General features: G+C 33.0%; 13 protein-coding genes and 1 long non-coding RNA gene across 33 annotated transcripts; 4 read left to right on the top strand and 10 right to left on the bottom strand.

Annotated features, from left to right (window-relative positions):
• Positions 1 to 21,178: 21,178 nt before the first annotated feature.
• On the bottom strand, positions 21,179 to 37,938 carry LOC129322185 (uncharacterized). 4 transcript variants are annotated; one of them, XM_054968315.1, is made up of 27 exons: positions 37,521 to 37,936; positions 37,329 to 37,424; positions 37,056 to 37,237; positions 36,140 to 36,413; positions 35,975 to 36,042; positions 35,795 to 35,864; positions 35,315 to 35,689; positions 33,228 to 33,307; positions 33,061 to 33,112; positions 32,686 to 32,839; positions 32,448 to 32,535; positions 31,994 to 32,096; positions 31,811 to 31,901; positions 30,170 to 30,267; positions 29,827 to 30,009; positions 28,463 to 28,714; positions 27,210 to 27,305; positions 26,998 to 27,092; positions 26,836 to 26,899; positions 26,664 to 26,748; positions 26,483 to 26,556; positions 25,903 to 26,154; positions 25,728 to 25,801; positions 24,464 to 24,570; positions 23,185 to 23,303; positions 22,701 to 22,778; positions 21,179 to 21,867 (listed from the first exon to the last, which is right to left on the bottom strand). In XM_054968315.1, the coding sequence occupies exons 1-27, from the start codon at positions 37,704 to 37,706 to the stop codon at positions 21,811 to 21,813; spliced, it is 3,453 nt and encodes a 1,150-aa protein (XP_054824290.1). In that variant the 5' UTR covers positions 37,707 to 37,936; the 3' UTR covers positions 21,179 to 21,810. The 4 variants fall into 4 exon arrangements, 3 of the variants coding, with proteins under 3 accessions (XP_054824290.1, XP_054824289.1, XP_054824288.1); XM_054968314.1 differs by having other exon boundaries at positions 21,179 to 21,916; positions 25,903 to 26,079; positions 37,521 to 37,934; XM_054968313.1 differs by having other exon boundaries at positions 21,179 to 21,916; positions 37,521 to 37,933.
• An 11,074-nt stretch (positions 37,939 to 49,012) lies between these two features.
• Positions 49,013 to 59,668, top strand: LOC129321973 (heavy metal-associated isoprenylated plant protein 30-like). 10 transcript variants are annotated; one of them, XM_054967993.1, is made up of 11 exons: positions 49,013 to 49,121; positions 49,229 to 49,292; positions 49,375 to 49,605; positions 52,700 to 52,834; positions 52,922 to 52,964; positions 53,765 to 53,821; positions 53,916 to 54,030; positions 54,132 to 54,258; positions 55,111 to 55,318; positions 58,168 to 58,243; positions 59,190 to 59,668. In XM_054967993.1, exons 3-11 carry the CDS (start codon positions 49,427 to 49,429, stop codon positions 59,510 to 59,512), a joined length of 1,263 nt encoding a protein of 420 aa, XP_054823968.1. In that variant the 5' UTR covers positions 49,013 to 49,121; positions 49,229 to 49,292; positions 49,375 to 49,426; the 3' UTR covers positions 59,513 to 59,668. The 10 variants fall into 10 exon arrangements, with proteins under 10 accessions (XP_054823968.1, XP_054823967.1, XP_054823966.1 ...); XM_054967992.1 differs by lacking the exon at positions 49,229 to 49,292 and having other exon boundaries at positions 49,293 to 49,605; XM_054967991.1 differs by having other exon boundaries at positions 49,229 to 49,605.
• Positions 59,669 to 60,418: 750 nt separating this feature from the next.
• Positions 60,419 to 66,609, top strand: LOC129322189 (uncharacterized). 2 transcript variants are annotated; one of them, XM_054968321.1, is made up of 7 exons: positions 60,419 to 60,576; positions 60,712 to 61,793; positions 62,198 to 62,529; positions 62,940 to 64,034; positions 64,161 to 64,319; positions 64,433 to 64,819; positions 65,941 to 66,609. In XM_054968321.1, exons 2-7 carry the CDS (start codon positions 60,911 to 60,913, stop codon positions 66,286 to 66,288), a joined length of 3,204 nt encoding a protein of 1,067 aa, XP_054824296.1. In that variant the 5' UTR covers positions 60,419 to 60,576; positions 60,712 to 60,910; the 3' UTR covers positions 66,289 to 66,609. The 2 variants fall into 2 exon arrangements, with proteins under 2 accessions (XP_054824296.1, XP_054824295.1); XM_054968320.1 differs by having other exon boundaries at positions 62,153 to 62,529.
• A 3,244-nt stretch (positions 66,610 to 69,853) lies between these two features.
• LOC129321937 (ubiquitin carboxyl-terminal hydrolase 9-like) lies at positions 69,854 to 79,448 on the top strand. 6 transcript variants are annotated; one of them, XM_054967938.1, is made up of 14 exons: positions 69,854 to 70,001; positions 70,185 to 70,384; positions 71,022 to 71,276; positions 72,183 to 72,327; positions 72,792 to 72,851; positions 73,088 to 73,183; positions 73,454 to 73,840; positions 73,973 to 74,113; positions 75,706 to 75,876; positions 76,301 to 76,558; positions 76,647 to 76,792; positions 77,732 to 78,286; positions 78,385 to 78,655; positions 78,777 to 79,448. In XM_054967938.1, the coding sequence occupies exons 2-14, from the start codon at positions 70,233 to 70,235 to the stop codon at positions 78,927 to 78,929; spliced, it is 2,790 nt and encodes a 929-aa protein (XP_054823913.1). In that variant the 5' UTR covers positions 69,854 to 70,001; positions 70,185 to 70,232; the 3' UTR covers positions 78,930 to 79,448. The 6 variants fall into 6 exon arrangements, with proteins under 6 accessions (XP_054823913.1, XP_054823914.1, XP_054823916.1 ...); XM_054967939.1 differs by having other exon boundaries at positions 69,863 to 70,001; positions 70,178 to 70,384; XM_054967940.1 differs by having other exon boundaries at positions 69,965 to 69,984; positions 70,178 to 70,384.
• Positions 79,449 to 80,001: 553 nt separating this feature from the next.
• On the bottom strand, positions 80,002 to 82,853 carry LOC129284364 (glucan endo-1,3-beta-glucosidase 11). Its single transcript, XM_054919820.1, has 3 exons — positions 82,144 to 82,853; positions 80,901 to 82,045; positions 80,002 to 80,556 (listed from the first exon to the last, which is right to left on the bottom strand). Exons 1-3 carry the CDS (start codon positions 82,199 to 82,201, stop codon positions 80,482 to 80,484), a joined length of 1,278 nt encoding a protein of 425 aa, XP_054775795.1. The 5' UTR covers positions 82,202 to 82,853; the 3' UTR covers positions 80,002 to 80,481.
• Positions 82,854 to 85,272: 2,419 nt separating this feature from the next.
• On the bottom strand, positions 85,273 to 89,383 carry LOC129322941 (granule-bound starch synthase 1, chloroplastic/amyloplastic-like). Its single transcript, XM_054969409.1, has 14 exons — positions 89,223 to 89,383; positions 88,632 to 89,015; positions 88,444 to 88,524; positions 88,261 to 88,359; positions 88,058 to 88,147; positions 87,540 to 87,603; positions 87,348 to 87,448; positions 87,113 to 87,222; positions 86,750 to 86,993; positions 86,491 to 86,667; positions 86,180 to 86,371; positions 85,977 to 86,063; positions 85,765 to 85,893; positions 85,273 to 85,666 (listed from the first exon to the last, which is right to left on the bottom strand). Exons 2-14 carry the CDS (start codon positions 88,980 to 88,982, stop codon positions 85,550 to 85,552), a joined length of 1,842 nt encoding a protein of 613 aa, XP_054825384.1. The 5' UTR covers positions 88,983 to 89,015; positions 89,223 to 89,383; the 3' UTR covers positions 85,273 to 85,549.
• Positions 89,384 to 92,188: 2,805 nt separating this feature from the next.
• Positions 92,189 to 93,931, bottom strand: LOC129321544 (uncharacterized). Its single transcript, XR_008596027.1, has 3 exons — positions 93,759 to 93,931; positions 93,031 to 93,096; positions 92,189 to 92,481 (listed from the first exon to the last, which is right to left on the bottom strand). It is a non-coding gene; the product is annotated as an uncharacterized LOC129321544 (long non-coding RNA).
• A 677-nt stretch (positions 93,932 to 94,608) lies between these two features.
• LOC129323024 (uncharacterized) lies at positions 94,609 to 98,740 on the bottom strand. Its single transcript, XM_054969542.1, has 6 exons — positions 98,081 to 98,740; positions 97,820 to 97,979; positions 97,499 to 97,675; positions 97,318 to 97,401; positions 95,904 to 95,985; positions 94,609 to 95,289 (listed from the first exon to the last, which is right to left on the bottom strand). Exons 1-6 carry the CDS (start codon positions 98,407 to 98,409, stop codon positions 94,841 to 94,843), a joined length of 1,281 nt encoding a protein of 426 aa, XP_054825517.1. The 5' UTR covers positions 98,410 to 98,740; the 3' UTR covers positions 94,609 to 94,840.
• Positions 98,741 to 100,178: 1,438 nt separating this feature from the next.
• On the bottom strand, positions 100,179 to 105,589 carry LOC129321828 (beta-1,6-galactosyltransferase GALT31A-like). The gene is made up of 11 exons (XM_054967753.1): positions 105,218 to 105,589; positions 102,848 to 102,947; positions 102,697 to 102,758; positions 102,362 to 102,570; positions 102,207 to 102,270; positions 102,021 to 102,093; positions 101,648 to 101,768; positions 101,460 to 101,547; positions 101,260 to 101,385; positions 101,086 to 101,192; positions 100,179 to 100,707 (listed from the first exon to the last, which is right to left on the bottom strand). The coding sequence occupies exons 1-11, from the start codon at positions 105,319 to 105,321 to the stop codon at positions 100,553 to 100,555; spliced, it is 1,209 nt and encodes a 402-aa protein (XP_054823728.1). The 5' UTR covers positions 105,322 to 105,589; the 3' UTR covers positions 100,179 to 100,552.
• A 9,120-nt stretch (positions 105,590 to 114,709) lies between these two features.
• Positions 114,710 to 116,485, top strand: LOC129323011 (50S ribosomal protein L11, chloroplastic). The gene is made up of 4 exons (XM_054969514.1): positions 114,710 to 115,046; positions 115,133 to 115,305; positions 115,405 to 115,468; positions 115,931 to 116,485. Exons 1-4 carry the CDS (start codon positions 114,851 to 114,853, stop codon positions 116,140 to 116,142), a joined length of 645 nt encoding a protein of 214 aa, XP_054825489.1. The 5' UTR covers positions 114,710 to 114,850; the 3' UTR covers positions 116,143 to 116,485.
• A 909-nt stretch (positions 116,486 to 117,394) lies between these two features.
• LOC129323107 (mitochondrial import inner membrane translocase subunit Tim13) lies at positions 117,395 to 118,953 on the bottom strand. Its single transcript, XM_054969675.1, has 2 exons — positions 118,725 to 118,953; positions 117,395 to 117,835 (listed from the first exon to the last, which is right to left on the bottom strand). Exons 1-2 carry the CDS (start codon positions 118,836 to 118,838, stop codon positions 117,686 to 117,688), a joined length of 264 nt encoding a protein of 87 aa, XP_054825650.1. The 5' UTR covers positions 118,839 to 118,953; the 3' UTR covers positions 117,395 to 117,685.
• A 1,428-nt stretch (positions 118,954 to 120,381) lies between these two features.
• On the bottom strand, positions 120,382 to 122,732 carry LOC129322807 (endoglucanase 1-like). The gene is made up of 7 exons (XM_054969208.1): positions 122,431 to 122,732; positions 122,110 to 122,319; positions 121,831 to 122,031; positions 121,652 to 121,744; positions 121,395 to 121,556; positions 121,203 to 121,314; positions 120,382 to 121,108 (listed from the first exon to the last, which is right to left on the bottom strand). Exons 1-7 carry the CDS (start codon positions 122,656 to 122,658, stop codon positions 120,624 to 120,626), a joined length of 1,491 nt encoding a protein of 496 aa, XP_054825183.1. The 5' UTR covers positions 122,659 to 122,732; the 3' UTR covers positions 120,382 to 120,623.
• Positions 122,733 to 127,097: 4,365 nt separating this feature from the next.
• On the bottom strand, positions 127,098 to 128,726 carry LOC129322057 (endoglucanase 1-like). Its single transcript, XM_054968091.1, has 6 exons — positions 128,559 to 128,726; positions 128,279 to 128,479; positions 128,096 to 128,188; positions 127,849 to 128,010; positions 127,656 to 127,767; positions 127,098 to 127,588 (listed from the first exon to the last, which is right to left on the bottom strand). Exons 1-6 carry the CDS (start codon positions 128,709 to 128,711, stop codon positions 127,098 to 127,100), a joined length of 1,212 nt encoding a protein of 403 aa, XP_054824066.1. The 5' UTR covers positions 128,712 to 128,726.
• Positions 128,727 to 131,539: 2,813 nt separating this feature from the next.
• Positions 131,540 to 135,055, bottom strand: LOC129321573 (beta-carotene isomerase D27, chloroplastic). Of its 2 annotated transcripts, XM_054967381.1 has the most exons (6): positions 134,605 to 135,054; positions 134,416 to 134,508; positions 132,380 to 132,441; positions 132,180 to 132,286; positions 131,974 to 132,069; positions 131,540 to 131,900 (listed from the first exon to the last, which is right to left on the bottom strand). In XM_054967381.1, the coding sequence occupies exons 1-6, from the start codon at positions 135,004 to 135,006 to the stop codon at positions 131,851 to 131,853; spliced, it is 810 nt and encodes a 269-aa protein (XP_054823356.1). In that variant the 5' UTR covers positions 135,007 to 135,054; the 3' UTR covers positions 131,540 to 131,850. The 2 variants fall into 2 exon arrangements, with proteins under 2 accessions (XP_054823356.1, XP_054823357.1); XM_054967382.1 differs by lacking the exon at positions 134,416 to 134,508 and having other exon boundaries at positions 134,605 to 135,055.
• Positions 135,056 to 142,605: the final 7,550 nt, after the last annotated feature.

The raw sequence follows: 142,605 nt of genomic DNA, 5'->3' as shown, positions 1-142,605 counted from the left end.
GCAAGGAAAGCAAGATGCTAACCAGCAATATGTTTACCATTCTTTTTTTTCTTTTTTGTTTTTTATTTTCTTTTTTGGGTTGCTGCTGAAGTTTTAGGTTCTGCTCTGCATAAGCTGAATAAGAGAGGAAGAATGATTAAAGGCAGAACCCATCAATCAGATTCCAATTTGTGTCCATAAAATAAATATTTTTTCTCTTCTTTTGGAAGAGCACTGAGATAAAGTGTGCACATAATGGGTCCTGTGGGGGAGCCTACCTTTTCAACACGGAAGACTTGGCTATTTCGTCCTAGGTGCGCATATATGTTTTACTATCAACTTGTATTAATCAATCAATTTATTTTATTTTTATATCTAAATGCATAATTGATGCTGTTTTTTTCCCAATCCTCCCTTTTCTCCTTTTCTTTAAGGCCCTCACTTTTTCACATATTCTCATTCATTCCCCCTCGTTTTCAAATTCATAACTTGTAGCTACTCAAGCATGGATTCTCTCGTCTATTTTTAGGCTAAATCTGCCCTAAAACTAACATATCCACTAAAAACCACAGTAGCCATCAATTTGAACCTTTTTGAACCCAATTCATAATATATTACTACGGGCGCACATGTAATGAGTGAGAAAGTGATCTTATCATAAATAGAAAACATTGCACTTGAGTAGTAAAAATAGGGAGAGATATGAATGGACATTATTATAAAAAATGTTTGCCGAAGTGCCCTTATCAGAACGCTTATTTTTAAAGGTAGGAGCAAAATTTAAGGGAGCATTTAAGCAAAATTTATGGGAGCGTTTTTTTAAAAAAATTCTCTGAAAGACGTCACTTATCTGAACACTTTATTGATGAATAAAATTTCTTAAATTTAATTTGTAAGAACCTTATACTACTATAGGCACACATGTATCACGTGAGAAGTTGATATTATGAGACATAAAAGGGAAATGTTTAACTTAAGTGGTAAATAGGATGATATATGAGTAGAGATTTGGAGATTAAACTTTATACATAATAAAATTATAATATAATTATCAATCAACTGTTAAAGTTAATGCAAAATTAACATAAATGAATCATGAATATATTTTTCTGATTTCGTGCCATCAACTTTTGCAATTTTTTTTAAGAAAAAATATATATTTTAGTCTCTGCACTTTGCTCATGTTTTGTTATAAGCTCCTACACTTTGTTTTTGGGGTTTTTGGTCCATACACTTTCTTTTTCTGGCATTATAAGTACTTAAATGAATAAAATGAACAAAGTATAGGGATCTTAAATGAATATAAAAGTATAGGAACTCAAAATATTAAAAAAAGTATAGAGACTTATAATAAAACATAAGCAAAGTATAAGAATCAAAATGTATGTTTTTCCCTTTTTTAAATATCAACCTTCTTCCTTATTTCAAAAAAAATCTAATTTACTTTAAATTTGTATCATATAATCTAAGGATAATTATTCCTCTTGTCATGAGAGAGCAGGCTATTTCATTATTGATATTATTCATTAGATTTTCGTCCTTTATTAGTTCCTTTATTTGGAATAACAATCATATGGCCGAAGTTTAATATTCAAGTTAAAACACATGGGTAGTCAAACATGGTTTGACCCATAAGGTGTAGAGTTCCAATTCAAGTCTCATGGGTCTTATTAATTAATTTGCAGGCTGCGTCTGGAAGTTTTAAGATCTAACGTGGAATTATTATAGAGGTCTAGATCCAGTATCATATAATAAAACTCATAATTTACATTTTTTTTTATGTTTGTGAGTTGCAAAATTATTTATCAAGGTTCTATGATAAAATGATTCTAACATTTTATTTTTAATATGCAATAGGCTTAATTCATTTAATTTATATAATTATATTGCAATATAGTTTATCTTTGATAGAATTTAGACAATTTTTCAATTTAAAACTTATTTAAATGCCAGCGATTATTATTGATGCCATCACTAATATTCAGTACTATTTTTTTTGGGAACAAGTGTGTAATTTTATAACTAAAATTATCATTAAAATATCTTCATATATTTATCATTCACTTTTTATTATTATTATTTTTTTTGCTCTGCATACATTTTAATAGCATTTTGCAAAGAAACAAACTCATTTTTTCTATAATTTATCTTTAAATCTCATCCTACTATATGTTTTACAAAGTGAAATTCAATATTATAACTTAAATAAGGTATATAATTCATGTGAGGTCCTAGGTGACGGCCTTAATGGTTTAAGCGTTACCATGGCCTTGTTAATGCGTAGTTAGTAGTGCTTTTTTTTTTTTAATATAAGGCCACGGAAATTCTGCATCGGAGAGATAAAAAACATCATGTCATGTTAGATTCCATGAAAAATCTATATTATAAAGGATGGATGGTTAAAAATAACAAGATCTAAATTGTTTTGAGAGGCGTAATAAGCAAGTATGTCAATGTATTTATTAGGTTCTCTAAACATATAATCAAAGGTGATAGTCTATTCTTTGATAGAAAAATATCTGACTTTCTTGATAATTTTTGAAAGAATGTAACCATCAGAGAAATTACGTTGAATAAGCAAGAGAGCTTCCATAAAATCATAATAGATATTGATTTTAGTGAATTGCACATTCAAACAAAAATGAAGCCCTTTTAAAATGTCCAAAAGTTCCACTACAGCATTGGGTTGGTAGTTAAGATATTTTGAGAATCTCATAATCCAATTTCTTTTATCATATGATATGATGCTACCACAAGTTACAACTCTATTGAATTTGATAAAATACTATCAAGTCAAACCCAACCTACTAAAGGTCTCTATTTGGCCTTGGATCTTTCATTGTCACTACTAAGGATACTTAGTCTTGATTGAATCCTCACATCATTGATAACTTGTTGGGTTCTAGAAAATGCAATGTCTAGGGCCTAGTTGTTCTCTTCAAAATAAATATTTTTGCATTACACCTTTTAAATGTTCTAGCAAACATGAATAAAAAGCCTTTATCATGGAATTCTTCTTATGTTTAGGTTTCCAACCTTGATTTTCACATTCTAACTTACCCAATCTTGTACAAATAAAGAGAAGAAGGTATTAAGTTTGAGAGGTTTAACAAGTTTATTAAGCCAAAAATCACGAGCTTCTTTGCTATCTCACAGAATATGAATTGAAGAATCAAGAAAGTTGCAACCAAAAGTGCAAGTTCATTGAAGAGGAATACTTCCTTTGATATCTATGAAATTCATTTGGAATTTATCCCAAGTAGTTTTTTAAAGAAAGTACTTGATTTTCTCATAAATAGATTACTTCCAAGCTCTAAACCAGATATCAATATTAACTTGGTCCTTTTGTGATATCAAGATTTTATAAGCAAATTTAATAGAAAAGCTTCTATCAGAAGAAGGTCTCACATCAAGGTGAAAGAGGCAATTTAGAAAACTAAAATTCCATCCTCATGAGGATGTGCGAAAATCATAGATTCTAATATGAAGAACAATCTTGACAATTAAGAGTGCGTGTTTAACAAGAGGTTCATAGAGGGGGGTTATTTATTGTAATAGTTTATTAAGATCTCATGCACAAAAATATTTAACTTGTTTTAATTTGAATTTCGAAAATCAATCAACTTTCTATGGATTACAAAGTCAAGAAGAAATAAATTGAGCAATGTGAATTGTCATTAGTTATCATTGTGACATTTGAACTTTTAAAACCCGCCATACAGCACACAACAATTAAGCATGTATTCAAAATGTGACTAAAATTCTTCAAGTTCCCAATCTAATTTGTGTGACGCCCGGGGGAAAAAAAAAAATACTGTACAAATGAATATCCAAAGTCTGTGCGAACCAGCATGGGGAAATATTTTGTAATCGTGTTTCATGAGAAAAACTGTTTAACTACTGTTGTTGTTCCCATTATTGGTCTGAAACTAATCTTCTGACTGTTCGTATTCCATGACTTTGTTATTATGGATCTATGCGGAGCCAAAAAAGAAAAGAAAAGAAAATATCAAATTCCACGTAATGCTGTCGATTTGTTATGGGGACAATTTCAATTAAGGGCCATAGATAAAACTTAATTATTAGTGGATTCAAAAAAAAAATTAAAACTTCAGTTCAGTCCAAAAGAATTAAAGTAAAAATAATTTCAACAATAAAAAGATCTAACTATTATTTACTTGTTATGCAGAATCATTAGTTGTTATTTTTCTTACTTCACTTATTTATTTACTAATTTGAATTGTAAATTATATGAATTTAAATATTAATAATTACATAAGACTTGATATCAATTGTTCAATTACAAACAATAATATCAATTGTTAAATTGTTAACTTTACTTGTTAATTTATTAACATTAATTATAAATTACTGACAAATATTATAATTTACAATTGATGTTAGTAAATTAACAACTGATGTTACTACTATTTAACAAACGGACATAATTTACTTACATTAAATGTCAATAATTTATAATTAATGTTAGTAAATTAATAATTAATGTTACTATCTATTTAATAAATGGACGTAATTTACTTGTATTAAAATAATTTAAACTCGCCACATATTTATATAGTTGTGATTAATTTGTAATCATTCAACGTGGAATTATTATAAAACAAACTATAAGGCCTATTACTTACACCAAACTAGCTTAAGCTTTTTTTTTTTTAGGGATAACAAGGGGATCAAACAACAAACCCAAAACAACTAGCTGATGCATCATATGTCTAATACATGAGTATGGAAACATCAAGTGCATTTTTTCCTTTTCTTTTTTTATCCTTAGCCTTTTGTTTTAAATGTAACTCTAAATTGGAAAAAATGTGATGATGAAGACAATCCAAAGAATGAAACTATTGGTTCATTGCAGTTCTTCTTTCTTATAATGAAATTTATTTTTTTTTTAAATATTGTAAATATTATTAAAATTAAGTAATAATTAGAAATTATGAAAGTTATTACTCCCTCTGTTTAAAAATATAAAAATATTTTTTATCAAATCTCACTCCCCAATAAAATAATTACTTATTTTCAAACTAACCATATCTTTTTATATTTACCACTATTAAATATCCTACAATAAATATAAAGTCATTATTAATATGAACGTTTTTGAAAAAAAGGTAATGATTATACTTTGAAAGACTAAAAATATTTTACATTTTCAAACATTCAACTTTTCAAAAAATACCTTATATTTTTTAACAAAGAGAGTATTTATTAAATTAATATCCTTTTGTTTTTGGATTGTAGGTGCTTTTAAAATTATCTATAATCCACAAAAAAAAAACAGTTTTTTTGCTAAAGACATGCCATAGGACATGAATTCTAGTCATAACTGTTGTAGAAAATAGACTCTCAGATAAATTTTGACCAGAACTGTTTTAGTAGAAGCCGATGTAAAAAATCAATTTAATGCATATTAAAGGTTTTTCCTATGCTAGTGTAAGACAAAACCTTTAGAATTAAGTTTCTCAGCGTAAGCATGCACTATATAGAGTGTGATATTGATTGCTTAACTTTCTAATTCTGTAATTAAATATTATTCTCGACCTTTATTAATATAATGCCACCTCTTAAAATCTTAGGCATGATTGAGGCATGTAAAGTGATTCCTACTTGCTGGGTGTCGACAGTAAATTATGTTCGGAAAGTTATTTTATTTAAAATTGGCAGCAAATAAATATTATTGTGAAAATGTTAATGATTGAAAATATTATTTTAATAATATCTTTAAAAAAAATAGCACCTATTTTGCAGCAATGGGCATGAACATTTAGGCCTTGACCTGAATCGACAGGGGAAATCATTCCAGTCAAATCAAATTATATCTATTCCTCTAACGGACAAAATTGCACGCATTTCATTGACATTTCAAGAAGAATTATATTTAAATATTAACAATATTTTAAGAATTTTCGTTATATTTATTTTCAAATTTTTTATAAAAAAATAATAATAAAATCTTCTTAAATTATATAAATAATAATTTGACTCTTAAAATTTATAATTTTAATAAAGTCTCTATAGACCTCTTTGTTAATAATTTTTTTAGTGAAAAGATCATTTTATATTTATTAATAAATTATAATTTTTTGTTCAATTTTTGTTATTTTTTAAAAAAAATTGTGATTTTTTAAATGAAAATTATGAATGGAGTTCATTATGTTGAGAATTTTTTTTAATAATAGAAATTATATTAATAAATTATGATTTCTTGTTCAACTCCTGTAATTTATAAAATAAAAATTATTATTTTTTAAATAAAAATTATAATTGAAACTTATTTTTTAATAACAAAAATTGCACTTGATAAGTTATGGTTTTTTATTCAAATTTTGTAATTTATAAAACAGAAGTTATGATTCCTTAAACAAAAATTATAAATGAAATTTATTATTTTAAGTAAAGGTAAAATAATTTTTTTACTAAAAAAGTTATTAACAAAAAAATCTCTAAAGACTTTATTAAAATTATGACGATTTGATATATTGAATTATTATTTATATAAATTAAAAAGATTTTACTATCATTTATCCTTTTTTATATTCTTGATTTTAATTTTATTTTAACAAATTTTCTTATTCAGAAATAAGTTGTTTTATTAACTGACAATCTAAATCTACGAAGGGGATAAATATTCTCATTTGATTTTGTTGAATGGAATAGAAGGAGACATATTTTAATAATATTTTGATTATATTTAAAAAAAAATACTAACTGGCGTTGATTCAAGTAAAAAAAGATTGATATGATATATTTCACTCGTCTAAAAAGAACAATACAAGGATTTCAATACGGTTTTACCATGACTATAAAAGAAAAATGACCCACCTCAAAGATTCACTTGGTTACATGTAAATCGAGCATGAATTCATGTATTTTAGACCCGTTAATAGTGCGATTCAAAAATCTTGACTGACAAGCACCTCACCTCTTCTCGTTCGAGCTTCACCTGCACGCCGTTTTCATTCTCTTCAGAAATGATGTTCAAATCACATGTTTTTTAATCCACTTAACCAATTAATGTTTCTTAAAAAAAAAAGTTGATAGGGTGTGATTTTAAGAAGATACATGTAAATAAATATAACACTGCATATATATTATCTAAAATATTAAGTCATTGAGTTTATGAGTGTTTATTTTATCTCTATATTTTTTCTACAATTGATGTATTGAGACTTTTTTTGCTCTATTAAGTCAGGTCAACTTATACTTGACATCTCAATATATATTTTCATCAAATATTGCCAATCAATATGGTCTATCCATTAGTTTTGAGAAATATGGTGCTATTTTTGTATGGTCGGAGTAACTATTCCAATTTTTTGTTTTTTAGATTTAAGGATATACGAATTGATCCTAAACAGAAATTTTGAAGGTTGAATTGCAGCTTAAGCCAATAATAAAGGCTTTACAGGCGAACAATTATTCATATCAACTAGATCTAGGCATGTTATATAATAATAAAATTTTTACAAATATAACTCATATTATACAACTAAATCAAATAAATAACCTAACACTTATTATACTATATGTTGTATTATGACTTAATTATAGGAGCATTTGTTAATAATATATCGTGATATATTAATAATAAATTTTTTATAAATTTTTAAATTTTTAATAATAAAATTCTTGTATATTGATAATAAATTCTATATATATCAATGTGAATCAATTATATTCCTAATTTTTAAAAATTTGGTCCATTTTTTTTTTGGGTACAAGATTTTTTGGGCCACTAAGCCAATTCATCCTCTAATAACAGTTACAATAAATTTTTTTTATATACAATTAACTTATATGCAATTCTATATGTACTTCTGTCTTTAGTTTCTTTAAACACTTCACGCAAATATCAATCCGCTTTTTATTAATTATTATATAAAAATTCCAGCGATGTAATATAACTATACAAGTCGGAGGTTCTCTTGGAGTTGTAATGATCCTTTGATTTACAAAAGGAAAAAAAAAAAATTGGGTGCCACTGAGTGATGAATATTGAGAATGACTTTGAAACCATAATTCAATGCAAAATAAGTACCCACTTTTTGTGGTGGTGTTTTTTCAATTTCCATATTGTAAAATGACCGGATTATTTATCCTTTGGAAAGAATTGATTGGGATCTTAGTTACGTGATTAAATAAATAATCAAAGGTCCACAGCCTGAAAACGAAACCGCGAATGAAACGCAATGGGGAGAAGGAGGAGGAGAAGGAGGTTCAACTGGAACTAATGATACGGGATAATGCGTAGGTGTCGTTTAGCAAGCGAGCAAACGTAGTTTGAAAGCTGACACGTGGCACGCACTCCAATATTCTAGTGGAGCAAAGCCTTGTGTCGTTTTCTATTCTGTGCTTCCCCAGTCCCCACACTGAATCACTGATTAGGTCTAGACAATCTCACGCGCACCTCCTCCCATGAATCATTTGGTGGCGCGTGGGTCCCACCTCCCACTACTTCCTTCCCGCTGCATGTCTTGTTTCTTTTTTCTTTTTTAATTATCTGTTTAATTTAATTAGAACAAGGTTTTCAGAACCCAATATATATATATATATATATATAGCTCGAATTTGATTTTAGTATATTTAAATATAGAATTTTTTTATATTACAACTATATGAAATCTTGATGCGCTTTATTCACTTGGACATTTAAGGTAACATAATTTTTTTTACATTCTTTTTATATTTTTTTTGTTAAGATTTGAAGATTTATGTCTTTGTAGTCATTTATCCATAATATATTTTGCCGTTCCTTAAAAAAACATAATTTTTAAAGTAAAATAATATGATTTATTCAAAATTTTATTAATATTTTATTTGGGTTGTTTATGGATATCTTCCTATTAAAAATAATTATATTTGAGGCATAGCCAAGTATTGAATATAAATATCTCCTCTATTAGAGTCAAGAATAAGCGTCTAATTTTATAGGTTGCCTATTTAAGCTCGTTTTAATAAGGGTTCAATCTTGAAAAATTAATTTTTTTTGGGGTGCCTGACCCTTATAAGTCATAAAAAACAAAGCTCAAGCCTATGTAACTCGTGAAGCCCATTTTGTCTTTTCCCCCTAAATAATCCTTCAAATGCACTATTTGATATCAACTCTAAAAACCTTAGACATTCTCTCGATCTCTCAAACTTGTCTCTTACTCTTTGTCTCTCCTCAACGCTCGAGTCTCCTCCCTCTTGTCAATTTCTCGACGTTGTGGTCTCCTCCCTCTTCTCAAATCAGAGTATCGAGCTTGTTGGTGTCTTGATTGCCATGCCATCAGAGTGCTCTCCTCCCTCCTCATGATCTAATGTTTTGATTCTTGGCCTCTCGATCTCAGTAGCATCACGGAGCTTTAGCCTCTCAATTTCAGCAATGTCGATTCTCAAATCTTGACTTCTTTCGACTTTAGCCTTTAAGTTTGCCTCCTCTATCTTAATTTGCTTTTAGTAATCTAGTCTTGGTTGATGCTTTGATTATTCTTTGATCTTGTATTCATTTAATTTTATTTGTGGTCTTGGTTGTCTAATTATTGTAATTTATGGTTTTGGTCTTTTAGGCTTCGAATATGATACTAATCTATTATTTTATTTGTGATTTTAATTATATGATTCATGCTTATTTGCAATATGTCATCATCTAATGCCAAAACTAATAAAACTAATAAGAAGTCAGTTGAGGAGGAGAGTAATAGAAAATCAACTCCCGTCCAATTTATTACATTCAACATGAAATCACTTAAAAAAGTTAAAAGTTATACGACAAATGTTTGGAATTTTTTTAAATTATAATGTTAAATTTTAATTTATTTCACTTTATTCATAACAAGGCTTATAAGCCTAATCTTAAACCCTTTAAATAAGAATCGGGCCTCAATAAAATTGGGGATAACCAAGCTTTTGAGCCCAAGCTCATATGAGCCGAGCTCACCTATTTTTTATATTGTGATACCAGTATTTTTTTTATTTATAGTTCATCCTTGAAAGCGCATAATTTATTATTTTATTTATTCATAGAAAATATTTATTTTATGGTTATGTATCTTGCCATGTATTTTAAAATTTTAGATCATTTTAAAGAAAACTTAAATTGCACGTATTTTAATGCTATTGACTTTCTTTGGATAAACAACAATGTTTTCGACATTGAAAAATTAAAATTACAAAAATGTACTCTCTTTATAGTTTATAGATTATTAGCACGTTTTTCACTTAGGAAAGCATGATATGCTATTGACAATAAATTCACTGAATTTATTTTTTTACCTGAAATTCTCTAAATTTTATTTGTATAAGTAGTGTTTTAAAAGTTTGATCATGTACAGATAAACCTAACTTGACATGCAATTACACATACTTGAAATCATTTGTGGAAATTTAAAAATCTAGGGAAATTTTGGAATAAAGTCTTGAATATTAAAAAATAGAAAAAATTAATTATTTGGTTTATGTAGTTTTGGCCTAGTTGTCATTTAGTCCCTAAACTTTAATTTATTATAACTCATTTTTTATAATTTTAATTCAGTTGTAACTCAATTTTTATAATTTTAATCATTTAAAATATTTAAAAAATAAATAAATTATTTCATAAACTTTAGGTCACATAACACCATAGACATTGAACTTGTTTATTCTACAAATTATTTTTTTAACTTTTAAAAACATTATAATTTGATACTATTATTAACAAAAGTTAACTTTGATTATTAATTGACAGAAAAATGATGGAAAAAGGCATCAAAGATTATAGAAAATGACTAAAATTTTGAGCTCTTTATGCAATTTTTTGGTATTCTTATGTAATTTTTGAAATTATTTTTATTATTTTTTAATTAACTAATAGTTAAAATTAGCTTTTATTGATGGTGGGAGTTAGATTGGATTGTTTTTAAAAGTTAAGAGAATAATTTACATAATAAATGAGTTTAAGGTCTACGATATTATTAGAAGTAAAGTTCAAGAAGTAATTAACTTATGTATTCTAAAATATTAGTTCTTATATTTTAAAAATAAAATTATAAAGGCCACAACTATTTTAAAATTTTAATCTTTATAATCTATAAGAATTTATTAATTTAAAATATTAATCATAAAAATTTAAAATAATTTTAATCTTTATAATTTTATTTTTTTACATATAGAAACTAATATTTTAAATAATTAAAAATATAAAAACTGAGTTGCAATAGCCAAAATTCTTAAATTGAGTTACAACTAAATTAAAATTATAAAAATTAAGTTATAATTAATTAAATATTAAAAATTGAGTTACAACTGAATTAAAATTATAATAACTAAATAATTAATTTTTTTAAAAAAATATCCACGTAACTTAAAATTTAAGAAAAAACTATACAACCAAATATTAATAAGGAAAAAAAAAAGAATGAATTTTTTATTTTTATTTATAACTTTTGTGTGTTTTAAATAATACAACTTGTTAAAGCTTAGAATCAATCTTATATTTTACATTGATGATTAAACTTAAAGAAAAAACCTATACCTTATTACAGATATAAGATTCAATATGAATGGTGCTCTCACAAGTCACGTCTTTATCTAGGGTCACTCAAAAAATAAAAAATAGCGACGGTTGCGTTTTAAATTGCTGCACTTAACTACCTTAATTGACAGTTGACCACCACTTTCATCCCATAAAAAGCACAAAAAGAAACTAATAACAAAAGGATGGGCTTTTTTATTATTATTATTAATAAACCTTATCTCAGATGATAAGAATTTGATGTAAAATTGTGAATTTAAATTTTTTTATTGATGTAAAAATTTTATTAATAAGTGATTTATAAATATTTTTATAAATATTTTTTGAATCTCGATGCATGTGAACTTAACTTACATAAATTTTTTTATATCAAAACAAAAGATGATGAACTTCTTGTGGAGGTTAACATTAACTAGTGATAAAGCTCATCGCTTCTAAATAAGAATAATAAAAATGGACAACTGGCTGGTTTTATTATTAAGTTAAAATATATGTAAAAGTCCTTTAGCCAAACCAGTGGTTGACCTTTCTTTACACACACACACACACGGTATATCTTTCTCATCTTTTGATACCATGAAATCTAGCTTGTTCATGTTCTAATCTCTTTGAGAATCAGCCTAATTATTTTCACTAATTAATTATCTATTTATTTTAATTATTATTAGAGGTTCCGATAATATTCATATCCTTTCAATATATATACTCCAGTCTACATCAATTCTGATGGGACACTATGAGCGGTCTAAGGCATTCGTGACTATATATGCTAATGCTAGCATCTATTTAGTTAATAAATGAGATCATTAATTAATATATTTTTACCTCTGTTCCTTTTCTTTCTTTTTTTTTTTTTCGAAAAAGGAGTTTGAAACTGTATTGACATGTTTTCGAAGTGATATCTGATTTAAGCATGTGCTTGACATCCAGAATAAAGGAATTTTATTTTATTTCCTTCAATCACAAGTTGAAATAATATATGATATTATCTTTAAAGTAGATGTGACGATCGATTTTGAGAAGGAAAAAACAAAAGACGATGTATAAAAAAAAATAAAGCGAAAGGGCTTGTTTGATTTCTTTTTCAAAAACTGTTTTTTGATTTTTAAAACAAAAAATAAAAAGATTATTTTAAGTAAATGTTTTGGATTTAAATATTTTTAAAAATATTATCATTTTTAATTTTTAAATATAAATATCTGAGAACTTTTTATATTTTTTATTTTCAAACATTACATTTAATTATTGTAACTTATCTTTAACTATGACTAATTCCTATCATGGGCTATTACCATTAATCATGATGAATACTACCATTTTTGACCCTTTTTAATTGTAAAATTATTTTCAGATTAAATATATTTAAGAAAAATTAAAGGATTAATATGAAACTCTAAAAATATGAAAAAGGGCATGCATGTGCAATTTGTTCTTGATTGTATATTTTGGTAGTTTGATTTCACATTACAAAAAAAAAAAAACATTTTCTTAGTGTAACGGTAGCAATAGTATAACAATAAGGAACCTTAACTCATTAAGTGAGATTTGCTTATATAGATTATACGATATTATTGTACTATATCAATAATCAAGTTAATTGTATATCTTTTAACCAAAAGGTATCATTTAACAATTTTTTTAAATATTTTCTGTTTTTTTTTAATCTCTCTTTATATAGCTCAAGACTACTTGTTCTATTTTACTTATCATTGCCTCCCACGATCTTTTATTTATATATTCAAACCATTTCAGACAATTATTATTATTTTTTTCAATAGAAGCCACATTTTTTTATATATATACTCAGTATGATTTTATTTTTTCATGTATGTCTAAACATACGTTTTAATATCCTCTTCCCAGCTACTATAACTTTTGCTATTATTTTTTTAAAGTCTTGCTGCATTTAATTAATTACAATAGGAAGCCATGAGCTGTTCAAATTCAAATTAACAATTGAGGAATATAAAGACTTTCGATGTTCATCTTATTAATTAATGGTATCAATCAATAGTCATAACGTAAACATATGCCTTTAATTTGTTCTCTCATCATCTGATCATCTTGACATGTTCTTTCGGCTATTGCCTCTTTTTTTATTTATTCTATAAATGGAGATCATCTCTCACATATATTCCTTTCATTCATTAGTGATGCTTTACAACTCACTACGAAAAAGGAAAACCAATAAAACCCCAGAAAATAATTTAATTGTTTAACTTTCATAGTATATGTATATATGTTCCATCTAGCGATCCCAGTATCTTAGTAGCGATAAAAAAAACTTTCATGATTAATTTTTGCATTTGAGATAACTGCTTTGTCGAGGATGATAATATTGTTTGAACCGCGAACACACACACACACACACTGAATTGTCTATATATATATATATATATATATAAATAGTGCAAATTCTTCAAACGTTATCAGTATAAAGGCAGTGGGAAGTGAAAACTCAAGAAATTAAAAATTCTTATCGCATCTGTCACTGATGGATTCTTTCATGTGTCAATTCACAGAATCTACTAGCTGCTTCTATCATCGTGCTTAATTCATTTTTATAATTCAAACCACTATAACAAACACCTTCCTTCCATGACAATATATTCATGTTCTGTTTATAAGATAATATTATCTAAGAGCACATTAATCATTTTTTTGTCTCTATAATTTTAATTTGATTATAAGTCAATTTTTAAATTTTAACTTAATGCAATTTAATTTTTATAATTTTGACTTGAATACAATTTAGTTCTTGAATTTTAACTTATCACAACCCAGTGCCCATAATTTTCAGAATTTAAAATGTTAGTCCCTAAGTTTTAAAATAACTGTAATAGTCTTTATAATGTTATTTTTTAAAATATAAAAATTAATATTGTAAATTATTTAAATCATAGGGACTGAGTTACATTAAACCAAAGTTTAAAAATGGAGTTGCAATTGAGTTAAAATAATAAAAATTAAGTTACAATAAGTTAAAATTCAAAAACCAATTAAATTATAATTGCATTAAAATTACATGAATTAAATGATTAATTTTTTCATTGTCTAATTCTCAAGTGCCAATCAAACAAACTCAACTAATTCACGTCTTAAACTTACTTCTCTCATTGTCTCATATTATAAGATAATTTTAAATAAAATCTTACATATCACTAAATTTTATTAAATACACTCAACGACTTCATTTTTTCAAGATAACAATATAAACTCTCAAAATTACCCTTTCAAAAGAGAGAGGGATGGAAATTAAATAGATAGAGAAAGGAGAATATTTGAATGAGCTTATTTAATAAATTATTAATCTTTTTAAAGTGTCTTATATTTTGAGATATTGAATCTCTCTCAAAAATGTCATATAATTTGGGACAGAGAGCATATTATTTTTCTAATTCTATCCTTATTTAATGTCCATTTTATTTGCTAACCTTTAACAAGAAAGACAAATTCACAGCAAATCATTCCATAAATTTAATATGTCACAAAGTACTGAAATTGAATTAGTAATTAAATTAGTCAAGATATTAGTTTAAAAGTCAATGATTAAAACTGTAGTCAAACTGGGTTGAGTTTTGAGTTATTTTTTTTTGTTGGCCAAGAGTTTTGGCTTGGTTGAACAAAGCATTTTATTGAATCAATTAAAACATTATTTTAACAGTTTATTAGTTCAATTGAAGTGATTTTCGATACTCCTCAAATGTTGTGATTTATCTTATAAATAAAACCAAATTACCATTCAAAATCTTGTCCTATAAATAAAAATGGAGGGAGCATTTACAAGTTGGAATATTTTTCACTGCTCACATCGTAACTAGGGTTTTTATTCTTTTTCAGATAGTTTATTGAGCTTCCTGTATTAGATATTGTTTTTTTAATGAGAATATGACGGTAATGAAGATTCAATGAAGTTTTGTTTGAAGCTATGGGCAGTGGAGATCTCAGTTATGTCTAACTAGCTAGGTTTTCTTTACGGCTCACAACTTGATCTTTCTCCCTCCCTCCCTCCCTCTCTCTATATATAACTAACTAGGTTATCATTTTAACAAAATTTGAGCTAATTCGTGTTTTAAAAAATGAGAATATATATGGATTTAGATCTATGGTCTTGAGTCACCTAAATAAACTCATTCAATAACCGTCCTTATTATAGTTATTAATTTTTTTATCAACACTTAAAATTATCAAGATATGTTTTTCTGTAAAAAATTCAAAATAACTATCATGATCAGAATACTCTTCATATACGTTATTTAATTCCATAAAAAAATTGAGATTTGATGTTTTTTAATTATTATAGGACAAATCTCTTATTATTATTGTGCCACATAATACACTCATTAAAACTCACAGAATCCAAATCTGAAATAAATATAACGGTGGAAATTTTTTTAATAAAGTTTGGTTTGAAGTTGAGGGCCGTGGAGATCTGAGAGATAATATATAAAGTAGTGGTTGAAGATCAATATATAGCACCAACTAGATTTGATAATGGAGAAGATGACGAGCGAAGTGATTATTGGCACCACCTGCACTTTCTCTTTGTAACTGACATTAATTACATTATCTTCCTCTCTAATTGCGTCTTCCTATGTTTTTCAAAAAAGTTAATGCTCGATTATCATTAAACAATTATGATCGTCTCAGACTAACAACTTCTCATCACTCAGCTTTGGATCGATTAATATATATCTTACTCACTCACTAGCTTAGCTAGTTGAGTTTTCTATTCAAAGCTGCTACAATTTTACTGGAAATTTAAAAAAAGATGCATATACTTTGGTGGTTACTGGTGTGTATATATATAGTTATTAGTTAATGGGTTCGAATTGAAATTAATTAATTAATTGTTTTACAGCAGATATTTTCACTTCCAAGTGTAATGGATATACATGTTGTACTCATCTCAGCGAGCTTGATCACCAAACAATTAATGGAAACAGGGGTTAATAATAATAATAATTACTTTGCTTTAACTTCATTGTGTGTGTGTGTGTGTTGTGGAGGGTGATTTGATGCTAAAAGTTCAGATGACAATAAAAGAGAAAAGGAACTGTGACCTTCAAGGATATCAAAGGGGTAAGATTATATTGAAAACAGAAAAGCGCACACACACAGACACACTGCACATTGATTTGTGGTCTTCAAGTGGTATATTTTGAATTTATTATTTAGAATAATAAAATTTTTTGTCCTTTAAGTCTATCTTAATTATTGATCTCATCCCTGAAACTCAATCTTTATCAATAATATCCCTAAAGTTTCAAAACTATACACAGTTAGTTTTTATGATGTTATTTCACCCTCAAACAAAAAAAAAATACTAATTAATTGTGATTGTGAAGACCAATTTAATAAAAACTAAACTTCAAGGACTAAATCAATAATTGAGATAAATTTAAGGAATTAAAAATTTCATTATCTCTAATTACTTACAATTAACTCTAGTTTAAAATGAAAAATTTCCAATATTTTTTCTTCATGCATTTCACTCAAAAGTGATGATGAAGAGAAATGCTTTTCTGATATAACTAACTAATTAAACACTGATCCATGAAGAAACAATGATCATCCTAACTCTTAATATCAAAAATGTACTTAACAACATATATATATGGGAATTAGTACAGTTAATTAAAGGACTTGTACTACAGACACCCACATATAGATTCCAAAAAAATGATGCCAAAATGGTACTGGGGTACTTATGAAAATAATAATCCACTAACATTACATGCTTCAAAGTTGGAGTGACGTGGAACAACAACAATGAATTCTGAAGTGCAAATCCCGGATACCAAGTTTCAAATTTCAGGCAGCAAAGCCTCTATATATATATATATATATATATATGCTATTTCCAATTGAAAAGATTACTTTATATATATATTTCAAAGTGAAACATCTTATTATATACGATAGTTTTAATCTAAATACAAATAATTACTTCATTATGAGATAAGATTTAATTAACAATATTGACTATTTTTTAATAGATAGAGTATATATTATATTTTTTTTTTAGTTTTGTTTTTCCTATGGATTATGGAGCTAGGGAGTGATTTTATACAGAGCAGTCCCCCACCACAGCACGGACACAGAAATTCAATTATGTGAGAGAGAATGATTTTACGGTTATGATTGCTGAAATGATATATAATATACTCGGATCTAGGCATATATATGCTTGATGGGTCATTTATAGGCAAATTGATTATTGATTGTGAGTGAGAGAGAAAAAGGGAAATTTTATTATTATTGAACGAATTATGAAGCAATGAATAATATAATTAATTAATCAATCAATCAATCAAGTAGAGAGAGATGGCAATGGCATGGATAGAGTAAATGGTGTTGTAGTTGTAAGTGGAGAGGCACATGATCGTTAGAATCATTGCGTGCCTTGAAATATCTCTATAAATATATACCCATTGCCCCTCTCTCCATTATGCTCTTCCTATTGCTCCCCCTTATGCTTCTAAGCATGCGCGCATATATATATATATATATATATATATATGTATATATGCACATCATATATTTGGTATTTCCGACTAATTTAGATTGAGACATTGTTAGGTTATGAATAAAAGGATATAGTTATTCTTTCAACATGATTTTTGTCATTCATAAAGTTCGAGTCACAAATTCTATCTGATCCCTCATACTCAATTTGATTATTGTTAGCATGCGTGCGTGTGTACGCTTAAATCGAGGGAGAAAACATGTGTAGAGAGAGAGAGAGGAGCACAGGACGGGCATATATCTCATTATCATGCAAGCATGGAATTGCATTCACATGTAGCCTCCAACAATTGGTTTGTGGGATCATTTGCTTATTACTCTCTCTCTCTCTCTCTCTCTCTCTCTGTATATATATATATATATCCTCTTAATTTGTTGATAGTGATATATATGCATATATATATATATATATAGCCCACTAGATTTGAGAGATCATCATCATCCTCTAATGTTCAACACTTCAAGCCTTCAACTTGTTGTGTGCGGGTGTATTGCGTAGCCTACCATTTAGATTACTGTTAATCTAGTTTCCAATGTCATCAAGGTTTTTTTTTTTTTTGGTTGGGTTGTTTGTTTTACTAACTAGAATAATATTCTTGATCTTATATATCATTTAAAATATTTGGATCTGGGTTCTAGTTTTAGATTGCCTTTATTCTTTTCTTCCTTTATATTAGTGTTAGTGATTCAGTATGTCTTCTCTGCTTGTTTGTTTTTTCCCTCTTGTTCAGGTCAATAATATACTTAATTTACTCGCCTCATTAAGTAATAATTTGTATATTCTCTATCTTAAAATATTTTGTTATATTTTTCAGCCTTTTGACCTAGAATATATGGTTGGACATATCACGCATCATTGTCGGTTATTATAATTGAATATTCTTCTTACCTCTTTTTAATTGAAACTAATTATAAATTTTGAAAGAAGTAGAAGAATGGAAGGAGGAAATGACAGATAAACGATGCTGGATCTGGAATGCTTTTGGTGAAGATATTATAATGTATGTTGGCACATATGTTTTCTCAAATATAAGAGAGAGAGAGAGAGAGAGAGAGAGGGAGGGAGGGAGGGCATGTGTTTGGTGCATATATACAAGCCAGCTAGGGAAGCACTAAAACATGCCTTTGATATTATAAAACAGGGTGAAAGACAAGACCCTCTCAATCATTATTCACATCCGTACGATCTCAGTGTTGTTGCTTTCTTCTTCTCTAACTTCTTGGATTCTCTTGCGCACAAAATGCTTCATCCTATCGTATAATTCCATGAAATATTCTTCATGTTTTTCCTTCCTTCCTTTTTATTTTTTTATGAGCACGAAAAATAAACCTCACCAGTCACCAATAACAGATTATTTTTCTCAAAATATGAAAGCAAAAAAGCAGAGGTTATCTTCTTTTTATTTTTATTAAACATTTTTATTTAGTACTTGAAAGGGTCCCTTTTTCTTTGTAAAAGAAAAGTTTAAATAAGATGGATCCCAAGAATTTATCAAAATTAGAGCATGCTCTCAAACTCAATGAGTGCTTATAGATACAATACAAAGGGTCTTGTTATTACATAGAATACACTCTCATGACAGGCCTAAGTACAGTTAGTTTTTTTTTTTTTGGGCCATTAATCACACTTGGGATTCAATATAAAATTTATTGGATAAGTTTTTCTGCCCTTGAGGTCTTATACAACTCAAATTGAAGAAGATCAAAATCCAATATGATTTTTTTGGCTGAAAATCCAATATGATTTTAAAATTGATGGTTTAATACTGGAAAGAAAAATATGACAAAATTCAGTGAGGAAGGAAAAATACTTCTCACATAAGAAGAAAGGTTGATAAAAGGTCAAGCCCAACTCATTAGCCTGACTGCCCGAGTACTGAAGTACAACCTTTGATTGCCGTCCTTGTAGATTCCTGACTGCATTGTCCATCAAGTATTATGGGAAAATGACAATTGAGAATAGAACATTAATTTCAATCAAAAACATAACATTTTAAAATTTCAGTTAAGAATCATGATTTTTAATTGATATAAAAAAATATAGTTTATAAGATGGGATTCACTAACGCTATTTGGAGATTCACTAACCCAATTTGAGAAAATTGCTAACATATATTATGAAAATATAAAACCCCACTTGAGAATAAATTATTTAACAAACATCACTTAAAAATTCACTAATTTGACTTAAAAAAATTTCTAATGTATATTATGAAAATATAAAACTCCACTTGAAAATCAATTGTTTAATAAAAAAGATCACTTGAGAATTCACTAACCTGACTTAAAAAATATTTTAACATATATTGTAAAAATATGAAACTCCACTTAAGAATTAATTGCTTAACAAAAAACGTCACTTGAAGATTTACTAACCAGACTTAAAAAAATTTGTAATGTATATTGTAAAAAAATAAAATCTCACTTGAGAATCGATTGTTTAATAAAAAGTGACTTGTCTAAATTAAAATTTTTTGTTAAACAATCAATTTTCAAGTGAAGTTTCATGTTTTCACAATATACTTTAAAAAAAATTTCAAGTCTGATTAGTGAATTTTTAAATGGTGCTTTTTGTTAAATAATTGATTCCCAAATAGAGTTTCATATTTTTACAATATATATCATCAATTTTCTCAAGTTATGTTAATGAATTTTCAAGTGATATTAGTAAATCTCATCTCACAAATTATATTTTTTTTTATCTTAATTAAGAACCATAGTCGTTAATTGGGATTTTCAAATATTTTTTAGAGAATCCTTAATTGTCACTTTTCCAAATATTATTCCCAAGCAAGCCACATAATTTTTGGGAGAGGATTATATTATAAACATTTAAAATATTCATGTCAAATACATAACTGAATAAAAATTGATCTTACTCACCAACAAAAACAAAGGTAACTCTTTCAAATCATCCATAAATTGAAATAAAAATTGATCTCCAAATTCAAACTTAGTATGTTGGGAAAGCTTTGCTTTACTTAAACTTGGTTTGGATAGAAAAATATTCGCACGTAAAACTTATAAAAAATAGTATTTTTTTTAATTATTGTTTAGAGTTCTTTATTTTTCTCCCAATCCAAACCATGGGTTAAGGCCCAGCCTAACCCAAATTAAAATTAGTCAGTGGTAAATGGATATCAAATAATTTACAATATAATATGTGTAAATGCATAAAATGTATTTGGGAATTGGGAGAGCTACTCTCAAGTGTTAAAAAACAAAATTACAACATTACCCCTAAAAGAGAAGAAATTAAGTGACCTAAAAAATGCTTGGGGACTAGAGCTTTGAATGTATGCACATAACTCAAAATTCAGCTTATAGCCTGTCTAACTTAACATAGCCTATACATATCTAGAAATTGATATAAAAAGATGAGAATTAATACAAAGAAAAACAAAAAGGAATTTCTAAATTGACATTCCATTCCATTCCGAGGTAAAAAGCACTAATCATGAAGATACCTCAGATGCCGAATAGCTTGGGACACAATGTCCAATGACCGTCTTCCTTAATTTCATTACATCCTTCGCCAGTCCAGTCATCAGCTTCTCTCACGGTCACTGCAAGGAGCTTTTCTATGCGCTTCACCATCCTTGTCTTGCTTCTATTGATTGGCGGTTAACCAGAGTCTCTCACCTCCATCCTAAAATGGTATACATGAAACTGAAAGACGAATATTTATCATTCGGCACATACTTTGTTTTTCAATTCCTCAAAACTTTGAGCGATTGCATGGTGCTCTTTTTCGTTGTACACTTCCATAAGTGATTGTATGGCTCTGGAAATCATTACTTTCTTCCGATCTTCAATGGACTTATCTTGGGCATCAAGCTGACATGCCTCTTCTACAGACGAGCACAAAGCCACGAACCAATCTTCTAAGAATGATGCTTTCTTTACATGAATCAAATAACGAAAAATCAACATAGAAGAATTTTCATTCAACTGTAAAAATTATTTGGAGATTCATTCAACTGTATAATCAACATCCTATCAAAGCTGAAAAAAAAGCCAGAGTTTTTAGGTCTCTATGCTCTATTTGATTTGTTAATCATGGTTGAATTCACATAGGGAGAAGACAGTTGTGAATCAGATCAAAATCCCAAACGAAGGAAAGAAATAAAAGACATAACTAGGAGCAAGTACACAAGATTAGAGGAGCTGGAAAAAGAAAAATAAAAGGCAAAAAAATGACATGAAATCCTAACTAATAAAGCAGTAACGAATCAGGGAATTAATGCAATTACTAACGAAAGCAGCGTGTCACTTTCATGGAGCATTCATAACGGCTTAAAGTAATGTGGGAGGGACTTAGGCAAACCATGGATCAATAGAAAAGAAGGCTGAAAAGGGAGAAGCGATTTCAAGCAAAAGATTAAATATTCAGGCAAAATTAGGGAAGAACGTCATAAATGATGCAATCAAGCTTGTTTGGTTCACAAAAGTAGCACAAGACACATGGCTTTATGAACCATGTCTATGGAATCGGGAGTACTATTTAAATATATATCTTGTGGCATGTAGTTGTAGCAGCTATGTCTTAAAAAGATTAAAAATTTGAAAGTAAAAAAAAAAAAAAAAACAAGGGTTAAGCTTCCCTTCCCTTGTTTTTCCTTTCCATTCACAATACAAATTCCATTATTGGTTTTTCCTCATGACAAGTATGTCAAAAGCTTACCTTCACAAGAAAAGCTTTCAAGGGATCGTGCTTTGTGCTTGAGGCTAAGCTTAGAACGTGTAACATCGTCAAGGTTAGCTGTCGATAAAAATAAATGAATTCAGCTAAGCCATAACATCAGTAGGGGACTGAAATATCAAATTCACAATTCAATGACTCAAGACCTACCTGAAAATAAACATAACGATACCATATAATTCATGCTCAAACACTAAATACAGTACCTCCAACCAGGAAAGAAGTCCATATCATGTAACACTTTCTTTCCCAAAATTATAACAGCCAAATAAATTAAGAAAATAAATATCAAAATGTCAATTGTTATTGAAAATCATCAATTACCAAAATTGTAACATAAGCCTCTAAATCTTGTTGAAAAAGGTTGATATTAATTTAGCATTACAAACCATGACGCCAAGACTTTTCTGTCTTACTAGACAACAATTACTCACTCCACATGGCAATGATGAATAGGGAGTTTCACCTGTTTCTGCAATGCAATCTTATACTTGAAATTTGTTGGTGCTGAATTTGAGTCCACACCTAGATTCTCTATCACGTGCCCTACACCTTGCACAATGTCAGGGAAGGATATCCCATAATCTGTTACAACATGAGTGAATGGATCATAATCAGAATATGCTACTGAAATGGTGGGGAAAAAAAAAAAAGTTAGAGCAAGTTGCAAGTAATCAGCGAAAGGCAATAAAACCTGAAAAAATGATGACAGAAGACTATAAAGCATTGTTACAATAGATATATTAGGTTCATCAGTGATATTCTAGAGAGAGAGAAAAAAAATAGAGTAGGGATGCCAAAGGAAATTTGTAGAAATTCAACAAAATACTCAAAAATAATATTATCCAAATCAAAACATTAAATTTTAAAATAGAACTATCTTAAAATAAGATGATAAAAAGCTTAAAAAGATTGTCTTCTAAAGTTTTTTTTTTTTTTAAAAAAACTAAATTACAAGTCACATTTTCCAAGTGATGTAATTCTGTCAAGTGGAAAAAGTGGAATTCTGTCATAAGATACTTGAATTCTGTCTGGCAGGAAATGTGGAGAGTGTCCAATTAGCAAGCAATCAGGGAATAATGTAATTATAATTGAGGGAGGATCAAATCGGGTGATTACTGGGCAGAATCCTATGATTAGTCAGCTCTCATTTATGATGTACATAGGTGTATATTAATACCTAGGCAGTCATCTATTAAGAGTACGAGATGAAGTTCAATTTCTTTCTCAAGTCATCAGAGATACTTAAGTTAAAGATTAAATGAATGTGATTGTGCCCAAAAGGGTAGAGAAATATTAGCATCCATAGTGGTCTTTATCACTTTGATTATAAGGCCACCACAGCAGACTCTTCTCTCTAAATATATTGTCCCTTCTCTTTTCCTCTAACCTTATGTCATTTATCAAACATTTTTTTTACTTGTTATCGCCCTTGTAAAAAAAAATAAAATAAATAAAGGTTGAAATTTATAAAGACAGGCCACAAAGTAAAATGATGCTGTTGACCAGAAAATATCAATAACCCTGAAAAATGAATTTCTATGGCTGGTCAGCACCTCAACCATTCTCATCCAAACCATACTTGCTCCAGATAACTTGATGTCATAAATAATTAGTTTCAAAAGGAAAACACCATAGCCATATATAGAACCTTCAACTTGTCTAAGAAAATGAACACAGAAAAGGGCAAGCTTCACAGAAATTTAACACGAAACAAAAACAGATTACAAGATGATATCTAGTACCAAGCACTGTCACTGGCACAGCCAAAGCAGCAGCAGCTTGTATCCTGATCTTAAAATTTGATGAATCACGTAATAATTGCAGAAGAATACCAAAAACAAATGGAGCCCTGCAAACAGGCAAGAATAAAATAGATCAACAATTATACAAGTCTACATCAAAGATTTAGCAAAAAATGAGGAATCATAAGGAGGAGAGCTCAGAGTAAATACACACAGTAGGAAAATTACATGATCAATTAAAAGAGATTTTTTTTTTTTTACATGACATAGCAGTATTAAGTCTGAAAGCAAATTTTAAAAAGTTCTACCTACTTCGGAAAAGGCAAACTACCTCAGGGACAAGACCAAGTTTGCAGTGTATCCCAAACTTCCAAGACACAAAGTCCTTTTTGTTCCATTGAGACACCAAATTGGTAAAAATTTCAATTAATGACATGTCCTCTCCATCAAGAAGCTTTTATAACTTTAGTGATCCCATCATGCATATTCTTCAAGAACTAGGATTTTAACACGTATTCTCTTTACAGATGGTATAGTTTTAATTGAGGAGTCAAGAGAAGAAGTTAACTTTGAACTTGAGTTATGAACACAAATTTTAGAATCAGAAGATTTCTGCCTACGTAGGATCAAGATGAAATACATGCACTGCAAATTTAACAAAAGGTAAGTTAGAAATGATTATGAGGTAAAAATTAGAGAATCCATACCATAAGTGTCAAAGTTCATGTATTTGGGATTTGATAGTACATGATGATGAAATTGATAAAGATGTTATGCATAGGATACAGGTTAGATAGTTGAAAACCAAGGGTTACATGTTATCACAAAGCACTTACTATGTTTGAAAGTGAAGGTAAGTTTTACCAAACTACTATAAGATTAGTAATCTATATAGTAATGAATGTTGGGTGTAATAAAGTCTAATGGCATTATACGATTCATGAATCTAGCCTCACTTAAAGGGATAAAACTTGTGATAATATGTGCACATAAATCTCATTTCTACATTTTCTCTCTCTCTCTCTCTATAATTTAAAAATTAAGAAAGAAAGTGAAATATGCATCTGCCTATTTTATTTGAGTGTGTGTGTGATGTATCTCACAAATGCATAAACAAAGGAAGATTTCCCTCGTGATGATGATAAAACCTATAAAAAGTAACAAAATAGTTTCAAAATGCTTAGCACTAACAGGCCCATGATTTTTTAACACGAACAAAAACAAACAATTATTGATAGAAGCAATAACAGCCCATTTACTATACCAATCCATATCTCGCAGCCTTAATGTTTCATTCAGAAATAGGTTGCCTAATGCATGACAAGCATTCCACTGGACCTGTTAAAAAAAGACTCAATCCTTAACAAAGAAGGAGTGGAATTAACAGTGGGAAATTAGACTTTCAGAGAAGACAAATTAAGACATTGAAGATATGATACCTTAACATTCCCTGTTGTAATGCAAGAAATAATTGCCTGAACCATTTTCTCCAGCCTATGAGTATCTTCTGAAGAATACAACTGGCAAGAGTATGAATTATACCCTTGAAAAACCTTTGGTTCATCACCAGAGGTAAAGGCCTTAGTACCACGGTCCATATGGTCCACTGACATGTCCTGGAAACTTGATGAAGTTGAACATTTAAAAATTCTTGAAATATATCCAAGAGCCCTCACAGCATTAGACTTTACCTAAGGAAAGGAAAAACATGGAAGTGATAAATAAAATATTAAACCACAGAGATTTAAAAGCAATACTTTCGTGGAAAGGGTACAAGGAAAACCAGATAACGGAATAAAACAACCCAATTTTTAGTTGTATATAATGAAAAAATTATGCAGCATTATCAAGATAGGTTTGCTTTCAACTTCTGAATTAGCGTGTACTTGATCAGGAGAAAACAACCATCCAGTTGTAAACGTCCAATGTGGATAATAGATAAACAGTACAATTCTTCCGTGAGAAATGATAGAAAAAAGGTAAAAATGGAACATAGATCTAACAGACATAATTATTTACCTTGTCTCCATCCTTTGTCAAATGCAAAGCACACTCGCTCAATGATATGATCAACTCAGGGTTAGCATGTGTACCTGGTCAACAGAAAGAAAGAAAGCATCATCAAATAAAAAATTGCTGACAATTCAAATTTCAAATACACAATTTTTGACAATATCAAACCAGCAATATTCAACCCCACCTGTACATCCAAAAGGAAGATAGCTGACACAGTGACGGATAGAATCACAGATATTTGCCAAAGCCCATGAAGCCGTTATCCTTACCTGAAGTTACAAACTGCCTGAGTGGCTGTTCAAGTAACAAATATGCGTACCACTATGTAAAATTTTCAATAGTCAAGTAGGCCTTACTGAGACTAAGGGATCACGAGTGTTTGTCTCAACAGCATTAATAAACTTGTCAAGTATCTCTGCACTGCAAAACATTATTAAACTTTTCACATTTATTCTGGCAAGTCGTAGATAAAACAAATAAGATAGTCATCGTATTTATTCTTCAAATTTTAGTATCACCTCTGACAAACTTGGGGAAAACATGAGATGATACCAATGGCTCGACAAGCAGCAGACCTAACTGATGGTGCATCATCGTGTAATGCGGCATTAATCTACAAAAAATGTTTTCCATAATTTTAGGCATTTGAATTAAAAAAACCAGCTGACAGTTTTATTCGCTCAATCCAGGAAACTGAAGCAACAACTGAGCATTTTCCATCAAAACTTACTAAAGATGACATAATGAAATCCTGTTTATCCTTAGTGGAAGATATGAATACTGCAGAAGTCATACCCGCAAAGCAAGTGACTGATGCGGCTCTCACCTTCCATAAAGAGGAAAACACAAGTCAGACCACAAAGGAGATAAGGAGGATGAAACATGCTTGCAAAATCAAATTAATAATTAAGAAAAAACAAATAATAGCCACATAACTGTCCCATCTCACTAGACATTAACTTATATAAGTCCCCTTCAAAAACTAAAGACAATAGGAAAATGAAAGAATTTCAAATTTATTAGCAATTGTATGCCTCATAAAATGAAAATCCCAAGAATATTTATTCTCCTTCATTGGTCAACAATTTTGAAACAAAGCATTGGATGGAGAGGAAAGTTGGTAGAGATTCAAAAAGTTCAAGAAGAAAGGAATATTTCCTACTCCCTTCGTCCCAAATTATAAGGCACTTTTGAAGGAGTTTCTCCGTTCCAAACTATAACACTTTGAGTAAATTAAGGTTTCATTAAATGCACCAATTCCAATATTATCTTTTCTCTTTCTATAATTAATTTTCATCACTTCTCTTTTTAATAAATTAAATGATGGGTATTTTTGGAATTTTATATTTTTGTTTTGGAAAGATAAGGTTGTTAAGTGTATTTAATGAGGTTTATTGGTATGTGAGATTGTGTCTAAAAATGTCTTATAATTTGGGATGGAGTGAGTATGATTTATAATCCTAAAATCTCTGTAGACACCCCTCAACAAACCTTAAAGAGGTTACTTTATAAATTTCCAAGGGCTACCAAGAGTAGCAATAATCACCAAGTTGGTTCCCACCCAATCTGATATGAACATACTTTCTTTGAGCAAAAACTTGATAGCATACAGTAGTTTTCCAGAGGACACACTGATAATATTGATAAATTAATGTTATTTCAATGAATTTTCCATATCCCTGAATTAGTATCACATCATGCCCGCGTTGTACTCCATATCTATACTTCATAATGGCCAAGATACTCCATCTACATTAACCTCTCCCCCTTTTTGCCAACGCTATAAGAAGGATCATTAAGTGTGCGACTCATAATTTTTTATGTCAACAAATGTCACAGGAGCACAAACAACCTTGAAGAGGTAGAAAACAAGTTTGCACATAACAAATAATAGGATTAAAGTTAGCAAAGCAATGTTGATTTTTCAGAATGAAACATAATGCGAAATTTCTTATTACTGAAAAAGAAAATTATAATTCTCACCATTGCAGAAGAATGACCTAATGTAAGTGGTATGTACTTCTCAATCGCCTCATGCCATAGCTGGATGCCAGATTCACATGCTTTAAAAAAGACTATACCTTCATCTCTGCTATCTGGCTCATAAGATGGAGCCGATGAGACTTTCTTCATCCTGATACAATCAGATGCAAAAGGAATATCGTCTAGCTTCTCATCTGAAAGATCTTCTGTTCCTTGAAAACCAGATACTGCACGAAGACACTCATCCAAAACCTGAAAAGTTACATAAGATTTATCAGATCTTAACCTAGAAAGAGAAACGCATTTATTTGTCAGGTCCTCTAAGTGGATTGCTAGCCTCCTTATCTTCCTATAATCTTGTGTTAATATTTTCTGACTTTTAGGAATCATGTAAAGATGTGATACTCATTAAATTTTCCCTTATTTTTCACCTTATACATGTGATCTGAATAGCAGGAATATTGCTATCAATCCTCTATATATGTAATCAGTTTTTCTGGAATAAGACATACAAATTCAATCTGTGTGTTTCTTATGAGATGTTATCACCTAACTTAAGGGCTTTAGTAACTGATTATCATCTGAAAAATTGCCTGAGTTACTAGGAAGCTATTAAGGATCCTTGATGGAGAGTAACTATTCAAGAAGAGTAGAAAGCACTTGAAAAGAATCAGAACTAGGAAATAACCAAGCTACGACAAGGGAAGTCTACGGTTGGCTGTATTACTATGAAGTACAATCTAGATGGTGAGTGTAAGCAGATACAAGGCCAGATTGGTGGCTCGGGGGATCACACTAACACATGGACTTGACTACAAAGAGACAATTTGCTTCTGTAACTGAATTCAAATCTATGAAGATTTTGCTTACTCTAGCATAGGCAGGAGCAAATTCTCCTTATCTTCCTATTAATATCCTATGTTATTATTTACTTACATTACAGAATTATGTACAGATTTGAGACTTGTTTACTTTTCCTTATTTTTTGCCTAACATCTGGATCTGAGTAGCAGGAATGTTGCTATCAATCCTCCATATATGTAATCAGTTTCTCTGGAATAAGACAAGTTCAATCTCTTTTTTTGCTCATAGAATAATGATAAAAAGATCAGAGCAAATATATGAATAAGATAAATAATCTAAATTGTTATAAATAGAGAAAAATGGACAAATATAGAAGAGAAGAATGCCAAAAAAACAATGAATGTCCTTGTTTAACCCTTTAGGCTTTGTCAGAACTAAAATGGATTATATACGATAGTGGCACAAAAAACATGACTAAAAGGCTTATTCCACAATGTGAAAAAAGATTATTCAGCATGAATAAAATAAAAATAAAAATAGGGAAAAGGGAAAATTGTTACCTTAATAGAAACTGTAATAACTTTTTCCCCAATAAATACTGTAGAGCAACCAACATAGTTACTTGAGCTCCTTGAGGGTACCTCAGGGAAAGCTCCACCAAGGATGGCATACACAGTAGAAGAAATGTCTTTCCAGCATTCAAAAACTATGTTGGGGTAATTGTGGCATGCAGCTCTAAGTGCCTGCAAAAGACAATACTAGTAAATTGACCAATTCTTAGAATGATAAATTTTCAAATGTAAGTTCAAAAGTAATTTTTGAAAACCAGTCGCTGTCTCCATTTGTGATCACTAACAACTCAGAAAATTAACTAGAAATAATGAAGTTCTTCACCAAGATTACCTGGAGTGCCTCAAGGCAAATGGTTGGAGAGCTCCATTGCACTGAATATTCAAATAACATAAAAAGAACACCTGACTTGTTTTCAGCCTCACTGGAAACTGAAGGAAAAGGCAACAGTTACAAAGTAATGCACAGGGCACCAAAAAAAAAAAAAACCCTGCCAACACAGCAACATTAAACCCAGCCAGTAATCTGTTGTGACTTAACACATGATACATACAACTAGGTCAGACACCACTAGTCTTATCAGCTCGAATGTTAAGTGACCAAAACATGGTGGTGGTTATATACTGAACTTAAAAAAACAGCAGAAACGCAGCTTCGACGATAGGCTAAGATTATAGCAATCAAAGTACCATATTTTTCATTACGTATACCATGTTTGGTATAGTTGAAAGAAAAGGATTCATTTTCCATAGCACAAAAACTGAGATATACAAAATCTATCGTACACCTATTTCAACATATTCAGTTCAAAATTTTAAATAATATCCCCAACATTCAACAAAAAAAAATAATAATAATATCCCAACAACCATTAGAAGTTCCCATTATTGAATACAGAGGTATTACCTTTGCTAGGCAATTTCAACTGTCTATCATAAACCAATGCCTAATCCCTAGTGTAGCAGTTCCATCTAAAATAAGAACCTTAAAAGCAATAAACATTGCAGACCAAAAATTAAAAAGTTATAAGCACAGCAAGAAGGTACTTTCTAAATTTGTCACACTCCATCTGATAAATAACAAAACAAAGGATCTCCTGGTTTATTTGTTAGGCCTGAAAACCAGGTTCTGCAGACAAAATCTAAGCCAGCTTTAAGTAAGATATGTAGTTCCAATTCGTATCAAAAATTTCTGGTGAATGCAACATAAATATTTGAAAAGTGGAGGGCCATAATTTTTTCTGCTAACTTATAATTTTCACTCCTTCCCCAAGGACCCCCTCAAATTTCATTCATCTTTCAAGTTCAATTTCTGAATGCTACTGTAACCCAAAGAAAATCCTCCTAATTTTATGTACTTGGCAAGTTTAAGTCTAGAAAAGTCAACTAGGGACCGTTTGATAAAATTCTAAATAAGATTCCCTTAAAGACTTATTCGAGAAGGAACCAAGAGAAGATAAATTAAATCTGATTTTATTTTGTCATTATCTGATTTGAATTTGAACATTATTTAGGATAGGTTTTAGGAAATTTTATTTATATATTTAGTTCTTTAAACCTTATTTAGATTTTATTTAGTTTTATTTATATTTAGATTTTATTTAATTTTTAATTATCTAGTTATCTAGATTTTATTTATATTTGACTTCATAAATATGCCTAGCAACTCAAAAACTAGCATATCATCAATAAAATAGTCTTTAACCCTTTTGGAGATTCTCCTAAGTGTAGTTATTGAGAGAAATATAGAATGAGATTCTTGTTCTATATCATCATAATAGAGTTGTTTCTCTTATTTTCTTTTGTTATTTGGAGCACAAAACACCATTCATTTTCAACCATGTAACCAATGACCATTTTGCTTGACCTCTGGATGAAATCCTTCCCAAGGGCTTTACCACATCTCGTCAATTTTATGTTATGTGAAATTTATCATATTTGTAAACTCATTTATTTTCTATATATAAAGGATCACCTGAAGAAACCTCCTCAAAAAGCATCTTCCTGACATGAGCTGAGGAAGGTGAGGTAGACAGAGCCAATGACAAGCAACCAAGAGCAGAGCCCTGGCAGAACAGACCAACATAACAGAGTCACATACAATGCTGCACCACAGGGAATAAGAAATGATGGAAATATGCAAACAACTAAGACTAACCATTAGACCAGTCGGGTCACTTTGGAACCGAAAACCCTCTTCAATCCTTCTCCTCAGAGATGTAACAACATTAGGCAGCAAATATGGTGGCATTCTCGAATATCTAATCAAACAAAAACCCAATTACATTTCCACAGGGAAAAAGAGGTTAAACACTGTAAAAAACTGCATCAGCAGCAAGCAAAGCCAGCTAACCAAAATCCACAGAATACTATAACGAGAGAAACAATCTAATCCCACCATCATAACTCAAAAAAAGAAAAAGAAAAAGGGGGAAAAAAAAGCCCAAGAAAGAAACATTAACTTATAAGTTTAAGCACTAACCTTCACTTCTCCAAATCCCTAATGCCTCAACATTAACTTATGAGATAATCAAATAATAAATAAGTAAATCCAACACTGCAGTTGCAATTAAAAGCAACTGAATAAAAGTAATGTTGGAAAAAATACGTACGGTGTTGATGATATCACCAGCCTGAGAATCTTAAACAGCAATGCTAGCAACCTACCATTAGCTTCGTGTTGTAACAAATATAGAATACCTACATAACAAAAAAAGAACAAAATTGGCTGGAAAATTGAGCAACAAATGAGTCGAAACACATCAAGAATAACTAAAGGAAATGACAAAACCATCATGAGAGAGTTTTTTGGGAAACTAATTGATTTAACAAGAAATTGTCATCAGATACCTCTGTGGAGTTGCAGTAAAATCTGCCCAAGGGAATTCGAAAGCGCTGTATAAGATCCAAATTTACTGGATTCTTTATATTCTGCTACTTGAAGGAAAGTGGATGAAAGACCATCCAACATGGCTGCAAGAGTCGACGCAGATGCCATCCGCACCTAGACATCATAAAGTACCACCTTTTAGCTGAGAACCACTGTATCAAACTTGAATAAGATCATTAAACACGTTCAAATCCAGCAAAGAAATTATTAATTTAAATGCATGCACTAAAACCCATAACAGAAATATATATATATATATATATGTGCATGGGAAAGGACATCATTTATTGAGAGAAAAAGTCATTAAACACAAAAAAATAGAAAAGATTCAATACCTTGAAATATGGATCAAACAGCAGGCATGTCATTAGAGTTGCATCAGACTTCCTACAGATATGCAGATCAAAGAATGCATAATTAGAACAGAAAGCAAAATCAACAGTCAAATAGAAAGGTTAGCACAAAAAAACTTTGGACTAGGACAAGAAGATGAATTCCGTACCTTGGTTGTAGTACATCAGTGGTAGGAAAAAGTATGGACCATTGTGTGGAGAAGGATTTAAATTCAGCTTGACAAAGATCCTTCCCACCATTTGAATATTTAACCACCAAAAGAAATTTCTCATCAGTAATCAATAATAGCAAACATAGCATCTAAATAACAAAATGATTTTTTTTTTTTAAATCAGTGCCACCTTAATGACTTTATGGGAAAGTAACCAATCTTTTACTAACAACATTAGCAGCAAGATTTACAAGAAATTTTCAAATTTGTTTATTGAGTAAACACTACCAAAACATTCAATAATTACTTGGTTGATTTTTAATCACAGATTAGCTACTAAGGACCGACTAAAATGCTTTGAGCTCTTACAAGATGATCTTTGCAATTCCTATTGTGCTCATTCTAAGACACTTGATTACTTATTTTTTTGAATGCCTTTTTTCGGCCAAATATTTTTTGAATGCCTTATTTCCACATAGATTGTAAAAATATTGATGGCCTATGTTGATTTTGATATCAGCTCACATAAATTATTTGTGGCAACACTTTTTTATGCAAGCTAGAAGGGAAAACAAGGCTGGTGCATAAACTTCAAGTGGCTGTATTTTGTACCATGGTTTATGACTTTATGCTATTTGGCAGGCCAAGAATTCCTTTTTTTTCCGACACAAACTCCTAAATTGTACTCAAATTTTTCATAGGATAAGATGATTTAATTGCTAAATGGAAATAGCTTTTTCATACGTACGAATAGGTATACAAAGGTGTTAAGTTGGGTCCTTTGCTTCTTGCAAACTGTGTTTATTTTGATTCTATGCATGATGTAATTTTTTTGTATAGAGGGCATTGCCCCTTTTAGTGTAAATTAGTTTCAGTTAATATAATGTTATCACCTTCTTCCAAACAAAATGATGTTGACCTAATTTCTTCTCTTTCATTACATTTTAAAACTTACTTTTCTAAAAAATTGACAAAGCTATTCTTCCCAGAAGTAGGCTCTTGAACTTTCTACATGATGCTGCGTTCAATTTTATGGATGTTTCTGTGCTTATTCTAGATTATATAATGTATATAACACTTCAATTTTGCAATAGACGATGCATTAGGGCTCCATGAGTTTATTTGCAAGTGTGTTGAACACCATATTATAAACAAAAATGGCTTCTGCTGATTTCGTCCTCCACATAATTCATTCATCCGTCCGCATTTTTATCATTTTTGGAATCTAATCTCACATGGAAACTTTGTTTTCACAGTAAACATAAGTTTTACAGAATTAACTTACATTGTAAAAAAATATACAATGTGACAGTGGGTAAGAGGAGATAAAACAGTAAAAAAAATGTGATGGTAAAATAGCAGGTCATAAGTTAGTTTGAATTGCTCAACACTATTGCTTCAGGTATTCTCCATCCTAGCATTTGACTATTTGAGGCTTTTTACGTACTCATATATTTGAATGTTGGGAGAATATGATAGAGTACCAATTATGAAAAGATAATGGATAATTTGAGAGGCTAGAAATATATTAGGAATAAATATTATTTTTAATTTATTTTAGATATTTTCTAATATTATTTATATTTTATTTAGGTATTTAGTTACCTAGATTTTATTTAGATATTTATCCAGATATCTAGTTATTTAGATTTTATTTAGTAATATAGATTATAGGAGATTTTATTCAGTATTTTATTTAATTATGTAGTTATTTAGATCTTATTCATTATTTTAGATTGTATTTAATATTATAAATATAGTTAACAAAAGCAAGCATATCATAAATAAAACAAACTTTTAGTCCTTTGGAGATTCTCTTAACCATGACTATTGAGAGATTATAGAACGAGATTTTTGTTCTATATCATCTTAATAGATTTATTCCTTCTATTTTCTTCTATCAGTTCTATGTTCTTTTATTAATATTATGAAGTTAGATTCTGATTTCATATGTTAACAGAGATTTATCTTCCTTATTTTTCTTTACCTATCTTGGATCCTATCAGAATATAATAACATTTCAGTATTAAGTGCTCATAAAAGTACTTTTGGAAGGAAGTATATGAAAGATTTAAGAAATTTACCTGTATACAAATTATGGAAGCTACTCTGACCCTAGACTTCTGCACACTATCACTATCCTTAGCTGGTCCATCACCATCACTGAAATCAGAATCTGAAGATGCAACACAGGAAGTAGAACATTCATTCTCTTCTGCATTATCTGGAGAATGAGAATGCCAAGCCCTATTATGCTTCAAATTTGTACACTCCTTCTTGCGTAAGTGTGGAGGCCTATATGCACCACGATTGGACTTGTTCCCTTGACCCAAACTTGCCTTAGGAATCATCATACTAGGACACTTCTCCTCACTACCGATGAGGAGACAAGTATGTGGTATTTTGCTATTAAGGCCATAAGTAAGGAACATCCGTAGGACAGATACAAAAACTGACACCTAAAAAAATGATATTCATTTTAAAAAAATAAAACCACTGAAATGTCAAAATGGCTACAGATAGACTCGTTCAAATTATTAATAAAGAAGGGCATAGAAGCTTACATGATCTGATACAGAACATTTGGCATGAGAAATAACTAAATGCAAACAATGCAGAAAGGATTCATAAAACCTGCAAAAGAGATGCATCAGTGGGAATAAGAAAGAACATGACCGGAGCATTGCAATCTCTCAAGAGTTTCTTAATTTCCCTATGTTTGGATAATATATTAGGCAGGTTACCTGGACATAACAATGTCTTCCACAATTGGGGTTTGTGATACCAAGCCATCCATTATTTTTCGAAGCACCTATTTTGGAAAAGGCCAGTTGTTGTATCTTGTTTGTATTAAAACACAGGACCAAACAGACAGCTCCAATTAAAACCGACACAGAATTCTTGTATACCTCAATTATTGATCTCCAGATATCAACTGGAAAGGACGACCCATCTTTTGACATTGCTCCACCAAGCATAGAAAAAGCTACACCTTGTAATTCCCATGAACTGCTGTCTCTAGATAACCTCATCGATGTCTCAGTAGCTGATCTTTCTTCACAAGTTGAACGAGGCATCCAACATGGCACAGCATGAGTTCTCACAATAATGTTAAGTAGGAACTTAACTAGCAGCATGTCTTCAGACTGCAACCATCTTTGTTGAGATGAAGTGGTAATACATCTGAAGAGGGACAAATTTTGTACAGTGGAAATAGAAAGGTATTAACAGGGATGCAATGGAAATGAAGGACAAACAACATAGAACCCCTTCCCATATTAGAGGGCACTGCTTTTATCAACAACAGAAGATTGGCCCATTCATATATCAGGCATAAACTTTTCTAAAACTAAAAAGCACAAGAGAAGGTCAATAAGTGCAATATGCCCTTGTAAGTACGTTTGCAAGAATTCAACAATGCAGTATAGAATTGAAGTTTCTTATATTAAAGAGAATAAACAACCAAGATTACGTAGTATTGTTCGGTAACAATCAAATACGTAATCTCAGATAAGCAGTATATCTAAAAAATTCAAAAGGAGAAAGAGTGTGCTTTCAAAATAAATCATAGTAACCTAGCCTTCGCGTTTTCCAAACTACAACTGTCCTAATGATAAATAATAAATACATAAATAAATCACCGGCAGGGACTTTCCAGGCAAGATTGCAGTTAGAGTATGTTTGGGTTGATGGACAAGGAGGAAACGATGGTGAATTTGGACATACAAACCATTAAAAAGACTAAAGATATATTTTCCAACTGTCGACTATCACTCTAATTGAGAGAATCCTAAAGTGTCAGATTTGTCATGTGGATGAAAGGACCTGATAGCCTGTACACATTCGATCGCATGTCTCATTGAAGTATTACTTCCAATTCTACTTAGCTCGTCCCCAATGATAGCCTTCCCGATAAAAAGATCCAGCATCTTCCCGAAACAATTAAGGAGACGGGTCAACGAGAGAGCGTTCATTTCCAAATCCATGCGACGAGATATATCATGGATCTGTGACAACAAGAATAGAAGAGAAGAAAATCAATACGGAGCCCCCTTTAGTAACATCTGTCCCGCATATGCATGAACAATTAACTTGTACCAAGCGTGATGTTTGCGTAAAGACTTGAGTCAGTTCTTCTTCACTGGCAGAAGTAGTTGCAACCAACTCCAGCATAAACAAAATGTCGGACAAAACCTTACAAAAGAATGAATTTGAACCAGGAGTTAGAGCAAGTGGAGAACTAAATGAAAAGATGACTTGATGGCATGCAATCAGCTTTCGAAGGGATACCTCGTGAGAAGGAAGTTCAGGGACGGCAGACAACAAAGCGTGTGAATGGGAGAAAATGAGATTATTTAGCATTTGGGCGAGCGAAGTACGAGGAGGGGGGGTAAGGATTTCGTCTCTGAGAGTCAAGAAAGCGGTCCTCCACGACCTCACCGATGGTGGCGATGTCCCTGAGCCCATGCCCGCCATTGAAGTGATCAGAATTACCTGTGAAATCAAACATCAAGAATCGAACACTTCTAATGAAAGCGGTCGCCTTCGGCTAATCTGAACTCAGCACGTTTTTCATCTCCGTGTCCCCGAAGCGCGGAACGCAGTCTGATAGCTCACAACAGTCTCGTCTCTTGCTCGAAGCTTTGTTCTAGCAACAAAACTTCAAATTCAGGCCAAAGAAAAGAAACAAAACTTCAAATTGATTCAATGATCTTTTTTCTCCCCATACAAAATTAGAACTTTATTTTACTTCTGATAAATACACCATGATTTTACACCTAACTAGATTTTTTTTCCGTGCATCTTTTATTATGCTTACGCTGATAAATTATATTATACATCTAAAATTAGTTGAATTCAATGATTTAGTTATTTTTACATATAAATAATTTACATATTATGTATTTTAATACTATATTAGTTGTGCAGTATTAATGTAAAAAATGAAATATATTAATTTATTTTACAGGGAACTAATATTTATTATCCTATTAACTGAGCTTGCTTCAAATTTATTTTCTTTGATGATTTAATATTTTTTATTCAAACGATAACTCATTCCAAATTTATTGCACATAAAAACTCTTTTGCCTTTATTACCTACTTTTTCTGTTTTTTTTTTTTCCTTTGGATGATTACGTTTTTTTTTTTTTTGGTTTCTTGGTTTTGTTCACACACACATTCGTACTTATGGTTATGATGAAGTTTAAGTTTATATGTTTTAAATTTTTAATTATCTCTACAAAATTTACTATGCTAGACTGGATTTTTTAATTCAAGGTGCTAAATTTTCCTATGTTTTGGATTAAATAGAATGAAGGGTTATGCAAAATGATATTATTAAGGATTTGGAGTATTTCATATAATATATAGCATCATTCTAGAAGACAATGAATGAAAGTGTTTATAGATTAATGTACATCACATTGAAAAGGCCCCATATTAAATTTATTGATTTAATTATTTTTATATATGAATAGTTTACACAAACCTAAATAATATGTTAATTGTGCAGTATTAATTTCAAAAATGAGTCATATCATTTTTTTGCACATAGAATGAGTGTTTTTTTTTTAAGCTCACATCAAATATTTTTCTTGACAGTTTAAATATTTTTTATTTAAATGATGATTTATATATTCATTATTTAAAGTAATTGTTGGGTAATTGGTTTTGAATTTGAAATTGTAGAGTTGAGTTTCTATCATTTGTAAAAATTAAATTTTATTATAAATTCTCCATTTATGTTTTATTACAAGTTTGACATTTATAATAAAAAAGTAGATAGATTAAAACATAATTTTAAAACTATAATTGACTATAGTTATCTACAGCATTTAATGCTAACGACTTCAATATTTAAAAAAATAATTTTTAAAAAATAGTTGGATTACTGTAGAATTATAGTAATTTATCTTAAATTTGAATTTGTTAGGTGACCTAAATCAAGTCATTCAATAAATACATCAATTATATCATTGAATAATATTAATACTTAAAAATTATCAAGATGTATTTATTTATACAACTTTAAAATAACTCTCACGATGGAAAGACTCCTCACATTCATTATCCTCTTTACAAATTTAAGATTTGGTTATTTTTTAGTATTTTATGACAAATTATCTTATAACAATTCAATTAAATTGAATAATTATTATTGTGCCGCATGTGACCCTCATCAAGTGATAAGATTTGTTTAGTCATTAAATCCAAATTTGATATATCTTATAAAATTATCATAGCTCTATCATAATCCATTGTCAAATTTTACTATGTATTTTCCCCCTTTTAAATACAAGAAAAATTTTCATATGGTTTGTTGTTATTATTTTACTTGCAAAACAATAATTTTCAAAAAGTATTCATGATATCTCTCCTTAATTATTCTTTATTAAATTATAATATTATTAAATTAAGAAAAAATAAAATCTTAATCATAAGTGTATCTTAATTCAAACTATTCAATTTCAAACATAATTATTAGCAAAAAAAAAAGAAAAATTCATGATATTATTTATCCAACTGTACATGAACAGTACTGTGTGATGGATTACTATATATATATATATATATAAATTATTAGGGCTAACTATTTTTAAAAAAAATGTGTGAATTGATTAAAATTTACTCATATATAAAAAATAGGAATAAGTTAATTGATTTAAATAATAAAATATTATATCTTGTAATTTATTATTTAAATTTGTATGTTATATACAATTAATTATCTTATACATATACAAAATACAAATAACAAATGATAAATCTCCTACCGTTAATTATCTATAAGTATTTTTACTGTGAGTCTCACACCTATTTTTTAATTTTTGTTATGGATCCCACATGAACTATTAATATATACAGTCAAAATTAAATAGAAAAAGAATAATTCATGATACTGTTCATCCAACTGTAGATTTTACTATATCTATATATATAGATTAATATGTGATATTTAAAATTTATAAGAATCTAATAATAAAAATATAAAATAGTATATAAATCGCTTTCAATATCAAATTTGTAGTACTTAATATGTTATACATGAAACATAAATGGTACAACATTTTTTTTGTCCAATATAAAGGGTACAACTCATCGTCATTATATAAGCATAATTATATAAATTGCATCTTTATTTCTTTCTTTTATACTTTATAGTTTGCGTTTTGTCTATGTCTTATTATGGGTTTTTGAGAGCTCTTTTCTTTTTTAGCCTGAACTAAGAGCTCTTTTTAAAGGGCCTTTTATGTGTATCTCGTTTTACTTTTTAACCTTAATGAAAGTTTCTTTTATATAAAAAAAATTAAGCACAATTATTGCATGGTTTGTAAAACTGAACCAATGAACCAGCAATGTGTCTGGTTCAGTTTTGTGGTTAAATTGGGTGCTAGTTGACCTGAGTGAACCAGACCCATCCAACCTCATAGGTCAAGCGAGTTGGGTGGGTTACGTGAAAATAAAAAAAATGCAGAAGCTTCTTCTCTTTCAGCTCTGATTGCTTGTCTATGACCTTCTAAAACAAAAAGCAGAGACCTTAACCTCTTCGTGTTCCTGGCAGTTCATTCTCGTCAATGACCTCTATGTATCTGTCGTTTATAGGTCTTTTCTTCAACCTTCTTAGCGTTCCATGAGTTTCATCGGCAACTCCACTTCACCACCAACTCTACATTGCCTTTATTAAATCGAAATCCTTTTTTCAATTGTTGGTCATCACTCATCATAATCTGTCTCATGTTGGTGGGTTGTTCTCTCCATAGAGAAAGAGAAGAAGGATAGATGAAAGATGAAAATTGTAACATCTTGAATTTTAATCCTCAGATTAACTAGGCTTAATGATGATAATTAATTAAATTGACATGATATATGGCTAGGAACGTTTAATGACTAATTTTGTTATGTTTCAGCCTTAATTATGAGTCTGGTATGAAGTTGGGCCACCCAGGCATTGAAAGGAGAAGAAAACTAAGCTAGAATATTGAGGGACAAATCTTTAACCTCTCAAAGGTTTGAGGTAATTGGCAAAACCTTACTTTGAATAGTTATATATTAATTAATTGTTAATTGTTTGCTAATTATGAATTGTAAATGCTGCATGCATGAATTGATTTTCAATGTCAAAGAATGTATTAACTTCAATAAGTGTATGAAAATTTAAATGTGTATAGTGTTATTTTTAGCTTGAAATGCAAAATGTGAAATTAAGATGGTTTTCAAATTATAAACATGCATTTGTCTTTAGAAAGGTGAATTTGATGTTGTGTAGAGATAGATGTGTGTTAATGAATAAATGGATTTTGTGATAAATGAGAATAACGTTGAGAAAATGATAAGCATCCTATAAAGTCTATACATGCATCCAAGTTAACTTAGCTTCAATGGTAGCCACATTTGAACATCCTAACTAAGTTTGTTAAGTAGTTTAAGATATTTTATGGCTTTTATCACTTAAAACCCATCCCATTCTATTCATTTTACAACATGACAAGCTGAATATAGAGGTTTTGGGTTGTGCACACACTCATTTTCTACATCACAATTCACGCTTATTCTCTCTTACTTTTTTGAAATTTTCATCACCACTTCATCCAAATTTTCTGTCATTTTTTAATACTTTCTTAGCCACATTCCTTCATCTCAAGTACTTATTAGAACCATAGAAGTCATCTCAAGGAGGATTCAAGCTTGAATTCAAGGACAATTCGTCACGAGAGGCTAGATTCTCAATGCTTGCTAATGAAGATGAAGCCACATCCTGAGTTCTCATAAACCTTTTCTCTTGCTTTCAATTGCTTTGGATTCTTCTCTTCTCCTTTTTAATTCTATAATTCATGCTCTTGATGATTGATTCTAGGTCTTAAATTAATTATTATGGCTGAAATTTATGTTCCAAAGAGGAGATATGTGTATTTGATTCTTAAACTAGTTGTGTACTCTAAGTATTTGTGTTTATGCCTTAAAGTTTTGATGAACAAATACATATTTTCATTTCAATCTCTTACTGTTTGAACATGTATTAGCTATTGTTTAGGTTTTAAACTTGAGTTAATATCATAATCTTAATTAGTTACAGGTGTTAAACATGATCAAGATAAGAGTTAGGACTAGTTTTAAGGATCGAATCATATATTGGTGTATCAATTTTGTGTGGTTTGTGCATTGGATTCTAAGTAGTTATTAGGCTCTAATCACTATCATCTAGTCTTGATAGTTATTAAGACACCTTCACACACCAATTGAATCTAAAACTAGGTGAGGAAGAACAGGGATGGAAGTGGTGAATTATAATCTTAGGAATCTACTTGATATTTGGTTGATTCCTATATATTTTCTTTACACTAAAATCAAATATAAACACCTAAATTTTCTTTTAATCTCTTCAATTCAATTCTAGACCTTCAATTTGTCATTGTCATTAGCTTGATTTGATTGTAAAATGCTTGCTCTTTAAGGATAAAATGACTTAAGGTGATCATACTACTACACCTTAATTTCTTTAAGAAGCTTGACACGACTTAAGGCTTTTCAAATGTGGGCAATTATAAAGATCATATTCACATTCATAAGATGTAACACTTGCCCCGAGTGTTATCCAAAAATCACGCAATTCAAATAAACTAAGTGTGGTTAAGGAGTTAATCCTAAAACCAACTTAGGAAACAAACCATTTAAATCACTAAGCAAATATACGATTGCAAAGTAAACATTTAAAACCTTAAAAAAAATTATAGGTTCTAACTATAGCGCACGGAAGCAAGTTAGATGAAAGAGAAATAAAAAGATACTGTCATGACAGCATTTAAATTGCTGTCATGACAACCCTCCCGAGTCAACTTCTGGGAGGCGTCGTTCCGCCATCCGACCTCCGATCAAAGTGATTTTAAAGCTCACACGTCACATTCAAAGGGTACTATAAGTATACCAAATTTCAAAAAGATCCAACGGTCGGATTTAAAATTAGACATGTTAAAAATTTGATTATTTTTGCTGTCATGACAGCTAAAAAGCTGTCATGACAGCACTTCCGGACCAACTTCCGGAGTGCACCATTTCATCATCTGACCTCCAATCGGAGTGATTCTAAAGCCCACATGTCACTTTTAAAGAATACTATTAGCATACTAAATTTTAAAAAGATCCAACGGACGGATTGAATTTTGTGCAGGTTATAAAATCAATACTGTAGCTGTCATGACAGCAATTTAATGCTGTCATGACAGCACCTCCAGACCAAATTCCGGAGTGCGTCGTTTCTCTGTCCGATATCCAATCGACGTGATTCCAAAGTCCACACGAAGCTTATAAAAGGTTTTACTTGTGACCCAAATTTTAGAGAAACCCAACGGTCGGATGAAGATTTGGACACCCGGATGCAAAAGTGCAGCTTTTTGGTAAAAACCATTTTCAAAATTGTCCAAATCCCATCCTAATGGTCACAAACCTGTGGAAACACTTTGGACACGTCAAATAAGATTAAAAACACTTGATAGAACATTCAAATGATGGAAAACCCCCATACATCAAAATTTGACCACCCGGGTGCCATTTCCCAAAATGGATCCTAAACCCCCAAAATGCACAAATCATACAAGAGTGGTCACAAATCAATCCAAATACCATGTATTTATATAAATACATATGTTAAACATTTTCACTTGGCTCAGAGCTCCTTGTGGGGCCCACGCACCCACTCTCTCTATCCAAGGTGTATGTTTGCCCATAGCACACCATTTGCAATGCAACCACTTTGCATTTGCTTATAAAATCACATATATATCAAAACAAAGATCTGTTTGTAATAGAAACTTGGTCTACTAAGTAAATCCATCAAAACCACACACCATAACCAAGTTTCCTAGCCACAAGTCTGCAAACAGACAAAAATTCATACACAAGCACACAATCCACACATATTCACACACACACACATAATCATATCCTACTGGCACCCTAATCTTAAATACATTACAATATATTTGCTCAAAAGAAAGGGGTTGTAGTTCTTTACAAATCACAAGCAAACCCCTAGCTTTGCTCCTTTCCCCGTCCACCACTGGATCCTTCGCCTGGACCTAGAATATTGAAAAGAAAGGGGTGAGACAACCACAGTCTCAGTAACAGCGAAATTTACATTGATTATTACAAAGTAAGCTATAATTAAATAAACGAATAATAAATTCAACATAGTATATAATTTAGCCATTTAAAATGCATGACCTAGGCCGGTATGGCCTTTCATGACCAACAGAATGCCCCCTGGCACTCTTTAACTCACAGGTAAACCTTATACCTACTTGTACCTCCAAAGGCACAAAACATAATCTAAGGCATGATCTAATCCACCGAACCGCCTATGCCCCTTCGACGTGAATCCTGAGCAGTCAAAGCTAACTCCCTCCCAGAGCCAGCCCGACTTACTCTCCATGTGAGGGCTACCTTGGCCTAGGCACTCAACCTCACACTTCATATGTCGGATTCCCTCCCCCACTGAGAGGTGTCGAACACTCAATACATTAACCACTTTAGTGCACTGAGCCCACAATACGTAAGACAACACTGAGTACTGACAGTGTGCCATAGAATATCAAAAATCCACACCTTCTCATTGGTGAACTCCCACCGAGATCATGCCTTTTACTCTTGTCTACCTTTCCTGAGTATTGACCATTCAACACTCTAAAGTAGTATAATATTTATAAATCTCATTTCCATAAAAACATTGTTATTAAACAATTAGAAAACATATTTGCACTATAATCAAAGTAGTACCCCATAACCCCTTATAAAGCACATTTAATCTTTTAAAACATGTAATGCATGATAACTAGTAATATTTATTCAAAAATAGCTAAAACAAAGTAATAAGAAATATAAATTCCCCTGTTACCTCAACCCTTTGGTACCAAAAGGGTTCCCTTTGTACAAAATAGGGCTCGGCTTGTTCCTTACTTCTCAATAAGTTCCACCAACAATTTTCTACAACATATAAGTGATCTACATCACTTATCATGACAAATAGCATTAATGAAGACTATAACTCATACCACACAACTTGGCTCTATGAGTCATAATCCACCCTAATGGTCCATATATTAAACCAACCATTCACATAGTATCACTTAACCACCAAAACCATTTATTAGCCATCACTAGGCTAATTTTCAATTTATATAATTTTTTATCAATTAAAAACCTTCACTTAGTGTCACCAACTTTCACCATTAGCCCTTATAATGAAAACCAAACCTTAATTTAAATCTTATTGGGCTCAAATAGCAAAATTATAACTAAATCAATAAGCTTAAATCATTGAAGAGCAAAAACCCAATTTCTCAAGGTTTATTTTGTGCCCAAAACACCTCTTTTCATCCAATTATCCACTCAAAATATTAGATCACTATATAGAAACTCAAAACATGCTCCCTAGGATCCAAAGAAACAAAAGCTTACAAGAATAAAGCTTTTGGGATCAAAATCCAAAAATTTTCTCTTCCAAAAATTGAAGAAAATCAAGAGAAAGAGAAGAGGATTGAAGTAGGGAGTTTACCTATCGTGTAGCCGAGCTCGCAACGGTCGCAAAGACTCCTAGATCCAAGCCTAACTCCCTCCCTTTCTCTTCTCTTATTCCTCTCTCTCTCTCTCTCTCCCGTTTGTGCGTTTCTTTCCTTTCTCATTTTCTCTGCGTTTCTGCATCAGTTTTGGCCTTTAAATTGCTGGTCAAAAAGTTTGGGGAAAATTACAAGAAAGGGCCCAACATTTTTTATTATTGCACAAAAGCCCAGGTCAACTTTGGTAATTTTTTCCATAGTTAAAATCAAATAAAACCAAACTTTTGCTTAGTAAAATTCAAACTCTGAGCCTCTATTAAATTATTCTAAATTTTAATTTAATTATAGATATTTTATTTTATTTTTTATTTATTTTTTTTAATAAATTTGAGTCTTAAAATTTTTAGGATGTTACATAGGACATATTATCACAGCTACAAATTTATCAACTGTGTAACACTTACTCAAATAAGATGTATGATCAATAACCTTTCTTATAAACTCATAATATTTTTAACTGAAACTATGAGCTATTAAACCAAATAGGGGGCTATGTCTATGTGAATGGATTAACCCAATCTCACAGATTGTGAAGAGCTACCCAATCAAATGTTACGATATTCATTCTTAGACTACAGTTTCTCCTATTTATGAATCCCTTAGGTATCATTAACCCTAACCTAGTCTCTTCATAGAACGGGTGAAAATAAGTTAAGTTAGAGTTTCTTAACAAATAATAGGATATGAGTGGCTAAGTATTAGTTTTTTGAATGATGGTCATACCACATAAATTTGATAACCATTCCTCCTTTAAGGTGAATTCCTGTTAATCATGATCATACAATATTCTCATGCTTAACACCCTTTGCATGCCATTTTTAAGTCATCATGCTCATCGCATTTAGCATACCTCATACCTCGTTCAACATAATCATGGTCGTATCATGCAATCTCATTCAAATTCATCATATTCAAGAAACAATACAAAATTCCTATTTATTTGTCACATTGTCAGTCATCACTTAATCAACGTAGCCTTTATCACAAAATCACGTTTACTCACATAATATTCAGAATTCTCTTCAACAATTATTTTTAGAGCCATACTTGAATTTAAGAGTTTCTAAAACATGTCATATGCCATAATATGTATAAAAATAATTTCTCTTGTACAATAACAAGTTCACAAATTTTTATAATCAATTAACAAGAAATGAACACAAAATAGATTTTTCTTGATTATTTCAAACATTTAAAAAGTCAAAGGTTGCCCTTTTATCAAACTTACTCCTTATGCTATATCCAGGCTCAAATAATGCACAAGTAGTTAATCTACAATTAACAATACTAACTGTCATTAATAATATCATAATCACGCTTCTAACAACCTAATTCAATGCTTTAATCACCTAAAATCCTATCCTTTTGGGTTTACTCATAACCAATACATACATTAACTTCTATTAACTCCATTTAAACTAATATGTTTGAACCCAAAGGCTTGAAAGTCATTCTCCCATAGCAAACCCTAGCTAGAAATCTAGCTAAAAAGGAAGAAGAAATCTAGCCAAAGAGGAAGAAGAAAGAAGGGAGAAGCTTAGGGAACTTAAGGTGATTGGAGGTTCTAAAATACTCCCAAGTAGATGTACAATTAAACTCAAGCAAAGTAAGTTGTGAGCTCCCTCTTCTCTTTCCATTTTTGTCATGCTTTCTCCAATTTAAATGTATGAAAATATGTCATTCAATGTAGCGAATGATACAAAGAATGATGCCCATATTTAATCTTCCAATTGGGCCTAGGTAGCCCAATACAATTCCAGGCCCAATACAAGGGATGTAAACAAAACTTAATAGATTCATTAGTTGTCTCTAACCATCTTTAAACTATTTCACTAATTACTTTACTTAATTACCCTTTATTGGCTTAATTAATATGGGATTTAATTTTTAAGATATGACAAATCAAATACACAATTATTCTTATAACAATTATTGTGTAATTTCAAATTTTCTTTACATTATACTTATTTGAAATTTTAATCATTTCAAATTATCTTATTTTTTTTCACACTTTTACTATTAATACCTTTATAACTCTCGAATTTTTTGCCATATCTCATTATTGTCTTTCGTTGATTAAAAAATAAAGATAAACTCGTCATTCTTAACTTTCTATTTTCATTTCAAATCTTAACTCATCTATTATTCTCATTTGAAATTTTTTAAACTACCTAAATAAGGAATTTTAAATACATGAATTTTAATTACGAGATTTGAAATGAAAGATTTTAAAACTATAATTCAAATTCAAATTAAAATTTATTAATCAAAATATTACCTAAACATTGGTGAAGGAAAATATATGTATTTAATATGAGCAACATTGATAATTTATTAGATATTTAGATATAATTAATGAATTTTAAGGTTTTTTTAATTATGGTGAAACATATTGAAACTGACTTATAAATAAGATCAAATAAATAAAAATAAAATGAAACAAAAAATGATTACTTCATTTCTACAAATTTGTCTAACAATAAAATGCATATGAAATTATCATTTTCATAAATAAAGAAACCACGTTCTATTCTATTTATAAATCATAATTTTACCAAAAAAAAGTAATTATTTTCTATTTTGTTTTAGTGCTCAAACCAAAATAGTCATTTTTCAACATATAATAGTAATTGATTTGTAATACTTGTATTTGATTGGTAAATAAATTTGCAAAAAGAAAGTAATTAGTTTCTATTCTGTTTTGGTCAATAGGCCAATTAAAGTATTATTTCCTAACATATAATAGTTATATTTTTAGTATTCATGCCTGACTAATAAATAGATCTGTAGATGAAAAGCAGTGATGTTTTATTTCGTTTTAGTCAATACATCAATTAAAGTTGTTATTTTTCAATGTATAATAGTTTTTTTTTTTGTTAAATCCAATGTATACTGGTTATTAAAGATAAAGATGTCATTTTATCAAAAATTAAAATGTCAGACAAATAAATTATCACATTTTTAAGTTAGTAATTATCACATTTTTAAGTTAGTAATTGTCATTTGTATATTACATGTGTGTGTGTGTTGGCTATTTCTCCCATGCAGGATGATTCATCATCCAACAAACAATTATATAGATATAAACCATTTCTTAAAAAAATAAAAATAAAAATTCTAAGTTCTCTTTACGCAGCCGCATATATGTTAAATTGGCTCCCCCCCCCCCCCAACCCAAAAAAAAAAAAAAAACCCGCATCTCTGTTATACAGATTCAGCGGCGCTCACAAGCCCTCTTTGATGCTGGGCGCATCTGCCAATCTCCCAGTGATAATATTAGGTACTAATTCCCAAGTCAATGGTCCGGTTTCCTGAACTCTCTGGTTTGTTTGATAGCTCTCTCCTCACTTTTGAGCATGCTTTTGCTTGTTGTAAATTTTGTATTAGGAGTTCAGGAAAATCGTGGCTTCAACTTCATTCACGCTGATAATAAAGACGAAATTCTTCTCAGGTATTCGCCTTCGAGCAATTACGAACGATTATGGTGTGATATCAATTTGAACGCGCCTAGGCCTTGCTCATCTGTTTTCCAGGACCTGTAAATAGGGATCTGGAGAATAATAGGCGAGTGACTAGTAAATTCAGATGAATGAAAGTAAAAACGGAGATGGTGCCACAGATGCGGTCGATGTGCCTGATATCGAGAAGCAGGACATTCGAGAGAGTAACCTATGCTTAAGCGGTGGGGAGGATGTAAAATCGATTGCGGTTTCCCCAATTAAGGGTTACTTGTCCAGGTCTGGAAGTTCCCAAGAACAATGCAGGTAAATTATTCGCGCTTTCTAGTATCCCCATAGATGGCATCTTTTAATAATAGAAGCTCCCCTTTCTTAAATAATAGGGAAAACTGTACAATTTTTTTCTTTTTCCGATGAATGAACTACATGTCTACATGACTAGTGAATATTGATGATATTGGTTATATTTTATGTTGCTATTGATATTGACTAGATCTAGGTCATTACACGTGAGCTTAATTATGCTGAAGAATGGTTCTATACTACACCCCTAGTTTTGGATATCTATATGGGCAACCTAAGCACATTTACTTGACTAAAATTCAAGTATTCATAGTTTGACTTAGGTGTGACCGAGGGAGTTTAGCAAGTCTTAACATCCAAATAACTCCACATTATATTAATGATAGATAAACTCAAAATTCCTTACTACAAACCCTAATTCTACTTTGACAAAGATGACATAATATTATTAACTGGAATTTATTCTTGTCATGTTGCAGTACTAGTCGGTTGCCTCTCATTGATGAAGACAACATTCAGCTGACTCTATCAAATAACAATCTTAACATTAGAAAGAGTTATCTTTATAGAAGATGAAGAGCGAGGCTCTTCAAAGTTGAGCTCAAATTGCCAGAAATATAATTTTCAATTATTATTTTATATTATTTTCAAATTTCAAATATGAACGTAAAAAATATTTTTTTATTCTACATAGTAAACATTGACATTGGGATTACTAATGCTCAGCTAAGACTTTGATTTATATGCAAGTTTCAGATGGGTAGTCGAAGGTGTATTGGAAGTTCTCCTTTGCTATAGTTGTGTGCCAAGGGTAGTATATTTATTGTAAAATTACGAGTTAAGTGTTCGTTATAATTGTTGGAAGGACTTTTAAAATTGAACAAGGATAAAGTGAAACAGTCTTCCTTCAAATGTTGCCACCAAATTTGCGATTCTTCAGTAAGTACTGTGCTTTTCAGCTACGCACCTATACGTATTTTGCACTGCCACCACCAAATGCTCCTCGTCTCTCACTCCTCGTGGATAAATGCATATCCATGAACCAACTCAAACAAGTGCATGCTCAGATGATCATTTCGGCTCGCATCTTTGACAACTTTGCTGCTAGCCGCTTAATTTGCTTTTGTGCTCTTTCCCAAGCTGGAGATCTCAATTACGCATTCAGAATCTTTGGTAGCACCTGCCATCCCAATAGCTTCATGTACAACACACTCATTAGAGCTCTAGCTAGTGGCCCTAATCCCCTTGAAGGTTTGCTCCTTTTCATTGACATGAGGAGGCTCAATGTTGTACCTGGGAAACACACCTTCCCATTTCTTCTCAAGGCGTGTTCTAACTCTCACTCCTTGCTACATTGCAAACAAGTTCATACGCAGATTCTAAAATTTGGATTGGATATTGATTTACACGTGATTAATGGATTGGTGAGGGGTTACTCTGTTTCAAACAATTTGGTTGAAGCACGTTTTTTGTTTGATGAATTTCCTGAGAAAAACTTGAGCCTTTGGACAACAATAATCAGTGCATATGCTCAGAGCTATTGTTCGAATGAGGCTTTGATGCTCTTTAATCAGATGATTGCCCAAGGTTTTGAACCGAATGGTGCAACATTGGCTTCAGTTCTATCTGCTTGTGCACGAGCAGGTTGTCTTGATTTGGGGGAAAGAATTCATGAATTTATGAAGAATAAAGGAATTGAAGTGGGAGTTATTCTTGGCACAGCATTGGTTTACATGTATGCAAAGAATGGAGCGATTATGAAGGCTCAAAAGGTATTTGAAAATATGCTTGAAAGGAATATTGCAACTTGGAATGCTATGATATGTGGTTTGGCTGCCTGTGGGCATGCTGAAGATTCCCTTATTCTCTTCCAGAAGCTGACAAAGGAGCAGCTTGTACCAAATGATGTCACATTCATAGGGGTTCTTTCTGCTTGTTGTCATGCTGGTTTGCTTGATGTCGGCTGTGATATCTTTCATTCCATGAAGCCAATTTACGGCATTGAACCAAACATTGAACATTATGGATGTGTAATTGATCTTCTTGGAAGAGGAGGCAAACTGTTAGAGGCTGAGGAGCTGGTAAAAGAAATGCCATGGAAAGCTGATGTGGTTATTTTAGGAGCTTTATTGGCAGCTACCAAAAATACTGGAAATACTAAGCTTGCTGAAAGAGTGGTGAAAGAAATCCTTGCTCTTGAACCTCATAATCATGGAGTTCACGTTGCCTTGTCAAATATGTATGCAGAAGCTGGGCAATGGCAGGAAGTCTTGAGACTGAGGAAGATGATGAAAGAAGAGAGACTCAAGAAAGCACCAGGGTGGAGCCTTGTGGACACTTAGTTGAGTCTCTATCATTGTTTTTGTGTGACTTAAAATTGCGAATACTGAATGCTTGAGGCACACAACAGCATTGTTAGTGGCAAGGATTTAAATCTCAGTTTTACTTGAGCATCAGTATTTCCAATTTCAATGTTTTCTATGTAGAATAAAAAATAATTGTTATATTCTTATTTGAAAATATTATAAAGTAATAATAAAAATTTAAAAAAATAAAAATTCTCCTCAAATGGCAAAACGTTATCTTTGTTATTGTTTTTGTATTGAAGGTTCAGGGCTTCTTTTTCTGCATTTTCCACCAGTCTGTACTTCTGTAGCTATTGTATATAAGGCTTCTCATGATGATGTTCCAATTGCATGATGGATGATTCTAAAGATTTATTATCGGCCTTTTGAATTTAATTTAAATTATTCTTTATAAGTTGTTCTTATCTGTTTTTATTGACTAGACGAGTTGAGGGAGTGATAGGGTACTGTATGACCAACACAATAGTGGAAGAATTGGGTGAGTGAGTCTGACCAGGCAATAGAAGAGGGAATGGAATGTGGAGAAGTGGTGCAAGAGAGTGGGAACAGTCAAAATCCATCACCCATGGTCCGCACTCATGCTGCATCACTTTACACATCTTAGGTTCTATTTGGTTGACTTACGTTATGTTGTACCAAAATGGCATTGTGTGATAAAATCATTGAATGCATTTTTCTGTCAGATATTTTATAAAGAGAATTGGAGTCATTACATTGTATTGTTTCATCAGAATATGTCAGCAAGAAAAAGAAGAAAGTTTGATAGATCTTGGATGTCAATGTCGGGGTGGACTAGCAAAAGCACATCGACCATGCATAGAAACTTGGTTTCGCACAAGAGGATCAAACATATGTGAGATCTGCCAGTAAGTTATAATTTCATTCATAATATGTGTTTAACAAAACTTTGAAGAGTATCTCAGTTTGATGTTTTGACTTGGATTTAATTGCAGGCAAGTGGCTCAGAATGTGTCACCTCCCGAATCCCAGCCAAATGTATGTGTCTTAACCTTTTTTTGTCTTTTCCCGTTGGGTAAAGAAGACGTGTGGTACTGGAGGCTAAACTCTGTGGGCACAGATCTCAATTTCTTTAGTTTTTTTGGGATAAAAAATGGAGCAAAGGCCAGACTAATTTATTCAGCTAGATAAAAAATGGAGCAAAGGCCAGACTAATTTATTCAGCTAGAAATAAAACGAGCGAGATTAATACCCTCAGTATCTCGATACAACCACTGTAAAATCTCTTTTAGGTGGTTCATCAAGAACCTTACACCTCTAGTCTTGCCTCATACCATACTTCTCTAACCCATCAGCACATGAATTAATCTCTCTGAAAAAATGTCTGACTTCCACCCACCAGTCGTCACTTTTTTCATTGCCTTTTTGTTTTTGGTTACAAAACAATTTTACTATTGAGTGGCTGACTCGATTGTTTCTTGTTTTGCGGAGTGTTCTAGGGTTACTGCTGAGATTGAAAAGTTATTTTGAAATATGAGAAAAGGTCAAGTGATAACAGGAGAAATTTTAGAGTTAAATGAGAAACATTGAACCACAGAACAGATTGGCAAATTGATTTCGAAACAAGTCAGCACCAGGGAATTGTAATTTACCTGAAAATCCTTTTGACTGGGTTTATAAGGGTTGCCATGCTTGTGGGCTGCAAAATAGGTGGTCAGTATTGGTGGGTTCTCAGTCACTTGAACGTAACTTCAATTTTGTTAAGAATTGGGTTTAGAATGCGAATATAGATTGTCTCATGCATTTATAGGTTTTAACTTCTGTCATTTATGGAGCAGGCCGATTACTGGGTATGGAGGATTGACCCGACAATGAGGACACAGGATCGTGAAAGGGTGAGGAGAATACTCTGTCCACTTGCTATTGTCATCATACTTTATAAGTATAAATCACTTTTGGAATTCGCATCCATATCTTTTTTCATGACAGGGATGTTTTAGTCCTCTTTGGGTTGCATTTTCGATTCTCATTGGTGGTCTCTTGTTGGATGTGCTCATATCCATCACATTTGGTGTCTCTGCACTACCTGTAAATATAATAATTGGTATTTGTTTTAAACTACACTTTGTGAATTCAGTGCCAATCATGAACATACCAAGTTGAAAAGTAATACTTAGGGTCCTTAAATTGGAAAACACTATGCAGGTGTTATCATTGTCCTTGGACTTGGCACTGCACTTCGGCTGGCCCTAGAATTCTGCCATGAGTGGGGCTTGAGGAGAGCTGTACAGAGGGTGGAAACTAATGTGAGTCATGGGTACCACCCTGCTGTGTAAGTATTCTCCTGTAGCTTTTGGCAAGATCCCATTATGTTTGGTGCTGTATATACATTTCTATTTTCTATTTTGGCATTCATGAATGGAGCACATCTTCTCTGTAAATTCTTCTTGCTTTTCCTTTCTATCTCAAAGAGAAAGGTGATTGATTCAAAGGAGGAAAGTACATAATAGGAAAAGATGCACTTTTTCATACATTTATGTTGAACCTTTTCTCGCATTTTAACTTCCCCCCAAGCCCTTATCTTTTCCTATCTGCAAACTGTATCTCACAACACTGTTTAAATATCATCACTAGTAGTGAATATGAAACATGTGCGACGCTTAGCTCATGTGGCAAACGCATAGTAGAGTTGCAATTGGGTTGTTTTATTGAGTAGAAGTGGCAAGCACTCAATTTCCATATTTCCGGTATGTACAACTGCTTGTCCACCCAACCTTCCGATGGCCATTAGCTTTTGATTTGGTGCCTTTTGTTAAGTTGTTAAAATGTAGACAGGTTCTTCTGGCCATTGTGAGGAATTTGAGGAATGAGTGGCACTATTTATCACGACTTGAAAATTTAGTGTGGCTTACTATAAATTTTATATTAATTTATCTCATGCAATGAGAAAGGGGTTGTAAATTGGGTCGAGTTGATCCAATGATTAATTTTCTTCAGTCTAACAATGGGATGGGTTGTGGACCACAATTTTAGCTCACTTAAGGCAGCACTACCTAGTTGTGTGTATACCTTATCCTATTAGATGAGGTTGGCTCTTTCAAATTGTGAGTACAACACACATAATTGCCATTTGATTCTATATTCTTCCTCCAACAGTCCAGCCTCTCTTGAATCTTATTCACAGATGTTGGTTGGCTTGCGTTCACCAGCCATTGACAATGGTCTCCCCCATTGCCTTTGTTTGTTCTCAACCCTTGTGGAGTCTTGTCTTCGTGCTTGAAGAAATACTACCAGCTCTGCTTTGTACAGGATCCTGCAAGTCTCAATATGCACTGCTACCACAACTTAACTTTGCAAACCTCAATAGTGAAGCAAGTGATGGAGGAACCCAGGTAATATTACAAGTGGACGGTATGAACATCTGGCGGCTCTAATTGGACAGAACAATATATATCTCCTAACCTGCCTGACAAAGTTTCCTGGGTCGGGTTAACTAACCGTTTGGTGGCGAATCATTTGGTGTAAGAAAAGGTATTTTCTTGAAAGAATGACAGATAAATTTTTTTGAAATAAAAAATTGACAATCTCATCTCGTAAAAGGTGATAATAATGGTAAAGTCTTAAGTGATTTCTTTGAGATTAAATTTTTTCTGAAATTATTTTAGTATTCATCTATAACTAATTTTATATGGTTCATAAGTTTAGTTTTATTAATGATTACAATGATTTTGGAAATGACAATTTCTATTAGTAATTTTGGTCAATAAGTAAAGTTTAATTTTATATGATTCATAAGTTTAATATAAATATTCATAAGTTTGGTTTTGTTAATAACAAAAATAATTTAAAAAATTATAACTTTTAATCAGTAAAGTTCAATTAATTTTATATCGTTTACAAATTTAGTATAAGTATTCAGTTTTATCAATAACTAAAATAATTTTTAAAATTATAACTTTTTAAATTGTAAAGGGGTGTTAAAATAATTTCACACATAAATTTAATCTTAAAAAAGTCTCTTGAGACTTTATTGTGATTATTATATTTTGTGAAATAAAATTATCATTTTTTTATTTAAAGGAATTTATCTATCATTCTTCCTATTTTCTTTCATGAAAAGGAAAAAAAAAAGAGAGAGAAAACAAACATGATTTTTTTAATAAAAAAGAATATTAATCAAATTTCAAAATTAAAAAAAAAAGCGTAGGGACGAAGAGTTATTTAATAGTACGAGAATAATGTTGTTTTGATTGACGTTAGTGTGAGTTTATTCCTTCATGTACATTATACGTGTGGGATGTCTAATTATTAACAAGTTTGTGGTTGCTGTGAAGAGCGGGGGAATATTGCCTCTGTCAATTGGTTCTTATCTGCATGAGCATCCTTTATAGTTAAGTCACTTTAAACAAATCCGCGGTTAGACCTTTAGAAGCATATAATACTATGGCAGTGAGATTCTTTTGTTCCCAGTAAATCTTATAATATACGGCCAAAAACCTATGGCTAAATTACGTTGCAAACTATACCCAATAAACAGCAATTTAGGAATACAACTTTGTTGAGAGCCTTCTAGATATACTTTGTGCACTTAGCGACAATCAATGTTTCGTTAGAATATATGTAGTATTATTAGGTCTATGTCTACTATTATGAAATCTAAGGCCCGTTTGGTTTATAAAAAGAATTGAAAAATTTTATTTAGATAAGTGATTCAAATTTATTTAAAATTGTTCTTATTTTGTTGTTTTTAAAAACAAAAAAATAACAATATCTTAAAGTTATTTTCATTTTATTTTTTTATTTCTTAAAACATATCACATTTGATTATTGAAAAATATAGTTAGGTTGATCAGGTTTTATTATAAACAACCATCATTAATCATCTGCAACCATTACTATCAACGTTTTTTAATTTTATTTTTTTAAACTAATATAACCAAATTTCATTTTATCTTGAAAAACAGTCCTGAAAATTGTATTGTCAATTTAAAAAAAAAACAAAAAATGAGAGCAGCAGCAACCAAACAATCTATGAATGATAACAGTTCTTTTAGAGGCATTTTACGTTCCCATGGATTTAAACATGATATCACGGCTGAAACGGCTATAATCTTTTTCTTGTTACGATCAACATGTGTTGATATTAGAATATATTTTGTCCCCCTCCCTTTGCATCGAAACTGAGCTTTCTTTGGTTACGTCCATTCATATATAATAGACAAGACTAGTTTTTGATTCCCTCAAGTGTCGGGCTATCAGCAGCTTGTGTACTTGACCCAACGTATGGTTTCATTAACAAGAGTTGATAGATACCATTCCGTGTTTAAAAGGTTCTTTCTCTCTTGTGCCAGCGTTTGAGTTGAGACACTTGGTTTTGCTGAAGATGATGTTATTATCCAAAGATATTTATGACTTGAGGAAGCGATGCCAATATTCCCTCCCACGAGGAATATCTTCTATTGCTGGGTTCTTCATCTATTTCCTTGTGTTCTTAAAACTGCTTTTGATATATAAATATATCACCAACTGTTTCTTCAATGGCTGCCTTGCTCAAAGCATTCGGCTTCCTTCAAGAACATCATCATCATCATAATCATCATCTTCATCTTCACAAGAGCATCAATAACAAGTTCAACATGCCCAAGGGTCGACCTCTTTCCCTTCAGGTCCGCTTTCATATGTAATAACTTTTTTTTTTAGTTTTTTTTTGTCCTTTCTAAGAAAATTTATCCTCCTAATCTCCTATCACTCTTCCAAGTAGAATCAAATATATAACTAATCTTCCCTACCTTGTCAGCTTCAATATTACTCCATGGACTAAGAAATATCCTACTTTTTTCTTAGTTTCACATCATATGCAGTTCCGCCTCCCCTCTACGAACTAAGAATTTGAAGGTTTTGTTAACGAAATGAGATTATATATATATATATATAATATTAAAATGGAAGCCAACGGGACCTCAGAGACAATAGAAACCTCTTTCTTTCTTCTTTTTCAAAGGATCATCAGAAGCCTATACTTTTTGGAGAATCATTTTAAGAAAGATGGAATAGATTAAAAATAATAATAATAACACAGAAAACTCGAGGCTGATTGTAGAGTGTGAAGATAAAAAAAAAAAAAAAGGTAACTAAAAAAACAACCATAGTATGAAATGGAGGGAACTTTGGTTGGGGAAAAAACTTTAATGAATATGTGGGAACTGAGAATGGCATATCTTGAAAATTGTTGTTCTTTCAGACGGTTGTACTTAAAGTAAGGATGTGCTGCACTGGGTGTGAAAGGGTTGTAAAAAACGCCATTTACAAGCTCAAAGGTATGTCCCTTGTTCCTTTTTGGCCCTCCTTGGACATATTTTAAAGACTTGCCTATTCTGATTCTTTGATCCTCTCTTCATATAACCACTTAAGTCTATGTCTTGTTCGGATAACCTATATTTGGCTTTTATAAAGTGTTTTTGGATGACATTTTCTAAAAGCTAAAATTTCTTTGCGTAAAAAAAACAAAAGGAAATGGAAGTACTTTTTCAAAATGCATGCCGAATATGGCTGAACGTGATTTTTGTCGCGTTTAGCGGTAGTTTTTGGAACTCACATGGGTGTTAGAAATTTTTTTTTTACCTAATTTATTTCTATTGTCTGTATCATAAGTGTTTCTCTCTTAAATGAGTATCATTTGCACTTATATTGAGGTATTCGTAGAAATTTTTGTTCAATATATCAAACTTTATATCTTTTATTTTTATTGTTTAATACATCAAATTTCATGTTATTTAATATTTTTATCACATATTTTTTAATATTTCTAATATATTGTGTTTGTATAATAAAAATTAATATCCTTTTTAATAATATAATATTTAAAAGCACTTTTCAATACATATAAAAATCCAAACAACTTTTTATTTACCAAGCTAGTGTTTTAAAAGAATATGTTTAAATATAAATTTTGTTATAATAACTAACTTTTGTCAAATAAATATTTTAAGCTGGCTTTTAACCCACAAAACAAAAAAACCAAGCAGGCACCAAGTTGAATAAATCTATTATGAGACCTTATTTGAATGTGCTTTTTGAAAGTCATTTTGAGTAAAATTTTAAATCCAAATAACATTTCACTTTTTAAAAGTGCAAAACCACTTTCAAAATCTTAAGAAGTTGAAAACCCAAATAAATAGGTATTTAGTTGTGCTCCAATGAAAGCATATAATGAATACTTATCTTATTATATCTATCTAAGCCATATAGTATAAAATGTTATAGGAATTGATTCAGTGGAAGTGGAACTAGAGATGGAGAGGGTAACTGTTGTTGGATATGTCGATAGAAACAAAGTGCTTAAGGCAGTTAGAAGAGCAGGGAAGAGGGCTGAGTTTTGGCCATACCCTAATCCACCACTCTACTTCACGTCTTCTTACAATTATTTCAACGACACGGCAAGTGATTTCAAAGAGAGCTACAATTACTACAGACATGGCTACAATATGGCAGACAAGCATGGCACCATACATGTATCTCAACGTGGGGATGACAAAGTTAGCAACTTTTTCAACGATGATAATGTCAATGCTTGCTCTGTTATGTAATCTCTTATCAAACAAACACTCCACTAATATATTTACACATTATTGCGACGTGTAAATTAAATCATGTCTCATATGCTTGTTGTCATGATATGTATTATTAAATTAAATTAAAGTGTTATGTAAGAGAAGGTTTGTGAGTTTGGTTTGCGATGGATAGTCTTTTAGCAATGTCCACCCACCAATGATTTGATCATACCAACATCGTATGTTCTGTTTGAGAAGCACTGCCTCGGTCTCAATTTACAAAGTGTTCTTTTGAAAAAGTTATATATATATATATATATATATATATATCAATAAAGTTTATTAAATTATAACTTTTTTAATTTTAATTTTCCTACAAAATCTCAAAATTATTTTGATTAACAAGAAAGGGGGAAATAAATTTATCTGAGGAGTTATATAGTGAGAAATAATGCTGAAATAATAATAATTAATGAAATTTTATTTTTTAAAAAATGTATTATATTTTGAAACACTAAATAACATTAAAAATATTTTGTAAATTGAGACAGAGTAAGTATTACGAAGCTAGATTATTTAGCACGGGTGTTTGAAATTTGATTGAATTGGCTAAATTAGATGAAGTCGCACCAAATTGAAGAAAAGTTTCAATTACAACTTGGATTGATTCAGATCGAACAAAAAAAAAAAACCAATGGAACCCTCGAGAATGATTTGGTTTCCCAATTTTTTTATTGGGCCCAATTTCCTTATTAGCCAGATAATGGCACCATTTTTTTTTTCCAGAAGTTATATATATATATATATATTTAAAGAACTGCTGGACTGGAGCCTCCAAAGTCCAAGTCGTAAATGGATAAGCAGGCCGGTTAGTGAGCCTCTAAATCGGAGCAGAGTATCTGGACTGGAGCCGAACTTGGATGAACGTGAAAGAAATCCATAACCCAAGACGGTTTCGACTTTCGACGACTTTGAAGTGATTGCGTTCGTCTCCGACTCTCCGTCATTGGTGCCATCTTTTGTTGTGTTGCGTGGGGATAGAGAAATTTGTCCCAAAAAAAAAAAAACAGAAAACTAGGAGATCCTGCATCAATTCACAGGTAATCGAACAGATACACTGCATGTCGTTTTATCATTATCGTTATCTAACATCTCGTGAATTTATTTTGTATTTTGAACTGAACATAGCATGAATTGATATCGTAGTTTTCTACTTTTCTCATTCCCTCTGTCAGGTGCGCCGTTACTGAGCTGTTGCCATTCGAATTTCCCAAGGCCGCCGATTGTTGCCGTTCGGTTGCTTTGGCATGCAGTAATTTGTGGTAGGGGATTTAGGTTTTCGTTTTTTGTTTTTTTGTGCTGATGAACATCAGGGCCGTTGTATCTATGTATTTTGTTCTTGAGGGTTGACTAGATCGCGTCATAAGTAAAGCCATGAAAGGGCGCTCGCACCGCCTGCAGAGTTCGGACCCTCCCGACGACTGGATTGATGGTTCCTGGACTGTGGATTGCGTATGCGGTGTGAATTTTGACGATGGGGAAGAGATGGTGAATTGTGACGAGTGCGGTGTGTGGGTGCACACGCGTTGCTCGCGGTATGTCAAAGGAGATGATATGTTTGCATGCGATAAGTGCAAGAGCAAGATTAATCGATCTGATACGGAGGAAACGGAGGTGGCCCAATTGTTAGCCGAGCTCCCTACAAAGACCGTGAGAATGGAGAATTCATTTGCACCCATCGGAGCTCCTCGGCGTCCTTTCAAGCTTTGGACTGACATACCTATGGAGGAGAGGGTGCACATTCAAGGAATTCCAGGTGGCGATCCTTCACTGTTTGGTGGGCTATCGTCTATCTATAGCCGGCAGCTATGGAAATGCACTGGGTATGTTCCCAAAAAGTTTAATTTTCAGTATAGGGAATTTCCCTGCTGGGATGAGAATTCCGCTAGGGAGGAGGAGAATGAGAACCCTATTAATAAAGGGGCGGGAGTTCTATTTTCCTTGTCAAAAGAGAGTATATCGGCCACCCCTATTGCAACTTTAGTTGACATGAGAGCTAGGGAGGGGGGAGATGGTTCTAACCCGAAGAAGTTTTTGAAAGAGATGAAAAAGTGTGATAGTGAAGATGCAGAAGCTATAAGGCGTGCCCAGAACGGCATGAAGAAGGAGAGAAGTTTGCTTCGGTCTGTTATGCATTCAGGTAAGCAGAAAAAAGAGGAGTTAGGAACATCCAGAGATCGCAGTGGGAAGAAGAGGATCAAAACTTCCCACAAAGAGGTAGATCCCAAGAGGAGAACTTCACATACTTCGAAAACAGGTTAATTAATTTGCTTTTACTTTATTTTTGAGGTATATGCTATTATCATACTCGCACACTTCTCCAACTTTGTGATAGTTGGTCTCATGGTTTCTCCAACTTTGAAAGCTTAACTTCAGAATTAAGACCTTGGTGGTTGTCTAAATTTTCAAACCTCTTCTGTTTTCTATCCTTACGGAAATAAAAATAAAAGGTGGTTTGAAAATTACTAATATGCATGTCAAAACGCTATTTATTATTATTAGGGAAATTCTAGCTACATGCCTCATTCAATTATGGCACCGATTCACATGCTTCGACACCTGCCATGCGCTTGTTGACTCGCCTTTTTTTTTTCTTCCTTCTGATTTTACTACTAGCATTTACACCTACCAGTGATGCAAAACAATTGGAATTTTATGAAGACAGAGGTCTGAAGAATTCCAAGACAGATACCTGGAGCATAAAGAACAAAACTTTGAGAGACATTGTGGTTCAGGAACACGTTTCAAATAATTACTCTGCTGTGGATACCATTATGGAGGAGCCAAATATCAACTCGGCAACTACTGAGGATTCATCAGAAGCCTTATATCCTGACATGACAAGACATAGTTTTTCAGTTGGACCAGAAATAGCAGAAGAGAAAACTGAAAATAAAGCTCCTTCTGTGGTTGAAATTTCTTCCAGGACTGATGATAACATTTCACCATATTTAAAGAATAATTCTGCCGGAAATGCTTCAGTTAAAGAACAGGTAAGTTTTACTGCCACCTCAATTTTCAATGTTTTGGTAGATAAAATTATATGTTATCTGAATATCAAAATGATTAAATTGAAAAAGAAAGATTTTCCCTTCTTTTCTGCTCTGTTTTCCTTTCTCTCAATAAGCTTTGGCTGAATTCCAAAGCATTTTCTTTCCTTATGTATTTATTTCGTTACTTAAAGAATGTAATTTAATTTAATACCTGCATGTTAGCTCAAGAGAATTTAACTGAAGTCTGTTTACTAACTTCTGGAGAATATCCTTGTTAGAGGTTTGGAAAATTTTTAATATGATTATACATGCAAGGCTTTGTACATGCCTTGACACGTGTGCTTTTAGGCATATTCTTGTGCCAAGTTGTGACTATATATATATTTTTTTCTTTTGTTTCTGCAAACAAGGAGGGAGATGGCCTGGCAGGTAATAATAATGCAGATGACAGTATAATATTAAGAAGCACAATAAGTCCTGCAGAAGATGATCTTGGTGGTCCTGCACCAGAACCCAAGGATAACCAGGATTCCAAAGATTTTGACTATGAAACGTGTGCTAGCTCAGGACAGAGCAATTTTAAGGTGAAGGGAGAAGAGGATAATGATAATTCTGGGAAGCATTTGGTTTCTCATTCTTCTAGCATGAGTGATCTGAAAAGTGATGAGAAACTGCCTAAACGCAACTCTGATCATGTTAATGATAGTGTGGTGATCAATTCATCCGATGCAAATAAGGTGGAAGACAGTGACAGAAAATCAGAAGCAATCATTGATTGCCATACCAATAATTCTGAGGAATTATCATGTCATTTTTGTCCTGTAATACAAGAAATGGCAGGTTCTGAAGTTCCCACAGAAACCCAAAAGGGTTTTTCAGGAATAGAAGATGGTTCTGGCTATGCTGAAGATCCATCAAAATCTGAAACTACATTGTGTCCTCATAAAATGTTATCAAGTCTTGGGAAGTCATCTTTAAGTTCCTCAACTATGAATTCCAAAATTCCTGCTAGTGACCAAAAATCTGAACAGACCGAAATTCCTAATCCTCTTGTCAAGCATGGAGTAATGGCAGATTGCAACATGTACAATAAGAAAGAAAGTAATCAAAATGATATTGTGAGGGATGAAGTTCCAAGGAAGTCTCAAAAAGAACGTCTGAAATCGTCTTCAAATTCTAATTTGAAAGCAATGCATTCAAGCAAAAGTGCACAAAATTCTGTTTCAAGGCAAGTCAGTGCACATTCAAAAGATCTTGTGAATGGTTCATCTTCTAAGGCATCTTTAGTTCATCCAACTGGAACTAATTTAGGCTCGAGTGAGTCTAATGACTCATTACTACACCAAAAATCTTTACAAGCGCCAAATAAGATTTCATCTTCGGTACCACAGAGAGGTGAAAAGATTAATCAGACAAACTCCCAACCTTCCTCTAAGGTGAACCAGAGTCACGTGCCATCACCTTCACCAACATCTAATTCTCCTGCGATGCTAAGTGATGAGGAGGTTTGAGATGTTCCTTTTGTTATATTTAAAATCCTAAGAATGTTTTGCTAAAGTATCTTTTTTTCTAGCTTCTTATTTTCCTCTTAATCTTTATTTTTGTGCCTTTTTTTTTTTTTTTGCATGCAGCTTGCACTACTATTGCATCAAGAACTAAATAGTTCTCCCCGAGTTCCTCGTGTACCCCGAGCACGTCATGGGGGCAGCGTGCCACAGCTAACTTCTCCTAGCGGTGCAAGCATACTATCAAAGCGCACATCATCTGCCGGCGGAAAAGATTATTGTTTGGTAGGGTTTGTGCCTTCATTTTAAATCACAGATGTGGCATTTCATGCCAATTTTTTTCTTTAGGAGTTTACAGCTTCACACTCTTGGTGACTGATTTCTTATAAATTTTACAGTTTTCTAGACGAAAATACAAAGATGCATCTAAAGATGGGATTTGCAGTTCTCGTGAGCTTGAGGATGAAGCTAAAAGGATAGAGAATGCATCATCTTCCTTTGATCAGAAGAATAAAGATATGGAATGTGTGGAAGATGCTTCTGTAATGGAAGAAGGCCACATGTCCATGACAACCATAAATTCTACAGCAAAGAATGTTGCTCCTGCCTCTGCTGCCACTGCAAATAGTAGTTCAGCCTCCCCTCCTGAGGATCGAAATTTGCCATTTATACGCAATTCACCAAAAAATACATCTGATGAAGATTATGGAACTGCTGGAAGGCCAGCCCATCGCACTTTGAGGAACCAGCATGAATGGGCAAGGCTGGGTGATCGTGGTCCAAAGGTGTGTGCTTGTATCAAATAAATATATTTCTATTGCTTATTGAATCGTGGTGAAGGTTATGCTATCAGAAACTTACGAAGTCAAGGGCAGCGTGGGGTGTGGGTTTAAAGTTTTTGAGATCAGATTAATTTTAATCAAATTGTGATACTTGTAATTGTGACAGTGACATCACTTCATTTTACAGATAAATTGGAAAGTTGTTGCAAACATTTTGTATTGCCAAGTAAATCATTTAGTGCTAATTGTACCATATTGCAAATTGCAATTATTTTTATTATTGCCTTGTAGAGAATTTGGCATTGATGGGGCCTGGTTACAATTGTTTTGCCATGTAGTGGATTTAACTCCAGGTTGGAGTGGCATGGCTGGTCATGGTTGCACACTGAGTTGAAACCAGCCCATGTGATTACGTGAATGTCCAATTTCTAGTGTTTTTTTTTTTAATTATACGTTTGTACCTTTTGATTCTATTGCTCACGGACTGACTCTATGTTTTGCTTCTTTGGAATCATTGGTACATAATATATGCTCATCAAGGTTGACTTGGCATGCATAATTTGGGTGTAATGATAGTTTAACTTATAGAAGAGTGAGGAGGGTAAACTGCACAGATAGACTTTCCAACTGGAACTTTACTTGTGTCATTTTGTCAAAAATTGGGATGACCCCTAAAGTTGAAGTAGGGATTGCTTCATTCTGATGTTTTAGGTGACGTTGTACCCTGCCTGCTTTCTGTGTAGTCTTGTGTTTTCTATTGGTTTATTCAACCTCTCCCCCCCCCCCAAACGAAAAAGAAGAAGAAGAAGAAGCGGGGAGGGTATATGGAGTTGTTTGGTAAAATTTGAAGTTCAAGGTGCCAAGAAGTTGATACTTGTGCGCTACTGCCTACTGCAATTAACATTGTAACCATGTTCAGGGTTTAGTTGTGATCGTGTGCAATATGCTTGAGTAGTAGTGGTCTAGTGGATACACCATGGTTGTGGTTAAAAAAACGAAGAAAAGAAAGTACTATCCATGTGATTTCCTGCTTTGTATATATTTGCCCTTAATTTCCATGTCATTGCTATTGAATTTAAAAATGTCTAGAAATATACAAATCTTAATCTGAACCTGTTTTTCAGACAAATTCTACTAAGAAAAGGCGAAAGTTGGATGAAGAATCTGATGATAATGTAACTGGCAAGGGCAGAACTGCAAAAGGGGGCGACGGGAAGAATTTTGAGTTGCAGAAAGAAGAGTTCCCTAAAGGCAAGCGTAAAGCACGGAAGCGCAGGCGTCTGGCTCTTCAGGGAATAGCAGTCAAGGATGCCCGGAGAAGAAAGGCTGATTTGCTAACTGATGATGATGTTGGTCCATTCTCCAATTCTAGTGAGGAGACTGAGTTCAGCGAGGATGAAATTCAGGGCGGCCGAACGGGTCAAGTGGATAGTGAGGCTTCTGCTAGCTCGGACGAGGCAGATAGTGCCTAATTTCAGGGTGGCCAAGTGCCTCCACAGGATTGTCTCTGCGAGTGGAAGGATTTTTAGTTGTTTTCAATGATATGAAATCCTCGGCCCTGTTGGGTTAACTCTGGTGTCCTCGGTCGGTGATTGTATTAATACTAGGTGTATATATGTCCTCCGGCAATTGTGTGCCCTTGTCATGCACGACGCATAAGGAAAACCCATTAGATTCTGTGGAATTTGTAAGCAACGTAGAATAGGATTCAGTTTGTGAGCTATGACAGAATGTAGGATTGGATTGTCATCAGTAATTTAAATTTAGAAGCTTCAATGTTGTTTCATCTGGAAGAGAGGCATGTCAAATTGAGTTCTGCACCATTGCAAAAGTATTTAGACTCTTCAGATACGTACTATTTAAATTTAATTTGAATTGTTTAAAATTTGAATTTACTTATACTGTAGTCATTACATTTAAAAGAAAAAAAAAAGAATGAAAATAATCTTACATATGCCTTTTTTCTGACGTGTTTTTAGTTTGAACATTAAAACTTAACTAGGTGGCTCCCTCTGCATTAAATGTATTCTGAATTGTACCTTGTCTGATAGGAGTGGGCTGTACATGTTCAGGAGAAAGGTATTCAAGAGCAAGATATTGAAAATCGGATTGTTTATTAAATCAGTTATGACATTAGTTTTATAGTTAATTGTTAAAACTGTAGTCGAATTGTGGTTAGATTGATCATTAACAAAAAATTTTATCCACTTGACTTTCACTACTATGTTTAGAAGCCTTAACCATATTTTTCAATGCGCCTCTTGACTGTAACCATCTCCTCAAAATTGTGATCGTGTGTCTACTTAAACTTCTTGGACTAACTTGCAAAGTTCACTCAACTTCATGAATGGATATATTCGTCACTTGTTCCTAAAGTAAAAGTAACAACTCTTTCATTGTCTTCCCCTAAAGCAGCCATCGTCGCCAGTGCTGCCTCTCCCATTCCTAAATCTAGAAGGTTATGCATATGATTGCTTTGTGTTGGAATGACAACTGATGCTGTGGTTGCTGATTTTTATTGAAGTAGTTTATAAGCTAAGGCACTTTTGTAAGCTTGCAAGGGAAAATAAACCATGTAACCAAAGTCAACTTTCTTCTACCTATGGCTTTTCAGAGAATTGTTTTCAAGCCCCATCCTAATTCAAGGGAAAGTTTCACAATTTGTTAGGAGTGATTGCTTCTTTATGTGAGGACAAAATGGAAGAACAATTCTACAAAGAACAATTCTACATGCTCGAAGGAGAGAGAGAGAGAGAAGCAAGCTAGATGAGAATGCATTTACAAGTGATCCAAAACAAATTAGATAGGGAGTAGGAACAGAAGTTTTTTTAAGTTCCACTTATCAAATGTGAATATCAGAATTTTATTTTTGCTTCTCTTGTATCTTATGAGCTAAGAGAAAATTTCAGAACAATCTACATCGTTTGAGAATCTTGAGCTCTTGCTGCCATGAGGCTCTTACACTTGACAAGGGCATGGATTTTCCATTTGATCTGAAAGCACTACGTTGAGCAGAGAAAGCTATGAAGAACATGTAGCTATGGACATTATTAATCTATAGGCTAAAAATCTTAAAAAAAAAAAAAAGCAGCCACAATTTTTTCGTTTTTGGTTTTTTGATATCAGTCCAAGATATTACGAGAGTTTATGTTGGTGGCACTCTATCGATCATAAGGTTGCTTGCTGCATTATTCCATCTACGACCATTTTTGAAGATTTATTGTAAAAAATACTTGAATTTGGATAACGTGAAATATTGCGTCCTAAGTGAGCAAGGCATGTCTAGGAAAACAAGTCGCTTGGCATGGTTGCATTGGAATCTTTGCTGAAATGAACCCATCGGCATTTCAAAAAAACTACTTGAACTTTTTTTTAATTATTTTTATCTAATTTAATTTTTATAAATGTTATTTAAATACTACATCATCATCTAAAGTTATACTTCCTCCTATCCTATTTATAGGATAGAGAAAATTTTTTTATCTTATTTATAAATCACGTCATTAAATTTTTATTATAAACTTTTCTTTTCATTCTCCATTAAATGTTGAAAACAAAAAATTTATTGTTAAAGTATTAATAGAAACAAAATTAAAATTTATTAAAGTTTTAAATAGAGTTAATGATGTTTAAGTTTTTTCTTAATATCAATAAAATATATTTAAAGTGATTTATATATAAAATCAAATAAATATTTATCATACTACATTTTTCATCTTTGTACCCTCGAGAATTTGTTCTACTTACATGAAAGACTTGTAACTGCTATAGTAATATAAAAGCAGACCATATTAATGTCTTGAAATTTTATTCATGAAAATTATGAAATATTTTAAAAGTTTAGAGAAATCATTTTGAAAAAACATAGCTTTGGATAATCTTTGCTCGTATTTTGTTTTTAATCTCTGCACTTTTTTTTTAGTTTTTTAGGTCTCTATATTTTTATTTTTATTATTTTAGGACCCTGCACTTTATTCATGGAGGGACTTAAAATAATAAAAAATAAAAGTATATGAATTTAAAATATAAAAAAAATGTAGAGATTAATAGCAAAATACAAATAAAGTATGAAAATCAAAATTTATGTTTTTTCAACCATTTTCAAACATTTCAAAGAGGATTGGGAGAATGATAATTTGGTGTCAAATGAATGAATTAATGACAGTTATGTTCGTGATAAAAATTTTTATAAAATGAATTATAAATATTAATTTAAATAATTACAAACAAATTTATGTTGCAATCTAAAAATTATATTATATTTAATATTTAAATACTTATTTGTAATTGAAACTTCTAGATTTATAATATTTTGAATTGATATTTTTAATTTATTTTTTTAAAAAATTATCAAAAACTTAACTTGTATTAATTAAGTATTTTGAGATTTAACTGTCATTGTCACAAGAGAATTTTGAAACAAATTATTATTAGATAATGATAATTAAGAACCCTATACAAAACTAATATTAATAGTAAATTAGGATCTCTCCATAACTAAGGTTTTCCAATTCAGTGCCCGTCTTCTAATGTTTTAGGATCGAAATTTTTTTAAGAAATCCTCATCTGATGTTGATTTTTTTATTGTTATTATCCAAAATTATAACTGGAATAATTTTTTTAAGAAATCATCATCTGATATTGATTTTTTTATTGTTACTATCCAAAATTATAACTGGAATATGCATATATCGTGATTTTCTTTTAACCCGAGCATGCGTATTCCATTCCATTCTTTTTAAAAAAGAAGAAAGAAAAATCAGACCATTTTTTATTAAAAAAAAACCATCTCAACTCTCAACACTTGCTCAATTTATTTTGATGAAAAAATGAAATAACATCAAGTGTTCAAGTTAAGGGGGTTTCATTAAAATTTTCATCTATCATTTTGAATCAAATCATACCACAAAGAATATGATTAAATTGGCCTTTTTTAAGAAAAAGAGAAATGATAAACATTCAAAAGTTGATAATACAGCTTCATGTGGAAATGTATACTATGCTGATGAAATGTAAATTTGCAGAAATAAATATTTCATACGAGTAGTTAAGAGGACTCACGTGTAACCAAACAAAAACAGATAATAGGCCGTTGAAAAAGACCGTAAAAGATTTCTCCTCTTCGTTTCCTTTTTTTGGGGATCAGGCTTCCCTCCCTGCAATCTAGGGTTCGTCGAATATACTGGTCTGTTTTTAATTTGATTTCTTATTTTTCTAGAGGCCTAGTCCCTGTTATTCGATCTCTTTAATCAATCTGCCAAGTTTAAGGCATGTTGCATCTTTCAATCTTTAATTGCTCTGCGCGTTGAATTTATTTTTATTTCGAGTTCAATTAACTCTGACTTGACCGTTGATCTGGAGGGATTAGGACTTGAACTTGATATCTTCATCGTGTTTTGAGTTGAGAAAATCTACAATGACGATCGCTGATTCGAGCTGTCTGATGGACAATGGGGCAATTTGCTTACCACTTCCACCGGAGGAAGAAAATCGGACCATAGCAGAATTAATGGAAGAATCGGAGCTCAATTTAAAAGAAGGCAACACATACTACGTTATTTCTAATAGGTCTTGCCATTTTCGTTTTCAATTTTTCAAAACAAACTTTTGATGGAGCTGTACGTGAATCTTGATGTCGGATTGTTTATGTTTCTTATTCTGGAGCTATTATCTAGCTCAACGAAAGATAAATCTATGGCATATTATATACTTCTCTTATATTGTAAACGGCCTATTTTGGCAAGGCTTCTGTTGGTCTGTCCCACGCTTGTGGACACCATGCAAGATGCATTGTTTGCATTCAATTGTGGTTCTAGCTATTGGCACGCTCAATCTCATTGTTAACTGTGTGTTTGCGAATCTGCGGACTCTTTAACAGCCATCACGTTGCTTCATTATTTTGTTATTTTTTGGTTATTCTGGAGTATAGAGAACTTTCATGTAGACTTTCAATGTGCTTGTATTGTTCTCTTTAAAAGGTCAGTGTTATTGTCATCTATGCATGAAAATTCATTCTTTTAAATATTTAATAATGTGTTTGTGTACCGATTCTTCTCTAAATGTGATTGTGTGTGACTGTACATTTCTTAATTAGATCATGGAATGAGTCATTATTCATACCACAGCAATTGAATATCAAATAAGGTTCAGTTACATAATTTTCATATCTCATGCAGTTTTAAGTTTCTTTATGCTTCCAACACAGGTGGTTTTCAGTGTGGCAGAGGTATGTTGGGTTTCGTGTTGGTATGTTTTCGGCTGAGGAGCAACTGTCTAATTCTCAGGAAGCCAATGGGCTTCACTTAGAGACTGCTGACAGACCTGGGCCAATTGATAACTCTGATATTATTTTGAATAACAATGGTTGCAAAGAGAATAATCCAGATATTCGTAGAACATTGGTGGAGGGGTTGGATTATGCTTTAGTTCCGCAAAAAGTTTGGGAAAAACTGCTTGAATGGTAATACTTTTTTGCCTTCACTGCAAATATGATCGCTGCTTTTTTGATCTGGAGAAGGGCATAACATATATAGATGAAAGAATGATTTAGTGCAGCTGTAGTCTTTAAATGGAGGCAGATAACCATGCATTTTATCTTTCTTATATGGTTGTATTTTCAAGGAGTCACATGGTTAGCCATATTTTGGGGCATTGTGGAATTAATGAGAGGTAGATTGAGGCGTCTGTGGCCATGCAACTTTAGACATTGGAAGCCATTTAGTCTCTTTCTATTTCAAGTGGGAGGGGGAACCCTCAGTCAAGAACTAACAATTCGGGTGGGAGAATCAACCCATTTAAATACCCTATAGAGTATCCCCTTGTAGTCAATGTGAGACTTAAGCATCCCATCTTGCTCAAGTCCCTATCACTCAACTTTCCTCCTTTGGAGAGCATGTCGTTGCACTTAATGACACTTCACTCGACTTCCTTTCCTATTAGAACCTTCTGTAGGTAGCTCTCTTTGGAACTATTGACCACCAATTCAACGCCAATTGGTGGGTACTCAATTGAGATGATGAACCTTCTTCAAAAGCCAGCTATTGAGGTGGAAGGACCAACCTATTTAGATTCCCTATAGGGCATCTCATATGACTAAATATGAGACTTAAACATCTTGCACTACTTAAGTCCCCATGATGCCATGACTCTCTCTAATTGCATCTTGTGCAATTTGGAGGCGACCCATTCTGGTTTCATAGTTAGTTATTAATGTTCAAAATTCACATCAAACCTATTTCTGTTGAGATTTAGGGAAGGAGGTCTTCCTTCTACAAATTGTGTGGGTATCAATCAAATTTTCTTCTTATGGTTAAAATTGCTTGAGTTCTAGGATATCTGCTTTAACTGCTTAACTGCAACTGTCTAGGTACAAAGGTGGACCAGCATTACCAAGGAAGCTGATTTCACAGGGTGTTGAATACAAGCAATACAATGTTGAGGTTTACCCGCTTTGTCTAAAAGTGACTGATTCTAGAGACAACAGCATGTCGTTAATAAAATTAAGCAAGAAGGTACAAACTGTTTTCATTTTTAGGCTCTATTTTTCTCAATTAACTTCATTCTGATTCTTAGAAAAACACCTTGTCTGAGCTTGTTTGTTTGGACTCTGGATGTTGTAGCATGCTTTCTGTATGAAGTGATTATATCTATCTGAAAATTAGCATTTTCTTATATGTATTTGAGGTATTATATCATAGATCATGTTATGCACAACTATTAAAGCATAAATTAAGTTCTCCAAAAATAAATAAAGAAATAAATAAAGCATAGATTAGGTTTTGATTGACAGAATATTTTATGAGCATGGTCTACATGATATGAGTGTTTGATTTAGTGTTGTTGAATCTTGAAACACAAGATTTCAGGTTGAATATTTTTTCCCGATTTAATAGTTTTTCCTTCTGATTTCGATTTACTCTGTTTCTGCTAAATGAGTAGATTATCAGAATAATAATTTTCATGTGCTATATTTCAGGCTACCATACATGAGCTTTATGAGACAGTGTGCAAACTAAGACGGGTAGAGCAACAAAAGGTTCTTTTCTTGCTTTCTTTTTTTTTTTTCTGTCTCATCTGGCAAGTGGTTTTTTTAATATATATATATATATACACACACACATATACATATTTTAATTGTTTCAAAAATCTTATAGTGTGATCCATGTAGGTATCCTCTCGTAATGGGATAGGCATCTTGTTATTGTTACAGGAATGTTACACTTCCTCTCATACCTTTTCAATTTTATGTTGGTTTCAAATAATATTTAACAGGTCTGTATTTGGGACTACTTCAATAAGGAAAAGAGTTCATTACTGAATGTCTCAGACCAGACATTGGAAGATGCAAATTTGTTGATGGATCATGATGTAAGTGGCCTCAAGACATGCTTCTCTTCTTTACAATTTATTTTGACTTGATAATGAAACCAAGTCTGGTTTGTGTTATACGATTTGATTGTGTATGTCCATAAATGATTTTAGTTGTGCATTCTTATGACATTTGAATGTATGTTTAGAAACCAAGATCTCTTTTACTGAAAAAGAAGAGGAAGAAGGGAAAGAATGATGAGATATTCAAATTTTGGTTTGTTTCTTCTATAGAAGTTGTAATGCTCCTGGTTTTTCTTTTGTTCACAGATTCTTCTGGAAGTTCCACTTGACAAGGATCGCTCTGCTCATTCTGGCATAGATTCAATGGGAAATGATTTAGCTTTGGTACCATTAGAACCTTCAAGGTCATCTATGTCAATTGCAGGCGGACCTACTATAACAAATGGTCATTCTACTGGGTCTAGTAACTATTTGTATCCAGGAACTTCTTTGAACTCAGCGTCAATGGATATGGATCATAAATATGATGTTCAAAGAGGAGAAAGGAATGGTTTGGCAGGATTGCAAAACCTGGGCAATACATGCTTCATGAATAGTGCAATTCAATGTCTTGTCCATACTCCACCTCTTGTCAAATATTTCTTACAAGATTACAGTGAGGAGATCAATGTGGACAATCCTTTAGGAATGCATGTAGGTGATTATTTCTACTAGCTTTTGGTCACGTCAGTATCCTATGGTTTCATGAAATGTTGAATAAAATGGCTTTGCTCCAGTATACTTCTGATCAAATTATGAATTCTAACATATGTAACTGATGAGCAGGGTGAGTTAGCCCTTGCATTTGGTGAATTGTTGAGAAAACTATGGTCCTCTGGTCGAAGTGCTGTTGCACCCCGTGCTTTCAAGGGAAAATTGGCTCGATTTGCTCCCCAATTCAGTGGTTACAACCAGCATGATTCTCAGGTTAGTTTTCTCTAGAGAAAAAAGAAAGAAAGAAAAGAACTGGGAGCACTTCAAGCAACCTTTGATTAGTTAATAATTTTGATTGTATGAGAAAGAAAATTGAATCAGAGTATATTTTTATCTGGCTTCGTCTGTATTAACCAGGGGTTTAAAGGATAAATTTTATGCCCTCTTATTTTGGTAAATTTCAAATATTCAATAAATGTATATCATCATGAAAAATAAGCCAGAAGGTTCCTTTCATAACATTTTGTAAGTCTTTGATTCTGTTAAATTGCCTTTTTCTAAGAAAATGTTGTCTGCCATCTGGTGTACCTTGAGAATTGAAGAAGTCATTTATTTGGGTTTAGATGCTGTTTTAAGATATATTGCTCTGTTTTTGGAACCATAGTGCAATTATTTTTGGAAAGGTGTGATGTACCCAGGTTTTTGTATTAGACCATCACAATATTGTGAACACTAGGTTTTGATCTTTCTTCCTTTCTTCCTAAGTGTTGCCCACACTGGAATAGACCTTCAATGATAAAGTTACTGAGGATTAGCTATCCTAGGGGAAAAATTTTCAGTTATCGGCCATGCATGTGTGATGCTGTTGTGGCTTGTGATATTGATATTTCCAAATGAAAGCTTAACGTATTATTTGGGATTTTTGCTGGATATTGTTGGGTTGGGTGGGTTGATTCTGTTGACTGTTTGCCAGATTACCAAGTAACTGGAGAGTCTGTGAAACTCAGTGAGATTTTAATGGGTCACAAGCCAGAATCACAGCAAAGAGTAATAAATAAGACAGCAACAGCAAAAAATATGAGAGGAAAATACTTAGGTTTTGATATTAATGAGATGAATAACCGAATCAGATGTACATGGGAACTCTGATTCTGGCCCAAAACCCTATTTCCTCTAAAAGATGATAAAACACTCTAGCAACACAGATTACAAGCTTCAATACAAGAGTCTCACTCCCATTGGCATTCGAGAGGCCAATCTCTCCTTACTATTCCACTCTCATTCTTCTTGGCCCTCCCTTCCTAAACAAAAGACTACTAATACCTTCAGTGGCTGACACATAGCCCATACTACCCAAAAGATCCCAATCATTACAAAAGATCACAAAATACTGTTCCTTACGGCTATGGACCGAAGGGTAAACTTCTAGACTAGTTCAAGTATTTCCACTAGAGTTATTCTTCCCCTTTGACTTCCTCTGATATGTCTTGGGAAAATAACGGGCCCTATCAGATTTGTTTTCCCATGATTTGCTAGTCTTTTTCCCTTTTGTTTGAGAAATAAATTGTGTTTGAATGTGTAATGCAAATCTGCTCTCAAGAACTTAGTCAGCATTAAGACAGGTGGTCAAAATGAAATGCAATTACTGATTGAATTTCAGTCAGTTTATTGCCTATAGCTGTTCAATGTAGAAATAGTTGCTCTTTGGCATCCTGTCAATGTCAGGATGTAAAAAAATTCGAACAGACTTCTTTTTTTCTTTTAATAGAAATGCTGGTGAGTGTTATTTAATGATTGTCCTTCAGTTTAAATATTCACCTTGCCGCAATTGTTGTGTTATCTGAGCAATGAATTACTTTGCTTAGGAACTGCTTGCCTTTTTATTGGATGGGCTGCATGAAGATTTGAATCGTGTGAAACAAAAGCCTTACATTGAAATGAAGGACTCAGATGGTAGACCAGATGAAGAAGTTGCATATGAGTGTTGGAAGAATCACATTGCTCGGAATGATTCATTGATTGTTGATGTGTGCCAAGTGAGTACTTCTATCTATCCACACAATTTACTATCTAAATTGCAGCTGCCTTCTCAATGAAATGAAAACAAATTAAATTATTAAATTGTCATCTCTGTTCTTGTTATGCTCTTTATCACTTCCTTGTGATTTCTTCTAGTATCTTTTGTGTAACTTTGTTTGTAATTCTTTCTTTGTAGGCTTCACAAGAAATAGAATATACTTTCAATCATGAAATTGTTATCTGTGCTTGTTATGTTTGTGGTCACTTGTGATTTCTTTTAGTATATGCCTTTTCTGTACCTTTTTTTGGATGAAATCTTTTCTGTATCTATCTTTTAGCATCTCTCTTTTCTGTACCTTTATTCATAGTTGAAGTGCATATAGCTACAGGGTACCTTGACTAAGGCTCATTATAATTGTTATTTTGCAATAAAATGTTCAGGGTCAATACAAGTCAACGCTGGTCTGTCCTGTCTGTCGCAAAATCTCAATCACTTTTGATCCCTTCATGTACTTATCTTTGCCACTTCCTTCTACTGTCACAAGAATGATGACATTGACGGTCTTTTATGGTGATGGAAGTGGTCTTCCAATGCCGTACACTGTGACAGTTTTAAAGCATGGTTGCTGTAGAGATCTTTGCCATGCTTTGGACACTGCATGTTGCTTGAAGAGTGATGAGATGCTTTTGCTTGCAGAGGTAAATACATCTTGAAAAATTATGTTTAGTTTTGGATTTTCTATATGACTTTGATTGCGTTGTTTGATGTTACATACTTCTTGCTTAGGTTTACCAGCACAAGATTTATAGATATCTGGAGAACCCTTTGGAACCACTGTCTTCAATAAAGGATGATGAACATATCGTGGCGTACCGATTGAAAAAAGGAGCTCAGAAAACAAAACTAGAAATAATTCATCGATATCTAGATAGGTAAGCTTACTCTTTTGGTATATGGTTTCACATTATGCTTGTACTTGAAATATTATAAAGCTCTGGATTTTTATTACCCTTTAACGGTATTTTTCACTGTCTGAAATAAAGTAATGGCTGATTCAAACCAAAACTTTTTGGAGATTTCTATCTAGGTTGTATTAAAGGCTTTCACTTTGATATCTGAAGTGGTTATGCTGTGATATAATGTGGATATTCAGCTGTACATAATTATAGTTTGTTATATGATGTTGGGAGCCAAAGTGGATTTTGATTTCTCAAAAGGAACTGATCTTTTAATTTCTCGGAATTTTTAGTTGTTACCTATTCTGGTATGCTTCTTCTGAATAACCTCATCATGAACATAATGGTATTTGTTCATCTGGGACGTGGTCATGGCAGATGAATGCCACCTGCCTCTTTCTCTGTGAGAGCAGAAACTGTTATTCAATCATCTCTCTACCTGTATTTTTGTATCTTGAAAATAATATTTTTGTAAATATGAAGCAAAACTGAAACAGTTTTTGTAAGGGATTTTGGTGAGACGATGAACGTATGAATGTGACACCTGCCTTCATTAACATGTAATTCCTGTTCGTAATTTTATTTGTTTAAACTATTGGAAGATTATTTTCCTAGAATGTTTTCGATGCATTGTTTAGTGTCTCAGTTGCTGGGTGTTTCAAGCTCTACAGAATCTTGTAGGCGCCATTGTATTCATTGAAGTTGACACCTGCTACACAGAATTTCTTATGGGATCCTAACCCACAACCATATGCTTATGAGGCTTAGTAAGGGAGAGGGGGAGAGGGATGTTTTCCATAGCATGACTGCAGAACTTATTGTTAGAGAGATTTCACTGACTTGTTCCTGATGCATTTTCAAGGCTTATGCTTTCATTACTTTGTTCTTGGTTGATCTAATGCTTCAATTACCCAGATGTTCGATGGATAATACCAAGGGTGGAGAAAGAAAGCTCTTTGGAACTCCCTTGGTGACTTATGTGGCAGAGGAGCCTCTATATGGGGCCAACATTGAGACCTATGTTGATAGATTGCTGTCACCTCTAAGAAGAGCATATTCTTCTGTAAAGTCTCATAATGAAAAGGAAAATGGTTTCTTAGTAGACAGTGGTGATCAATTAAATGGATCCAATGCTGAAGGTGTACCCAGATACCAGACAATTGACGGCCGAAAACAAGAGGGGAATTCCAGTGGGGAAATGTTTTTCCAGCTTGTTTTATCCTCAGATAGACCTTTGAGTTGTACTCTCATTGAGAAGGATTCTCCTATAAAACCTGGTCCTATCATTAGAGTTTTTCTTGACTGGACTGACAGAGAACATGGTTTATATGATTCCAGCTATCTCAGGGATCTGCCTGAGGTTCACAAGACAGGGTTTACTGTGAAAAAAACCCGGCAAGAAGCCATTTCTTTATTTTCATGCTTGGAGGCATTTTTAACTGAAGAACCTTTGGGCCCTGATGACATGTGGTAAGAGTGGCTAAATTTCCTTTAATTGGGGCTTTCATGTGACATGCGAGCTTTTGGAAAATATATTCGTCTAACCTATCCTTAAAATATTTAATCAGGTACTGTCCTAGATGCAAGGAGCACAGACAAGCTACCAAGAAACTAGACTTGTGGAAATTGCCGGATATACTTGTTTTTCACTTAAAAAGATTCTCATACAGCAGATATTTGAAAAACAAACTCGACACCTTTGTAAATTTTCCCATTCACAATCTCAATTTGACCAAATATGTGAAAAGCAACAATGGACAGTCTTACGTGTATGACCTTTATGCAATCAGCAACCATTATGGAGGCCTAGGGGGTGGGCACTACACTGCTTACGCAAAGGTAATCTCTTCATTTTTCAACCTAGTGGATTTTGTGACATGTATTGCCATTTTAATTTGTGTGATTACCCTATTCGAGATGCTCTATTTGACGCTGCATTTATCATATCTATTTTATACAGTTGATCGATGAAAACCGATGGTATCATTTTGATGACAGTCAAGTCACCCTAGTGGATGAAGCGGAAATCAAATCTTCAGCCGCGTATGTGTTATTTTATCAAAGAGTAACCCCAAAGGAAGGGGAAATATCTCAGGGTCACACAGTTTCTTGAAGGCATCAACCGAGGACTCTGCGTTATTCCCTGGTTTTCCTGCTTGTCAGGATGTTGGAACTCATGCCAATCAGAGCACAGTTTTTTGGTGCATAGGTATTTGGTTATTCAGTGCAAACTGGGTGACCTAAGATTTCTAAGACACAATACCATTGTGCCAGGCGTGGCGGGTAGTAATTTTTAGGCGAGGATCCAGCCAAACGTGCAGGGTAGGTGTAGGATTAATCATCGATTCCTACGTAATTGATAGCGTTTCTAGTTACAAAAATTTTGGCAGCCTATGAAATTGCTCATTGATTTGTGTCTTTTCATTAGACTGTACGGGGTAAAACGTGGTCATCGTTGTTTATCAAGAGGCATACCCTGAATGTCGCCTTCGCGTTTAAGGAAGATTTTGTACCAACTTTTCCTTATTCTTGTTGTGGGTAATCTGGAACCCAACTTTACTTGCTAGTTTACCTGCAATGTATGTAAGATGTTACAATCAGCAGCTGAGTGTATTAAATTTGTTTTACAAGATGTCCTGGTCGCTTCAAGGATATCTGATAAAATTGGAATGATAAAAAAAGATTAGCATGGCACGCAAAAATCGAGAAAAAGTGTCGTGGGACAAATTTCTTCTCCATCAAAGAGAACTGTACATACAAGGGCATATCACAGACAGACAAAAGCAGAATTTAAAGATTAAGTAGTTAAACAATATTTGAACATATTTTGTGCGCTTAGATTGTGGAACAGAAAGTAGACTTCTCGAAATAATTAAATTTGGTTTTTGAAACTTTTTTTAAATAAAAATGTTTGGCTTGTGAACGTTAAATGAGAGTTGAGTGAAAAGTAACAAGCTGTTAATTGAAGTAGAATTTGTCTTGACTGGTAATTGAAGTAGGATTAGCTATCAATTACTATTTATTACTTACCCGTGTTTTTCTGTTTTACGTTTCATATCATTCTTAAACATTGCTCAGCAAAACAATACTAAATTACATATGAAAGCAAGTCTAAAATAACAGATTTTCTTTTCTCACCTCGGTCAGATTTTTTTTAATCGCTTCATCAGTTTAATGCCTACTACTTTGACGGAAAAAAATAGTACTACATTAAATTTATTTGATATTACAAAGTAAAATTAGAAATTTAATACTAGATTTCTCCCGTTTATAGAAAAGGAAACTACAATTATAAAGTAAAAATAAATAAAGAAAACCAGTACAACATCATTTATTTCTAAAGACCCAAGGACTGGTGGCAAGATGTAACTGCAAAGTCGAACAGTCTCGAGGCCGAAATTATGATGGAGAATTCCATAATGCATCCAAGTGGTCGACGGATCCTATGACGATGGAATAGCGCCTTGTTACCCGGACTTAAATAATTCAAAGAACATCATTACCAGTAGCGTACAAGCAAAGGAAAGAAAACAGTTTGTTTGGCTTTTCTGTTCTCCACTTTGAGTCATCACTTTAACCCTCTCTCTCCTTCCCACCGCCAACACGGCTCTCTCTTTTCTTTTTTCTTTCCCCAGATCCGACAGCTGTATAATGCAAAAGAATGTTCACAGCTTGCAAAAGATCAACTTCAGTGTCCATGGCACCAAAAAGTATACAGGCCAAAATAAATGATGACTCTCCTGAAAGTGTTCAAACAAACATCAATGTCAGGGCTAATTTTGCAATTTTGCAAGCAGATCGAATGGGAGAAGCTCTCGTTCATTCATGGCTTCACCAAATCTTATTGATGAATCCGACCTAATTATGCGCTAATTATGCTCCATTCCATATCTCAAATCAAATGAACAGGCACATTATGTAGGACCACCTTTCAGTAGCTACCACGACACGTAGCCACCAATGCCATGTGCTACGAGTAAAAGTGAACGAAGAAAAAGTAGACGAAGAGAATCGAATCATGTTGAATATTTTCAGCTTTCAAAATTAAATAAATAATAAAAAACTGCTAAGCAACTGAACTAACCTGGGCGGAGGAAATGGACATATAACCGGTGGAGGAAGTGGTAGGAAACGGCAGCGTGCCGGAAGCCGGGGTGGTGGTGGAGGAGGAGGGGGAGGATCCGGTTGGAGAAGGGGAGGAAGTGTTGGTAGAGACATCAGATCCAGATAAGCCGAGGGAATACGCCGGAGAGCCGTCGGGATTAAAAAGGCCATAATTCCTCTCGGAAGTCGGACCGGGCTTCATGTTCTCATTGAAGAGAGCAAAGACATAGATATTCAAGTCGCTGTTGGGCCTCATGGGCGTGCCCTTCTTCTGGTTATGAGCAATAAGCCTGATCAGATTTCCATTGTATTTCTTGGCATTCTCGGGGGTGGCGCCGGCTTCGTCCTCGTCTCCTTTGGAAGGCCAACCAGTTTCTGAAATATGAACTGGCAACTTGCCGTATCCCAAAGATGCCAAGGCCGAGTAAACAGCATCAATCTGGGCGAACAACATGTTATCGTAGTGCAGATTCGTGGAAGGATCTACAACCCCCTGGTTAGGCTGAAACAGCACGAAATCCACCGACACTTGCTTGGGATTGGCCTTGTAGGCGAAGTAAGGGTACGCGTTTATGAGAAAAGGAGATCCAGTTTTTGCATGGAAGTTCAAGAGGGGAGTGAGGCATGAAGTGAGATCAGAACGAAATGCTCCGGCGGAGGGTGGGTAAGACGTTTCCAGAACTGCCAGAGAGTGTGTGGTGGTCACCGTTACCTGCTTGTCAAGCCCGACATTGACGAGCGCCGTGTGAACACTCTGCATTGCCGGAAGCAGGTTGTCGCTGAGAGATGTATCGTTGAAGGTTAAGACCTCGTTTCCAACAAAGATGCTGGTGATCTTGGTGGCCGGCAAGTATGGTTGCACGTTTGATTTAATCCAGGCCTGAGCTTTGTTCGGATCTTTCATCTTTGACAAGTACTCGTTTCCCAGACCCACCATGAATTCAACTCCAGTATTAGCAAATGCGCGAAGCACCCGCGGATCCGCGTCGTATAGCTTCACCTTTGTGGCGCCGATCGACTTTATCAGCGGCACCACCTCGTCCGGCGAAGGCAGATTGTTTGCTATTTGTCCGTAGTTGATCCCAACTGCGACCACCGTTGTTTCCATTCCTGCAAGCACGAGTCCTACACTCATCCGAGAGAAATCAACAATGAGATTAACCTTATTACACACACCAAAAAGCATCAAACCAGAGAATTTTGCTTATCTTCATCGGCATTACCTGAGATCAAAATTACTATCAACCAACAAGAGCAGCTGCAGAATCTAGCGAACTCCATCGATCTTTATTTTGTGGAAAGGCAACAATATTAATGGATTGAATGAGTACTATGAATGGAAAAAAGACAGAATGGAAGGCTCAAAGACGAAAATTGGCAAGATCAATGAGTACAACAAATCTTGCTAATCTCTGCGATTAGAGTTGATCACGAACAACTTCCATAGTTTGGTGGACTGATCACTGACGTGAGTGTACGAGACAACAGAGTAATCCTGGTACGCCCCCGTCTCCGTCTCAGACCACTCTCCCACACACAGCTTGACAGACAGGGACAGTGCAGTATCGGAAGTTGTAACTAAAACTACAGAATCAATAGAATGAGAATAAAATTAACTAAATCGTACAAAAACAAATGAAGGGAAGGCTCCAACAGCAACAACCAGATTGCCAATCCAATCTGCCTGTGTTTCAGAAAGAAGAAATTTAAGTGGAATATATTCTTTAGCATGATGTTTAGCGATAAGATATTTTTTCAGGCTTTCAAAGGCGGTTGGTATCAGGAAACGTGGGTCCAGGATTCCGATCATCTTGATGGAGTTGTGATGGACGTTGATGATGATGACCATCTAACGGTAACAATGTTGGACTGGACTCTGCAACTGTGGGACCCAATCAATTGTTCCCTCACCACTTTCACATGACCGTCATTTCACAGACCAAACTGGCTATTAGATGCGTTTTCTTTCTCTCTTTCTTTTTTCCCCCTCTCTTTCCTTCCTTCTTTTTTGATTGGGTATAGCTATTTTTGGGCCCGTCATATGACTATTTAATGCTCCTTTACAACTAAGAAACTTAACACCGGAGTCCATGGAACATCAGCATTATTATGCTATAATTAAATGTGTAAATTTAGCTACTAATTACTTTTTTAAGATCATTGAATAACTTAAATTTTAGGATAATGCAAAATAAATCTTAAATTATTAAAAATAGAGCACCCAACAATCTCTGTTAATTTTAAACTAACGTACATTTATTGTCATTATGGAGTCCACTCAAATGATTTTGCAAATTATATATAAATTTAGTCATAAATTATTTTATGAAGAATACTAAATAACTTATACTATAAGTTATCATTTGCTTGATTACCTCAATATCATACAACCAGTTACCTTCTCCGTCACAAATGCAATCAATTCATTCACTTTCCACCACCCGTTTGCAAGGGCGTGGAAGTAGTTAGTATTCCAATCACCATAAGTAGACCATTCAACCTTAGCCTTCTGTGCCTAGAGGAGTGATTCTTGAACCAGGACATCCTCCAAATTCCACCATAACTAAAGTTGTAAATCTTCAAAATTACGCGCATCCAACCCCTCCCAATGGCTCAATTAACACGATCGAGACGGCGTATAATTTTTTGCTTCCTCGAACGTATTCCTGTTCCAATCAGAACATGCAAACGTGAAAGCTTCTAGCTTCTCCTTCCAATCTAATTGCTTCTGCCATTCCAATCTAGCTTCTCCCCAATGCCTTCATGCTATACCCACGATGCAATAAAATGAAAATGATGGTTGTGTTGTGGATCGATGGGTGGATTCATATCCCAATTTACAAGAAGTGGTCTGTGATCGGACTTTAAACAAGGAAGGTGCGTTACATCCGCATTTGGAAACAAACTGCTCCACTGCTTGTCGTACAATATTCAGTCCAACCTTGCCTCTAATGTGCCGCGCTTCCAAGTGAACTGTGGGCCCTTAAAACCTCCATCCAGCAACTCACATAGCAGATCTTATTTCTCAACATATAAGCATGAAGCTACTCTCTCCGTTTTTATTTGCTGAGAAAGTATTATTTTTTATTGGGAGAATGATAAAAGGATTTAAAAAGGATCAATTAATTTAAATTAGATTTTAAGTATCAAACTTTAAAAATTTACAATTCAATCTTTCAATTTAACAATTTATTTTTTAAATTTTAACATGATTAAAGAATAAAAAAATTTATTTTCACTACTAAAATTTCAAATACAAATTACAAATTTATTACAATGAAATTTGGTCTAAATTATTTTTTTATAAACAAATTTACATATCTCAATAAGTATTTATTATAATTTTTTAAAATTATCCTTCATAATTTATATTAATAAAAAATAATTAATACATATTTATGTTGATTAATATAGGGTATTTTATTTCAAATTTTTTATTTTTTTAAACCATGTAATATAATTTTTTATATATATAAAATCAAAGAGAGTATATTGTATCCACCAATTTCAAAATCCGTCATGGATTGAGGATTCTATCATCCAGCCTGCTTATTATTGGTATGAACTTTAATTTTTTTCTTTTTTTGTATCTGATATACTTGGCAATTTAGCATTAGGATTTCTTTTGGAAAATCACAATAGAGAACGTGGAAAGAATACTTACTGCAAACAGACCAATTGTTAAAGCGAAGGGGCATCATCATCATCAAGGACTTCAAGGCATTGAGGACACGTGGACTTTTTTTTTTTTTTTACCAAAGAGGACATGTGGACTTGAAAAAATTCAAAAAAAATTAAATTGCAAAAAAAGACCAAATAATTAGGAAATTGCTTTTGCAAGATCAGGGGATTTAAATATAATTAAAATTAAAATTTGTTGTAAAATGACAATACTACCCCTCAAACACACACTTTTAATAACATTTTTTCATTCAAGAAAAAACAAGTCTCATTTTTATTTTAATAATAATAAATTTTTATTAATAACTTTTAAAAATTAATTTAGTGATGGAAAGAAATAAATATTATAATTTGATGAACAAGTTTCTATTAAAAAAACAAGTTTTATTTTTACGAAGAACTTTAAAATATCAACTTGATAGTAAAAAAAAACTGTTATGATATAATAAACAAGTATTTATTTAAAAAAAAATTTTATTTTTATTTTAACAACATACTCTCTCTCTCTTACCCACCCACCCACCCACACCCTTTTGCAATAAATGTTACACACACATCCTTTTGCAATAAATGTTCTTCCTAGGTCATCTATTGTGATTTTCCCAATTCTTTTGGTGGTTTTACTCTTCGCTTGGATAGGGGGTTAAAACTACTTGGCATCAAGTGCGAGATTAAAAGAACACAAGTACATATCTTAAAAATAGAACCGCTCTGCAAAATGTACCAGGCCTTTATAAATTCACTTCCACAAGACCTTGCAACTCTAAGAAAGCACGTTGGTTGGTATTAGCTTCACCCTATGCTTAGGACGAACCTTGGTACTTATTCCGTATATTGCAAAAGGACTGGGTCCTTCGACGTTACTGTCTGCCAACCTATGAAGCATGCAATGGAAAACTAATTATGGCTATATTAATTACAAGCCAAAATGTTTGAAAACGGTGCAGCTCAAGGAGTGGCAACGTTTTCCTTAGCAAGTGGAGCAATCTCCTCGCCATCAATTCCAGGTTCGCTGCCAGCTACTGCCAGGCTCAACAGCATCTTTTCCCATTGCTTGGCTGGCCCCTGTATCACACAGATCCCAATGGTCACGAAAAACTTAAATTAATTGGACTCTGTCTCATTTTCCTATCTGATTCTGTGATTTGATCACCAACATTAACCTTCCATGAAAAGTCTTGGGCCATGCAGTTCTTGATCATCTCCTTCATCACAGGGGTATTATAGACGGCAAGGGCTCTTGTGACTGTAGATGACACCTTGTCCACATCAGCTGGATCCACGGCATCACACTGCAGACAACACCAAGGTTGGTAATAGTCCATTATTTTCAGTAACATCATCAACAGGAGACAAGGTAATATGTTTCACTTACTTCTACGCTGAATGCTCCCATGTGGAATCCAGTGTATCCTTCTTTTACAGTGTCAACAAGTCCACCAGTTGAGGAAACAATGGGCACCTGTTGTGATGCAGCAAACACTAGTGCATGAATAAACATAGTTGAAGGATTGGTCATGGAACAGACTGAAAAAGATGAGCATGATCATGAGAAAGACATAACAACAACGACCCTACCGTTCCATATGGCATAGAGTGCAACTGAATGAGACCACATGGCTCAAATCTACTTGGGATAATGATAAAATCAGATCCAGCAATAATCTTGTGAGCCAGGGGAACATTGAATTTTGCCACTCCTCTAGCTTTGTCAGGATACCTCACCTCCAGATGCCCAAGTTCCGCCTCCATGGCCTTCTTCCCAGTTCCCTGAAGAGATAGAGACATTGACCATCAGCATGAAGGTTGCAGTATCACTGTATCAGTACTAATGATGGATATACAAATAAGGATTTTGTTTTTGGGAGGAAGGGAATCTAATCACTTACAAGAACTAATATCTGAACATTCCGGTTGATGAACGTGGGAATCGCAGCTGATAGAATATCTGAACCTTTCTGCTCCTCTAGCCTACCAATGAACCCTATCAAAGGGATATTCCTATCAACAGGCAAGCCGACTTCTGCTTGAAGGGCTTCCTTCAACAGAGCTTTTGCTTCCATGACCTGAACATGACAATTATGATGAGTACTGATTTCCTCTACCCATGTCAATTGTGAAGGTAAAAATATCAGAGGAGGAACTCACAGTTGTTGCATCGTATTTCAAGCCAATGTACTTGTCAGTTCGTGGATTCCATTCTTGACTATCCATGCCATTAACAATACCCATAATGCCAGTTTTACGAATAATGTTGTCCAGCTCCACACCTTTTTCCATTCCAGAAATAAGCTCCTGTGCATAATACGGGCTCACAGTTAATACTCTGTCCGATTCTAGTATTCCAGCTTTCATCCAGTTAATTTTCCTTCCCTTCACAGGCTTAAGATACCTAGCAAAGAAAGAATGAAGAAAAATCGGTACAGTTAGCTATAGATTAGTTTACTAGGTACATGAACACGAGACCCTTTTTCTAATGAATGTATTAAAAGGCTGCAGTAGGTATCATACCCGTCAATAAAGTCAAAGGAGCTCTTGAATTCATTGGGCAAATTGAGAAGAGCAAAGTCGTCAAAGGCATGTCTACCCTGGTAAGCGATGTTATGAATACAGAAAACAACCTGCCAAGATTGACCAAGGAAAGTTAGATTGCTGCGAAGTGAGGGGGCAAAATAAAAAAAAAAAATCCAAATTGCACAAAATAGATTTGATACACATGATTCCCTGAGAAGAAAGGAACCCTTGCCTTTGCATTTTTGTAAATCCCCCTTGGTTTGTACATTGATTTCAAGTAGCATGGAAGAGGAGCAGTGTGCCAATCGTTAGCAACAAAGACTACATCTTCTCCTACAGAAAGATAGGAAAAGCTTGTGAACTTCTTTCAGCGCCTATTCTCAAATCAAGTTATGAGGTCAAGGAATCAACAAGAAATCCTCACCATATGGTCCAGAGAAGTATTTACTGCTGTTCAAGTTCAGAACCCTGGGCGCCTCAAGTGCAGCCTGGATGTTATTAGCCATTTTTTTATATAATCAGATGTAGAGTCCAGATCAAGCAGAGTACAAGTAGCACCATAGCACTAAACCTATAGTAAGATTACTATAACCATGAAACTCTTCAATTGCATTCTTTCCTCAACATCTTCTATTTTATCCAGCAATATTAAAACTCTTCCCTTTGCATGGAATAACTTAACTTTACGTCATTTAATAGGTTAGTAAAAGACATTACAATCGAATCACAGACACGGCACACGCCTCAGAGTAGATTGAAACTAGTGCAATTATCCAGATACAACGCAAGCATCGGATCATGATTAGTGGAATAAATCAAAAAACAATGTGGTAGGCAAAGTAATGACCAAGTGAAATATCAGCTAGGAGGATTTTTGGGCACTTGTTTAACATGCTCGCCCCACTCCCAAAAAAAAAAAAATTTTTTTTTTTTTTGAAGTACCTGGCACAACAAGCTGAATCTCAGCTGGTTATCCTTGTAATCCAGTCCAGCCCTGGGACCATAGAGTTTAGACTCGGTTTTGCCCCAGACCTATTTGAAATGAGGGAAACATCAATTTAACAGTTCAAGGCATAACAGGCTTGAACCCCATGAATATTTGTATCATGAAAGTGGTTGATGACAGGAAAATAAATTATAGTAACCTTCGCCAGGAACATAGGATGATCCACAAAAACGCGGTCCACGCCTCGCTTGTAGCAGTGGAAAAATCGGACAGTTTCATATCTATCTCCGACCTTGATCTGCAAAATGTACATACATAATTTAAAATCATGAACAGGAATACTCCTTCGAATTGCATATGAACTTACAAGTTAGAGAATTACCTCAACTAAGACACTTGTGTCCCATGCGTCCTTGTACTGGTCAAAACGCGGTGATACACTCATAACACGGTGTCCTCGTGCCTGTTTTCATTTGCATAAAGCTTGGTCGTAAGAATATACAGACACAATCAAAGCAAACAAATAGAAGGAAATGGACACAGATTGGAAACTCAAAGGAATTCACTCACTGCCAAGGCTGGTGGAAGTCCTCCAAGAACATCACCAAGTCCACCAGTTTTGCTCCATGGTCCGACCTCAGCCGACACAAACACCAAATTCATCCCTTGGCCACACACAATTTTCCCAGCAAGCTGGTCTTGATCCTTCTCAGACTCAGTTTTGTTGATTCTTGCATTAGTTTTGGCTGCATGAGTTCGAACTTTAAGCATGTTCAGAGATCTCAACCCATCATGGGTCACAGTCTGGTTGTAAGCACCAACCAGACACGAATTTGCTTTGGCCTCTGCTTTCTGGCTTCCAAGGTGCGTCGCGCAGGGGCTTCTGGATACTAGAAAGGAGGATCCAGTGAAGGTTGCCATGGATGATATCGTGAATGTGGATCAAAAAGCCTTCTGCAAATACAAAAAGAGATAACAACGAAGAACTGGACAGAAGACACTAGAACAGTACTACGTTGTGCCTAAGGTGCGAAAGTGATCGGTGTAACAAGTGAGAAAGTATCAATTTTTGTGAATAATGGGGTTAAAGCGGATTGAAATATAGGCGGTGCAGTTAACATCCATGAACGAATCCCAGATAGAGAAAATAGTATATCAGACCTGCAAGGTGATGAACCTGCAGTGCCAGTGACTGAGTCAGTCAATATGGAAATGAGAGCTGTGAAAGATGAACGGCCTCAACCCAAACAAGTGTTCATGCCTCACTCCCTCTCACTCACTCACACTGTCACCTCAAGAAAATCGGCCTTTTGTAGAACCCTTGCATCAACACGTGTGCACTCGTGAGTGGTTTTATGACAGGTACCTCGAACATATTTATTTTATTTTATTTTTGGTTACTCAAAATTGCGATTCTAACTCATGGGAATATGCTAAAACGCAATATAATTCACTATTCTCCACCTCAGCCTCATTTCTTGTTCACTCACATGGGTGGCGCTCAACAAATGGCATACTACCAAGTAACCATACTATTCATGCACCTAAAAATCTGAGTTTTGATCTTCAAAGCGAAAATCAAGTGGCTTTCGATGTTTGAATTGAACAAATGAATCTTGAAAATCGACAACTCACCCACTTGAGCCACGACGTTTGCTTTCTTCAAGAAGGAAAATATAAAATGGCAAGAAGCCAAGGGACGCAGCGACAAGTTGATATGCCATGAGCCTCGTGAACCGTCGGTGAGAATGCGGCGAAGTGAAAAGTTAGGGTCCCACTTCCTACAGTATTCTAAGAAATGGATACCAGAAATCACTTTCATGAATAACACTTGCTCCATCCTTCCGAGTTCCAACACTCTGTATTTTGATAGCCTGCATGTTTCTTATTTTATGCGACTCGCAGCGCAATTTGGCATAAGCAGCCAAATGTAAATATAAATAACAATAAAACAAAGGAATACATTATTCTCTCATTAAAAAATATAAAATATTTTTTTAAAAAAATAAATATTTAAAAATATAAAATATTTTTAATTTTTAAAGACATAATTATTATTTTTTTTTAAAAATGTCCTATTGATGAATAACTTTATATTTATTATAAGATGTTTAATAGAAGTAAATATAAAAAGATAGGATTAATTTAAAAATAATTAACTACTTTATTAAAAATTAAAATTTAATTAAAAATATTTTATATTTTTAAATGGAGGGTTTGCATGGTTAAGTTTGGGACGCCAGGCAATTGAGGGATCCTTGCTGGAAAAAAGAAGGATTTTTTTTTTTTTTGCCCGAAGGAAAAAAGAAGGTAATGGGCGAGGAATTGCCAGATTTTTATTTTTGATCCAATCATGCTTTTATAATAATGATAATAATAATAATAATAATTTTTCATTACATTACAATAGATTCTATATTCACAGTTGAAACTTGACAAATAACACCCTTGATTTCTCAAAAAGATCATAAAGGCTGCGTCAGCCCTTTAGAATCTGATTGCCATTTCTATTTTATGTTAGATTATTGTGCATTTTTTCTAAAAATATGAAAAGATTTTCCCATTGCCTCTTGCGATATTTTATTTTATTTTCTTTCTCAGGATGTATGGGAAATTATGACTTAATGGTATCGTATAAAGGAAGGGTTAATTATATCGTTTGATACTGTTTGATCATAACCTTCACACATACATCGTGATATTTCAATAATTAAAGTCAATGATTTTTTCCTTATCACCCAACACCCATGCATGGAATCTTTCTTGTGCCTTTTGATGAACAGTAAATTTACATCACTTTAAAGTTTAAAGTTAAATATTCTTATATAATTATATGATTGAGTCATTGGAGCATTATCATATTCAATTAAAGATCACTCTACATTAAAAGTAGTATTTTGCATTTACACAGACTTTGTCCAAAACTTTATACTCCCTCCATTTAAAAATATAATACATTTTTAATCGAATTTTATTTCCTAATAAAATAGTTATTTATTTTTTAACTAACCCTATCTTTTCATATTTACCCCTATTAAACATCCTACAATAAATACAAAGTCATTATCAATAGGAGTACTATTAAAAAAAAGATAATGATTATACCTCAAAAGACTAATAATGTCTTACATTTTTTAACATTCAATTTTTTAAAAAATGTTTTATATTTTTATGTAGAGGGGTATTTAAATTGGTATAATTCCTTTCACAAGAACTAACAAAACAGTTGTTAGTAAATTTGAACTAGTTATATTTTAATATGTTCTTTTCAATTTATTAGTCATTTTATTTTTCATTCTGAAGTAAGTAAAATATGAAATAATATCTCGACATTTTATTTCTTTAAAAATACATGAAAAGGCACAAATATTTAAAAAGGACACGTATTAAAATCGAGCCATCGACTATTTTTGGCAGTAAAAGTGAAGTGAAGCAAGTATAATAATCAAAGATTTGAACTCTGAGAAATAGGCAAGTGAGGCATCATAATAGAGATGGGAATATAGGTCAGATTATGTGAGTTGGTTTAAATAATCAATCATAAGGGTCAGGTTTGATTGGAAAAAAATTGATCCAAATAAAAACAGATTTTTTCTTGCCCGAACCATATAACCCATGGACCATGTGGGTTAATCCTGATGGGTTAGAGTTGGCCCGTTTAACCCATGTTACTATTAAAAAAAAAAAAAAAAGGAGAAAAAGAGAAAAATTTATGAATATAACCCATATCAAACATGATTTACTTAACTATATCAATTTATATGTTTTGTACAAATATTATAAAATAATATTTTGGCATATTTAAAATGAATTATGAAAAAATATTAAATTAAAACTTATTATTTAGATATATTTTTTTAAAAAATTATTAAAAAATAAATTTAAAAAAAATGGATTGGTAGATAAGCTCATTTAATCCACCCACTCTTAAGGGTTAGATTGGGTTTGAATTTTTTCAACCCATATAAGAACAAGTTGAACCCAACCTAACCCATATTTTTCTTAACTTATATGGGTCAACTCACATGGGTCAGTGTAACACCCTCAAATTTACAGACCGATTTTTCGCAAATTATTAAAACCATTATCATGGTAGAAAAATTTCTACCACGATACATCCAAGACAATATACCACAGGTCTTAAAATATCTAAAAAAAAACAATTAGAACCATGAGGGACAGACATGATCCTCATAGCATGTTATTCAAATCAGATCATAAATCAAGAGGGACAGACATAATCCTCTTGGTCATATAAATACTTTTAATAAAAAGGATTAGAGTTTACATGCTTCACAAAGAAGATATGTCCTAAGTTGGCACAAGATACATTGTATAATCTAAAATAAGAGGCAACGTAAAAGATGGTGTCTCATACATCACAGTTACACCTCTGGTGCTTTCTCGGCCGGACTTGCTCCTGTAAAATTGTTAACCACGGGGAATGAGACTTAAAAGTCCCAGTAATCAAAAATTAATATGTAATGATGCATGCGGATGTAACTAATCATGCGATTGCTAAGTGGGCACACAAAAACATTTAACTGAACAATATTTCTAAACAAACCGAACAAATATTTAATTGCATGACTACACCTTATATCCTCCTTTCGCCATGCTCGGACGCCAAATCACCCGGCCAAAGGTGAGTTGGACCAAGCGACACGCCACTCATTGGGTCCAATGAGGGCTTACCACGTGGTAATAATTAACCGAACAGAAATTCCCATTAACACCATACATTAAAATACCCTGACAAGTCATGCATCATTCAAATATCCAAACAGGAATATATCCGAACAATAATATCTCATCATGATAAACAAAAATAAATTTTTAACCCACTTGGCAATAATTTCAAATAAGTATATACAGTATTTATTTTCAATAATTCATAATTTTTCCAAACAACAAAACAACACATAACCATTCACAAACACACTCATCACAACACATTAATAATGGTTACCTTGTGTCTTGAATAACAAATTCCCCTTCACAACTCGTCTTTCACCACTATCTTTGTCAACACAATCTACATAGTTATTTCATAATACTATATATTAATTTTACATTAAAATAAATAACTCTAATTTAAAGAGTTAGAAAGTCTTAGATCTATAATTCATATTAACACTAATTTAAGATTTATGCCTCATTTAACTTTTTAAATTCTTTTCTAAAATTCTGGTACCCTAATAAACTATTTTTAAGCCTCAAATCACTTCTAATATCACAATTTCATCCTTTTATATTCTAAAAATTCGTCCAAAAATAAATTAAAAATTTTAGAATTGTCCTGAAACCTCAAATCACCTTTCTATAACCTCAAAAATACCTACTCATACTTAAATAAATATTTAATAATCATAGGTTTATCCCTACATCTCAGATTCCACATAAATTCAACCATATAGATCTAGATTTTAACTCAAAAATTCTTAAACATGAGTTTCAACCTCAAGAAAATATTCTATAATATTTATTATATCCCTAAAAGTTTTAACCTATATTTTTACTCCATCATATCATCAGATTAACTATCCTATAGAAAAATCCTAATCAGAATATTTACTCTATCCTACAAAATAATCATATCACTAGAAAGCTAATATTATTTAGAAAATAACTATAAAATTAATTTTGTAATTAAATAAATTTTTAAATGCTAATCTAAACAGGAAAGTTAGAACATACCTGAAGACAAAGAAAATAATCCCCCCTTGCGAGAAAACGCAGAGCAACGTGAGAGGAAGAGAGAAAAATAATATAAAAATGGGATTGTAGTCCCAAAATTATATTTAAAAAAAACTATAGGTTTGAATTTAATTATTCAAACCTTTGGGCCAAAAGTTGTAATTTCCTCTAAATTGCATCTTAGCCTCTCATGCTTCCTAATGCACACACCCCCTCCTTTTTATACATGAAGGCACCTCTTCTCTTCCCTCATCTAACCAATGTGGGACTTAGAAACAACAACCTTCCACCCTCTTTTTTTTGTTCCTTCTACCTTCTTTTTTTTTAACACACATAAAAAAATTATTTATGTATTATATCTTAACTAAATATTACTTATGTGATTTTAAATTTAAATTTTTAAATTTATAATTAAATACCTAACCATAATATCATTTCTAAATAATCTCAAATAATATAAATTCCTATTATTATCATTTTTTCCTCAAAACCTAAATTCCACAATTTCTTTATTATATAAAAATCAGGATGTTAAAGTCAGGCTGACCCATATTCTCACCTTTACAACCTAAGAAGAAAGAACATTCAAAATTGAATGGATGGATGGTCTCACTCTACTTCTGCCCCTTCTGCAGCACATCATCTCCGTTACATAGCCTCTGAATGTAATGCTCAAAGTAACTAAACTGCTCTTTGATATTGATTAAAAGGAGTATTTTAAGAAAATTAATACACATAATTTTACAAATAACTAACTTAGCTAATTTTCTTTATCGCAGTAAATTAGTTATCCAACTCTTGTATTTAGATCATTGAGGAATAGTATACAGAAAAGAAAGTGTGTAGACTATGGAGCAAAACAATATTGATGTTATTACTGAAGTAAGATGTGAGATGCCTTCAATTACAAAAACAATATACAAGCTCCCTTCTTGCACTTAAAAGCTAGCTTGCCCTTATGAAATTGAAAAAAAAAAAAAAGGAAGGGAAAAAGACAATGCGAATGAACAATTTCTTGAAGGCAACAAATTAATGTGTTACTCTTTTCCGCTGGCAAGATGTCTTGAACGGTCATCACAAATTCACAAGCCCCTTCCAATATTTGCAAACCTCCTGGCAACTCCAAATATGACTGCCTTAGTCAAGAGACCACGATCAAGGGTGCATGCAAGGGCGATGGCTCCCCCGACAACTAGAAGCTTGGGTATGGTCTTCCCACCTGGTTTGCCAGAAGAGTCTTGATTCTCAATCTCCAGCATGTTGTTGTTATTGTTGCTTGTGCTTTCCAGATATCTCAGATAGTCTTCACCTACTTTCTTGTTGATCTTAGCCATGCAGGCACTGCGAGACAACGGAGCACCTGAAGCCCTCTCTTTCTGATACATTCGTAGTCCGGGGTCAATCTTCTTCACGGCTCCCCACATTCCCTGACGAACTCCAAGCTTAGCGATTTCCCAGGGTATACCCATATCTTCATGATGAAACAATAACACTTCACATGCAGTCAGCTCTCCAGTTTTCTTTGATTCAACTGATCCACATATTAAACAAAGGCAGATATTAGTTCCCATAGCTTTTTAAAATCAATATAGCTGTAACAACAATAGCAACAAGTCTTATTCTACTAGACAAGGTCAGCTATATAAATTGCAAGATATCGTTATACTTTATAATATAGCAGTCAGCAATACAAAATTTGAAACTGTAATAAATAATAGGCACCCCAGATCGAGACCACAAGGCCCCCATGACAAGGATATAAAACAGATTGTTCTGCTATCGTTTTTAATATAGAAAATACTGCCATTGAGCTCAAGTTAGATTGTAGGGGTTCATTGGTATGATTAGGTTCTGAAAATAAATTTTCGGGGTTCATGCATCAAGGGAATTCAAGGGAGATTGAAGTATTTAACACTACGATCATTCACTTCGACGAGCAGGATCTCTGTTCCAAACAGAAAGATATCGATTTAATCCAAGAATCAAGATTGAAAAACAAACGAGGCCCTGTAGTTATATTTCGGAACAAATATTGGTAACCTTTTTCAAAAATCAGGGCCAGTCATTTTAATAACAAAAAATTTATTTATTTTTTTAAAGAAAAGCAATAGTATAGTGATCTCTAAAATTCATGTAATGTCTTACCTGCACGAATACACCAGCTAGAATAGTATAGATCAACTCGTTTAGGCTTGTTGCGTCGAGGCACAGAGGGGTATGGTACTCCCTGAATAAACAAGGCAACATTTAGATATAATATCTAGGAAGAATGTACAAAAACACATAAAATTATCTACAAGCTCTTCACTACAATGAGAAACATAACATATGGTTCCATTAAGTTCAGGTCAAGACTGTTAGAAACTCAAGTTCAGCGAGGCCCAAAGAAACATTCTTCTCATTTTTTTTAATTATTAGTTTCTTTTAAAAAACCTATGTTTCTTTGTAGCAAAATGAAAATGCAATTTACAATGGGACAGCCAATAAAACCAAAAGCTGTTTGCATTTCCGTATATCATTCTATAGCAATTTCTTTTCCCAACATAATTGAACACCCGGTCCAACTTGGTCTCCTAACATCATTGAAAGCACATCAGATTCAGGTGCACTGAGACAAAATTATGAATTAATATCGAGGATCACCAAGCAACATCAATAACATAATCATTCTTACCATTTTTATGAGAAAAACACTTTAAATAAAAGAATATATTATTGATAATTGTAAAATGACCATTTTTTCTTGAAATTGTAAAAACAGCAAAATGCTATCATATCTGCATTCATATTTTGATATTAGTAGCGTTTCCACAACTTATTACATACAAACTAATAATAGCTTTTGTTCTCATAAGTCATAATTCCTAAGCACAGCCCGTTCATCTAAACATAAGCAACTGTCAAACTCAGTTGAGAGCTATTTTCCTTCTGCATGTTAAAGCAGAAGGCCAAACTTGACGATGCAGATAAGCATGGGAGACTTCTAGTTACCAGAACCAGTTAAGCACCCTCACAAGCACTTATGAGTGCATGGCATGCAAGATGGAATACAACAACAACAACAAGCCTTATCCCACTAGGTGGGGTCGGCTATATAGATTATATGACGCCATTATGCTCTATCATTTATTAAATTTTTAAGAATATTGTTAATTAAAAAGTTTCACTCAACAACCTCTAAAAATGTTCTCTTCGATCTTTCTCGACCTCTCTTGACAGGGTTCAAAATCATTTGTTTCACTCTCCTCACAAGTGCTCCTGTGGTATGCAGGATGGAATGAGATGGCAAAAAGAAATGGTATTGGAAAAGTAATTTTCTAGTTTGTAAGTATTCTTAATGTCCTAAATGGAAAAAAATTAAAAATATAAAAAAAATCACCTTTGAGTAGAATATACAGTAGCTATTATATATATCTCTCATTTCTTTCTTTCTTTCTTTCCTTCCTTTTTTTTTTTTTTTGGTTCCAATGAAGAAAGAAAGCTGTTCCTTTCATTCAACCAAACACCCTCTAAAAAGTGAATCTCAAAGAAGTGAGACTTTGAGAAGCATTGCGCATACCTTAGTTACACAGTAGTAAGATTGTCCTGATTCCCAAATTCGACGACCTATCAAATATTCTCTATCACTACAAAAAAAGGGAAACTGTAACAAGAACAAAACAGCAAGATATCAGCCACATCAGGATATGCACAAGAACCAACCAAACCATAAAAAAGACACAAGGAAGCAGTCTGCTGACCTTGCGCACCCAGTGCACTACCATTGTTCCTGTGACGTTGCATTCTTCTAATGTCGTAGCATGTAAAAGCATGTCATCCCACTTCAATCGGAAATCATCATCCCAGAAGAATTCTCTCACCAAATCAGGAGTTGCGTCTTCAAACACAGTTCTGCTGCGATATTGGGGCGGTCCATTCTAACAAAGGCAAAACCAACCAATCATAAGGGATACAAGAAAAAGCAAGAATGAAAAGGCTACATGAGTTCAATTCACAAATACCCTATGCAACTGGACTGGTCGAAACCATTAAAATACAAACTAGAACAATGAAATAGCTACCTCTGGATCTCTCCGCCAGGCTTGATAGCTCATGCGTGAGGTAGAACGATCCATCATCTGAATCCAAGCAGGGCCCCCATCTTTTTCCTTAACCAGCTTACATAAATGCTCCAAATCTTTCTCAGTCAAGAGAGATTTATCTTTTTCAACCTGCAACGAACTGGCCAAGTGGGACCAAACGGTGAAGGAAGAGTAATTTTAGTTCCATCGAATGAAACAGTCGCTATTAAAATTGAGTGTACTTCAAAGAAGAAAACAAACCTGCCCTCGGAGAAAGAAGACTCCTCCTGAAACCCAACATTGGAAGGCCAAGGGACGAAACTGGGAAACTTAATCTTAAACGAATTTAAGCTAGGAATGGAAGCGAAACACGTGGACAAGGAGGAAAATGGAGAATTAGTGTCATTCGGAACCATACAATCTAACATGTCTCTGCCAAAATTGGCCCATTTGGGTTTCCATGCCCACCCAACCAAAACACCAACGATAACCGCAACCCAGAGTGAAGCTATAAAAATAAAGAGGTCACCCAATATATTGACGACTGAGGATTTCCCCAGAATTCCCAATAAAGCCGAAAGCAAGGCCATAGATAAAAGCACTACAACCGGCAAAAATCACAGGAAGGGGGTACGAATAAAAAAAAAGCAGGAAGAAAAAAGAAAGAAAAATCACCTGCTTGAATGGGAAAAAGCAGCGATTAATGGGGAAGAGGGGAAGGAAGAAGAAGATAAAAAATGACCCCCAAGAACCAATCTGCACTCGAATTAGACAGAGGAAATCAGAGAAATGAGAAAGAGTGGATAGATATGAAGGCTATGCAGCAGCAGCAGCAGAAGAAGAAGCAGAATCAGGACGAATGAAGAAGAGGACAGAAATTGGCTCAGTAACACGGATAAGGAGGACCGGATAAGAGGCAGCGAGAAGCGTTGGTGCGATTATCGTAGGCCCTGTTAGATATGCCTGGTATATATATTATTTCATGCGTCATCGTTTATTTTATTTATTTAATTAATTTTTTTAGTTTGTTCTTCAATTTTAAAAACTTTTATAAATTTTGTTTAATTCTTATTTTGTTGTTATACGTTAATTCCATAAAATAATTGTTGTGTTAGAATGTTTAGTGTCATTCCTTTATAAGTTAAAGTCTCATATATCTATGTTGCGTGTGAAACTGTGAATCATCACTATTAAAGTTCCTAATATCTATACTATAGCGCGCTCCGACCCCGTGCCTTTTTTTTTTCACGTTTTCTGACTTTATATATACAGCGCGGATGATTAGGTTTTTCTTGGCCAAGCAAATGATTAGGTTAAAATTTATTATTATTATTATTATTATTTACTTTATTTCGAAATTTAATTTTTTTTCTCCCCTACTTCATCTTATTTTGATTCATTTTCTTAACTTAATATGGTCATTTTTGTGGGGAAAAACTGAAAAAAAAAAGTTAATTAATCAATTATTTCTTTTTCACAACGTCTCAGACATTATTTTAAATTTAAAAAAAATCAAATGATGATTAAGTAATGATAATAAATAAATTTAAATTCGAAAAATAATTATTTTCTTTTACAAGTGTCAAAAGGGTTCTTTTTGTCCATTATTATTATTATCATCCTCCTCCTATCATAGTGTGCTCCAAACCGACCCCGTGCTTTTGTTAGGTATTACAATGGGGCCCGACCCGGTGTCCAGTTTTCTTTCTTGTTTATTTTGTTGGGTTACTTTTGGCTTTTTTTTTTTTTTTTTCTGTTTCCCTTCTCTTCTTGTGGTTCCGTGTCTTTCATTTTTCACGTTTTCTGACTTTTTCAATCTGACCAACGCGGGATTTCGGACTTGGACTTGAACGTTGATACAATCCATGTTGTTTGGTCAAATTTTTTTTATTAATGTTTAATGTATTTAAAATCATTTTCTTAACCCATGAAAGACATTCAGTTATTTCCTTTTTCACATTCTCTGAATTGTTATCTTGAATTTACAAAGCATAACAACTAATGATAAAATAGTAATTACAATAAATATTTTATGAATATGAGGATAGAATGTGAATATTCATTATTTCAGATTCTTTAATATCTTTCAGTTACTATACCAAGAGAACAAGAAAATAGGTTGTGTCATTAAATTTAAAGTCGCAAGAAGTTACTAGAATTAAGTCATCAATATAAACAATAAAATCCAGGAAGTCTAGTTTATTTGTTTATGGAACGGTAAATTTTCTTCACGTTTATTTAGCTAGCCATTTTTTAATTTATTTTTGGAGGCTGAAATCTAGTCGTTGCATATCACTACAATTTAGGACCAGAAATATAAAAAAGCAGCCTGTTTGAATAGAAAATAAAATTCTTCATCTTTTAGTCTAAAAAGAAAAGGCATCATATTACCAAGAAGAGTCCATCTCCTGGCCATTTTCTCCAGGTCTTTCTCCTGCCTACTGAACACAATATCACATTGTATTTTTTTTTTTTTTTAAAGCTTCTATATTTCAAATATTTACCATCTTGGCATAGGTATTATATTAATGAGCAGGAGAATGCAGGAGGGAATGACGTAAGAGAAACTATTTCCCGTATTACCTGAAATTTTTTAAGCTCATAATCAACTTTTTTTCGTTTCTTTTTTCTTTTAAATCCACAAGGGCAAAAATGGGCAGAGGGTGAGGCTAAATCACAAAACTATATTTCATCCAAAGGGACACGAGACATGATTGATACAAATAGGGAATTTTAATTTAAGAGCTTGAATTGCCAGAGAGCTGCATCACCTTCTCCACAAAGTTGGTGCACCTCCTCCATTCTTTCTGCTGACTTACAGATACCGTTACAGCTCCAGTCAAATGATGCACCACATGGATTAGCTGCTTCTGCCTTCCACTCACAATCTATCATTCAAACACTTCAAAACATCACACACACTCTCTCCCTGTTTCTTATCACTCTTATGTTATTATGCATCACGAAGCCTTTGGGTGTGCCTTGGGAGAAGAAAGTGCTTATCAAGTTTGAAACCATCAATCAGAATCCTAATTTTAACTTTACTGAACTTAGATAATGATGTTGGTAAGCAAAGGAATCAGAATCCGATATTCTGATGCTCCAATTTGCATTAAAAGACTGATTAGATAAGCAATTAGTTTATGAAATCCTTCTTCTCCATGGTATATCAAACAAGCAATTTGATAAGGCAATGCATGAATGTAGAGACAAGAGAGCAGAAAAGGATTTACAATAAAGAAAAGGAATACAGGCATCAATCTTACCGGGAATCCCACAGCAGAGGCTTCGCTCATCAATGTGCTCAACATCTAGACCGATAAACCATGAACCCAGAGAGACGTCTTCATTTGCATACTTGTGAAGTATTTGCCTGAAAGAAGACCAATCAGCGATCTTAAACACAATAAGGCTACAAGCACCAATATAAATGCACCTACCCGTTAGCTGAAATGTAGGTTGCTAAATCCTTCGAGATTGCGTATATTTGCCCGGCTGCATGCCTGAAATACTTATTTCCTTCTTCTCCAAATTTCCAGTACTCAGGTTCATGGTACTTGATACCTCTGCAGATAGTTTCATAGTTTGTTACAAATGGCATATGCGATCAATCATCGAAGTGCATATGCTGCTAGCTTACTTAATTGCAAGGACGGGTCCAGATTTCATACAACCAATGTAAACACGTGGTCTTGACATATGGTGTGCCAACATTGACCCAACTGCACCTGTCACATGTTGTAACTTGTAAGCTCCTGAGAATCCCCATGGACACTTGCAAGTTCTCCTCAAATCGCAAAGAACTACAAACATTGCACAAGCACTAACCTAGATTTACATGTACATCATCATCAACTTTAATGTAGAAGTCAGCATCCCACTTAGCAACAGCTGTTGAAAAGAAGGTTTGAGTTTTGGAGGATAATGTATGGTATCCCTCCATGTGCCTCTGCATCAAAACCATGTAATCCTTTTTGCCCAATCATTTAGGTTGAAATAAATACATGGACCAATAGCTAGAAGCCAAGAACATAGGGACCATTTTGCTCGATATGAAAAGAATTTATAATGTTTTTATTACTGGATCAACAATAACTGCTGTTAATTAACTTGTGAAAGGATTTATATATTTCCTTTCATTCATTAGGTGGAGCTAAAACATGAGATAATAGGTCAACAATGTCAACAGAGGTTAGCATACCAGTCGCAGGAAATCCTTATGCTTACCATCTTCTTCATCAATAGCATGATCTAAAACACCACCTGGAGTTGCACTGCCAGTGCCAACCATAAAATGTAATCCAATGCAAATAATCATAAAGTTCCATGATGACAGAAGAAAAAAAGTATATTATTACTCCCTGCATGCATTATAGCGTTTACCAACCTGTGACCTATGACAAACCGAATTATGATTTTCTTCTCTTTTTCCAGCTTACTCAGTTCCTTTCCTGGGTGATTAAATATTGTACATTATGGTTTTGCTTAGCAGTTATTCAGGAAAATGTAAGACATTTTTTTGCTCTAAGGTTAGAAGTGAACCTTGGGGCATCCATGTTTTTCTAATTGAGTCCCTCAGCTTTCTGCCACTAAAGGCTGTAATAATTCCCATAACAAAGAATATTTTGCCCTCATCCTTAATTTTCTCTCCTGAATTTGCAAAAATAGGAGATTCTACTTTGTGCTTATTTTTGGCAGCTCTGGCTGCAGCAAGCTGCATCTCCAATGAGGACATTTTTTTGTCCAGTTCCCTGCAAGGTTAACAACATGAACTGTGATACTGATCATGCCAAGTATAAATTTTAAAAACTTTTACTTGTAAACAGTAATATATGCTCATTTTGCCACATTCATCAACATGGATTATTGACATTTACATGATAACATCACGTGTCTGTGAAACTTGAGGAAAGATGTCCCTTGCTTGAATAGATGTCTCCTGTAATATCACTTGGAATAGTAAGATGAAAAGCCAAAGCGTATTTTAACTCTGTGACTTGAATGTTTATCTTTCTAAGTGTGACTTGCCTCATTACAGCTGACCAAGGGATGCAAAGCTCTTGAGAGATAAGTTTCCCTAATTGATGTGTCCTTGACTATTTTAACTGCGTGATTGCCATCCCAGAACCTGTGAATTACAAATGAACAACTCTGTAACCTACACACTGAAATAAAGAAACTAAAAGAGTTCATCCTAAAAGAAAAGCAAATACATTCAGACACTCAATGTGTAAGATTTTCTGCATATTTGGATTGGCAAATATACACCAACTTTATGAGATTTCCACAGGGGGACTGAACTTATGTAAAACAACATGGAAAGGAACTGTGCTTGGACAAGCTATCTAGCAATAGCACTCGTTAGCAATCAGTGCATGGAATCAAACATATCATGACCAACAAGAAACCGAGGAAACCTTGATGGAGAAAGACTTCAAACATTGACTATGCTTAAAGATCAATTACAGTAGCATTTATCATGCATCACTAAGCCCACCTGGTCACCTGGTCATGTATGATGGCTCAAACATCAAACAAATTAAATTAAAGAGATAATGGTGGAATAGATAAAAATAAAATAAAATTTTGGCAAATTATCATTTTGTACTTAAACTCACTCTTTTCCTGGTCCTATCCTCCAAATTTTCTCACAACAATGTCATCTTTAATATTTTATTTTCTGTTCTATGCCTTCTCTGAAACTGCTTTCACTGTGTCTTCTGAAAGAAATTGATTGACTAATATCTTAGATGACCTAAATATTACAAACAAACTTTGATATGTAAAACAAGTATAAAGAACTAATGGCACCAGAATGGTGTGATTTGTGCACTTCTCTGATATCAATTTCCGCAAAGGAAGACAATTGGTAAGAATTCCTAAACTCTAGACCCCCAATTTACCAACGTAGGGAAGATGTTGGAGTTCAGGGGCACAGATCATATCAGAGTTTATCATGTGCAATTTGTGTCGGAAACCAACAAAACTTTTTTTTTTTCCCCTTTTTGCGAGTGTTTTACCCATTATCTTGAAGACTCAGCTTACAAAAGAGTTTGTCAGAGCTTAATAGCATCATAAGTTCATAAAAATGGCAGCAATCCAATTTACCAAGAGCATTAAGGCACTGATTCCATGAAAGATATCCAAAAAGAACAAAAGATAAAAATTAAACATTAAGAATGACATTAACACCCCCAAGAAAATAGTTTTAGGGGCTACAAATATAAAGTTCATATGGTTTTGGAAACGGTGACCAATGAAAACTCCTTTACTTGATAATGGTGCTTCTGATTCAGTTTCTTAATAGCACGAAACAGCATAATCATATCATAACAAAAATAGCTGTTGATAAAAAAAAAAGGTTTAGATATTCACAAAACACAAGATAATTCATTTACAGATTTGCATTAAATTTAATTAAACATGAGTTACTTGCTTATTTATGCCATCCATGTAAATGGTCTGATCATTAGGTTTCGCACATTTTGATGTTAGTGTCATTATGCACGTGAACCATTGCATTGTTGGGGCCTGGAGGTGTAGGCACTTTGCTGCTACTTTATTGTGTCTTATTACGTATTTATGTTCGGATGGTCCATACAGGACTCGAGTTCTCTGAGTTGCCTCTTGTATGATATCACGTGAGTTTGAAAGTATTGTACCTACCTTGTCTGAAGCTGAAATTTCCCCTAATTATTGAAGGTTTGCTGTGTTGTTGGCATATTTTATTGCTGGGGTTCTTTTATTTAGCCTATGGCTCTCAACTCGCAACGGATACAATTAAAATGCAATAACAATATTTACTTACTGTCCAGCAAAATGACATCAATACAACTACACGCGTTTAACTAATAATTTCTCTAGCTCATAAGGGCCATAAGAAGGTACTGCTAACCAGGAACCAAAGAAATTCATGAAGCAAATGATTTCGATGTCAGCAGGACCCAGATGCTTAAGTAGATTATCAATGATAGTTATAGGAAAATCAAATACCAATGGCCTTCAAAACCTGCAAATAGAAGGACCAAACATGCAAGCATATGCATTTGCTAACCGAATCCTCGCTCATAAGAGCTCGAAAAATGTACCACCTAGAACCAGGTTATAATATGTGTTCAGCTTCAAGCGTTCAAGCTTAAAACCAAAAGCTTGAACCATTTTCTTTTTCGTATTCCGCAGACATCCAACTGACCTTGAGATCACCCTGTTCATGAATACGGAAATTCTCGAGCATATGCATAATAAGAAAAGCGAAGGAATGCATAACTGAGATTTTGGGGAAAAGTGTAACATTAGAAGCTTAGAACCCCAGCAGGAGCAAAAAAGAATCCGAAGCTCATAAGTTTCGTAGCAGATCTTAGAGATTTCAATGGGGAGAGACTGAAGCTCAGAGCTAACCTGTTGACAACAAGAAAACCCAGGAAGAAGCTGGCAATGCAAAAGAAAGAAACCCATCTGGTCGAGAAGCCATTGCCAACCTTGTGTTGTCTGCTCAATGCCATCTGAATCAGAAAGCTCAAACTTTACGGAAGCTTCCTGCAGAGCGTAGTGATGAACATCAAGGGGATACACTGGAGAATCCCATGAGAGCAAAAAACATAAAGCGGCGTGTAAGAGGAAAAAGAACAAAGTGATGAGCTAAATGGTCCGAAATGCAGAGAGATTGAATTATCAGAAGACGGAAGAGAAAGAGATGCATGCTAGTCCAGGCTTCGATTCCTAGTTTTCAACTGTCGTGGAGAGGATCCACATTTGTATTGACATGCCTCGATCGGTGATCAGTGATCACGCATAAGTCAGCACAAAATTCCAGTAAAAATTGGAGAATGACATTTAAGTTTAAAAAAAAATCAACACTCTCTCTGTTTAAAAATAAAATATTTTTTAAAAAATTAAATATTTAAAAATATAAAATATTTTTATCTTTTATAATATAATTATTATTTTTTAAAAAAATTATTTATATTAAATAAATTATTTTATATTTATTTTAAAATGAAATATCTTATTAAATAAAAATAAAAAATGAATAATTATTTTATTGAAAAATGATATTAAGTTAAAAATGTCTTAGATTTAATCAGTCAATTTTCTGAAAAATTAGCCTCCAATTTTAATTTTAAAGAACTTTATTTATTTTCAAAATATGAAAAGATGGATCTTGAAGCTCTAAAAAAAAAGAACAGAGACTTTTATTGGACACAACTTTTAACTGATGCAAATGAGAAAACAATTATAAATAAAAAAATGTATTGAAATAAAAAAAAAGCAATAAAAAAGTTCCTCAATGGTCACACGGGTACAAATTAATTGATGAGGTAGAACATTTAAAAATAACTGGTGAAACAATAAATTATGAGATTTGTTCAAAAAAAGCTAAATGTGAGGTAATTTTTATTGATAACTCAAAAAATGCCAATTCTCATACACATGAGTAATAGTTAAGTTTCTAACAAAAATTTTAAAAAAAATTAATTGTAAATATCAATTTAAATAATTATAAATAAAAATTTAAATTGCAAACTAATTTTAAATATTATATTTATAATTAAAATTTTTAAATTTATAAATGTTTGAATAGATATTTATAATTTACTTTATAAAAAATTTAACTATTATTAATTCATTCTTTTAAAATTTTATTGTGATTATACCAAAATCAGGGGGCAGTTAATATATTGAGTCAATGCAATATAATTCAGCTGTCAATGACTTTATAATAATTAATTCTCTTTATAATAATTAATTCTCTTATATAAGATCTAACTGTAATTATCTCTAATATATTATCACTAAATAAAAATGGCCAAAGACATATTATTTTTTTATTAGACCCGGGGGTTTATGTCTTTTTTAATATGCTTAATCTCTACAGGGAAATTTTTCCTCAGATCACCTCCAATCATGCTCTGGCATTCCGATGGAGAATAATAATAATAATAATAATTTTGTATTTCACTGCCGTCCTCTACCTCTTGTTAATTAAGCAGCAAACCTTTTATCAAACTTCAGTCACCCTTTCCTTCTTTTCTTTTTTTTATTTTAATATATTTTTGGCCTGCATTATCTTTTTATTTCATACAAGTTCAGCTGGGTTGAGAATGGATTTAAATCCTTTGAATTTAATATTGATGAATTTATGTGAAATTTTCTTTTTTAAGAAAGAGAGAGAAAAGTTTATATTTTATATTTTTATATTTTACAAAAAATGATAAAATAAATTAAAAAACCAAAAGAAGAAAACTTTATCCAAATTTACCAATTTCAACTTAGAAAATTTGAATCCATTGAAAATTGAAGCTTACCAGAAATAGGACTCTAGATTCAAAAAATATTTACAAAAATACTTGTATATTGCATTGCATACCAACTAGTGCTTTATATTGACTGTGGGATTTTTTGAATCTTGTATGTTGAGTCAAATTATTATTAACTAAACTAACAAGTGCTATTTTTTTTCATTCCTTTGATCATATTTGTCTCTTCCTTTTTTCATTCTTCTTAATATTAATAAATTTCTTTTTTTTTTTTAGCGGTGGACATGAGACCTGCTTTGTCTATTTTTGCACATTCCTTTTACATTGTTGTCTTCTCATAATGTTGTTGCCTTATTTTTACCATTCTCTTCATTTAAAAATATAAAATATTTTTTAAAAATTTGATATTATATTTTTTAAAGGGTTTGATATTAAAAAATATAAAGTATTTTTAATATTTTGAGATATAATTAATGTGCTTTTTTCTAACATTACTCATAATTAAAAAAAACTCTTTGTATTTATTTTAAAGTGTAACACCCTATTAAATAAAGATAAATATAGAAAAATGGTATTAGTCTGTAAATAATTAACTAAGGGTGTTCAACTTGTACTCATCTCGATTGGCCTGGTTCTATTTAGAAAAAAATTGAGATAAGACTTTGTCAGATGAAGTAAGACATGGAAAGTCTCGTCCTATCCTAAATATTATATATATATATATATTATTTTTTTAAAAAATATACATTAAATATATTAATTATATTAATATAATTTATTCCTATATTTATCTATTTAATAACTTTTATTTATATCATATTTCTTATTTTATTTTGAAAGAATCACTAGCTTAACATGTCTTAGCTGAAGAAGAAGAACAATGAATTAATATTGTACCTGATTTGTTTGTTGTTGTTGCTTTTATAGCTTAGATATCACTTATAATTGCTATCATAATATGTTGTCTCATATGTACTTGACTCTATATTGTACACTTGTAACTGTGATTGATATAATTCAATAATTAATTTTAAATTATTGTAATTTATGTACTCAAGTTGTTTTGATTTTAAACTTAATAAGTTATGTGATTTCAAATTTAAATGAATGTTATTATCTAGTCATTTCTTCTATATTGCATGCTTTGTCTTGATCTTGTCTCGATTTTTAACGAGACAAGATGACTTTCGAGATAAGACGGGAACACGAGAGAAAAATTCAATCTCAATCATTTTTCAAGATAGAACATGAAACAGGGGTATCTCGATCATATTTGGTCCTATGAACACCTTTATAATTAACTATTTTATTTAAAGTGAGATTAGATTAAAAATATCTATAGATAGAGTATTATTATTGTCATTATTATATAAGGCATTTATTAGTTATTACGCAGCAACATAGACTCTTCCTCTCTTGTAACAATTTAAAAAGTGTAATATATGCTCTTATGTTTGTTTTGAATTGTGAATTTTTTTTCAAATACCTGGAATTGTAAGCATGCTCAATTGAGAGAGATAAAATCCTCTATTGATAATTATTGTTTTTGGATAAACATTTCCCTTGCTAATATGTGTTTAGCAATTACTGCTTCTAATCATAATATAGGGCATTTTCTAAAAATTCTACTTAGTCCAAAATATAGAGCATTGTGTAACTTTTATAATTAATTTTTTAACTATACATCTACTTCATTTATTTTTTTTTTGAAAAAAATGATGTATTAAAATTTTAATTATCATTATCAATACACTTATATAGGATATTTAATGAGAATATAATTAAAAAATGATAAAAATCTATTTTTACCCCTAAAGTATTTTGATAGAAGTACTCAATAGCCTAAAATCTTTGTCGTAGTATTTTTACCCCTTAGGTAATTAAAACATAGCAAATTTACCCCACCTATTAAATCTTCTGACATTGATCGTTAAGTTGGGTGAGAGAGGGAAAAGTTTGAGTTGTAATGATAGGTGTCGTCTGATGTGAAGCTAAGTGGAAGAGTAGACTAAAATCAAAAGGCCAAAATGAACATTTACTCTCTATATTGCTTTCTCACTCTTCAATTTTTATTTTATTTTATTTTAAAAAACACAATTAAACAAAGCAAAGAAGTCATTCAACTCTTCTTCCCTAGTGTTTATCATCATTGTTGTCTTCTTTCCCATAACAAACTTTAAAGACAAAAGGACCATCCAAGAAAAACTGTTTTCCCATTTTACTCAAAGATGGAGTCATCAAAGCAGCTCGAGAGGCTGAATCCTCAATACTAGATTGCTCTAAACTTTTCAAGGAAGTGAAACATCTCCACCATGCTCCAATCCATTGTCCGACTTGCTTTCACCACTCCCTCTCTCTACGAGTCACCCGTTCACTGGATCATCACTGAAGTCTCCAAGAACCTCGAACAAGCCCTAACCCTTGTTCAAAGCATGAGAAACACAATATGGTTCTTCATCAAGTCTTCTCCATTACTTCTATTGTTGACTTTCAAAGAGTTTCAAACCTTCTTGAATCTTCTATCCATGACATGAAGTGGCTTCTCGATATCTTTGATTCTGACAGTGGTACCAAACTAAGTCTCCCTCTGCTCACTAGCAACGACCTAAATCTCACTCTTAGGTTTATCCTACACAGCCACAATTCAAATAGGTCTTGAAATATCTCTCTCCACTAAACACTATTAACCAATAAAACTCATAGTAATTAAAGGATTAACTCAAAGAGTGATTACTAAAGTTTAATTCAAAAGCAAGGGATCTCAAGTTTTTCATAATCATAAAGTGTTTAAAACGATCAATATCTCTTATATCAGAGTAAAAATAAGTTACTAAAGGCTGGGATACCTAAGAGAAGTGAAAGAAATTGAAAACAAGAGAAAAGGACAACTCTTTAATGTGTAACAGAGCAGTGCATTACAACTTGTGCATGCTGCACCATGGCGTGTTGCATGAAAGTTTAGCAGATTCTGCTATCATCTAACAACAGAATTAGGGAACTTCTGATGCACCCCGATTCTCCGTCCGAATGACGTAATCTAGATGTCTATGGAAAGCTCTTAACATAAACCAGATAATGGCACATATTTCACTTTCAAAACAAGTCACACTAGAAAGTTGGACACCCAAATGTATTTTAACCACTTTTTACAACTATTACTCAAAATGAGTGTCAAAAGCCCTTAACATGTGCTGAAAAGCCTGGACCATATCTATTGAACTCATGACTACTAATACAACACATCATACACACTTAAACCATAGTATAACAGAAATTTACTTCTCAATTCATTTTTACCAAAAACAAAAGGGGAGGCAAATTGTCATTACATTACACCCAAATTAATCAAAACATGTTAAAATCATCATTTTTATACTTACACTGATATTTTAGCCCTAAAAACATATATATCTCATATAAGTCAAACATTTTCAATAACAAAATACTGCAAGTGAGATGGCATGCAATATAGAATTGACAAACATATACTATTACATAAATAAATATAAACTAAAGGCATACGATAGGAATATGCTAATTCCTAGCCTCTTGAGTCTTCTTCCTCTTAGTACCAAAGCTAAAGCCTGAAAAGTGTTAAACGAAAAGGGTGAGTTTGGCCACTCAGTAATCAAGATAGAACTTACCCTATGCAGTTATATATCAATCATAAACCAAGTACATGCACAAGAAATCAAGTACGTAAAACATACTCACACATATCATAACTTATGATTTCTCATTTAACAACATCTTTATCTCACAAATACTAGATGTATTGTCACCATATTTTCAGGTATGTGATCATAACCCATTATTCACGTGACTTGTAATAACTTAACACGTGTGACACATCATATATTTATTTAGGCAATGATCAACCAACCTTATATCCTTCTTATTTTCTTAAACCGAAATCGTTGGCTATAACATTTATTAAGACTCTGTCCATGTGACTGGACTATCCAAACTCACCAATTATAAGGTGTGACTCGGTCAAAAATTACATGACTTACTCTCAGACCACGATTTTTCTCATTCTTAAATTTTTGGGGTGTCTCATACCCTAAGCTGTTCTCCTCATTAAACTGGTAGAAATATTAGATTCTAGTCCCTCGATAAATTGTAAAACAAGGTTATACCCCCGTGCACCAAAGGGCAACCTAAATATCATATGAATTTTTCTCTACTCCCAATCCCTAGGCAAACTCTTGCCTACTAATCATGCCATAAACAATACTCACTCTTTTCACTTTTTTCTTTGCTCATTATCAAAATTAACACATTAGGCTCACGACCAAGCGCTACCCAAGTGCACATCAACTTCTTATCTTTCACTTATATCACATACACCTATTTTTCAATCACACTTGCTCATCTTTGTCAAATCAATCACTCACTGCTCATTTACAACACATCATCACATTCATCTTTTTAAAGACATATGCATGTTCATAGTTCAAAAACATTTTGATTTGGCATTTGCATTTTAAACCGTAATAACGTCATGCACATTTAATTTTCATATACTAATTGAAACTAACACATGCTTTTTGCATTGAAAATCAACCCATGCATACAATATTCACATTTAGAAGTCAATTTACAAGCAATTGATATATAACTATTCAAAATAGAGTTTTCCCTGATTACCTCAATTCTTTGAGAGGTCAAAGGTTTACCTCTCAATGTTATAGCTTCCAAGCTTGAATTTTCAAGCCAAATATGTAATCAAGATCCAAAACTACAATCAACCAAGTTGAATTTCATCATCATACTAATTCAAGCATTAAATCCTCAATCTCCACTTCAAAATTATCCAAAGTCCACTCTACAAGAGTTTGAGCCTATCCATTAGATTTATTATCTATCTTGAGTCTCCAATAATATCAATGAGCCATTAAACTCCCATTAATAGAATCACGCTTTTCCAACCACCCATATTAATTGTAAATTTTGAACATTAATGGTGTCCAACAACTTAAGACACTAAAAATTTATTATACTAGATTTTGATACTCTAATATACTTTCATTAACTCCATTTGAGTCACTAAATTTAAACCCATAACTTATATAGATCAAAAATTATCTTTCACAATCAAAAACTATAAACTTATAAATGTGAAAGAAATTGAAAGATTAATGAGTGTGGCGCTTACCTTAGGTACGGTGTTTATAGCCTTTAAAATACTCTCAATGTCGTCCACAAGTAAACCCTAGCAGAGCTTGGTACGTCTTTCTATTTTCTGTTTTCTCTTTTTTTGTCTTATTTTCATGATTGATATCTATAGAAATTGACAATGCGCCACACAGAGAGGTCCTCCCTCGCATCAGAAGTGTTTGTGCGCCATGACAAATGATCTCTATACCACAACGCGTGACACAGCAACATCACTTTTCATTTTTCTTCTTCTTTTGATGCTCGGGTGGCCTAACTTGATACCGAACCCATAATTTAGGCTGAAATACAATCAAATTTGTTTATTAGACCTCTCTAGCCACACACCACCTCAACTTATTTAATTATCCTAATTAGGTTAGTCTATCGTGAAATTAAAAATTGAGATGTTACAGGTCCAAGCACAACTAAAGAGTAAATTTTCATTTTGTCCTTCTGATTTTAATCTACTATTCCACTCAGTTCCATGTTGGATGACACCTGTTATTACAAGTCAAACTTCTCCCTCTCTTACCCAACATAATGGTCAACATCTGGAGATTTAACGAGTGGGGCAAATTGGCTAAGTTTTAATTACTTAAAGAACAAAAATACTGCAGTAAAGACTTTAGGTCACTAGGTGCTCCTACTGAAATACTTTAAAGGCAAAAATGGACCTTTGTCTTATTTTTTAAATAAATTCATGTTTCAACTAATCTTTTTTTATAATCCTGAATTAGTTACAAATACCCTATAATATAGTATGAAGAAAGTACATGAATAGAATTACCTTGTTAATAAATCATATTATATTAAAAATAAGATAAAAAAATTAGTTCAATGGCATCAAAAAATACAACTACCATAAATTATGGATGGAGTTTTTGAATATTTTAGAATATGGTTCATTCATAAAATCAATTAAATGTATTTTTTTATTCTCAGAATAAATTTATTGTTAAAACAGAATATATATGATTTAACTAATCTTTAGTCGACTGGATCTTTTATTTTATCATCAAAAATTGTATTGTGCGTACTCTCTCTTTGATTTATCATCTTTGAATATTTTCTTCATCGTTTTTTTGGTTTGATTTTTTTTGGATTATCATATTCATCTCTCGTACAGTGCTTTTCTTCATCAGAATGTTTTATCTAATTTTCTTGGATCACCATCTTCATCACATAGCTTTTCTCCTTTCTCCCTCTCTATTTTTCCTAGATATTATGAAGAGGTCATTAAACATTAAAGAGAAAATTTTATTACTAATCTACGATACTACATCATTAATATACGATTGTATATCAATGATAAACAAATTGCAAGTTTTTGCTAATATGACTCATATATTAGTGATATATAATAGCATATCATTGATATATTATCGTAAATTAACATAACCAGAAAATCAGATATAAACTTATTTATAATTAATATAGAGTCGTATATCAATGACATAGCATTACAGATCAATAATTGCCGAAAAGAAAGAATTCTTTTTTTAATTAAATTTTCATTTTCTAAATATTAATAAATATTTTCATTTCACAAAAAATATATAATCATTTTTCCAAATTAGATCAAACATAATCCACAAAAAAATTTGGACTCTTAACTTATCATAGATAATTAAATACCTAAACTTATAAAATAAAAAGTTATGACTCTGTAGTATGTTCCCTCATCAACTTGCTCCGTTCCATTGAAGTATCTCACCTCGTGTTTGTCTCTCGCCCTCATAACCATGGCTTACTTGTATTGTTATGCTATCTCACGTTCGTCTCTCTCACATCAAGTTCTGTCTTCTCTCTCATTCAAGAGATTTTTCACATTTTAAATCTCTTGGTATTTTAAAAAAAGATATTAAAGAGGGCAATTTTATAAATTAATTATAATTTAAATATTAAAAAGGCTATTTTTAAAATTTAAAAAAGGATAGGCTATTTCTTTTAATTGGTATTATAATATAGGCTATCCATGCAAAAGCCCCAATAAAATATTGACATACTGTTATTTTATCATTAATAATTAAAAATTAATATGATTGTTGATCTTTTTAATGGTGGCATTTTACTCTGCACCTATTTACAGATGGGATATTTAGGCTAATAATCATTTAGTGTGTTTTTCTGTTCTAATTTTATATAGTACATATGATAGTGATTTGATTTACCTTTTCAAACTTTATGTGATTTTGAAGGGGAAAAAAAAAATTGAACTTCCATGCAAGTGAACATGAACAGAAAAAAAAATTTATTACATATCCTCTTAGAATTACTTATATTTAAGATTTAAGATTTAAGATATAGTCATGCGCTGTGTGTGTGTGTGTGTGTGGGTGTGTTATATTCACAAAATATTTGAATTTTGGCAGATCATTTTATGAATTTTTTTTAATTAAAATGACCTTAAATTTAATTTAGGTGAGACGTTTCCTTTTTTTTTTTTTTGGGACAGAAGAGGCATTGGGTTTTCAATTTTGGGAGTGCCCAGAGGATGGTGATTCTTTCAGGGGGCTCGAGGAGGGAGACGAAAGGATAAGGGCGTTTTATCCAAGTTCAACGGTTGAGCTTTCTGTTTAGGCAAGAATCATCCATCTTTCCCCTTTAGGATTCAATGTCGTCGATTCACCTCACCTGTCAACGGCCTCTTCCTTCTCTGAGTTATTCTTCTTCTTCTTCTTCCATATTCTCTTTCAGCTTCAGCCCCACCAACATTTCCCTCCACCACTCTAATAAAAGTCGTCCTCTTCTCAGGCGACTCAATGTTTTCGCCATGGCTCCTCCTAAGCCCGGCGGGAAGGCCAAGAAAGGTACCATTCTTTTCTTTACCCTAATTCCCCCAGTGTTTTTCTCCTTGCTGAATTGTGCTTCCTCTCTCTCTCTCTCTCTTTCTCAGTTATTGGAGTGATCAAGCTGGCTCTTGAGGCTGGCAAGGCCACCCCTGCGCCTCCCGTTGGCCCCGCCCTCGGTTCTAAGGGTGTCAACATTATGGCCTTCTGTAAGGATTACAATGCCAAGACTGCTGACAAGGCTGGTTATGTCATCCCTGTGGAAATCACTGTCTACGATGTGTGTTTATCTGTTCTTTTACTCTGGTTTCCCTGTTGGGCTGTCTTTCTATTTCTTTCAATTTCTTGTTTCTTCACGGATTTTACTATATGCTCACAGGATAAAAGCTTTACCTTCGTATTGAAGACACCGCCTGCCTCAGTTCTGCTTCTTAAGGCAGCAGGTATGTTGTTTAGCAGTGCCCACAAGCTGTTTGATGTCGTGTCTCGTAGTGTAATTTATCTGTTGTATTGCTTTAGCTTCATCTGTTGTATTGCTTTAGCTTCCTTTTATTTGAAATTTCATTTTCCCGTTGTTGTTACATTGTGAGCTAAAATTGAACGAGGACCAGCTCTTTTGAACTTGCACGGAACTGTTGGATACCTTACAAAGAAACGCTTGGTTAAAGAAGCTTTATATTCTGAGTCCAGCCGAGTACTTTCCTGGATAATTAGACATTGTCGATCTTGGCTTTGCGTTGTATGGATTTTATATTTGTTGCCCATTGTTCTTTTTCATATTATGGATGTGGATATAGGTTGTTATTGGTAATTGGGCAGAAGGAGGGAATAAATGGTGCTTTTCTTTTCACGGGAAGTGACAAATTGGAATCGATTAACGATGTTGTGGTTGGGTATGTATGTAGGGGTGGAAAAGGGTTCGAAAGACCCCAAGATGGAAAAGGTAGGAAAGGTCACAATTGATCAAGTGCGTGCAATTGCTACTGAAAAGCTGCCAGATTTGAATTGCACAACTATTGAATCAGCCATGAGAATCATAGCAGGTACTGCAGCAAATATGGGAATTGATGTTGATCCTCCTGTTCTTGAACCCAAAAAGAAGGAGATCCTGTTATAAGGCCTCATGTCTAAACTTGCTGCTTCATAGAACTCACTAGCAATGTGACAAGGCCTCCTGTTGCTTGATCACCCAAGGTATTTAGCGTATTGTCTTCTTCCGGAAAGCTTTTTGTAAGTGATGGTGCCTGTCTCTCGGTTAGTCTTTCCCCGCCCAGTCATTAAAAGTTTATAACTCATGTTTCTCACAGCAAATGAGAAAGCCGCAGCCAATTTTCTCAATATTTAGGCGGAGCTTGCATGCGCATAGATCATTCAGTTTTTTCAGTCCACACGTTGTTCCAGTTGTCTTGGTGTATTGGATTTAAATTTAAATTAAATTTAAATAATGTTCTTGCAAAGAATGTCATCTCCGCCATCTCTTTCATTCTCTTCATCTAACTACTGATACTCCGAAGAACTTGAAATATTACAGAAGCTCGACTCCTAAATAATAATCACACGAGCGAACAATAAAATCTTGGAGTCCTATGTCCAATATAGTGGGTGCTTGTCTAGTTATCTCTTGGCATAGGCAGTGGTAATCAAGAAACCAATATATGGGTTTGGCCCTGGACTCCTTCACGCGCAGGCACTAGCTAGTAGCTACCTAGTTCACTTGGACTTCTATATGTACAACTTTTTTATCTTTAGTGATATTTGATCTTTTAATGCCTTTTTTTTTTTTTTACAAAAAAAGGACTCCTTCACGTGCAAGCGAAGAGGAATTAAATATGTTTCAAACAAAACTAAAAGTCAAATTCGCTGAAGACACTCGCACCAGTTGAGGAGGCCATAGGCATCGCGTAAAAACACGAGAAAATTTACTAGCTCAAAAGCAAAGGCCTCCTGTATCGCAGATGTCGAATAAAAATTAACGGTGATGCGAGCAGAGCTCTTAAAAAAGAAATTAACGTTCAAGGTTAAGTAGAGCCATCGAGGGAAGATGCTCTCCTACGCTCGTTCGGGTCAAACATTTTTTATGAAGACGAGGGAATCAACCTGCCTCACTTTGAGTAACTTTTTTTTTTTTTTAATGAAGATTGGGAGAGTTGCTCCCCTCCCTTCCCCTCAAAAAAGGAGGGATTTGGAAGAGTTTTTAATTAAAATGGTAATGAGCGAGTAAATGATACTATGATAGATCTTGGTGGTGCTTCTCCAAGTTATAGTTCCCCACATGCAGAGGGCTCCCCCCCCCCCCCGGGCCCGGAAAAGAAAAATAATAAAAAAATATAAAAGAAAAGTGAGGCTTGTAAGATTGCAAGACAAGGGAATGATTAAACAAGGTAATTCCAAATCAAAACAAAATTAGAATTTTTGTTACCACAATCTCGCTTGACAAATCCAACGCCTGTGCTGATTGTCTCAAGTCCTAAAGTTTTAATCTAAACCAAATAAGGGGAATTACACTCCCACAAGAATTGAAGCTTACTCAGCCGTCACATAATCAAATCTCAATGTGAAGGATAAATTATGAAAAGGATTACACTTATAATCAGATAGCATTATTAGTCCACGTACTCAGCAACTCCCATTCAGTCCGTCGATGAAGTTGCCTTTTCTTTTCATCGAGGTGCTGAAAATAAGGCTTTGCTAATTATGCCTGTGGCCTCAATATATCGATCCACACATCTAGAGATGCAACTGCTTTCACCTCCACTTAAGCTTGACCCTGGTTTTGTGATACACTTCTCAAAACACTTCCCCCTTACTGTCTGTAAAGTAAATAACAATTGCAAGACAAATGTTAAGTTAAGCGAATCATCTTGGATAAAATCAGCGCCCAAAATAGTACTCAATTATCAACTAACATTTTTGGCACCTTCTTAGTTCCTAGCATTGCCCTTCCCTGGCAATTACATGAAAAAGCTTTATTGTTTTCCCCAAGGCACACTTCTTTGGTTAGGAAATAAGCTAAATAAACATAAAGTAATTTGAAGACTAAATTTTCCAGGAGAAATGAAAAGGAACACGATCAAAAATCAATAAACAAACTTATCCTCATTCAAATAATTAGCGGCAAATAGATAAATGTTGACTTTTGTCATCAATGATGTTAACAGAAACATCACATTAATAACCAGTTATTCTTGGTAGTAACACCATTATATAACCTTTGTTCAACAAGATAAAAAGGCCACCATGCAATTTATGTGGTTAGATCAATCTATCCCCATTAACTGGTCATAACAGGTAAATTAATATTTTTAAGTTGGCACTTGTGAGTACTTGATATAAAACTGGTTGGTGTCTAGCCGAATCTTTCAGCTTTATAATACATACAGCATTGTGTGAAATAATTTCCGTACTACGTAAGTCCCCATCAACTGAGGAGGCATCAAGTTAACAATCTATCTCGTTCAAACTTCACTACTCTAAGGGAATTATTCAGTTATAGTCCACAAGTTGTACTGAATATGAATACGCTAAATCCAGTAAATTAAGCAGAGGTCTTCGCAATGTTTCACCGTCCACATTTGAGGAGGGATATAAGTTCATTGTTCCATAAACAATAAACGAAAGAGCAGAAAAAGGAGAGTAACGATCATTTGAATAATAGAAAGGGCACAGAGGGAAAAAAAAACAGAAGAAAGAAAAAAAAACCTCGAGGAATTCTTCGGCATAGGCCTGAGCAAGCTGTGTCTTGAGCTGGTCTTTGAAATCCGCTGTGTTGAACTGAGACGATGATCCACTCGAGGGACTTGAGAATGAATCCATTTGCTTCGCTTCTCTCAAGCCTGAATCTTCCGCCTACCGCCTCTGCCTCTTCTGCTTCCCAGCTGGTCTGAACTAACCTAGCGGCAAGCGCGCTCTGATTTTGTTCTGTGAATTTTTTTTTTTTGGTAGAATTTTGTTCTGTGAATTGAAATGGTTCATCCGACCCTCTACTGAATCAATAAGGCAGCCCAATCTTGATTTGGGCCTATCCCACTATGGGGAATGTTTGAATCTATTTGTTCAAAATACATAGACAACAGATGTGGGATCCAGGATTCTTACGGTGAACAATGGGGAATATTATCGGTGATCGATCTGATTTTCTTATAATTAATGGAATTTTCGGGGGATAATTCTGTTGACTGCCGTATCAGAATCACATTTATCTCTTGTTGAGAAGGCAATCATTATCTCACCCTTTTTTCTTTTTTCTTTTGGAATAGTCAGGGCAAGCATAACAACCTGGACCATTATGTCACCCTGAACTCACAGGTCACAAGCATTACTGTGTTACGGCATGCAGTATTGTAGTTTCCTACCCAACTTTCACGGGCATTTAACTATATATATCACTCAATTATTAACAAAATCAATTATTCTAACTAGAGGTCTTTGGGTTCTTGTGTTGAATGAGCTTATCATGAAATTTTAAATTAGAGCATTGAAATAGGAAATCATATTAAATAAAAATATTAAATTTATATCTAAGATATTCATGAAACTATCATTATATAATATAAATTGTTATTGTTATTATTATTTTATTAAAAAGGTTGTATTGATGACTTTTGTTATGCCGCGCACCTCTTTATGAAAATTTGAGATAAAGTTTGGTACTAAATTTGATTTTTTTAATTATAAAAAGTTGGAAATTAATTATATACATTTTCAATTCAAACATGATTGTCACGGAACATGCACACCCATGCACTTTTGAGTTTTGACTTTATTGCCCCCTCTCAGTCCGTTACTTCCTCTATTGGACCGTAATATAATATATTACTGATAATTAATTTATGATTTTAAAAAAGATGTCAGTTAAAATTTTATTTTAAAAAATTTTACATATTTTTAATTATATTCTTATTAAATATTTTATTTAATTATATTAATAATAATAATTAAAAAATTAAAAAATAATAATAAATAAAGTAAGGTCATAATTGAAAAAATAATTATAAAAGTTACTCGATATTTTATTAGATCAAGTAACGGTTCTAAATAATATGTGTATTGTGGTCTGGAAAGAATATATGTGTATATATATATATATATATATTACTCTTTTCAATTTAAAATATAAATATATATATTACTCTTTTCAATTTAAAATATAAATATTTTTATTCAACTAACTTTGGTTCAAAATATGGACAGAGAGGGGGATGGGGAATGCATCGCAAGTTGATTAATTATAAATTAAGGAAAACGTGTTCAATATTTTATAAAAGAAAGGTCCATAATATATTAGCAATCCAGATTCTTCTTGTGTATACCGAATAAGTTGACCTTGTGAAATTAACTAAAAAGATGGATAGAAACATGGGAAATTAAGCTAACTTCTAAATTCTAACATTACAAGTGTAGTGAGACATGGAATAAAGCTTCACATTAAAAAGTCAGAAAGACTTTCGAATAAAAGACATTCTCAAGTCTCTCTTTTTAATTACAGCCTCTGCAATGCACTGCAGGAATCCACATCCATATTTCATAAAATATATCGGTGCTACTTGATTTGTTTAACAGCACAACGTCCATTACATGAGTAATCAAGTGGCGGTGGGTTTAATTAGCGGAGAAAAAGGCCAGAGCCCCGACCAGGGGTGCATTGATGTAAGTCGCCGGCTCGGATTGCTGATAGTTATTCCGATCATCAGAGAACCGGTCGGAACTGTCGGGTCCTCCGACGATGGCTCCGACCAAGATATTCGGGTTAGGAGAGGAAGAATGGAAGTACTGAAAGCCGTCGTCGCAGGAAATACGTTGAGGGTGATCATGAATGGAAGGTACAGAAGAACCCCTGTGGTGAATATTCTTTGGATACCTCTCTCCAAAACCCACCATGTAAGATGTTTTTTCCGGATTATCCCCTAAAATGTAATCAACTTGCTTTCTGGCCAGTGCAACGAGGCTCTGTGCCGTCACGGTGGAGCCGCCGCACCGCACTCCAATGGAGCTCGAACTCAGATACTTGGCGTAAGTCAAAAGCAGCAAGCTCGAGGATGTAACATACTGCAGATTGCTCTCGCTGCCTTTGTAAAGAAGCCCACCTGCTAATTCATCACTTCTGTTATTTCTCTTAACTCAGAAGTCTAAACCAACTTCAAAAAAACAAAAATCCCAATCTGGAATACTTCTTCTGACCTGGAGTGTACTGAGCCTGAAATCCTGGCGATCCTGGTACGAGTGAACATATGTAATTGTCCGCGTGTGATTTATATACTTCCATTTCTTGAGTATTCTTCTCCAAGAATTCCTGTCACAGTATGTATGTAAGGTATCAGCATGAGCCTTAGATAAAGAAAGGAAAGAGAGAGAAAAGCTCATTATGAAAACCTGGGAGAGTAGAACTTTAGTTCCCGCTCGCTTGTCATCCCAACTGAAGGAGTAGGTATCATCATCTGCACCTAACACGTGGCCATTGGATTGTATATAACTCATATAGGAACTACTTCCAGAGGCTTTGTAAATCCACGATGCACCCCACAGAAGCTCATCCTGATCACAACGCATGTATGTGTCCGTGAATATTTGAGACGACGGGGCTGGGTTGAGAAAGAAACAATCGATGATGCTACATGTATGTAACTTACATGATATCCAGAGTAGGAGCAATAGAATGGGCAGACCACGGAATTAAGAGAGTCACTATAAGATCCCCTGTAACGGTCTGCAAAATCGAATATCTGGAAAGAGAGTATTCACGAGATGAGATGCGGGTGTTTAAATATATGCATGAAAACAAATGGGAAGGCAAGTGTTGATATTATACTTTAATGGCGGCTTGAAGTAATTTGGAGGAATACTGAGGGTCTGATTCTTTGAAGACTAAAGAAGAAGCTGCCAATGCAGCAGCAGTCTCGGCGGCCACATCTGATCCTGGGCTTTGAGGGGTCACCTTATACACGTTTCTAGGAGTGTCCATGTCCTCTGGCCTTTCCCAGCACTTATGGTCCATGTTAGGCTCTCCCACCTGCAATCCAACAAATCCATTCAATTCATTTTCTATAACTTATTAGTTGTTAAATCAAGAGTGCATCTGGACTCATACTTGGACGTATAATGTATCAGGAGTGGAAGTTGCTGCTTTAAGGAGATAATCAGAGCCCCAGCGGACAGCAGCTCTGGCATTTTCAATCTGGTCATGCATGGAGCTTCCGAATTCAAGGACACTCCATGCCAATAACGTAGTGGTAAATGCCATTGGAAGCCCAAACTTGACGTTGTCTCCTGCATCATAATAACCCCCCACCAAGTCCACCTGAACCAACCAACCAAACGTGCCTTAGTTTCACAGAATAACAAACCGCCAAGTGTTACTTGAGAGAATGGAAAATAGGAGGAATATATATATATATATATATAGACACACATGATAAGAAGAGCCATCGGACAAGGCAGAATCGCCTCTCCAGGTGAGGCGCTGGTTGGAGGGTAATTTTCCAGAACGCTGGCCTTCAAAGAAGAGAATGGACTTCTCAAGAGCTTCATGGTACTGCTGGGAACTGAATGCATGAGCAGGTGAGCCTAGTGAACAAGAGAGAGTTATTATTAACATAAGGCATAGCCAGAGTGTGGAGGGAGATGGAGAAGCAGACATTGTTAGTGAGTAAAGTACAGAAGTGTGTGAAGAAGATGAATTATATGTATGTGATTTGAAGTGGTGAATATTTGTGAGAAGGTGGGCATTTAATTTATAGATTGCAAGAAGTTGGAAGGCAGGTAAAGTGGCCGTTACAACTCTTACATTGATTGGTTACGGAATCAACTGCACCAAACAAGGCATGTATTTTGTTTCTTGAAGGTTGAATTAAGTGAATACTTCACTTTTTTGGGGCAAAGATAAGGACGAGCACGCGTGAATAATGGCAAAAGGACTTGTGGTTTTGTTTTCCGATTTAAGAGAACGAGCATGGGCACTGTTGTTGGGTCTTTAGAATTATGAGAGGTGGTTCATGAGTGAACAAGTCACGGGACAACGTTAAGAGAGATCGGAGAGTCACATGAGAATATTAATCAGTCAAGTTGAAGGACACGAGTCTGAGAAACAATGTGGGCTTGCATGAGCTTCGTTGAAAAAGCAGAGTACAGAGGCCGAATTTGATAATCCGTAATGTGAATCACGTGACAAGGATATGGATTTAGTAGCAATAGACTTTAGTATAAGAATTTGATGCATAACTTATAAAATTATAAATTTAAATTTGATTATTAATACAAGGATCTTATTAAGAAATAATTTATATTTTATAACTATATGTTTTGATCGTATTGAGTCGTTGACTTAACTCACCTAGACTTTTATTTGCTAGAGGAAAAAATGATATAATTTCACATGGATGGCAAATGATTTGTGCGTTTTAGTCTTTGGGTGGGAATTTGAGCTTCGAAAACAGAGATTAATGCGCCTTGATTTTTGGCATACTTAGCTTCTAAATTCTGCTTTTAAACTAATGAATTCCCTCCTGATTCCAGGACAATGACTCCTTCTCGAGTTTGTTTTGACGACCAAGTTGCTTTTTTCATGCATTAAAATCTGCATTGCAGGCCTGCGCGCTGTGTGTAAATGAACAGAACTCGCATGAATTTGGGACCTTCCAATTCCAACCATGTTTACCTTTTCCTTTTTTTTTTATGCTTCAAATTCAATATTGAACCCATTGGTAATTAGTTTGTTATATAAATTCCCTCCAAGTAATCTTCAGTGTGTAATCAAAGGAAATAAATGTGATATCCTATGAAAGTAAATTAGGGATACCCAGAAATAATAACGGAGTGGCGTTGTTGTACTGTAAATCCTAAAATTAGTCCCTTACTTTGTGACTTTGAAGTATGAACAAATTGGACACACTAACAAAGAAATGAAGTATTCTATTATTTAGTATGCTAACGTTGTTGGTATTCAATTGATCACTGAAGTAATTTGGTATGACATGAGAGGTACATGAGTTTTTTTTCATAATTATAAAATTATTTTCAAATTAAAATTACAAAACAGATTCTTCTTTTATCTTTTAAAATGATTCTTATAAACTGATAACACAGTCAAACATACCCTGTCCTTAGATATATATATATATATATAGAATCATCCCCATCCCCATATGCTTATAATCTCCAAGAAGCCGCCTGTTAGGAATAGTAACAGCTTGCCTTCTCATTGCAGAAAAAAGAAGTCTGAGAGCTTGTAGGCTAAATCATCCCCAAATTATAATTTAATTTATAAAATCATCTTTTTTAAGTCTCAACCATTCTCATGTTCATTGGCCATGCCTCCTCATTATTCTGAAGGACGTCAAGTTATTGCCAACACTAAAAGTCATTGATCACCCAGAAAAAAAGAAAACAAAATGATTGTACATTTATTTCGAGCTCCACGCCTGAATTTAAGCGCACATAATGCAACAAAAGCTGCAATTGGGAAGTGCATTGCAGTCATAATCACTGTTTTCATACCCGAATCGGTCAGACTGATCAAACAATCGGCCGGAAAATAAAAAGGTATGATCAAATCATTTGACCCGTTACAGTTAATTTGAGGTTGACCCGCTTTAACATGGATTTCATCCTTTTTGACTTGGGTGATTCTTGAAGATTCGTAATAATTAAACCATTTCGACTCCTTTTTAATAGGGTTAAAATATATTTTTAATCTTAAATTTTTTTAAAAATAATTTTATCCTGTACTTATAAATAAATCAATTTTACTCTTAAATTTTTTTTAGGAGTGGAAAGATATTTCTACAAAGTACTTAGCACTCCTCAAAAACATAATTTAAAGATAAAATTACTTCACTTATCAGTATAAGGATAAAATTGCTCTTCAAAAAAAAAATTCAATGATAAAAATACATCTTAACCCTTTTTAATATATATATATATATATATATATTATTTTTTATTTTATTATTATATCACCAATTAAACCATGAAACTCATGACTCAATAATCTTTTTAATTCATCATCTGGTCTAGTTTTTAAATAGGAATTCCTAAAGATATTAGACTATTCAGTCTTCAACGTGAACACGAGCAAGCAGCTATTAATTAATTTTACAACGCAGCTTCAAGTTCAAGATGAATTGTCTTTGTTCGTTACTTCATGATCATATCAAGCAACGAAAACTTTGCATTACAGGGAAATATTTAAATTTTAAAATATAATAAAAATATTATTCAGCAATTTATAGTAATTAATGAACATTTTATAATTTCATTAATTCAAAGAAATAATAAAAATATATGAAAACTTAGGGGAGAAAAGACTTAGCTTGTTCCTACGTTGTACGGAGATATTTAAACTTTAAAACACACAGAAATATGCTTATAGTAAAATAAAAATATGAAAATATTCATGTGTAATCATATAAAATAATGAACATGATATTAATTATTGAGTTACATGCTTTTGTTTAATTAATAATTAGTACTTGATTTGGAGGGATCGGATATATTCAATAGGAAAATTTCAAGCATCATCAGCATAATAATAATTCACTTGTTTTTATTTATAGGACAAAATTTTGGAGGATGATTTATTTCTATATTTTTATGAGACAATAGAATGATTCTTCTTGAGCTGTCGTTTTATTGCTGTATTTATAGGCATGAAATTATTAGTTATTAAACTCATGAAGTTAATTATAAAATAATAAACTACAAATTACATTTTTTAGGTTATGAGAAGAACTATGTCAAGGCAGAGTTAAAAATTTTAATTAGGGTGACTGAGATGACAAAACATATATGATAATTAAAGAAAAGTTAAATATATATATATATATATATATCATTGACATAATATAAATATTTTAATGTATATATTCCCATTCAATTTTATTAATATATAACAAAAATAAATATATATATATCTTTACTTTTTTTAAGTTTTGCTCTTTAATTTTTTATAGCATCAAAATAATTAATTATCATGTCTATAATAAAATTTTCAACAATTTCCTTTTAAATATAAACTATCATTCAATTGATAAAAAATTCATCTTTTTTAGTATTGAATGATTTAAATACATCCTTAAGATTTGTAATTGTGTTCAATTTAAAAAGCTCTATTATTGGTTTGTCGAGTTTAATATTTAATTTTTTTAATTGATTATCGATGACTATAGTAAATATATTAACATAGTAATGATACTCAATTGTCACAAATCTTTGTCTAAGAGATCAAATTATATTAGAGTTAAAATCATTTATATCATATGCTTCAAAAATTTGATTATTACAAAAAGAAAAGTAACTTTTTCTAAAAAAATATCTTAACCATAATCTATTAACTTTTAAATAAGCTAAGTGATTTTATTGTAGACATCAAACACATAATATTCAATATATTTTAAAATTTTTGTCACAAGCTTGATAAAGTTTGTCAATAAATTTCATAATTTTTTCATCAAATGAAAATAAAAACAAAATTAAATAAGATCAATTTTTTAAAAGTATATGTAGCATTGTTTCATTAAAAATGACATATACAAGATAACACATAAAAATGAAATGAGAACTTCATCTAGTATTTTTATGCCTATGTAATGTGTCAACCTAAAATAATAAAAGTGCATAACTCCTATATTTTACTAATTAAAAAAATTAAAAAGTCAAGGGTGTAGATGCCCTAGTCTGCACCCCTAACTAGCTATACTTCCACAATAAGGTAGTTGTAAACTTAAAATATACATACATGTGTGTGCGTATGAGATGAGAAGACATAAGAATAGACATTTAAATAAAATGTTTTGAATTCATGACATCATGAAGAGTTTTAAAATAGTAAGATTTATTACACGTTTATAATTGAAGAAAAAACTGTTAGTTCGACATACCAATTTTTCCTGCGAGGTATTATTGAGATTGTCTTGAATAAGATCAACGTTGATTAAAACCTTACTGAAAAAAAATATAGAGCAAGACACAATGAGGTTCTCTTTTTAATTACAGCCTCAGCAATACAAAGCATTTTTCATGATACAAATTTTACTAGATTACTACAAAATCCTGGAGTCCGATACATGCATGAACAAGTGATCAAATGGTGTTGGCCGAGAAAAAAGCGAGAGCCCCAACCAGGGGTGCATTGATATAAGTCGCAATCTCCGATTGCTGATAGTTATAGCGATTATCAGAAAACCGGTCGGACCTGTCGGGTCCTCCGACGATGGCTCCGACCAAGATATTCGGGTTTGGAGCAGAAGAATGGTAGTACCGATAGCCGTCGTTGCAGGAAATACGTTGAGGGTGATCGTGAATGGAAGGCAGAGAAGAACCCCTGTGATGAATATTCTTTGGATATCTCTCTCCAAAACCCACCATGTAAGACATGTTCGCTGGGTTATCCCCTAATATGTAATCAACTTGCTTTCTGGCCAGTCCGATGAGGCTCTGTGCCGTCACGGTGGAGCCGCCGCACCGGACTCTGATGGAGCTCAAACTCAGATGCTTCGCGTACGTCAAGAGCAGCAAGCTAGTGGATGTAACATACTGCAGATTGGCCGCGCTGCCTTTGTAAAGAAGCCCACCTGCAAATTCATCACTTCAGTTATTTCAAGTTGAAACAATATGCATATCAGGACTGCTTCTCCTGACCTGGAGTGTACTGAGCCTGGAAACCTGGCGATCCTGCTACGAGAGAACATATGTAATTGTCAGCGTGTGCTTTATATAGTTCCAGTTCTTGGTTGTTCTTCTCCAAGAATTCCTGTCACAGTATTTATGCATGTTATCAGTTTTTGAGCCTTGGATAAAGAAAGGAAAGAAAGAAAAGCTCATTATTAAATACCTTGGAGAGCAATACTCTAGCTCCTCCTCGCTTGTCATCCCAGCTGAAGGAGTAGGCATCATCATCTGCGCCTAACACGTGGCCGTTGGACTGTATATAACTCAGATAGGAACTACTTCCAGAGGCTTTGTATATCCACGATGCCCCCCACAGAAGCTCATCCTGATCACAACCCATATATTATATGTTGGTAAATGTTTGAGACGGAGCTAGGTTGAGAGCGAGACGATGCGTGTATTTAACTTACGTGATATCCAGAGTAGGAGCAATAGAATGGGCAGACCACGGAATTAAGAGAGTCACTATAAGATCCCCTGTAAGTATCTGCAAAATTGAATACCTGAAAAGAGAGTCACAAGATGAGATGTAGGTATGCATTAAAATAAATAACGGTCACAAGTAAATGAGAGAAGGCAAGTGTGTTATTTACTGTGATGGCGGCTTCAAGTAATTTGGAGGAATATTGAGGGTCGGATTCTTTGAAGACTAAAGAAGAAGCTGCCAATGCAGCAGCAGTCTCGCCGGCCACATCTGATCCTGGGTCTTGAGGGGTCACCTTGTACACGTTTCTAGGAGTGTCCATGTCCTCTGGCCTTTCCCAGCACTTATGGTCCATGTTAGCCTCTCCCACCTGCGCACCGACAACGTAACTCCATCGATCAATTCATTTTCTATAACTTAATCAAGTACAGTAAGAGTGGCTCGCTTACTTGGACGTATAATGTATCAGGAGTGGAAGTGGCTGCTTTAAGGAGGTAATCAGTGCTCCAGCGGATGGCAGCTCTGGCATTATCAATCTGGTCATGCATGGAGCTTCCGAATTCAAGGACACTCCATGCCAATAACGTTGTAGTAAATGCCATTGGAAGCCCGAACTTGACGTTGTCTCCTGCATCATAATAACCCCCCACCAAGTCCACCTGGACCTACCAACCAAACGCGTCAAGCGTTCTGACTCGAGAGACTAGAAAATAGAAAGAACGTATATGTATATGTATATGTATAGACAGACGTGATAGGAAGAGCCATCGGACAAGGCAGAATCGGCCCTCCAAGTGAGTTGCTGGTTGGAGGGTAATTTTCCAGAACGCTGGCCTTGAAAGAAGACAATGGATTTCTCAAGAGCTTCACGGTATTGCAAGGAAGTGAATGCATGAGCAGGTGAACCTAATGAAGAAGAGAGAATTATTAACGAGAGGCATAGCCGCTGTACTGTGGAGGGAGAGGTAGAAGCAGACATTGGTAGAAGTGTGTGGAGAAGATAGTAGATGTGTATCTGATTTGAAGTGAATATTCGTGAGAAGAGGACGGCATTTAATTTATAGACATGGAGAAGCTGAAGGACGTAGGATATATATATATATATATATATATATCAAATTCAATATTAAACCCATACATACATGGATCAAGATTATCTCCATACCCTCTTACAATGCACCTCTCAAACTTAATCATATTCATTTATTTAATTATTTATTTTATTTGGTGTTAGATTGTTGATTATGGCATTAAAATAAGTATAAATTTATTTTCAAAAGCATTTAAAAGATAATAATAAATAATACATTTATTTTATTGTCATAATTAGTAGATATTATTAAATCAAATGAATGATTAAGTTAATAGATGTTTGAGTAGTGAGAGATAAATTGAGGGAGTACCAAGTATTTCGTTATATAAATCCTCACGAATCCTAGTCGGCGACTTTTGGAGAACGTAACCTTTTGTGTATCTGAAAAGAAATGAAGGACTCCAGAAAGCTAAGAATGGAATATTCTTTTGAAGTAAATTAACGATTCCCATGAATACCGACGGAGTCTTGTTGCTGGAATTTAAAAGTGGGTTGAAAAAAAATATTGTTTAATTTTAAAATTTCTAATTGTGATACAATACTAGTTGATATTCACCCAACCAAATGTGATGTCTGCTTTAAAAGGAAAAGGAAAATTAATCATTTAGTTTTATAATTTTAATTTAGTTATAATTTAATCTTTAAATTTTAATTTATTGTAACTTAATTCTTAAAATTTTAACTTGATTGTAATTTTGTTCTGAAACTTTGACTCTTACAATCCGGTCATTATATTTTTAATCATTTAAATATTGGTCTTATATTTTAAAAAATAAAATTATAAAAACTAAAATTATGTTAAAATTTATTACTAATATTTTAAATTACTAAACCCATTTAATATTTATAAATATTAAAATTTTAAAATATTTTTAATTTTTATATTTTTTTAAATATAGAAACTAATATTTAAATAGTTAAAATTATAAAGATTAAATTACAAGAGGCAAAGTTTAAGAATTGAATTATAATCAAGTTAAGACTATAAAAATTGAGTTATAATGAGTCAAAATTTAAGAATTAAGTTACAATTGAATTAAAATTATATGAACTAAATGATTAAATTATCCAAACTAAAATTTTTATCCTCCTAATGCAAAACCAAACATGCATGCCATCTTTAAAAGCCAAAGCCATCGGTTAAGGATGGCAAGGGGTTAATTAGCTTCTCATTGCTTTTGGACTGCGTTTCATCTACCTTGCTCCTTTCTTTTTTAACTTTCCAAATTTAAATCTAAAAAAAGGTTGGTAGCTTGCTGGCTAAATCATCCCCATAATTTTTTTTTCTCTTTTTAATTATGGAATTACTTTTTTTAAGCTTCCATTGTTCCACGGAGTAGCTCTACTATTGGGTACCTATTTCTCAATTATTATTCTGATGTTCATTGGCCCTGCCCCCTTCATTATTATGAAGGACGTAATGTTGTGTTTTCAGTTGCTTGAAGCAAACAAGGATCGTCTCCACAGTTATAAAATGCCATATATTTCTCTATCCAATGGAAAAGGCAAACGGATGTTCAAATGCTTCATAGTATAATTACAAATAGATTGATGGCTTTGTAGCTAAGTAGCATGTAAATTTCCTTGCAAGTAGAAGGTTACAGATTCAATCTCACTTCAAAAAATTATAATCACAATGGCCAATTCTCAAGGTCTTTTAGTCCATACTAATTTGGATCAACTCCCATATGCTCAACTGAAAAAATGGCCCTAATACAACATATAATTGATGGCCTAGGCCAACCCACTAACACGGTTCATTTCCTTTCTTCTTTTTTCCCTGGAGCCATTACACTCAGTGGATAGCAACTATCAACTTTTTTTCTTTCTTTCTTCCTCTTTGATTTCTTGGCATTAAATCTGTATTGCAAACGTTGATTTGGGATAAATTGTTGAATGAAAAGTCAAGAGTAGTTATTCTCTTCCATCATTGTCTTCACTTTCCATCCCTTTTCCCCAAATTTGAACACTAAACCGTCAAACATACGAGTCCATCAAAGTAAATTACATGCCCAGAAGTCCTGGTGGTCTAGAGTTGTTAGACTGCAATCCTAAAATGTTCAGTCCACTTCTTTGACTTCGGCTGAGGCCTGAGAGTCATACTTCACTTTAGTTTGATTAAAGAATATGTTTCTTTATTCTTTAGTGTCTTTTTTTTTTTTAATCAAACCACTAGATATCTAGAACATTAAATTCAGATTAATCTAAGTCGATCCGAGAAGGATTATAAGGGCGTCAAATATTTAGTGGAGTACTCTCAATTAAACTGGAAATCTTTTAATCATATCACATGTAAATTAGCTAAACGCCGAAAAACTCGCATGACCATACTCAATATGTCTGTGTATCCGCAATTCAATTGCTTGAAGCAAACAAGCATCATCACTACACTACAGAGATAAAATGTCATACATCCCTTTGTACCACAGAAATTAATACAAGTAAAAAAAAAAAAAAAAAGCCCAAACTTATACACCAGTGGATAATGCTTTACAGTATGATTGCAATATATGGTGTTGAATACTAAGGCTCTCATTTATTTGTGACTCTAATAACTATTTGAATGAAGAAGAAGAAAAACCATACATATAGTTGGCAATGCACACGATATCTGGTGATGCACAGCTCAACTTAGAAGGAATATGTGCTCATGCTCGTAGTTTAGGACACACAGAAGAGTTTGGATTTGCCACAGAGCCTGCAAGTTATTGATCATTTCTGTAAGAAGCTGAGATCTCTGGTTGGTAGCACAAAAGTGGGGTCATACTTACAGATTTCAGCATAACAAGGTTGCTTAGAAACTGGATCCTCTTCAAATGGAGGTGGGGCTTGCCCATATACCATCTCACAACTCATGTCTTCAAAATCTGATATCAAATCATTGTTAGCGGAAGAGAGCTTATCATGATTATGTTCGAACCTAAAAATAAGCAAGGCCTAAAAGATAGGCCCAATGCCAGAGCGTTTCACTACATACTGGGGATCATTGTTAGCGGGAGTCCAAATTCGTCATTGAAAAAATCTTGTGTTGGAATTTTGCACATGTTGACACACATGCCGACGCATCCACTGTTCTCCAGGTACCTTGATAAGAAAAATAACAGAACTGTTACGAGGGTCTCAACCTTGTACAAACATCAAATAGCTACTAATTTTGTTTTCACTTGATTCCAGTACCTGCACTTTTTTATATGTACACCACTTTTTTGCTTCATCCCATTTACCTCTACTTCAACAACCTAATGCATCTCAAGAAGTTGAATTTGAATATCAGTGACAGCATGCAGAGTAGTGAGAGAGGAAAATTAGGACAAGTCGAAATAGTAAAAAAACCATTGAGTACCAAAGAGTTAGCTAACACTAGTTGGTAATTTGAGCCAAGTTAGATGGGCCATCTCAAACCCATCTAAAAAATTTAAAGCCAAATTCAAAAAAAAATTATTTTTTAAATGTTGAGGCATATTCGGGTAGCCCGAATAGACCTGAGAAAATTCGAACCAAGCTCGATCGAGTTCGAGCTTGGCCCGGATACCTGAATAAAAAATAAATTTTAAAAATATATAAAATATAATAAATATTAATTAATTCTTTAAGTTTTATATCATTTTATACTAAATACTATATATTTAAATGCATTACAATAATTATTTTTCAAAAAAATAAAAAATATTTATATTTTCATTATTTTAATCAACAAAATATCTCAAAATAATATTTAAAATATATTTTAATATTGATTTTTTAATTTTAAGACCCACTTTTTTAAAAAAAAATTTGAGTTCTATATATCATTTGTGAATCCAAAAAATTTATTTTATATTTTTTATAAAATAAGATAATTAATTTTAAAGTAAAAATAAAAATAATATTGAAAATAAAATTCGGGCATGTACAAAATTTTAACTTTACTATTAGATAAACATAATAAATAGAATAATATTCTTAGATAATTATTTGGTTATCATTCATGCCAAACTTAGTTAAAAATTAGAGTAAAAATCCCTTAATGTAAGGGTTAAATAATATAAAAAGTTAAAGAAAAAAACATTAAAAAAATAGTATTTTACTCATAATTAAATGATTATAATTTATATAATATAATGATGACTATTTTTTTTATATTCTTAAAAAATAAAAGTATGATTTACCCAAAAATAATTAAAAAATTTGAACTAATCAATACAATAATTTTAAATTAGTAGTCTAACTATAATTGAATTGAGATTAACTTGATTATAATTAAAATAATATAATTTAATTAAAATACATAAAATATTTATATATGATCATGATAAGAGTAATATTTAAATAACTAAGATATTAATTTACAAATAAAGGAAACATTTATAAATAATTACACATAATATAACAAAATGATAACAAAGCTAATTAAGTATAAAGTTGATAAGTTATTATTTTTTATTTTATTCTTTTAAATTTAAAATAATATTTTATACTTAATAGGATCATTTAAAAACTAAAACTAATTCAAAAGATAAAAAAAAAAATATTTAAAAAGCTTTGGATATTCAGGCCAATCCAAATAAATACGAAGGCAAATGGTGTTAGGACTAAACGTGGTTATATAAGCTTTTTAAAAAGGACAGGATACTTTAAGCCTGACTTGAATTGAGTTCAATCCGAATAAATCCAATTAGTCCATCTTTTGTTACCGTGCGGCCTTGATAAACGTAAGTATGCATTATAAAGTGTATGTCTCACATAAGCCGGTGAAACTGATAAATTTCAAATGAAGTTTACTAACACATTTTCATGAAGACCAGGAAAGTTCAATCAAAACGAACAAGGAAAACTAACCCAGAAGAAAGGACTAGGAGCAGCAGCAAAATGCTCTGCTTTTTGACACACATATTTCATGAGAGAGTGTTATAAATTGATCAAGCAAACATCAAAAGATGAACAACTCCCCGAAAATCAAGAAAACAGCTTTAAAGTTTCAGCTTAACAAAAAGATATGATCCTAAACAGACAACCATAAGCCTGACATTACTTAAACGCCCAAAAAGTTCAGCCAACTACGAGAAACCTTTGGTTAATCAGCATTTTTGCCTCAAACTAGGATACAAAGAGCAAAAAGACTAGACATAAATTTCAGCCACAACAGCAACCACACTAACATCAACAGAGACTAGGTAGCATGCAAGTTGAATCCAGAATGATGTGATAGTGAGGCAGGGAGATGAAAAAAAAACCTCAGAAGGGCCAACTAGCCAGTGGAAGAAAGGGACAGTCAAGGCAGCATTGAACTCAGCAGCCCACTTAGTGGGTGGGAATAATTTCCTGAACTAGAGTAACAGTTAATCAGGAGGAGATTTCACAGGAGAAGAAAGCACAAGTGAGAGAAAGAGAGAGAGAACAAAGAATGGAAGGGAATTGGAAACCTGAGCAGGAGCACCAGGAGGAAGCATGGACAAGAGCACCTCTCGAACTACTTGCTGTTGCTGAAGACGAGACCTCCCCTGCATCACCCTCCTTGACACATCCACGAATGACTCGTAGTCATAGTCCCACAATCCCAACCCTTTCTTCTTACCGTCATTGTTATCAGTGTCAGGTTTTGGAGAAGCAAACTTTTCCATCTTGCGACCGAAAAGACCCATGAATACCTTCTCGAAAATACCGTCATTGTAGCGAGTCTTTTGGCCCAACGGGGCCGTTTCGCCTGATGGCTCAGCAATCCCACACCGAACCGCTCCCACAGGTCTCGCCCCTTGCCGATGGGGATATCGGCCGGCATAAGTACGGCCAGTCAGCTGCAGTCCCTGGAAGCTCAGAACCGCCATGAACCCCCGACTGCTCACTTCACAATACTACGCTTGGAAGTGGGAAATGGGAGCCCATGTTTAGTCAGTTTAGATAGGCTTCCTTCCAGGTGTCACCAACGCTCCATCTCAACCACACAAAATGCGTCTTCTCTTTCGACGCCACGCTGCTTCCGCATTCCTTCCAAGTTCCAACAAATCAAAGCCAGCCTCAGGTTATAATATGAGTTTTTTTTTTTTGTAATTGGGCCTGTTTGGTCACTGTCACAACTCAAAATCCGGGCCTTTCATTTCACATTTCGGAGTTCGCTAATTTCCCAGAGACTTAGAAGTTGCTTGCTCGTGACGTGAACCCATGTCAATTTGCCCAACCCAGTCCAACCTAGTCCACTTATTTTGAGCCGTAGCAACAGATACATGGCCGCCTAAGGCCACAGTCACAAGCATCACAAGTTTACATAACCCAGGATTTTCATATCTATGACTATAGATTGGTTCATTTTGGGGTGATCTCTGCCATTAATCAAATCCAATGGTCTAAAGAGGCTTTGAATGAATCTCAACAGCCCAGAGTCGTTGGTTTCAATGATGATTAGGGATTGGATGGCCAAGTAGAGGAGATCAGTCTCTCAAAATGTGAGAAACTAAATTTAAATTTTTGTTAAGAGATATGCTTATATTTAATACTTAATAATATCTCAAATAAAAATGCCTTTAATAAGAGGACACATGTGAGTAACAAATCAATCATCTTTAAAATTTTAATATGCATATTTCACATTTCATGTGTTAATATTTATTTTTTTAGTGTTGAAAATATTAAAAATGATTATTGAAGAGATTAAAGTTAAGTATTGAAAACATAAAAAGTACCCAATATCAATATTGACAGAATTAAAGAAATTAAAAGTATTAAAAACAAGAAACATAACAGATTTTCATTTTATTTTGTTTTAAAAAATAATTTTAAAAATTATATCACAAAACAATTTTTAAAAACAATAAATGAGAATAAAAACCAAACATGCCCATAAATATTAAAAAATATTGACTTGAAGCCATGTCAGCGGTGAGTAGGATTAAAAAATCACATGCCACGCTGCCAAGTCACCCACAACACATCACCATTCACCCCCTCCTCCTCCCTTTAAGCTTTCTCTCTCTTATTTGTCTCTCATGGTTTGTTTATATCTACCTTCTCATCCCTTAATTAATGAGAAATTTTATGATTAATCCATGAATAATACTTCATCAAAAACTCTTGCATGTTTTAAATAGTCACTACTATAAAAAAAAGCCCTTCAGGAGCGCTTATTTTTAAGCTATGAGAGTGCTTTTAAAGAGCTCTCATAACTAGCACTCTGAGATACACAGGAGCGTTAAGAAAGTGCTCCCATATGTAGAGCATAAGGGAGTGCTTTGTGGGAAAGCATGTAATATTTTAAATTTTAATCCTATGATTAACTAAGCTTCATTATGTTGATTAAGTAAGTTATGGTGGTATGTGATTAGGGAGGTCTAATGACTAGTTTCGATTATGTTTTAGCCCTAATTGTTGGTCCAGTATGAAGACAAGCCACTTGGGCATATAAAGGAGAAGAAAATAAAGAGTTAGTGTTGCTGTGCCACACCCGCAATGCACAGACACAACTAATGTGAGAAAGGGGCCTCTCTGTGCCATGCGATGCACAACTAATTTCTGCAGCATTTCAGTCGCCAACTTAGACAGAAATAGAGAGGAGAGAAAGGAGAAAATGAGGAAGGCATATCATACTTTGTAAGGGTTTACTCTTGGACGACATTGGATGTATTTGAAAGCTAAAACACCTAAGGTAAGTATCCTAAATCTCATTCATCCTATTCTCTTTCACATTTATGAGGTTTATGGTTAGCATTTGATAGTAAAAGATGATTTTTTGTTTATATAGGTTATGGGTCTGAATCCATTAACTTAAATGGAGTTAATAGAAGTAGATTATAGTATCTAAACCTAGATATATTGAGTTTTGATACTTTTAGTGGTTGAGTCTCATCATTATGCAAAAATGACATTAATGAGAGTTGTTGGAAGAGTATGATGCCATTAATGAAAGTTTAATAGCTCATAAATGTTAATGGAGACTAAAAAGAGTTAATAAATCTATTGGATGGGCCCAAACTCATACAATATAGGCATTGAAAAGTCTAAAAAGGGGAGAAAAGAGTTGAAAAGTATGTGTTTGACCATGTTGAAGAATCCAACAATTTGTAGATTATAGATTAAGCTCTTGGACACTATTGAGGCTTGGGAATTCAAGCTTGGAAGCTATCAATATTGAAGGAACAAATCTTTGACCTTTCAAAGATTTGAGATAGTTGGAAGAACTCTATTTTGAATAATTATATATTAATTGATTTTTAATTGTGGATTGTCACATGCACACTTGCGGCGCTGCATGCAAGTCAAGGGCAAATGCACCCCCTAACTTTAGAGAAAATTATAAGAAGGAGGTGGTACATTTTACTACTTTGCAACTTTTGACTTAAATATTTTGCACCTCTAACCCAACTTTAAAATGATTGAGTTCTAAAAATTTTTTAAATATATTTAGTTGAAGTCTAAAAAAATTGAACCCAAAAATTTAAAATCATTAAACCTAAATATTAATTTTATTTTTCTTAAAAAATAAATTTATTATAACATAAACTGATTATTTTAAGGATTAAGAGAAAAACTAACCTAATAATAATACATAGAAGGATGAGATAGAGAGAGCTTGAAGTCATCGTCGGTCTACACTGCATCTCTCTGCAGAACGGGAAGAAGAACCAAGCATTCAAGAGTCGATCGAAGTCTCAAAGACGTGCTGCTTGTGCTTAAGTTTGATGAGTACTGAAGGCTGAAGCTAAATAAAAGAGTGAGAGAGAGAGAAAAAATTAGAAAGAGTAGGAGATAAAGCAGCAACTTTGACCAAAAGCAATCCCATTCTTATCTTGGTAACATCGCTAACATGTGTGTCCTTCTTTCTTTCTACTTTAACTACATTAAGGAACTCACAAAATGCAATTTTCTCTTTCTTAGATAGCGTATAAGCTGCCGGAGGAAGAAAGGTACGGTTCCCCTTATCTTGGGGTGCTAATTCTTCTCTTATTCCTAAAGAGACCATGTCCAACCTTGCTTTTATGCCATCTTTTATTTTTTCTGACATTTGGAGTAAAGTTCCAATAAGACTCTCACAGACATTTTTTTCAATATGCATGACATCAAGAAAATGCTGAACATCCAAGGTGGTCCAATAAGGGAGTTTAAAGAAAATAGATCTCTTCTTCCATTCGGTTGTCCCAAGGTGCCTTGCAAATGGTTTCCAAATTCAATATCCAAATTCTTAATCTTCTTAAACAACTCATCACCAGTTAACGGCAAAGGTGTCTTACCTTCTTCTGGATTTCCATTGAACGCTTTTCTCAACCGCCGATAATGATGTTCTTGGTGTAAAAACCTACGGTGGCCGAGGTAAACATTCTTCATCCCATGTTGAAGCCTTATAGAATGTGTTCCCTCTTCACAAATAGGGCATCCAAGTTGCCCTTTAATGCTATACCCTGACAGATTGCCATAAGCAGGAAAGTCATTGATTGTACCAAAGAGCATAGCTCTTAAATTAAATCTTTCTTCTCTATACCCATCATATACCTCTATACCTGACTCCCACATGATCTTCAAGTCATCAATTAGAGGAGCCAAATATATGTCTATGTTATTCCCAGGTTGCTTGGGTCCCGCAATTAGCATGGACAACATCATATACTTGCGCTTCATGCAAAGCCATGGAGGAAGGTTATAAATCACTAAAATAACTGGCCAAGTGCTGTGGCTACTACTTTGAATCCCATAAGGATTCATCCCATCGGTAGACAATGCAAGGCGTAGATTCCTACTCTCTTCCCCAAATTCAGGATACTCATAATCAATCTTTCTCTATTGTGGAGAATCAGCAGGATGACGAAACATGCCATCTTTTATCCTTTCATTCGTATGTCATGTTAAGTTTTTTACAATTTCTGCACTGCTATACATGCGTCTAAATCTAGGCAGACTATTCATTCTTTCATTATAGAATGAACAATTATTTATAATCTTGTGTTTTGTCATTTAGTGTGGGGTTTGGAATCTTCAAATTTGACTCTAATTATATGCTTGTATCTTGTTTGTTTGTGTACTTGCAAATTATAAGTTCAAATTGCCAGACCAGAAAGAAAACAAAAAAAAATCTGATTATAATGATATTGAAAAATTAATTTCTGAATCGTATGAGAGATCCATTAATAAATAATTGTATAGTGACTTATATTGAAAAAGATATTTTTCTCAATATTGACAATGAGACAATGATGCCAAAACATAAAGTCACATAGGGCACAATTGTAAGGTATATACACACTTCTTTTTTTTTAATTACTAAATTATTTTTAAATTATTAATTTTAAAATGTTGTACCCCCTGACCTAGGGTCTTGGCACCGCCACTACATATGCATGAGTTAATTTTAATGTGAAAGTATGTTAATACTTTTGATCTGTGTTCTGAAAATATGAATGTACATGATGTTATATTTGGCTTGAACTGCGAATGCGAAATCAAGATAGTTTTCGAGCTATAAGCATGCATATACTTTTAGAAAAATGAATGTGATATTGAGTTGAGGTAAATGTGGGTTAATAAAAAAATGAAATGTTGTGATAATGAGAATAAAGTAGTGACTGTATGTGAAACTTGTAATATCCTCCTTCTTTTAACCCTGATTAATTCCAAATCTTAATTAATAAAGAGATTGGCTTAAAATAATTAACATAATACTAAGTTACAAATGGGTGAAAAAGTTAGGATCCCAAGTATTCAAAAACTAAAATCATTTTCAAAGTCTTTAAAATAGATAAATTAGAGTTCACAATTATGCAGAAGTATGGGATTATTTCAAACATGAATGTATTAGTAAAAGAATTTGAAAACAAAATAATTATGCAAAAATTTGGGGCGTGCACCGCAGCGTGTTTGCCTCTATGCCATTTGCCGCTGCGCATTGCCTGATCTGTGATAGCAAATTCTGCTATCAATTTGACAGCTTTTAGAGAAACTTTTGACGTGCCCCATTCCTCTGTCCGATGTCCGATTAATAAGAATTAGGTATTTACAGAAAGCTCTTTTCGAGCTCTAATTAATGGCTTTGGTCTCATGATTAAATTATTACATAATCAAAATTTAGACACTCTTTTCAAAACTTGCTTTTTTTAACATTTTTCTCAAAAATAAGTGTCCAATTCATCAATCAAAAGCTAATAGCCATTGACACCACTTAGACTACATACAATACACCAAAACTAACTTGTGTAATGCACCACACTATATCAAATACTTATAATTTATAATTTTACTACTCAATCCCTTAATCTCAAAAACATACAAAGGGGAGTTTAAACACATTTTTCATCGAATGATTCAAAATCAACACATAATAAGCCCAACTCTTACTTGTATTAGTATTTTGGCCCTATCACAGATATCACATTTCATAAACTCACTTCCTAAGGCCTAAAATACACTTACAACTCATAAAACACATAATGCAAGTAAGAACAAAAAATGAATTAGTCCCAGTTGGCAATTTTACTTGTCAGATACATATAATGACTCAAAAATAAAGAGGTCTACTAAATAGGATTGTAGTCCTAAGCCTCTAGATGCTTTTCTCTATCCGATCCTCTTAAGTTATTTCCTATAATATTGAAGATAATGGGGTGAGTACAATTATTTAGTAACCAAAGTCCAACTAACTCATACTAATGTATGTCAATTAATTTAAATGCAAGTAGAAAATATAATCAATTTCCAAGGCATATAAAACGTTCAAGAGCATAAATTCACATTTTCAGGCATAATAGCACATATTTAAGAAGTAATACTTTTTAACAACTTCCATGTAGAAAAGAGTTTGTCACACAATCAAATGACATACTCAAAAGTTATTAAGACTCAATTCATAATTATCATTATTAGGATCACAATACAAACAACCATGTGCCCTTACTTACTATATACATGATCACACCTCCCTTATATCCTCCTTATTCTTCTGATATAAAACTGTAGGTTATAGTATACTTGGATAGTTTGTAATCTGGGACTTCCCTAACCTAAACACTTATGATAGGATTACCCGGCCAAAGTTTACCTATCTCACTTGTGAAACATGATTTTCTCCCATTTTCTCATGCTATGAGGTGTCATATTCAATAAGCTAGCTTCCTCATTGAATCAATGGATAACTAGCTAGATTCAAGTCTCTCATTAAATTAGTGGGATAATCTCTCATTAAACATGTAGGACAATAAGTATATAAACAATTCAGGCAAGCCATTAACTTGGATGGGAGTCTTACCATGTGAATTTAATTTTTTTACTTCTCTTTTTAGATGAACTCTCACCTTTCATGATCATACAATGCATATATTATGCGACATTTTGAGGCATGCAATAACTCAATGTCACGCATGCATAAACACACCATCGTACAGAAAAAATCACATCAACAAATGCCATTCAATCATTGAACTCCTCATATTCATTAAACTCCTCAACTTTACTTTTCATTAAACTCCACATAATCAATTTCATTAAACTCCACCTTTTTGCAAATCATTCAACTCCTTACAATACATGCACTCTTAAAACCTCGTTGACAAGTAATTATTGTACTCTACCAAACACAAAATTATTGGACTCCTATATCAATCGATCATTGCACTCCTAACAAATCCCAATACAAAAATCCACTAATAATATTTTCAAAAGATTGCATTTAACATGTCATTGCATTTTTGTGAAAAAATTATCATGGTGGATTTCCAAGTAATTCATGCCACATTTACATTTCAATCAATTTCACATAATTCAATCATCACTTATTAATTAATAATCTAATTAACACATAAAAGCACAAGATAGAATTTCCTCGATTACTAATAAGTGCATATTTTATTATTAAATAGGTATAGATTTTAGTTTGAATTTGATTATATTTATTAAGATTTCATATCTATTTAATTGATATTTATATATTTTTCCCTCATCACCTAATTATAAGATAAAAAGAATTTTAATACAAAATCCACTTATATCTTTTTATCTTTATATTTTGTAGAAAAAAAGAATAAACCAAATAGAAGGTAAAGAGAAATATATATATATATATATATATATATTAGAGTCCCACATCGACAAGGAACAAAAGAAGGAGCATCGACCTTAATTATAAATACTCCCTCTATCAAAAAGAAAGGCATCCAATCACTTATCTGAGTACCTTAAGAATTCTCTCTGAGGTATTTGGAGCTCGTAGAAGCATTCTGAAGGCTAAAAGTGAGATCACTGAGAAGTTTCACAAATTATAATTATTTCTTTTCTACTCCTTAATTTTTTTTGTGATCATTTTTCATGATTGAAGGTTTTAGAATGATTTTATTTGATTTTATTATGTGTTTTTAAATTACCCAGTTGGGGTAAGGATGTAGCCTGATTGGGGAGCTAGTTTTCTATTTCCTTTGTTTTGACTCTTTGCATTTATATTTATGAATATTTTTGCT

The sequence above is a fragment of the Prosopis cineraria genome, unplaced genomic scaffold, assembly GCF_029017545.1.
Source record: "Prosopis cineraria cultivar Desert tree isolate PC_DT_omini unplaced genomic scaffold, ASM2901754v1 PC10, whole genome shotgun sequence".
NCBI classification, from domain to species: Eukaryota; Viridiplantae; Streptophyta; class Magnoliopsida; order Fabales; family Fabaceae; genus Prosopis; species Prosopis cineraria.
This window is presented reverse-complemented; position numbering and strand designations above follow the sequence as displayed.

Coding starts and splice junctions, on each gene's coding strand:
- LOC129321573 (XM_054967381.1), bottom strand. CDS start 135,006: ATGGCGGTTCTGAGCTTCCAGGGACTGCAGCTGACTGGCCGTACTTAT. Junction 132,070..132,179: donor CCCGCTAACAATGATCCCCA/GTATGTAGTGAA, acceptor ATTTGATATCAG/ATTTTGAAGACATGAGTTGT. Junction 131,901..131,973: donor ACCTTGTTATGCTGAAATCT/GTAAGTATGACC, acceptor AATAACTTGCAG/GCTCTGTGGCAAATCCAAAC.
- LOC129322057 (XM_054968091.1), bottom strand. CDS start 128,711: ATGGCATTTACTACAACGTTATTGGCATGGAGTGTCCTTGAATTCGGA. Junction 128,189..128,278: donor TACTTGAAGCCGCCATCACA/GTAAATAACACA, acceptor CTCTCTTTTCAG/GTATTCAATTTTGCAGATAC. Junction 128,011..128,095: donor GCTCCTACTCTGGATATCAC/GTAAGTTAAATA, acceptor GGTTGTGATCAG/GATGAGCTTCTGTGGGGGGC.
- LOC129322941 (XM_054969409.1), bottom strand. CDS start 88,982: ATGGCAACCTTCACTGGATCCTCCTTTCTAGTATCCAGAAGCCCCTGC. Junction 88,525..88,631: donor GACTTCCACCAGCCTTGGCA/GTGAGTGAATTC, acceptor AAATGAAAACAG/GCACGAGGACACCGTGTTAT. Junction 86,064..86,179: donor ACTCTATGCCATATGGAACG/GTAGGGTCGTTG, acceptor GCATCACAACAG/GTGCCCATTGTTTCCTCAAC.
- LOC129322189 (XM_054968320.1), top strand. CDS start 60,911: ATGAAAGGGCGCTCGCACCGCCTGCAGAGTTCGGACCCTCCCGACGAC. Junction 61,794..62,152: donor TTCACATACTTCGAAAACAG/GTTAATTAATTT, acceptor TTTTACTACTAG/CATTTACACCTACCAGTGAT. Junction 64,320..64,432: donor GCGGAAAAGATTATTGTTTG/GTAGGGTTTGTG, acceptor TAAATTTTACAG/TTTTCTAGACGAAAATACAA.
- LOC129321937 (XM_054967938.1), top strand. CDS start 70,233: ATGACGATCGCTGATTCGAGCTGTCTGATGGACAATGGGGCAATTTGC. Junction 72,852..73,087: donor GACGGGTAGAGCAACAAAAG/GTTCTTTTCTTG, acceptor AATATTTAACAG/GTCTGTATTTGGGACTACTT. Junction 78,287..78,384: donor TTGGGCCCTGATGACATGTG/GTAAGAGTGGCT, acceptor ATATTTAATCAG/GTACTGTCCTAGATGCAAGG.
- LOC129322185 (XM_054968313.1), bottom strand. CDS start 37,706: ATGGCGGGCATGGGCTCAGGGACATCGCCACCATCGGTGAGGTCGTGG. Junction 33,308..35,314: donor CTTCCATAATTTGTATACAG/GTAAATTTCTTA, acceptor AATGGTGGGAAG/GATCTTTGTCAAGCTGAATT. Junction 31,902..31,993: donor GTGACCCGACTGGTCTAATG/GTTAGTCTTAGT, acceptor CTGTTCTGCCAG/GGCTCTGCTCTTGGTTGCTT.
- LOC129323024 (XM_054969542.1), bottom strand. CDS start 98,409: ATGGCCTTGCTTTCGGCTTTATTGGGAATTCTGGGGAAATCCTCAGTC. Junction 97,402..97,498: donor TAGTGCACTGGGTGCGCAAG/GTCAGCAGACTG, acceptor TTCTTGTTACAG/TTTCCCTTTTTTTGTAGTGA. Junction 95,290..95,903: donor TAGCTGGTGTATTCGTGCAG/GTAAGACATTAC, acceptor TATGTGGATCAG/TTGAATCAAAGAAAACTGGA.
- LOC129323011 (XM_054969514.1), top strand. CDS start 114,851: ATGTCGTCGATTCACCTCACCTGTCAACGGCCTCTTCCTTCTCTGAGT. Junction 115,047..115,132: donor CGGCGGGAAGGCCAAGAAAG/GTACCATTCTTT, acceptor TCTCTTTCTCAG/TTATTGGAGTGATCAAGCTG. Junction 115,469..115,930: donor TCTGCTTCTTAAGGCAGCAG/GTATGTTGTTTA, acceptor GTATGTATGTAG/GGGTGGAAAAGGGTTCGAAA.
- LOC129322807 (XM_054969208.1), bottom strand. CDS start 122,658: ATGTCTGCTTCTCCATCTCCCTCCACACTCTGGCTATGCCTTATGTTA. Junction 122,032..122,109: donor CTGATACATTATACGTCCAA/GTATGAGTCCAG, acceptor GTTGGATTGCAG/GTGGGAGAGCCTAACATGGA. Junction 121,315..121,394: donor CTAAAGTTCTACTCTCCCAG/GTTTTCATAATG, acceptor ATACTGTGACAG/GAATTCTTGGAGAAGAATAC.
- LOC129323107 (XM_054969675.1), bottom strand. CDS start 118,838: ATGGATTCATTCTCAAGTCCCTCGAGTGGATCATCGTCTCAGTTCAAC. Junction 117,836..118,724: donor ATGCCGAAGAATTCCTCGAG/GTTTTTTTTTCT, acceptor TTTACTTTACAG/ACAGTAAGGGGGAAGTGTTT.
- LOC129321828 (XM_054967753.1), bottom strand. CDS start 105,321: ATGGCATTGAGCAGACAACACAAGGTTGGCAATGGCTTCTCGACCAGA. Junction 102,571..102,696: donor CAGACACGTGATGTTATCAT/GTAAATGTCAAT, acceptor TTAACCTTGCAG/GGAACTGGACAAAAAAATGT. Junction 100,708..101,085: donor CCTCTGCTGTGGGATTCCCG/GTAAGATTGATG, acceptor TTTGAATGATAG/ATTGTGAGTGGAAGGCAGAA.
- LOC129284364 (XM_054919820.1), bottom strand. CDS start 82,201: ATGGAGTTCGCTAGATTCTGCAGCTGCTCTTGTTGGTTGATAGTAATT. Junction 82,046..82,143: donor GATAGTAATTTTGATCTCAG/GTAATGCCGATG, acceptor GGATGAGTGTAG/GACTCGTGCTTGCAGGAATG. Junction 80,557..80,900: donor TGTCCATTTCCTCCGCCCAG/GTTAGTTCAGTT, acceptor GAACACTTTCAG/GAGAGTCATCATTTATTTTG.